This window comes from Oncorhynchus clarkii, chromosome 2, assembly GCF_045791955.1.
Source record: "Oncorhynchus clarkii lewisi isolate Uvic-CL-2024 chromosome 2, UVic_Ocla_1.0, whole genome shotgun sequence".
NCBI lineage: Eukaryota > Metazoa > Chordata > Actinopteri > Salmoniformes > Salmonidae > Oncorhynchus > Oncorhynchus clarkii.
Genome location: NC_092148.1, coordinates 26499651 through 26627982, shown reverse-complemented (window position 1 = coordinate 26627982; position 128332 = coordinate 26499651). Strand labels below are relative to the sequence as shown.

The window sequence follows — 128332 nt, the reverse complement described above, 5'->3', positions numbered from 1 at the left end:
TACTATTTGTGGACCTTCAGTGTCCTGGCATATAACGTAGTCACTTGTAACACCTAGTACACTTCCAAAATTGTTGTCATGGCCTTTTCTGTTTAGTACCACGTAAACTATTTATTTGATTCTTATTTTGGGGTAGCCAGTTAAGTCTAGCCTTAAGTGCCTGGGTCTCAGATAATGACATTTTGGCCAGTAGTCAAACAGCGCTCAGACAAATTTGTATGTGGCATAGACTTTCTTCATGTCGTTTCGAGGGACTACTTTTAAGTTAACGTACCATTCAGCTGAGCATGATGAATGCTAATGTAACAACATTTTGAGAAAACAAAGATTGTTTGGGGCATCGTTAGTAAAGAGTACTTCAAATCTAAAACATGTTACACACACGGTGCACTAAAAGGAATTCATTGCTTTGTGTCAACTGTTCAGATATCACCTGTCATTGAATACTGTTATACTGTGTTGTCGTGTCCTCTTGTTTTGTGTATAACTTGTCCATTGTAATCTTTGTTTAGATGTGAACTTGGGTTTATTTTGGCCCTTTTAGATTCACACTGGTGGTGCTTTATAACTAGTTGGATAACATTCCTTACTCTGGCTTAGCGTCTCAAGTGAATTAACATGCTTCAGACAGTCCTGGTTTTGCAGAACCCAACACCAGTCTTATTTCACTTTTTTTAGTTGATTAAGAGTCAATTTACTAAGGGCCATATCCTAACTTGATTTATATTTTTGCAGTTCTCCCATTGGCATCATGCATTACGAGTAAGTCTGAGTTTAACATGCAGATCTCAAGTTAGGATTCGGCACTTTGTGTATAGGGTCAAAATGCCTCCGCCAATGCTGTGTCGGTCAGTACTAGGGGATTAGCCATAGTGTAGAGTGGATGAGATTCAGAGATATGAGAGAGATTTAGAGTGTTGAATTAAAAGTTAACCAAATGTGATTATTAATAGGGAGAGTTTGTTGTAGTTAACTTGTGTTAAGTCAGCTAATATGGCTACCCTTCTAGTGCCAAAACATATCAGTAATAAAATGGCTTTTAAAGCAGCTAGGGTTTTACATCTGCATTGAGTAAAGATATGGGACTATACAGGGTCACTGGTTGATATATGAGCATTGCCATTAATATACCTCAGAGATGCAGAATTGAGAGACTCAGGTAAACAAATATTTGCCTCAGAGCTAAACACAAACTGACAAAGAGATGAATCCTACTTTGTAGGGACTGCCATCCGATACAGTGGTTGGTGCATCTCTTACAAGATCTATCCCACTGGGCAAAAACTGGTTGAATCAACAAAGATTCCACATCATTTAAACAAAAAGGCTAAATGTGATGTAGTAATGGAATTTCATTAGGGACGTTAGGGAATGTTGTATTTTTTCACCCAAATCTGAACCTAAATCCAATGACATAGATTAAATTCACTTTAGTTGACAACTCAATCGATTGTAAATCAAAATTAGACGTTGAAATGACGTCTGTGCCTAGTGGGATGGCTATGATTGGATAGCAACTCATCAAGCACCTCCCCGTTCCTTCTCTCTCTGTCTTCCTTTTCTCTCCTTAGCCAATCACGCAGCTTCGTGGAGGACAATCTGGAACCTAATTGGCTGAGGCAACATGGGCAGCCCGCATGGCCTGGCCATATATCAAGAGCGCTCTCTCGTGATGCGATTGGCTGACAAAGGGAGAAGTTGGGCCATTGGTCCAATTCTCCTGACCTTAAGGATAGTCCAGAGCCACAGCTGACCATGTAAGGATCTGCTGTGTTATTTACCCTACTTTACTTGGGCCCTCTCTCTCTGATTGGATGGCTGGACAATCTGTATTTGACGCTTGTGATTAGATATTTTCTTTTCAAGACGTGCCAATCTCGGGAAACGGTTTTGTTGGCTCATCAAGCATGTGAAGAACAGCTATGCAGATTGACATGATATAAACCTTTTGGGATTGAGTAGTAAGTGAAATGAAAGAGGGAGAGCTGCTGTGTGTAAGATGCATTTCAAAGGTGCTGTAATTTTTCTTTCCTAACATTTTTCTAAGATCTCACAATTAGTTTCTTTCATTTTTCCTTCCTAACATTTTCTACAGTCCACCCACTATCTACCCATTCCTCTTTCTATCTATTCTTAACCACCCACCTCAGTTTATGTTCACTTTTAGACTTTTTCTGCTCCTGTTCATATCTGCCATGGTTTTGGTTTTGTTCTTTCTTCTTTATCTCTATTAGTTTTGCATTTAAAGGAAACTAATTATGCACAGCCTATTACAAGGGAAACTGCTACAAAACAAAATATTGCTTCAATTAAAACTTTGAAAAATGTAGACAATGCTATGATTTATATTTCTATAATAATGCTTATTCTTACCGTAGTACTACATCAACTTTTCATTGGAAATCTTCCTCTCGCAAATGTTTATTTCTTGATAATGACAAGACTCTAGTATCTAATGACAGTCCAGAAATGATCCATTTTATATCAACTGATTTTTCTTAAGACAATCTTATGGAACATGACCCTTTTGTGGAGAAAGATTGCCCTGGGATTGTGACGGATAAAAACACAAACTGTTGTTTTACCTGCTCCCCTCACAATGATCTGCACGTTGCCGTGACCTGTACCCCTCCACTTCTCTCTTGTAAATCCCTGGAAGAGAGATGCGAGGATGGATGTTGTTTCTCTACTTGACAATCGCTGGGGAGCTCTCCATTTTACAGACGATCTAAAAACTCCTTAGAAGAGGACATCCTTGCCATCACGTTTTTGTTTTCCTATTTCTGTCTCTGATGTAAGCTTAGTGGAGCAGACGTGAGTTTATCATGTTTTTCCAGTGTGGTGAGACCGAATTCTGGAGCCAAGTTTCTGTATAACTTCCATTTGATTTCTTTGTATGGACTCCACTGACACAGAAGCTAAATAAAACCCTGTGCCCTCCTTCACCTCTGACCACTGAAAAGTGACACATCCAAAGAGCGAGAGATTAGAGGTTAATACCTTTTACGTGATTGAATGTGTGTGTATATACAGTGTGTGTACAGTTGTTGTGTATATACTGGATATGTGTGTGTATATATGGTATGTCTATGTGTATATACAGTTTGTTTGTATATGCAGGGTGTACAGTTTTTTCCTCAATCCTCTAATCTCTCTCTCTCTCTTAAATGACGTATTTGACTCCTCAAAGAATAAATGTTGGGGAGTGGAGAGGTTCACACTGGCAATTTAAAGGACAGCTGTCTGGGAAGCACTTTCTGTGCAGACACTGACAAATCCGACACCTCTGAACACCTACACACCTAATTATGCCTCTCAAAACAATCTCTGGCTTGCACTCATTTTCTCATCAACTGAGGCATTTTTTAAAATTATATTTGGGTGACCAAGCAATGTTTGTAAATATACAATATATAGAATAACTAAGATAATATTTCCAGTGACCTACATCTCCTTTTCTTTGAATTCCTGTAACTATTATGATTCTTCGTTGTTATTTGATTTAAGTTTTGCGTTTCTCTACATTAAATGTTTGCAATGGTTGTCATTCAGATATATATATTTATCCAGACAACCCTTATCTAATCTTTCCAATTTAGTTCCCCGAACTCTGCCTCTCATAGACCCCTCTGTCAGGCTGAACGTTTGGTTCAGATCACACTGTTACTTGTGAAGCAACTCTTCCATGCAAGTAACACCATGTTATTAGCCATTTCTTCAAGTTCTATTAAGTGTGCCTCCAACTCGCCAACCCTCCCTCACCCTTGAACTTTCAACCCCACAGGTCACACATAGTCATACCCCTTGACAAGCCATAGTCCCCCAACCCCTCTATTTTTGTTTTAAAAAGGACAGACATTCGGGGATTTGTGTATATTAATGGAAGAGTGATATTGAAGAGTGTATTGCCATTGTAAATGGATTTGTTATGAATGTGGATATTCTGATTATTTAATTATTATTGTAATAATGATTATGATTATTGCCACTTTGATTTTGTTGATTCATTCCTTTGATGCGGTCAATAACAATTCCTTCATTTAATTTTTGAATAAACCGGAATTTATATTTTTCGGGTGGGTGAATCTTGGAGATAGAAATACTTAAATAAATGAATAATAAACAAATAATTAACTTCTTAAATTAAGATGTGATATGTCTTTTTTTGTATAATTCCTACAGAACAGTCACCACAGTGAAAAATATTTTGAAACTCTTACAAAGGCCTATTGGCCATTTCATGGTTGATGTGGCCTATTCTGGGGTCCATATCATGAGATACACTGTAGGTTACAGAAACATCATTGGATTATCACTGGACAACCAAAGACACAGTATGCCAGACAGATCATAGTAGTCGACATTGACATTACCATAACCGATCATGTTTGCAAATATTATTTGCTGAGGCTGTTGGTGCATTTCATGTGAGATCAAAATTAAGACTAGTCTTTTTCGTAAGTATTCACACCCCTTGACCTTTTCCACATTTTGTTGTGCTGCAGCCTGAATATAACATGGATTCATTTGAGATGTTGTGTCACTGGCCTACACACAATACCCCAGAATGTCAAAGTGGAATTACGTTTTTTGAAATATATTCAACCCCTTTGTTGTGGCAAGCCTAAATGATTTCAGGATTAAAAATGTGCTTAACAAGTCACATAATAAGTTGCAATAATAGTGTTGACTACCTCATCTCTGTACCCCTCACATACAAATGATTGCAAGGTCCCTCAGTCTCTGCAGTGAATTTCAAACAGAGATTCAACCAGAAGGACCAGGGAGATCCGCCATGAGGCCAATAGTGTCTTTTAAAACAGTTAAAGAGTTCAATAGCTGTGATAGGAGAAAACTGATGATGGATCAACACCATTGTAGTTACTCCGCAACATAAATGACAGAGTGAAAAGAAGGAAGCCTGTACAGAATACAAATATTTGCAATAAGGCACTAAACTAAAACTGTAAAAAATACAAATAAACAAAAAAATGTGGCAAAGAAATTAACTTCATGTCCTGAATACGAAGCGTTATCTTTGGGGAAAGTACATCACATCACTGAGTACCACTCTTCATATTTTCAAGCATGGAGTTGGCTGCATCATGTTATGGGTATGCTTGTCATCGGCAAGGACTAGAGAGTTTTTTTTAGGATAAAAATAAATGGAATAGAGCTAAGCATATGCAAAATCCTAGAGGAAAACCTGGTTCAGTCTGCTTTCCAACAGACACTGGGTGACAAATTAACCTTTCAGCAGGACAAAACACAAGGCCAAATATACACTGGAATTGCTTACCAAGATGACATTGAATGTTCCCGAGTGGCTTAGTTACAGTTTTGACTTAAATTGGCTTGAAAATATGACAAGATTTGAAAATGGCTGTTTAGCAATGATCAACCACCAACTTGATAGCACTTGCAGAATTTTAAAAATAATCATGTGCAAATATTCTGCAATCCAGGTGTGCAAAGCTCTTAGAGACTTACCCAGAAAGACTCACAGCTGTAATCGCTGCCAAAGGTGATTCTAACATGTATTGAGTCAGGGGTGTGAATACACATGTAAATCTGATATCTCTGTATTTCATTTTCAATAAATGTGCAACAATATTTATAAACATGTTTTCACTTTGTCATTATGAGTTATTGTGTGTAGATGGGTGAGAGAAAACATAATTGAATCCATTTTGGATTTAGATTGTAACACGACAAAATATGGAATAAGTCATGGGGTATGAATTATTTCAGAAGGCACTGTATGTAGCCTGATACATCATCCAGTTTGAATGTCATCCAGCATCATCCAGCATCATCCAGCTTGCTAGCTAGTCACCATCTGACATAATGCAATAAAATTGTTTGGAAAGGTCCTTTTTTTTTAAATATATATTTTACCTATATTTAACTAGGCAAGTCAGTTAAGAACAAATTCTTATTTTCAGTGACAGCCTAGGAACAGTGCAACTGCCTGAAACTGCCTGTTCAGAGGCAGAATGACAGCTCGGGGGTTTGAACTTGCAACCTTCCGGTTACTAGTCCAACGCTCTAACCACTAGGCTACCCTGCCGCCCCAAGACCTCTGCAAGCCAGAATGTTGAATACAATTACATTTACTGGTTGTTTTGGTGGTTGGTCATTATGCTGGAAATTTGAGACAAAATATCCTGTATTTTAGCATATGCTCTTATCATAAGCCATGACAAAATGTGTAGAATTGCAGGACTCCCGAAAACCAGAAAAATAGCAAACATTTTCAAGAAACAGAAATAGAAACAAAATAGAACATACAAAAGTAATCCATACTGTTCCGGGAACATAACTGTTATTTTAAAAGCACAAGGACCCAGTTAACAACCTTATTTTAAGTTGCAGGCATTTTTACTAGTCCCACAAGAAAACGCAATAAAGCGCCTATGCAAAGTGCTCACTCTGTCACTCAGAAACTTATTCCAGTGTCTGCCTGCAAGCTGAAAATCTTTGTAAGTGTGTGTATTTGTATACTACCTACCCATTCCCCTTCCAAAGCGTAGGCTACTGTACTGTTGTTAGAATCGTGATTCAGAAGATAGAATAGAATCTATTAACTTTTTCAATGCTAATTAAGGATTCAAAAGGCCTAATTATAATGTTTCACAAAGGATTTATTAACTACAAAAAGGCAAGATGTGTTTTTAATTCTGGTGCCGCTCTGCACACACAAGCGTGTGAGCTAGCTAGCTCAAAGGACATTCAAAGTTCTTTCATGGAAGCCGGCCCTCTTAGGTATAATTCAGTGGACCTAATTCAGATAATGCATGTCATAACAAGATGCCCAGCACTTCAAGCCTCCTCCACTACCCTCTCTCGCTCAATCACCTCCCCACCAACAAAATGTCAGTCACATCTTGCGCCATAGTCTACACATGTCTGTCCATCACACATGTAAACAACTACCTTGCCTGCTCTATCCACATTGATTGGTCAAGTAATTTAATGAGCTAAATGTAAAAAACTGTTGATATCACAGGTTAAAAAAGAAACAGCAAGGAACAATATAAACCGGTTGTTTTGGGGGGTTTGAACTAGTTCAGAACTTTATTTTGCTGGTTGGAACAGTGGAACGGAACAAAAGAAATGTGGTTCTGTTCGCAATTAAACAATTGGAAAATAATTCTTGTTCCAACCCCTGGAGGTAGGTGCCCCAGATGTGGGGATGCGGCCCCGCTAGTATATGCATGCATTCTGTGTATGCATTTATATTGTTTGCTCAAACAAACCATGAGAGCCACACACAGATCAGATCCGCGTTTGGAAGTCGATTTAAGGCCTACTTTCCTGTGGATATTGGCTGTGTCCGAAATCTGTATTGCCTACTACTTACTAAAACTGCATACCGTGTACTAATCATAGTTTAGAACGTACTGTTTAGTAAAATCAAATGCAGTAAAGCAACAAACATCAACTTACTAAGCTCATCCATATTGAGAATGCTCATCTAGTGCGGAAATGAACAATTGCATTTCGCCATTTGTTAAGTTTGGTACACCTCATCATCAAAGGCCTATTATCAGCTGTTATCTAACACACTTGGGTCTAGAAAGACGATTCTCTTCCTCAATAGTGTGCAGAGAATTCAACTAGAGGAAATGCCTAAATGAATATGAAAGCGTTTCCCAAACTCTGTCCTCGGGACCCCAAGGGGTGAATGTTTTGGTTTTTGCCCTGATTCAAATTATCAAAGCTTGATGATTAGTTGAATCAGCTGTGTGGTGCCAGAGCAACAACAACAAAAAATGGGGTCCCGAGGACCGAGTTTAGGAAAACCTGGAGTATGACATCTTGGCATTTAAAGCATACTAAATGTATTTTTATTTCAGACACGGCCAGTGTCTCAGATTTTCAATGGCATAAGGACAACCAATGTCTAAGATTTTAAATTCACTGCCCTTTAAATACGTCACTTATTGTTCAATCCTGTAACGGTTTTCTTCCTGGGAAGGAGAGGCGGACCAAAATGCAGCATGGTTATTTATAAACATCTTTAATGAAAGATGAAACCGTGAACACTACAAAAAATAAGAAACCGTGGCAAAACCAAATCAGTCCTAACTGGTGCAAAACACAGAGACAGGAACAATCACCCACAAAATACCTAAAGAATATGGCTGCCTAAATATGGTTCCCAATCAGAGACAACGATAAACACCTGCCTCTGATTGAGAACCACTCAAGGCAACCATAGACTTACCTAGAACACTCAACTGAACACAACCCCATAGACTACAAAACCCCTAGACAAAACAAGACACATAAATCAAATTGGATGGAGTTAGGCTGCTTTACTTACCGTCTAACGAAGAGGGCTCAACAGGGAACTTCAGGCGGAGCTAGCCTGTAGAGGTGACCTTCAGGATTTAAATCAATACATTCGTGTTTCCATCTCCATCGACCATCTCATCGCCAAAGAACTCTGCCACCCAGGAACCCGAAATCTTCTCTTTCCATGATTCCGTCATCCCGTCCGAGTCTTCCAGAGCCCATGCAGTTGGGACATGCACCTTTCCCGTGAATCGAACCTCAAATGCAGATCCAAGAAGGGCTCTGCCTATAAAAGATAATCTATTCAGGCGTGTCCTTATTTGTAAATATCTCCCATAAACAATTCTCCATCCTAGTATAGATAACCGTGAAGGGGGATACTAAGTACGTAGAGGGCTTGATAGATTCGGGAGCAGCAGGTAATTTTATCGCTCACCAGCTAGTACAAGAGCTTAACATTGATCTAACACCTGTCACGCCTCCCTGGACGGGCAGCCATTGGGCACAGGCTCCATTACGCACCTGACACAGAGCGTCACCCTCCAGATTGGAGTCTTCCACACCGAAACCATTCAACTCATGAACTTTCATCCCCCAAACAGCCACTCATCCTCGGACACCCCTGGCTTTGTCGTCACGACCCTGCCATCTTGTGGTCTACTACCTGCTTCATCAGTTGTCTCAGCCTACCCTGCAGAGCCACCACCATTAAGGACTCTGCCTCTGCAGTGCCGCCCACCATACCATCTGAATACGCCCAGTACAGCAATGTCTTCAGCAAAATCAAGCTGCCACCACATTGCCCAGGGGACTGTGCTATTGATTTACTCCCTGGAGTGTCCCCACCGAAGGGCCGTGTTTAGCTCCTATCTATCCCGGAAAATGAAATGAGGCAATGGAGAACTACATTGACGAAACACTCAAACGGTTTCATTCGTTCTTCTTCCCCGGCTGCATCCAGCTTCTTCTTTGTTGGAAAAAAGGACGATGGTCTCCGCCCATGTATTGATTACCGTTCCCTGAACGACGTCACGGTCAAGAACCATTTCCTTCCTCTGATGCCAGCGACCCTTGAACAAGTGGGCCGCACCAACATCTATACAAAACTCGACCTGCGACGTGCATATAACCTTGTTCGTATACGTGAAGGCGACGAATGGAAGAAGGCCCTTATCACCGCATGAGGGTACTACGAATACCTGGTCATGCCCTACGGCCTTACTAACGCCCCTGCCGTCTTCCAATTCTTTATGAACAAGGTTTTACAGGATATGATCGATCGCTTTCTCATTGTCTACATTGATGACATCCTGATTTAGTCCAGCTCCCTGAAGGAACACATACAGCGTGTGCAAAAGGTTCTTCAATGGCTCCTTGACCATAACCTTTATGTGAAGACTGAAAAGAGCACCTTCCATGTAACCTTGGCAAACTGCCTCGGTTTCGTACTGGCACCTGGAGGTGTCAGCATAGATGAGAACAAAGTCCCCTCCATCAGTAACTGGCCCAAATCCACCACCATTAAGGAACTCCAACATTTCATTGGGTTCTCCAACTACTATCGCCGGTTCATTCGGAACTTCAGTTCTACTGCCGCTCCCCTCGGTGCCCTTACCAGCCAAAAGACCCGGATTCGTCAATGGACTGAAACCGCCCTGACTGCTTTCAACAACTTGAAATGCCTATTCCCCTCAGCTCCTGTTCTTCGCCAACCTGATCCGACTCTTCCTTTCACCCTGGAGGTGGATGCCTCTGAAGTAGGAGCCATATTCTCTCAGCAGTTGGGAACACCTCCAAAATCACATCCCTGTGCCTTCTTTTCAGGAAGTTATCCTCCGCTGAGAGGAATTACGATGTGGGGAAAAGAGAACTCCTCACCATCAAGCTGGCCCTCAGAATGGCACCACTGGTTGGAGGGTGCACAACATCCCTTTCTCGTCCTAACAGATCATCGGAATCTGGAATATATCAGAGGAGCCAAGAGGTTAAACTCCAGAAAAGCCCGCTGGGCTCTCTTCTACACACGCTTCCATTTTCATGTTACTTACATCCCCGGAAAAGAAAAACTTAAAAGCTCTCCCGCCAGTTTGACCTTCTGACGAGTAACTCAGACCCTACACCATTCTTCCTTCCTCTTGCATTATGGGGCCGGTACTGTGGGAGGTTCACTCAGCCATACAAGAATCCCTAACCTCAGACCCGGCTCCTCCTGAGACACCAGCTGGAAGGAGTTACGTACCAGCAGCTGTTAGACCCCCAACTGATGCAATGGTGTCACACGTCCTTAGGGTCTGGCCATCCGGGCATTACACGAGCCATCAAACTTCTAGCTCATAAGTTCTGGTGGTCCTCACTGGCATCTGACGTAAGGGATTACATACTCTCCTGTCCAGTCTGCACCCAAACCAAAAGCCCTCATCTCCCTTCCGGGAAGCTTCAACCTTTGCCAATCCCTCACAGATCCTGGTCCCACATGGCTGTTGACTTCATCACAGACATTGCTGAATCCTCTGGTAACACCACCATCCTTGTCATAGTAGACCGTTTAAAAAAATGTGTCTGGTTCCTCTTCCTCATTTACCTAACGCCATGGAATTGTGTAGGTGTATGTTCCAGCACGTGTTCCGTCTGTATGGTATTCCGGAGAACCCCGGAGCCCCAGTTTGTCTCCCGGGTGTGAATAGTCTTCTGTGACCGACTGGGGGTCGCCCTCAGACTCTCCTCCGGGTACCATCCCCAGACCAACGGGCAGACCGAACACCTGAACCAAGAAATAGGGAAGTACCTCCGCCAACAATGTTCTACCTCTCCACACGACTGGAGTCGGTATATATGGCCTGGGCCGAATACGCTCAAATCACTCATGCATTCATCCCTCCGCCTTACTCCGTTTCAGTGTGTTACCAACCCCCCATGTTTCCCTGGGAGGCGGAGCCTGGTACTGTCCCAGCTGTTGACGACTGGTTTCGGCATAGTGAACAGGTATGGGAGACAGGTATGGGCTCACCGCCATCTGCAGAAAGCCTCTAATACCCAGAAACGCTTTGCCGACCTACGCCACTCTTTCACCCCGGATAGCGTGTGTGGCTCTCTACCAGAGACATCTGGCTCCGCCTCCCCTGAAAAGTTCTGTCCTCGCTTCATTGGTCCCTTCAAGATAACCCATCGCATCAACCCTGTCATGTATTGCCTCCAGTTACCCCATCAGTATAAAATCTCCTCGTTCTTCCATGCGTCTTTAAAACCTGTCCTCTTCATCCTACAGTGTCAACCTGCAGTGCGCCCCCACTGTTGGACGTCGGAGGGGAACCTGCCTATGCCATTCAAGCCATCCTTGATTCCAAACGCCTGAGAGGTTGCATCTACTATCTAGTGGACTGGAAAGGTTATGGACCTGAAGACCGGTCCTGGGTCCCCGACCAGGACATCCTCGACACAGGGATGATTCAGGCATTCCACCGTAACCGTCCGGATCGTCCCGCTCCCCGACCTCGGGGTCGACCCCCGAACAGGCCCACTGGACATCAGCCTTGACGCAGAATGTCGGGTCAGTTCACGACTTTGTCGAACCAGCCTTCCGGACCTCGCCCCACGAGGTAGGCTGCTGCCTCTGCTCCCCCGTCCGCTCCACCCTCCAGTGCTATTGGGTCGTCAGGAGCCTTCCTTGGGGGTGGGGGGGGGGGGGGGGGTACTGTAAGGTTCTGTGTTAATTTTCTTAGTCAACCTTGTGTTCTGTTTGTCTTCTTGAACGTAGCCCTATCTTTCATTTTTGTTCATTGATTTCAGCTGTGTTAGTTACTCACCTGGTCTCATCAGCTCCTTATTTACTTCAGTTCATTCTGTTTGTGCCTTTGTGAGGTATTGTTTGTTTTGACTCTGCTAAGCCTTTTCCTAGCTCATTTGTGAGAACCAGTTATAGCATTCAGTCCTAGTTTTGATTTACCTACCTGTGTATGACTATTGCCTGCCTGTGACCACGATTCCTGCCTTCTGCAAAGGTGAAATAAACACCTGCCGCGCAGGTATCTACACCTTTTTCTCCCTGAGTATTCATTACACAAGTATTCACACCCCTTAGTCAAAACATGTTAGAATCACCTTTGGCAGCAATTACAGCTGTGAGTCTTTCTGGGTAAGTCTCTGGGAGCTTTGCACACCTTGATTGTTGAATATTCTTTTTAAAATTCTGCAAGCGCTATCAAGTTGGTGGTTGATCATTGCTAAACAGCCATTTTCAAATCTTGACAGATTTTCAAGACGATTTAAGTCAAAACTGTAACCAGGCCACTCAAGAACATTCAATGTCATCTTGATAAGCAGCTCCAGTGTATATTTGGCCTTGTGTTTTAGGTTATTGTAATGCTGAAAGGTGAATTTGTCAACCAGTGTCTGTTGGAAAGCAGACTGAACCAGGTTTTCCTCTAGGATTTTGCCTCTAGGATTTTGCCTGTGCTTAGCTCTAATCCGTTACTTTTTATCCTAAAAAAACTCCCTTGTCCTTGCCGATGACAAGCATACCCATAACATGATGCAGCCACCTCCATGCTTGAATGTGTTGGATTTGCCCCAAACATAACACTTTGTATTCAGTATTACTTTAGTGCCTTGTTGCAAACCGAATGCATGTTTTGGAATATTTTTATTCTGTACAAACTGCCTTTTCACTCTGTCAATTAGGTTAGTATTGTAGATTAACTACAATGTTCCGTCCTCAGTTCTCTTATCACAGCCATTAACTCTAACTGTTTTAAAGTCTTTGTCGTGACTGGGTGTATTGATACACCATCCGAGATGGAATTAATAACTTCATGCTCAAAAGTATATTTAATGTATGCTTTTTTATTTTACCCATCTACCACTAGGTGCCCTTCTTTGCAAGGTATTGGAATGCAGTGTTGTGTTTTCGCCAGGCATCATGGGACCCATGTCATCCAAAAAGTTTACTTACGTTTGCCAAAAACGCCTGGAAGCACCTTGATGATCATCAAAACTCTTGGAAGAATGTTCTATGGACAGATGATTCAAAAGTATAACTGGGTCCCATTAAGCCTGGCGAAAACCAAACACTCACTGCATTCCACATTAAGAACATCATACCAATGGTCAAGCATTGTGGTGGTAGTGTGGTTTATGGATACTTTGCTGTTCCTGGATGGCTTGACCATGAATTCTGCTCCGTATCACTATATTCTACAGGAGAATGTCTGGCCATCCGTCTGTGAGCTGAATTTGAAGCGCAGCTGGGTCATACAGCAAGACAAAGATCCAAAACACACAATCTAGTCTACATGGAAATGGCTAAAAAGCAACACATTTGATGTTTTGGAATGTTCTAATCAAAGTCTAAACCTAATCCCAATTGAAATGTTGAAATGAGCAGTTCATACTTGAAAACCCACAAATGTCGCTGAGTTAAAGCAGTTCTGCATGCAAGAGTGGGCCAAAAATCCTCCACAGCCATGTGAGAGACTGGTCAACAACTACAGGAAGTATTTGGTTACAGTCTTTGCAGCTAAAGGTGGCACAACCAGTTGAGTGTAAGGGGGCAATTACTTTTCACACAGGGACATGGGGTGTTGCATAACTTTGGTTATGAAATAAGTATGAGTCATGACTAGAATACAGTATGTAAACATTAAAGTGACCCATGTTCATTGATTCTATATACATAAGGCTCTTAAGGTGCAGGGTAGAGTACCTGGTGGTAGCTGGCTAGTGACAGTGTCTACGAAGACAGTCATTTAGTTCAGTAACCTTCGCTTCCTTGGGTACAGGAACAATGGTGGACATCTTGAAGCAAGCGGGGATAACAGAATGGGATAGGGAGCGATTAAATATGTCCGTAAAAACTCCAGCCAGCTGGTCTGCACATGCTCAGAGGACGCGGCTTGGGATGCCATCTGCGCTGGCAGCCTTGCCAGGGTTGACACCCTTGAATGTCTTACTCGTGTCAGCCACAGAGATTGGGAGCACACAGTCCTCATGAGCGGCTGGGGCCCACATCGATGGCTCCGTGTTGTTTTTCTTTGTCCGGGATTGAGGCATCGATGTCTGCGACGTACCCCAAAGTCTGTTCAAGAACGTTGAACATTTTGGGGAAACATGTCGTTCAGTACAAACCATCACGCAACGAAGCGAATGTAACTTAACACACCCTTGTAGAGTAGCCTAAAGTCAAATGAAGTTTATGCAACTATCTTACGTAAAGGGACTGTTACGTCTTCTGGAATCTACAATAAGTGTGGCGATGTCCACACTCAGAAGCGTATAGGCTAAAGTGTATGCTACACTTTTTTATTTTATTTTTGTATGCTACATTTATGAACAAGGTATGCATCTAGTGTATGAGGCCTGTGGTAGCAGAATCAGAATCCTTTAGGTAACATTGATAAATAAGATGTTTTATTAATTTTCGTAAGTATGCTTATGTGGAAAAGGTTACTTGGGCCCAGAGAGGGGAGAGGTCAGGTTAGTCTTATCTGTGAATGTGTTTGTAACTATTCCTAAACCATGTGAAGGGATGGTGTGATTAATGGGGAACCAGTTAGTTGGCTCCACAATGTCTTTGGTGCCAGTCACTTCTCTCTGTAAGCTTGTCCAGGAGGGGTTGTATTTTTTATGGGAGTATCTAGAAATTGACAATTGATATATACCATTGGATGAGGTAATGTCTTGGTACTATGTTGTACCAAGAACGAGATAAGAGCTTCGGTTTAGGAGACCAAACTGAACGATAATTTATAGCTAATGCTATAAATTATGGGATACTCTTTTTTCTGGTAAAAGGTTCTTTGTCTAATGTTCCTAAGATCTGTTATTCGTTATGTGAGTTTTGATGGGTGTGTCTTGGCTATAAATGATACTAAGGACTGTTTTGTAAGCACTCTCAGAGAATTCATTTATAGACACTGAATTGATCTGAGAGTCACATGGCTATGGTGAAGCTCATATAATTAAAGATGGACTTTACGATAACTCTGACTTGTGTGTGGTTTGCTCTCTCATGATTTGGTAATACAGAAAATTTCAATGACAGGCCACTTTAAAACGAATGCAATCACTGCTTACCTGGTGTGTCGGATCATGAAAAACACACCCTAGCACACTACATTATCAAATTACAGAGCCATAGCCAACCAGCAAAGTGGCCTAATTTAATTCCTAGCACTTAAACCTAAGCGAAAAAAGAGATAGCTCATTTAGCTACAAAACAAGAAGCTCCAGCCGATTCAAACTCTCAAAGAACAGCATTAAGGAACATCACTTACCTTTCTCTGTTGAAATAGATGTGATGATGGCATGCAAACTGGATCATGTGGTCCTTCGGTGATTGCCTTGTCTATCAATCAAAAACCAACGAGAAATGTTTATTTGTAGCCTAATTATTTTTTCTCCAAAACATAAACCCAGAATATTCAGTATTCATCTAAATCACTCCTAATCCGTTCTTTTTTTAATATTTTTATTTTATTTTATTTTTTTAGCCCTTTTTCTCCCCAATTTCGTAGTATCCAATTGTTGTAGTAGCTACTATCTTGTCTCACCGCTACAACTCCCATACGGGCTCGGGCTCGGGAGAGACGAAGGTTGAATGTCATGCGTCCTCCGATACACAACCCAACCAGCCGCACTGCTTCTTAACACAGCCCGCATCCAACCCGGAAGCCAGCCGCACCAATGTGTCGGAGGCTACACCGTGCACCCGGCAACCTTGGTTAGCGCGCACTGCGCCCGGCCCGCCACAGGAGTCGCTGGTGCGCGATGAGACAAGGACAACCCCCCCCCCAAAAAATGCAGCAATATCAAATATTTTACTGAGTTACAGTTCAGATCAGGAAATCAGTCAGTTGAAATAAATTCATTAAGCCCTAATCTATGGATTTCACATGACTGGGAATACAGATATGTATCTGTTGGTCACAAACACCTTAAAAATAAGGTAGGGGCGTGGATCAGAAAACCAGTCAGTATCTGGTATGACCACCATTTGCCTCATGCAGTGCGACACATCTCCTTCGCATAGTGTTGATCAAGCTGTTAATTGTGGCCTGTGGTCCCACTCCTCTTCAATGGCTGTGCGAAGTTGCCAGATATTGGTGGGAACACATTGATCTAGAGCATCCAGAACATGCTCAATGGGGGACATGTCTGGTGAGTATGCAGGTAACAGGAAGTGTGTACAGATCCTTGCGACATCGGGCTGTACTTTATCATGCTGAAACATGAGGTGATGGCGGCGATTAAACGGCACGATATTTGGCCTCAGGATCTTGTCACGGTATCTCTGTGCATTCAAATTGCCATAGATAAAATGCAATTGTGTTCGTTGTCTGTAGCTTATGTTAGCCCATACCATAACCCCACCTCCACCATGGGGCACTCTGTTCACAACGTTGACATCAGACAACTGCTAGCCCACACGACGTCATACACATGCTCTGCGGTTGTGAGGCCGGTTGGATGTACTGACAAATTCTCTAAAACAATGTTGGAGGCAGCTTATGGTAGAGAAATTAACAATAAATTATCTGACAACAGCTTTGGTGGACATTCCTGCTGTCAACATGCCAATTGCTTCTCCCTCAAAACTTGAGACATCTGTGACATTGTGTTGTGTGACAAAACTGCACATTTTAGAGTGGCCTTTTATTGTCCTCGGCACAAGGTGCACCTGTGTAGTGATTATGCAGTTTAACCAGCTTCTTGCTATGCCACTCCTGTCAGGTGGATGGATTATTTTAACAAAGGAGAAATGCTCACTAACAGGGATGTAAACAAATTTGTGCACAACTTTTGAGAGAAATAAGCTTTTTGTGCGCATATTTTATATCAGCTCATGAAACATGGGACCAACACTTTGCATGTTGCATTTATATTTTAGTTCCTTTTGTGAACTAACACTTAACTATTTTCCCTCTTACTAACTCAGACTTTTCTGATAGCTACTTTATTGAGGAAAAATGTACTTATTATGACTGTGATATATGGTTGTCCAACCTAGCTATCTTAATACAGCAGTGGGCTAAATCTGGGTCACACAGTGTTTCTTGTTAGTTTTAAACAAATCTACTTTAAACAAAACAAAAGTGTACACCTCACACACATGTTCATGGGCTTAAAAAAAAGGCATCTGTATCCTGTCAGATAAATAGTGGACATGTATTCAATTTTGAGTTTGCATCCCAATATTACACTTTATATACATCAAAGAAGACTGAAATATAACAAAACTGTTTGGCAGAGAAACACCAGATTTTTTTTATTTTTTATTATTAATTATGAAAACAATATGAATAACATTCTACACTTGAGGCCACTAGGTCATTTGACTGCAGGGAAGGGGTACGATGAATGTACTAACTTTAAGTCGCTCTGGATAAGAGTGTCTGCTAAATGACTAATGTAAATTGCCTAGGCAAAAAAAAAAGACTTGTTTGCTACAACACCTTGCTTGTTTTAGCAAGGTGCAACAAAAGTTTCATCAAGTTTTAGAGTCCAGAAACGAACTCAACTGCACAAATGCCCAGCAGTTCCGTCTTCAGTCAGGTGTTTTTTTTTGGGTGGTTATCACTCTTATTTCATTTTCATGACAGTCTTCATCAATAATCATTGGTTACCCGGTTATTGTGCCATGCAGCCCTAATCACCCAAAAAAACGTTTTACATTGCCAGGGATCACAAACAAACAAATTAATCATAATGACTCTGGCTGTCTGGCAATGTAGCTAGGTTTCCACTAGGTTCTACAGCCACAAATTTTTAAAAAATAAAATAATTTGCTATTGGTCTTAATTCAAGGTTAGACATAAGGCTAGCAGTGTGGTAAAGGTTAGGGTTAAGGTAAAGTCTTATTTTAATTAAGGGAAATTGTAGAATTAGCGGAGTTCATTGTGGCAACTAGTGCCGGTCCCGCGCGGAAGCAGGTCTAACATTTCACGCGAAGTCTCGCGCTGTTCTGGCGGTCGCTGTTTAATGGCTGTCCTCTTACTCGTAGCGATGTTTCGAACGGGGGAAAACACAAGGAAACCATCGGGGTGTGATAACTGACCGGGAATTAACACAAACACTGGGGCATTCCCTCTCCTAAACGGTTTCCGAACGGATGGACAGTTTGGCAAGCGACATAAGATACGAAAGCGACGTAGTGGTTAGCGGGAGAGGATAGAGCTGCTAACGTTAGCTAGTCAACACAGTTGTCACTGCCGGTGAGGCAAGCCCGGAGCAACCCTGACAAGAGTGGGGTTGAAGAGGGTGGGAACGCAGACTGTTGGACTGGAGCGTGTGACTCTTGGCACCAGATGCTAACATGAGTGGACCTGGGCAGGATAGCGAGCCAGAGGCAAAAGTCCTCCTCATCAAGCGGCTATACAGGTGAGGTAAAGGCCTTTTGCTGGGAAAAATTACATTAGCTAGCTAACAGTAGTAAAATAAATGGATAGCTAACCTTAGCTAGTTTGCTAACTAGCTAGTCATCTATTCAACTAGCTAGTTAGCTAACTACCCAGTCACCTGTCTGTCTGTGACTTGCATAAGCTAACGCTAGCTAGTTAACTGTACTTGTCACGAAGCATTCGTCGAAGGGCAATGACATTTTTACGAAGTAGTCGGACATTTTCGATAGTATGGGTTTTAAATAACCAGATGTAGCACAGTGGGAACTTGGCAGCGGATAGCTAATTAGCTAACTAACGTTAGCTTCTAGACAACTGAGCACTAACAGCACAGTAACAAGCTACTGTGCTATTAGCTAGCTAACTTATTCCTGTGTCAACTTGCTTTCTAAATAATATTAGTTGTTTAACTACGTTGTGATAGCTTCAGCTGTCAGTATTGTCACAGTACTAGTTAGCTGATAGCCCTACCTTGCTTGCTAGCTACCTAGCTAGTTAGTTATTTAGCAGCTAACTAGAAGCGTCTAGCAGAACATCACCACATGAATAATGTCGACTGGCTACTTTTAACATGCCTATTTAGGGCGAAACACAATTTTTCATAAGCCCCTTTAACTTTACATACCTAGTTAGTAAGCTATAATGTCAACCATTATCTCAATGTGAAACATGTATGACAGTTTATATATTCCAGTTATAGCTAGCTAGCTAACGTTAGCTCAATGAGTTTCCTCATTCCACCAATGACAATTACCAAGTAATTTACCTGCCATAATAACTGTCTCTTGCGTGCTCAGGGCAGTGGTTGAGTCGGTACACAAGCTGGATGTCATCATTGGCAGCAAGTCATCGTACAGGGAGGTCTTCAAGCCTGAAAACATCAGCCTTCGCAACAAGTAAGCATTTTACTCTACTCCAACCTTTGCCCTAAACACTAAGGCAAAAGGCAACGCACCTAACCCCAACCTCATCTGTCTTCTGTGCCCAGGTTGAGGGAGCTGTGTGTGAAGCTGATGTTTCTCCACCCTGTGGACTATGGTCGCAAGGCTGAGGAGCTTCTGTGGAGGAAGGTCTACTACGAGGTCATCCAGGTCATCAAGACCCACAAGAAGGTACAGCGTTTAAGGGTGTTTTCCCATATAGTCCTCTTTAAAATAACTGATCTCCGTCCTCTTTAAAGTGAACTTTGTGGTAAAAATGAAGCTAAAGAACTCTGTTCTCTTTGTATTCACACTTTCCTCGCTTTTGAATGGGGACTCTACTCTTTTGAGGTCCAAGTCCTCTTTGCCTTCATATTGCTATATTTAGAAATGACCCAAGATCTTTTTCTAACATTCACTCAATGCGCTCTGGGACAAGCCACTTCCATTCGGCCATCAGATTTTCCACCAATGCTCCTTATAGGACAAATCACTGCACTCTATACTCCTCTGTAAACTAGTCATCTCTGTATACCTGTCGCAAGACCCACTGGTTGATGCTTATTTATAAATCCTTCAATCACCCATATCTGAGATACCTACTGCATCCCTCATCTTCCACATACAACACACGTTCTGCCAGTCACATTCTGTTGAAGGTCCCCAAAGCGCACGCATCCCTGGGTCGCTCCTCTTTTCAGTTCGCTGTAGTTAGCGACTGGAACGAGCTGCAAATAACACTCAAACTTGACAGTTTTATCTCCATCTCTTCATTCAAAGACTCAATCATGGACACTTACTGACAGTTGTGGCTGCTTCGTGTGATGTATTGTTGTCTGTACCTTCTTTCCTTTGTGCTGTTGTCTTGTGCCATGTTTTGTGCTTCTACCATGTTGTCACGTTGTGTTGCTACCATACTGTGTTGTCATGTCATGTGCCATGCTATGTTGTTGTCTTAGGTATTTCTTTATGTAGTGTTGTGGTGTCTCTCTTGTCGTGATGTGTGTGTTGTCCTATATTTTTTAATGCCAGCCCCCGTCACTGCAGGAGGCCTTTTGGTAGGCCGTCATTGTAAATAAGAATGAGTTCTTAACTGACTTGCCTAGTTGTTTAAAAAAAATATATATATATATATATATCTATATCACAAATAATACATTTAATCAAAATATGTTATTGGACAGATATACCTTCTTACATTTCGTAATCTAATATATTGCATTTAGTTAAAAGATGAGACAAAGGAAGATACTATTAACTTGTAATTATTATTGGTAACAGAATAAATAGTGGAAGAATAACTGCAGATTAAATAATGCTGTAATTGAAAATTGTACACCCAATGTAGGCTGCCGCCCCTTAAAGAGCTAGAATAGATTTGGACGTTATGTTGCTTCTCACCAAATAGGTTTTCTCACACTTCCAACCCCACAATCAAATAAACAGTGTATGAAACTATCTTATAGATCACATGTTGCAAACAAATAATCTGAACTAAAAACACTACACATTTTGGAATGTCTGTGCGTCCTTGACAATCGCTAATCAATATCCAAAAACGTCACGCTGTTTTTTTCCCTCGAACCTGCACATAATCTTCTCTCTTGTGGCACCAATGTGAGGGGTTATGGCAGGGAAAACAGTGTTGCAGTAGTGTGTGTAATCGCAAGCGAACCTGGGGAGCATTGCCCTAAATAATGGAACCGAACTCAGACCAACTCTGGAGATGTCCTCAGTTTGCTTCGGGGGCTGTTTTGGAGTGTAAACACTGCATTATGCAAACCGCAAAATGCAAAACACCCTAAGTTATTGGGGAAATGTTGACTGTGTGGCCAGTACAGTGACTCCTGAGCTTTCAGACATGCACACGTTATCTTTCCTCATGCCCTAGACACAACCCTTTTATTTCTAATCTCTTCTTATTACCTGGCCCCCTTTTATCTCTCTGTCTTTTGCAGCACATCCACAGTCGCAGTGCCCTGGAGTGTGCCTACAGGACTCACCTGATAGCCGGCGTGGGCTTCTATCAGCACCTGCTGCTCTACATCCAGTCCCACTACCAGCTGGAAATGCAGGACTGCATCGACTGGACCCATGTCACCGACCCCCTCATCGGTGAGAGACACACTCAGGTCAGAGGTATCTGTAATTGACACCGTGTATAAATTATTGTATTTTGTTTTTGTAGGTCGGAAGAAGCCGGTATCAGCCACCCCTAAGGAGATGGAGTGGGCCCAAATGGCCTGCCATCGCTGCCTGGTGTACCTGGGAGATCTCGGTAATACAAACTTTATCTTTCTCACCAAAGAGATTTGAGACAACCTTATTTGTATGACCATGGAATATCATTCCCCAAATCCAAGGTCACGTTTATTTGAATGTATAGGCGAGGTTTACAGGAGGTTGTTTGAATGTTTTCCACAGCCCGTTACCAGAACGAGTTGGCTGGGGTGGAGGCTGAGCAGCTGTCAGAGCGGTTCTACCACCAGGCCCTGTCAGTCACTCCGCACGTAGGTGAGTTGACAACAAGGTGTTACCGGCCCTCTCTTTCACAGCACATTACCGCCATTTTTCACACTAACCGGTTTACTCACACCACACCACCATCTACAAATGAATCACTCTTGTTATATTGCCCACATAGTGATGAACTCACACAGCACTTATTGATTGAGCTTTATTATATGACTGGTCAAAGCTTTACACAACTCATAGTGATCTAGCTGAACAGTTAGCGGGCCATTTGAGCCAGGAACAGGAAATTCAGTAACTGTTAGCTGGCCAGGAGAGTGCATTCAGTCTCAATAAATCACTGATCCACATTTGAAACGTTCTGTCATTTTGAGAGGGCTTCAGAGGGTTTCATCAGTCGAACTGAAAGTCAATATTAAATGGCTGCTGCTAAAGGAAAGCAATGTCTTTATTGTGCCATGATGTTGACAAGTGTTTGATGTTTTGTTTTCAGGAATGCCTTTCAATCAGTTAGGTACACTGGCGGGGAGTAAATTCTACAACGTGGAGGCCACCTATTACTACCTACGCTGGTGAGAGGAGACTTCAACACGTCTAGATTTACTGCAGCACATCCACAATCTATGACTGGCCTGTAGACTATGCTGTGCTATTGTTCTCTACCTTAGTGGGGCAATGTAGTCACACTGCAGGGGGGAAATATCTTCATGGCAGCAATTCATATTTGGATCACATCAGTAGGCACTAAATAGCATGTTTGAAATGATAGAGGTTCTGAAACCAGCCTGTTAGGAGAAGAAGCCCAATTTCTGATCCAGAACATTTAAAAAAAACACTTGCCACCGAGTGGTACCGGGACGATACCAGTATTGCAATAACCGTTAGTAGTGGTGGGTTTACAAAACACAAAGCAAATTGAGCTTTCGGAAAACAGCCCTGATTTTGGAAAGAAACATTGTTGTCATCCAGCCACAATTATTTGTTTTCCAAGCTATAGCACACACTATTTTACATACAGCTGGTTTTTAAAGGACCAAAGAGTTGGGTCTGCTTCGTGTTTTCATTGCCATGGACGAAAAATTGCAATACTGGTATCGTCACACCCCTACCACCAAGTATTGATCATGGTTGTCTCCTCTGTGGTCCCGTGTTTGAACAGTATACAGTCGGAGACTCCCTTCGAGGGGGCCTACGGGAATTTGAAGCGTCTGTTTGATAAAGCTGCTAAGATGTACCACCAGGTGAAGAAACAGGAGATGAAGAAGCTGTCTCCCTCACGGCAAAGGTCAGTCTGGTTTCCTCACACCACAGCCCTGAAATGACAAATCCCTAGGTGAGCATTGAAACAGGTATTGAGATGGTCCTCTTTGGGATTGTTACTCTTTCTACAACTGTTTACTTTCCAGATCCAAGGACATCAAGCAACTTCTGGTGAGCTTCATGTACCTACAGAGTCTACTGCAGCCCAAGAACAGGTTAGGACTCAATTTTAACCATTTAGGCCCAAGTCATTTATCGCAATAGGAACCTTGACATTTTGTCCATATATGACAAAGCTATCTGATGATAATAACAATTTATTGAATTTTTTAACCCTGTTTGGTTAGTCTCAACCTGCTTTCTATTGTCTGTTGGGTCCGTGTTTGTAATGTCTTACCATTTCTCTCCTCCCTGTGAGTAGTCTGCTGGAGACAGAGCTGACCTCTCTGTGTCAGTCGGTGCTGGAGGATTTTAACCTGGTGCTGTTCTACCTGCCCTCGCCGCCACATGGCCACGAGGCCACTTCCCCCAGCGAGGAGGAGCTTGAGGAGCACGACTCGCCCTGCGCCCTGCTCCCCGACACCCTCATCTTCAAGATGGTGGTCACCTGCCTCATGGTGGTGCACAGCCTGAAGCGGGGAGGTCAGTAAGAATATAGATGTCACATATTTGTTTTTACAAATCGCTTTTCAAACGTTATGTGTATAGGGTGTTTTAAGTAGAGCTGAGTCTCTACTTGCATGTAGTAGAGACATGTGAGGATAGTGACATACTGCAAGGGAGAAATAAGGGGATATGTTGATTCGTTGTATTGCAAAGTTGATATGTCGACTTGTTTGTGTAGGGTCCAAGCAGTACAGTGCGTCAATAGCCTTCACGCTGGCCCTCTTCTCCCACCTGGTGAACCATGTCAACATCCGTCTGCAGGCTGAGCTGGAGGAGGGGGAGAGCCAGGTGCCCCCACTGCAGACTGACAACACAGGTGAGAACACCACTCCCAGCTAACCTCATGCTGCCTATACACTATTCATGTTCTGTTAATCCTCTGAAAAACAAATGGAACAATGATGATATTTGTTTGCTCCTAGACGACTCTGAGTTGAGAGACCCGTCTGACTCGTTGACATCGGAGGAGAGGCCCCTGCAGAACGGCTCCCTGGACCATGAGGAGGACGAGGGGGGCCACCGGAGCACTTTGGCCCAGAAAGCAGGCGTCGGTGAGCGGAAGGCGGAGGAGGAGAAACAGAAGCAAAAGAAGTACGCCCGCCTCTCCATGCTGCGCCGCCGCCGCGCCACCTGCAAAGAAGACGAGAGCGACCTGAGCGAGGGCTTTGAGAGTGATGAAGAGGAAGAAGAGCAGAGGGGCTGCGACGACTCTGGGGGTGCCTCGTCGGGACCCCCACTCACCCCCGCCATGCTGGGGAAGGAGAGCAAGAGAGGGAGGGAGCACCCGACAGAGGGGACCTGGGAGAGCGGCTCGGAGGAAGACGAGGAGGGCGGCACGGCCTTCGATGTGGAGACTGACTCGGACATGAACAGCCAGGAGTCACGCTCCGACCTGGAGGATATAGAGGACTCAGAAACCCCGGAGAACTTGGACACCACTACTCAGGGGGAGCTGCAGCCCGGAGAAGACGATGAGGAGCAAGCCAATCCCAGGGAGGACGGCGACGGGGACACCCCTCCAACCACCAATGGGCCCCTCCTGCCCAGCGACCCCAGTATCAGCAGTAACCTCCAGGCCATGTCATCCCAGCTGTTCCAGGCCAAGCGCTGCTTCCGCCTAGCGCCCACCTTCAGCAACGTGCTGCTGAGGCCCCACAGCTCCTCCACCAACCCCACCCCCACCGACCCAGATGCCTCCTCCACCACCCCCTCCCAGGAGACGCCGCCTCCCCCGGGGGACTCACCCTGCGACGCCGGCCCGGGCACTGCCAACGGAACCAACGACAATGGTTAGTAACCTTCCCACACACAATGACGGCTGTGTTGATTATTATGTGATTTTTGTATAGTGCAGGATATTAGTTTTTTTTTTAAAGATTAACTTCAATATAATGATGTACTTCTAGTCTGTTTTTAGTCTTTCCCAAAGACTACATTGGGTAACAGCACATTGCTAAAATATGCCATTTTATAACAGTATATCTGAGGTTACCCCTAAGAAAACTAGGGTGTAGAATAAACGCATGTTCATTTCTTTATTTGTCCATTCCCTGTAGAGGTGGATTCCGATTCAGAGTGTAGCGGGCACAGCAACCAATCAGTACACAGCGAGAAGACCCTGTCAGAGAGACTGGAGATTTTGACCAATCAGGGGCTCATCCAGGTGGTCAAGGTGTTTGTGGATTGGCTGAGAACCAACACTGACATTATCGTCATGTGTGCACAGGTAAAGAGGGCGGATTTTTCAGTAACCTAGAAGATCTTACAAACAGTATGCATTGAAAAATCAAATTTGCATTAAATTGGTAAAATACAAGTTAATCTTTGTATCAGCTGACTCTGGTGAAGGGTTTGTAGTCTTCATCATTGTTGGTGTTTGTTTCACTGTCTGTCTTCCGCTCAATGTAACGCCGTTACTCTGTCTGTAGAGTTCTCAGAGCCTATGGAACAGACTGTCTGTGCTACTCAACCTGCTGCCTGACGGGAACAAGATGCTGGAAGCAGGTGAGTTACTAAATGCACCCGTTCTTTTTATGGGTTGTTAATCTGCGTTTTTTTTTTATTTATTTTTTTTATTTTTTTTTTAGCCTTTATTTAGCTAGGCAAGTCAGTTAAGAACAAATTCCTATTTACAATGACTGCCTAAACCGGATGATGCTGGGCCAATTGTGCGCCGCCCTATGGGACTCCCAATCCACGGCCTGTTGTGATACAGCCTGGAGTCAAACTATGATCTGTAGTGACGCCTCTAGAACTGAGATGCAGTGCCTTAGAACGCTGTGCCACTCGGGAGCCCGAGGTGGAGGCTTGAGCTGGCCAAATTCTTCTCTCCCCCTCTCTCACATTATATTTCTCATTCCATCTGTTCTCTTTTCCTCTCCTTTGGTTATTTTAACCCATCTTTTCAGGGATGAAATTCAAAATGTGTCTCATTCTGTGGAGCACATGTGACAAGAAGTCACTTCTTAATCTCTCTCTCTCTCTGTGTATTTTAGAGCTGGGTTTGAACACTGAGGTGACGGAGCTGCTGAGTGTGTGTGAGCAGCCTGGCCTGGTCCAGTCCCTGCTGCTGCCTGAGGACCTGGCCCTGCGACACCTACCCGCCCTCAACCTGGCCCACCGCCGCCTCGACTACACCCGCCCCAGACCTTCCCTCAGCCCCGTACAGGAGGTACACACACCTAGCTTCCCTTAGACACCCTCACTGTTTTGCTGCCCTCTCTCTACTTTACTATCTCACTTGATCTCTCCCTTTCTCTCCCCATCTCAGTGTGTGGTGCGCGTGTGCTGCATCCGCAGCTTTGGCCACTTCCTCACTAATCTCCAATGCAATGTGCTGCACTTCAACCCGGAGGCGGGCATCTTCACCAGCATCACCCAATCGGAGCAGGAAAACCTGGTGCAGCAGGCCAAGGCCCAGATCCGCATGGTGAGCGGCAGTTGAATGAACCAATGAGACCAAAACAGCAGCAGTCACTCTAGTTTCAGTATTTGTTTCACTTGTGAAGCTCAAATGACTGCAAACTATTATCTATTTCAACACTGTGTGTGCGTTTGTGTGTCTAGGCAGAGGAGGAGGCTCGACGAAATCGCTTGATGAGAGACATGGCTCAGCTCCGACTACAGGTCTTTCTTCTGGAACATTCCATTCTATCATAAACCAAACACTATCAATATAGCTATCTGACACTATACTGAGTGTACAAAACATTAGTAACTTTCCATTACATACTGTAGACTGACCAGTTGAATCCAGGTGAAAGCTATGATCCCTTATTGATGTCACTTGTTAGTCCACTTCAATCACTGTAGATGAAGGGGAGGAGACAGGTTAGAAAATAAGGATTTTTAACTCTTATGACAATTGAGACATGGATTGTGTATGTGTGCCATTCAGAGGGTGAATGGGCAAGACAAAAGATTTAAGTGCCTTTGAAAGGGGTATGGTATGTGGCAGGTGCACCGGTTTGTGTCAAAAACTGCACCGCTGCTGGGTTTTTCAAGCTCAACAGTTTCCTGTGTATATCAACAATGGACCACCACCCAACTTGACACAACTGTGAGAAGCATTGGTGTCAACATGGGCCAGCATCCCTATGGAACGCAATTGACACCTTGTAGAGTCCACACCCTGACAAATTGAGGCTGTTCTGAGGGCAAAGGGGGGGTGCAACTCCAATATTAGGAAGGTTTTCTTAATGTTTGGTATAATAAGTGTATATGTCTTAATTTACTTTTGCACCCAAAACCTTGATGTGAATTTCATTAGATTTCAGCTGATGCTGGTTAGGATGATTCCATTGAAGTATATTACTTAATGTTGAATGTACAAATACGCTGCCCTCCGTAATTCTTGGGATGGTGAAGCATTTTTTTTCTTTTGGCTCTATGCAAGAGTTTGGATTTGAAATCAAACAATGACTATGTGGTTAAAGTGCAGACTGTCAGCTTTAATTTGAGGGTATTTTCATCCATATCGGGGAACCGTTTAGAAATTACAGCACTTTTTGCAAGTAGTCCCCTCCCCCCATTTTAGGAGAGCAAAAGTTTGGGACATATTCACTTGTGTGGTAAAAAGTTTATAGATTTGATTTAAAATCCAAATCTGTAGGGTATAGAGCCAAAAGAAGATGAAATGCTTCACTGTCCCAATAATTATCCACTCAACATCTCATCAAGATAAGCAATTTGTCACGTGTCTTACCCTACAGTTGGAGGTGTCTCAGCTAGAGGGCAGTCTGCAACAGCCCAAGACCCAGTCATCCATGTCTCCGTACCTGGTACCCGACTCTGCCGCCCTGTGCCAGCACCTCAACCTCCTCAGACATCTGGCTGGCAGTGGCTGCTTCATCATCATCATTCCCCGCACAGGTGAGCACAGAGACATGCCCTGTCTGGGTGAATAAACCTAGTGTTAGACTGGATGAGTCTGTTTGAATGCAGTCATAATTTAAAGGTTTCTCACCAGAATTGCATGGAGATAAAATTGTGATAAATATGATTTCTATATTGCAGGGTTATTGAAATATACGGGGTCCAGATTTGAATCAGGTTATTTACAGGGGGGCCAGACATCTTATACATTTATTAAATGTACATTTTAAGTGCTTTAAGATAAGCCTAATTCAGTGCATGAAATTGTTTAAATAATGGATCACATTTGTACTTGTAACACAGTTGACCTGCATCACATTAATTTCTACCTTCCTGTCAGTTTTAGACATGGCTTCATCTTTTGTTTTTGTTTACACATAGTGAACCTTTTAGGTATGGCATATCTCAGTTGACTAACTTGTGCAGAGAAGTCTCTCTCCCCTCGCATCACTAGAGAACGACTCCCTGTAACAAACTGCACCACCTCTGTGGGGACTTAAACTGAAAGCTGACTTTCCAGATTTGAGGAGTTTATCTTAACTCTGACATCACGGGAGTGATCTGTACTGATGATAACTGAATATAGTTGCGCAGTGTAGGGAAATCAAATCAGAGGAGAAAAGAACATGTTTTTTTATTTTTTTTTATTGCCACGGTTTTCAATCATATCAACTGTTTTTATTCCTTCCCTGTACTCCCAAATTAAATCCTTTCTATTGATTGAAGATGTCACTGAAAAATGAACATCTGATATGGACTGTTCATCAAGCATTTTCACTAGATATGTGTTGGCTTTTTTGTGACGTCAATCATGTCCTTCCTAAGCTAACACAGGCTGCTCTCTTGACATCATTATTACCCGTGCTTAGCCACTGAGCATCATTATGTAAAAGTAGATCATGATGCTCAGCAGACCACAAAACAAGTGATGTTGCAGGCTAGATGTTGATTGGATAAAGTTTATGATAACCATGGCTGAGTCTGTGGTGTTTAACTCACAGCTGAGTTTTCCCCAAGAGCATGATTTGCAGTGGTCTCATCTGCTGTGAAAAAGCCGATAGGTGGGCAGACAGACCCTGTTAGCAGCTCTGATTGGCTGTAACTGGTATGTTGGGTGATATTGATTGACAGCATTTAATGGGCGGGACTACAGGGAAACAGATTTCCCCCATTGGAATGTTGAACAAGGGCTCATTTTGGCTCTAAACACACCCCCCATCCCATTGTTGCAGGATTTTTAAATTTTTATATACTTTTCAGAATTGATCAGAAGCCCATTCTAAATTGATAAACGGGCCTGATTTGTCCTGCTGGCAGCCAGTTGAATAGCCCTGCTATATTGTTTTGACATTGGCTATTTGCTGGCTGTGTTTTGTAAGTTCCCGAGGGGACGACTGAAGCTGTGTTGTCTTTCTAGTTAGAGCATGAAATGAATAGATACCAAAGTTTAAACATGATGGTTGACTGTTATGTGCTTCAGTGATTGATGGCCTTGACCACCTGAAGAAGGAGAATGCCGGAGCGAGAGACGGTATCCGCTTCCTGGAGTCTCAGTTCCGTAAAGGCAACAGGTCTGTCTCAACCCTCAAGTGTGATGTATAGTAATATAGTGGGCCACATTTTAAGATCTGACAACCACAACCAGCCAACCCAGCACAAGCGAAGCCAGTTCTTGTGTCAGAAGCATAGCCTGTTATCATTAAATGGGATATGTTGAGTCGACAGTTCCTTGAATGTAAAGATAAAGCAATTTTCAATGTGCTTAGCCTTTATCCTGTGTGAAACCCTAGAGCCAATGATACACAGGTCATTGTTCCTTTTATATCAATGTATCTCACGTAACCGATTGCAAATGAGCTAGCTGTTGGGGCCCATATTGCCCTCAATTCTTCAGATTCTTCAAAACAATGTTTCTAACCATAACCCACTCTGAATCCGTGATCCAGTAAACTAAAAATAGGCTGCAACCCATATGGGTGAAGACACTTGATGTTGTAAACCCCTCTTCCGCCCCCCTCTACCTCAGGTACATACGTTGCCAGAAGGAGTCAGGGCGGAGTTTTGAGAGGGACAAACTGAAACGCCAGGACATGGAAGCCTGGTAAGCCTCCATTTGTCTTTCTGCAGTCTCTTCACATGGCCACCTCTCAATACATAGCATTCTTATACAAATGCTTCAAAAGTGGTAAAAGATTTTATGAAAGCTGTAAAACTCTTTCCCAGTGTTAACTGTTTTCCTTATGTGTCCTGATTTCAAGGCATCTATACAAGACGGTGGACAGCTGTCGTCAGCTGACCGTCTCCCAGAGCAACGGAGACGAAGACACAGCTGGCATGGTCACTATTCTCACCGGTCACTCAGTGGAGGATCTGTGTACCCGCTCTGTACCCATGAAGGTCAGTGAGCAACAATACACATCATAACTACAATCACTCACTCAGTTCCTTAGGCTCTCCAGCAACCACTGTTGGTATGGGCGGCTGGTCTGACTACTGTGTATTTCTGGTTTATCCCTTGCGTTGTACAGTATTGCTATTAATATTTCCCTGTTATAAACCATTTTGCCATGGTGTAGATCTTTGTAGAGAGCCAGAGTTCTTTCTGAGAGAAGTTTGGCATGTTCGACCTCCCCCATTCATCCTTCCGTGATATTTACCTTACATTGTATGTTCATTGGTGTTAGAAGAGTTTAAGTCTTACCCTCCATTGTCTGTGTCTCCTTGGTAACAGTCGGCCGTCCAGGCAGTGGCAACAGCAGGCATGGAGCTGAAGAACATTGTGGAGTTTTACCGTCAGTGGAAGGAGATTGGCTGAGAGCTTCGGGGGCGAGGTCGGCACGGCGGACAGCTGATCACACACTCACTCCCTCTCTCTCTCCCACTCTGTTGCTCTGTCTGTATCTGCGTCTCCAAGGAAAATCAACTCTCAGAAAGAAAGAAGGGGGATGTAAAACAGTTGAAGGAAAGAAAAGGCGAGACACATGGGCAAAGGGGGCAATAAGAAACAGCAGAAGACCCCCAAACATAAAGAAGTGATCCCAAAGGTCGGGGTGAGAATTAAGTGGGGACGCTACGCACTTAAAGTGACCCTGGTTCACATCATAACCAGGCATATACTGTATACGATAGAAACGAGTACATTACGTGTCGAGAGAGAACCACTCATACACATTCACGCTCAGTTAAATCCATTGGTTTAGATGTGTAGAGCAGTGTTTCCAGTTTCCTCCTTTCCCTCTATTTGTGTTGTGAAGGTGGGACTATGTCAGCCCTATGGCTGGCTGGGTCTGGTCTGCTAAGCCAGGGGGGTGTGGAGTAAATCCCAAAGAGAGAACACATCTCTAGCGTGCCAAGCGATGAGCCTCTCGACACATCGGAGTCTTGGAGCTCGAGGGTTACAAACAGGGGTTCAGGTCAATGGACGTACACTTCTCCAGGATTTGTTTCTTTCCTATCAGTTTTTTTGCGGTGTACTTTTTGTGTCCAGTGACTAATGTATTGTTATCTGTGTATGAGGAGGAATAATAATGACGGTTTATGCCCTGCTATTGTTTTAATTAGGATTTTATTTTTGTACCCAAATATACTTTATTTTGTGTTTTTGTAAGATGTGCTGAATACACACAAGAATGAAATGCAGGGGGAGGGATGGGGTTGTCTTATATTGTTTCCCTAAACCTGTCTGGTAATCCTTTCGTTCTCAAGGAAATAGTCCTGACTTCTGTGTCATGGTGCCATTTTAGGAAGAGGTAGACTCGGGTGGGTCAGCTTTGTGCTGTTGCTAGATGTTAAGGAGAGCGGGGCCTGTGGTTGTCCCAATATGGCGGTGCGAGGTGTTTGTTTTGACCCCTGTGAACTCCTGATATATCCCATCTACCATCATCACTAAATGTTCCATCATGCACAGTGCAAAGGAACTCGGTAATTGTCTGGCCACGCATTGAACAATAAAATGAACTCATTTTAAAGTATCTTCTTCTTTTCACTCTCTTGCAGAAACCATTTACAGTGGCAACTTTTCAAAGCTTTACACAATTCATGACACGGTACAGGACATTCTGAATTGGGAAAGCAACCTATTTGAACTGAACATACTCATTGCTGCACCCTTATGACAATAATAGCCATTGTTTCAATAAGTTGAACTTATCCAGAGACTATGACCGGCCAACATTTTTAAAATAAAATATTCTGTTTCAAATCAAATAGTCTGGGTAGCCATTTGATTAGCTGTTCAGAAGACTTATAAACTCAGCAAAAAATAATGTCCCTTTTTCAGGACCCTGTTTTTCAAAGATAATTTGTAAAAATCCAAATAACTTCAGAGATCAGTGTAAAATGGTTTAAATGAGGTGGAGAGGAGGAATATGAGAAGGGGGAGAGGAGGGATAGTAACAGTCAGCATCCAGTGTGGCCACCAGCTGCATCAAGCACTGCAGTGCATTACTGTTCCCCATGCTTGTTCAATGAACCATAAACAATTAATGAACATGCACCTGTGCAATGTTTGTTAAGACTTAACAGCTTACAGATGGTAGGCAATTAAGGTCACAGTTACGAAAACGTAGGACACAAAAGAGGCCTTTCTACTGACTGAAAAACACCAAAAGAAAGATGCTTATGGTCCCTGCTTATCTGCGTGAACGTGCCTTAGGCATGCTGCAAAGAGGCATGAGGACTGCAGATGTGGCCAGGGCAATAAATTGCAATGTCCGTACTGTGAGATACCTAAGACAGCGCTACAGGACGGACAGCTGATCATCCTCGCAGTGGCAGACCACGTGTAACAACACGTGCACTGGATCGGTACATCCAAACATCACACCTGCGGGACAGGTACAGGATGGCAAAGACAACTGCCTGAGTTACACCAGAAACGCACAATCACTCCATCAGTGCTCAGACTGTCCGCAATAGGCTGAGAGAGACTGGACTGAGGGCTTGTAGGCCTGTTGTAAAGGCAGGTCCTCACCAGACATCACCGGCAACAACGTCGCCTATGGGCACAAACCCACCGTCGCTGGACCAGACAGCACTGGCAAAAAGTGCTCTTCACTGACAAATTGTGGTTTTGTCTCACCATGAGTGACGGTCGGATTCGCGTTATCGTCGAATTAATGAGCATTGCACCGAGACCTGTACTCTGGAGCAGGATCGATTTGGAGGTGGAGGGTCTGTCATGGTCTGGGGCGGTGTGTCACAGCATCATCGGGCAGAGCTTGTTGTCATTGCAGGCAATCTCAACGCTGTGCGTTACAGGGAAGACATCCTCCTACCTCATGTGGTACCCTTCCTGCAGGCTCATCCTGACATGACTCTCCAGCATGACAATGCCACCAGCCATACTGCTCGTTCTGTGTGGGATTTCCTGCAAGACAGGAATGTCAGTGTTCTGCCATGGCCAGTGAAGAGCCCAGATCTCAATCCCACTGAGCATGTCTGGGACCTGTTGTATCGGAGGGTGAGGGCTAGGGCCATTCCCCCCAGAAATGTCTGGGAACTTGCATGTGCCTTGGTGGAAGTGGGGTGACATCTTGGTGGGGTGACATCTCACAGCAAGAACTGGCAAATCTGGTGCAGTCCACGAGGAGGGGATGCACTGCAGTGCTTGATGCAGCTGGTGGCCACACCAGATGCTGACTGTTACTTTTGATTTTGACCACCCCTTTGTTCAGGGACACATTCCATTTCTGTTAGTCACATGTCTGTGGAACTTGTTCAGTTTATGTCTCAGGTGTTACATCTTATGTTCATACAAATATTTACACGTTAAATCTTCTGAAAATAAATGCAGTTGACAGTGAGATGACGTTTCTTTATTTGTTGAATTTATTTTTGGGGTAGAAGCTGTTAAGAAGACTTTTGGACCTAGACTTAGCACTCTGGTACCGCTTGCTGTTGGAACACATTTAATGTTTTTTATTTTATAGGCGTGTTCGAAAGTTTAAAAACACCTTTACCTATTGAAATATGGTAGTTCTGTTCCACTTTCCACTCTAACTTCTCATTCTGAACCCGTTCAGTGTAGTCTGGCTCATCAATCAATCTCGGTCCTGTGAGTAGGTCTCTGTGTGCCATCTATCCTGGTCTCTTCTGTTGTGAGGTCTCGTGCCCCTCACTACCCTGGATGCCTGGGCCCCATGCCCACCATTCTGCATGGCAGTGAGTAACCAATCCCCTGGCAGCGGGGTCAGCGCCACCCCAACAGAAGATGGTTGGCACAGCACAGGGCTGGCCCACTTTCTGGTGGTGGGGAGGTGAACAGTCCAGGGCCCTGTTTCCCAAAAGCATCTTTAGGCGAAGTTCATCGTTAGAACCTTCGTAGGAGCATATGATAGCAGATAGCAAAAATGTGTAGAATTTTAGGAAATTAGCTTTAAAACTGCAAAATGTTCTCTCAGCCTCATGGCAGCACTTTTTTTTCTCTGCCCCTGGCAGAATTACAGGAAATCCGCTTAAAAAAAACAATAATGACAATGTGTAGAATAGCATTAGAAAACAGCATTTTTGTCTCTCTGCACCATGGCAACATGTGTTAATGCACATTTTGGCAGAGGTTAATGCCCCGTGGCCCCCTTGACCCCAAATGCGGTAGTCTGGCCCTAGGGGTGCTGAGGGAGGATAAAAAGTCCTAACAAAGCATTTTGTCAATGTGCCTCTTAGTCCATGAAAAAAAGGCCCTGTTTTAATGTAGATTTGGTTCAGTTGGAATATTATAAAGTGACCTGCCTGCCTTGAATTTCTGAAAAAATTAAACTTCGCCTATATGATTAAGGTATTGAATAGGCTACAGAAGAAAATCAGCATCATTGAAATCATCCAATAGTCTTTGGATCTGTTTAAACAATGTAATGTGAAAAACTTTTCAATGTGGCATTTTTATTAAGAAAATTATATAACTGTTTGTGCATGTAAATTATAATAATTATGCGATGATATGGGATTCCTTAAAAGATTGCTCTCTGCCTTGTCTCCTGATTTTCCATAACAAGGTTTCTTTCTTGTCCCCGTCCAATCAAAAAGTCGCTGTCTGAGGAGGGTGGGATTTCGACGTTGGGGCAACGGGTTTGCAGTGTTTTTATTCGCCTGTGAAGGAATGCAGGACATCGACAGTTTATACAGATTTACACCAGGCTCCAATGGTCAGGATAATCGGATTTACAATGGAACTATAGTTTATTACAAGCAACAATTGTTCATTTTGGTCAGTGACTACATTGCACCAGTGAAGATTCGCGCAGATGAGCTCACCGCCAATATAAAGCTGAAAGGTTTGACTTCGTTTCTTTCTCTTCACGTTCCATAGTTTGCTTGTTACAATGTAACAACCTATAGTGTGTGTGTAGGCTACTGGATATGTTTACCGGTAAGTGGCGTTTTTCTTTCCAAGCACTGTCTGTATTACTCTATAGGCCTACTTCTGAAAACCATCACTTGTTTTTTTTGCTGTTGGTCTACCTCTCACATCGCTATATGACCCCTCCCACACATAGATAGATAGGCCTATAATATATCAACCAATGCTATTCGAGGTCTTTTAAAGTTACATTTTTAGTGTGCGATGTTTCTTTCGAATAGCCTATATTTGATCGATTTTGATATCTTAGTTTTTCTTTTGATGCTGTGTGGGTGTATGCGAGGGTGTACCTGCGCGCGTGCGTTTATGTGTGTGCGCCACTTGCGTGTAGGTAACTATGGAAATCCTGAAAATGTTATCTAAGGAAAATGTCTCCACGGAAACAGACTTTTCAGGTATTATGCAAATTATATTATGTAACCTATATATATTGTCATTTAAAATATAATTACACTGTTTTGTCGGCATATTTGCCTTTTTGTGTTCACATTCAATTTGTATTGATGAAATTGGCAGTGTAGCCTGTCATGAGTGTGTAGGCGTTTTATTGTCTGAAGTGTGACAAATTTGACTTTGCGCCCGAACATATAGGCAATTGGCCTATAACAAATTTCTTACAATATGGTAGGCTATCCGACATGAAAATTAAGACCAAATAGTCCCTGAAAATAGATTGGCGATCCAGTACTCCTCTTTCTTGGAAAGAAAACATGCATTAAAAACGCGCACGGGGGAACATTCTTGGTCTTGTCATTTCTGGCCGGCAGCACAGATAATGGCTTTTGTCTTGTTATTGTTGCTGCAACAGTCCACGTGATCGCGCTGAGGAACATTTCTTCAGTCTCTCCAGGGTTCTTCTGGGCAGGGGCTGTGTAGAGAGCTACTAGGAGAGCTACTAGGATAGGCTGATAGATCGCCTACAGTTCACTAAGACTGTGAGGCAGTTCTTCCCTGGTTTCACATCTCGGCTCTCTTTAGGGCTCTCCCGCCACATGCCTGACTCCCGCGGTAAATGCTATTCTCTTGGGGAAAATAGATCCCAATCTCTCACCAGAAAGTTTCTCTCTGAGATTGCCTTTTTAGCCTGTGCCATAACAGTTTGTCTGTGATTGTTGTGTGTCTGCCTTTACCATTTCTCCAGTATTAATGGCATATGAATGTGACTTCAGGCATTGTACATTACTATAAAAAAGTCTTATTCATTTGAATTTGAACAGGATATGCTCTTTATGAGAAACTTTGTCCAATTGTTGGATCTCGTTTCTCTCATGAAACTATGCACTCAGCATTTATTATTTATTTTGCAATGTTCATGTTGTTGACAACTTCAGAGCAATTAATTGAGTTTCACCCTGCCTCTGGTACAGGACTTTAGTGCGTTACTCTACAAAGGTAGGGCGAGAGACAGGTAGGACAGCTACCTTGCCCTACCTAGGCTATATGAGTTAAACATTTCATAGACCAAATGTAGATCTCTTCCCTACATATCTGGTTGGTCTGGTCTACTGTTGTTGCCACTCTATTGCTATCGCAATGACAAGTTGCAACTTGTTCCATGTGACACTATGTTCTTATAGTTAATCACAGATGATCATAAGTGATATTACTGGTTGACACCACACCTGCAGCAAGGAACTGTGTGACCCTGTTTAAATCATGTCAAATTAATTGTGAGAGAGTCATTCAGCAGTTTGTAGATTGGTGAAAGCAAAGGGTCTGTTACGCTTTCAACCATTTATTCACGTTTGATCAGTGATTACAGGAAAGAAGCGACGAGAGGAAGGATTCATTTAAGAAGAAAGAAAATCTCGCTCTTACTGGATTTAACAGATGAGATTCTAATCCATTTATCACTAGCCTACAATAATGTCATATGGCATAGTGGCATCGTGTGAATTGAAAGTCTTCAACAGACAGTGTTATTGAGTACTCCATCTAGGTCAATGGGAGGGTCTGATAGTTGGTTCAGCTATACATGGAGTTATTTGATGGATTTACACCTTCTGCACTACAGTACGGACAGAAACCGGTGAATCCCGTTGTTCAGGGTACACTTGACCGTCAGTCATATTGTTTGTGTGTGTTGAGGGGATGTCTTCCATGTTCCAATCCCAGTACGAACTGTACAGAATCATGACAATGCAAGTTCTATGGGGCGAACGATGTGCCTTGTTCTTGTTTACATAAAACTGACATGTGCCCATGTCAACATGCTCCCCACGTAGACTTCTTATCTTCAGCTCCTGAGTCATAAAGTCTTCTATTGAGGAAGGTCACGTGACGAGATCACGAGCGAGGGAAAGAATTTCAGAATTCAGGAGTTGGGCGAGAGAGTGGAACAAGAAAGAGGTAAAAGTGGGAGAGAAACTGCACATTCAAAAGAGGTGGGGAGGAGTAAAGAGGAGGTGAAGAGGAGAGAGGGAGGAAGGAGGGAAAAATGTGAACATTTGTAGATTGTGAAACATGTTGGTAGGGGAACTGTGGATGGTCACCGCCACTGGCAGTCACTGTTTAGAGTGTTTGTTTTCCCCTTGTTTGCTGTATTACCATGCTCTTGCACACAAACACAGACAGACACTCACTGACACTTAAACAAACACCTCTGACGGAGGGTTTAACCTACTTCTCACTTTCTTGTTACTACTTTGCACAATTGTATAGTATTGTAGATAGAAAGTCACGAATGATCAAGTCCTTGCCAATAAATTATTCTGAAGAGAAATGTTTTGCTACTGTGCAGAACAGCCTTGTGAGTGGGTGGTGTAGTTGAGAGTGGGTGGTGTAGTTGAGAGTGGGTGGTAGTGAGCACATTGTTATCACAGAGGCCCATGAGCAACACCTCCAAGACCTCCCGTTATTCAACTTTACCAGAAATAGACAAACAGAATTCCCATTCTACTACTGATGGAGACAGTGGAGGCTGCTGAGGGGATAACGGCTTATAATAATGTCTGGAATGGAGTAAATGGAATGGCATCAAATGCATAGAAACAAGAGGTCGACCGATTATGATTTTTCAACGCCGATACCGATTATTGGAGGACCAAAAAAGCAGATACCGATTCATCGGCCGATTTAATAAAAACATTTTTTTTATTTGTAATAATGACAATTACAACAATACTGAATTAACACTTATTTTAACTTAATATAAAACATCAATAAAATCAATTTAGCCTCAAATTGGTTTAAATAATGCAAAAACAAAGTGTTGGAGAAGAAAGTAATATGTGCCATGTAAAAATGTGTGCCATGTAAAATATGTGCCATGTAAAAAAGCTAAAGTTTAAGTTCCTTGCTCAGAACATGAGAACATATGAAAGTTGGTGGTTCCTTTTAACATGAGACTTCAATATTCCAAGTTAAGAGGTTTTAGGTTGTAGTTAATATAGTATTTATAGGACTATTTCTCTCAAAACCATTTGTATTTCATATACCTTTGACTATTGGATGTTCTTATAGGCACTATAGTATTGCCAGTGTAACAGTATAGCTTCCGTCCCCCTCCTCGCCCCTACCTGGGCTCGAACATATACAACAGCCACACTCGAAGCATCGTTACCCATCGCTCCACAAAAGCCGCGGCCCTTGCAGCGCAAGGGGAATAACTACTCCAAATCTAAAAGTGAGTGACATTTGAAACAGTATTAGCGCACACCCAGCTAACTAGCTAGCCATTTCACATTGGTTACACCAGCCATTAGGCTGATAGGCTTGAAGTCATAAACAGCGCTGTGCTTGCGAAGAGCTGCTGGCAAAACGCACGAAAGTGCTGTTTGAATGAATGATTACGGGCCTGCTGCTGCCTACCATCGCTCAGTCAGACTGCTCTATCAAATCAGACTTAATTATAACATAATAACACACAGAAATACGAGCCTTTGATCATTACTATGATCAAATCCGGAAACTATCATTTCGAAAACAAAACGTTTATTATTTCAGTGAAATATGGAACCGTTTGGTATTTTATCTAACAGGTGGCATCCCTAAGTCTAAATATTCTTGTTACATTGCACAACCTTCAATCTATGTCATAATTACGTACAATTCCGGCAAATTAGTTCGCAATGAGCCAGGCAGCCCAAACTGTTGCATATACCCTGACTGCGTGCAATGAACGCAAGAGAAATGACACAATTTCACCTGGTTAATATTGCCTGCTAAACTGGATTAGTAGTTATAACTAGTGATTATGATGGATTGTTTTTTCTAAGATAAGTTTAATGCTAGCTAGCAATTTACCTTGGCTTCTACTGCATTCGCGTAACAGGCAGGCTACTCGTGGAGTGCAATGGTTAGAGCGTTGGACTAGTTAACTGTGCGGTTGCAAGATTGAAACCCCTGAGCTGACAAGGTGAAAATCTGTCGTTCTGCCCCTGAACAAGGCAGTTAACCCACAGTTCCTAGGCAGTCATTGAAAATAAGAATGTGTTCTTAACTGACTTGCCTAGTTAAATAAAATGTATTAAAAAAATATAATTTAAAAAATGTAAATAAAAAAAGAATCGGAAATCGGCGTCCAAAAATACAGATTTCCGATTGTTATGAAAACTTTAAATCGGCCCTAATTAATCGGCCATTCCGATTAATCGGTCGCCCTCTAATAGAAATCATGTGTTTGATACCATTCCACTGATTCCGCTCCAGCCATTACCACGAGCCCGTCCTCCCCAACCAACTGTGGATGGAGTACGAAATCGGAAAGGACCGCACACTGTTAGACACACCCTGGAATCCAAACTGATATGCTCACTTTCACCATTGTGTTAGATTCCAGGCTATAAATCTGTGTTATTCATAAGTAGTTTTACTGGTTGTGAAAGAACATGCAGTTCTTTTAAAAGTAAGCTGAGAACTATCATCTATGTGCTCATTGCAATGCGCTCATTGTCATGAGATCTAATCAGATAAATTGGTTTGGACCATTACCCAATCATCACCTGGTCACTTAGCAGATCTTTCCCATAAACACGGACATGGATGCCAATAGTTTGTGCTAGACAATTCCCATTCCTACGAAGTTAACAAAATTGGGGCGTACCCTTAGCCAAAATATGTGGACATGTTTATTTTCCACTCTGCAGTGAGAGTATTTCTTACTCACATGACCACCTGACATCATTTTTACAGCTGATTAGCAATGAGGCGGCTGGGAAGAGTCAGTTTGGGAGAGTACTGAGGGAGAGGACAGTTGGAGTCAAGATGAGTCCACTTAGAATTAAAGATGACTTCATAGTGGGGTGGGTTAGGATAAATAATAATTCATTTTGTTTTCTTTATCACAGTTTCTCTGCTGCAGAAAGGAAGCCAGGGACCGTATTTACAGTCGGATCTAGGATCAGGTCCTCCCTGTTCATTCAATGTTATTCATTATGATCTAAAAGGCAGCACTTATGCAAGATCAGCAATCCTACTCTGAAACACTTTCTGAATATGGCCACAGATGTTTTAGTCATCTATGTATAGGTGGGGATTTGTGGTAACCAAAGTGAGTATTCCGCACACTCTCAAAGTCCAATAACATTATACAGGCAACATTTTGACCCTATAACTAGGTTTTAATCAGGACCACATTTACAACATGAACTTGCTTCTTGGGATTACTCAATTAGCAGAATAAGTATGTGTGCATACAGGTGGGCATACAGGTAGTGCCATCCCAAGGAGCACATGAATCCTATGAAAAGGAGAGCCTAGGAGGCCAAAATGGAGGCCACGGTGTATTCAATGGACCACTGAGTGTACAAAACGCCAGGAGCACATTCCTCATATTAAGTTGCACCCCTTTTGTACTCAGAACAGCCTCAGTTCATCGGGCATGGACTCTACAAGGTGTCGAAAGCATTCCATAGGGATGCTGGCCCATGTTGACTCCAATGCTTCCCACAGTTGTTTCCAGTTGGCTGGATGTCCTTTGGGTGGTGGACCATTCTTGATGCACACGGGAAACTGTTGAGCATGAAAAACCCAGCAGCATTGCAGTTCTTGACACACTCAAACCGGTGCTCCTGGCAGTTACTACCATACCCCTTTCAAAGGCACGTCTTTTGTTAAGCCCATTCACCCTTTGAATGGCACACATACACAATCCATGTCTCAGTTGTCGTAAGGCTTAAAAATAATGATTTAACCTGTCTCCTCCCCTTCATCTACACTGGTTAAAGTGGATTTAACAAGTGACATCAATATGTCTGTCTAAGTCATGGAAGAACAGGTGTTCCTAGTGTTTTGTACATATCAATATGTGCAACCCACTATCAAAGCTTATTGTCAAATAGACACTAATTACTTGGCCCATATTGACTACAATGCTTCCCACATGTCCCAATGTCATACAGAATTCAATATAATATTGTGTGTGTGTGTGTGCGTGTGTGCGTGCGTGCGTGCATTTGTTGAGCAGAATGGCTTCTCATTTTCATAGAGCCCAGGCCAGTGTGTAACAGTCGGCCCTTGGTCATGCTCTCTCCAGACAGGGCCTCAGTCACAAAGCACACTTTGTCCCAGTAAATAGGATAAGGCCTGCAGCTGGGCCACCATGCAGTGTCCTGTCCCCCCTCTCTGTCTCTGTCTCCCCTCACACACTGTCACATCACAGAGCCTGAGGTATGCACAATAATGACAGGGCAACCTCCAGGTAATATTTCACCCAGCCAACACTGTGATAAGTGCTCTGACTATGACATATCATCAGACCAGAGCAACTTCCGTTCTGAGCCTTAGGATAGGACTTATATGAGGCTGTTGTAGCAACTGTACTCTCACAAAGGAAACCGTATGGATGGTGGTCACAGGAGGTTTGTGGCACCTTAATTGGGGAGGACGGGCTCGTGATAATGGCTGGAGTGGAATTTAGTATGATTGTGCTCTTTAGCATACACGCTGAGATAAAAAGGTACTATCAAGAATCTAAAAGGGTTCTTCAGCTGTCCCTATAGGAGAACCCTTTGAAAAACCCATTTTGGTTCTAGGTAGACATCATTATCCTTCCTCTCCTGGCATGTTTATCCATCCTGTTTGCTTGTTCAGCACATACATGCTTTGCTGTTTGTGTGTGCCTCAGTGGCTATCACACAGTATTTCCTGTAGTGATGGGAAGTTTGACTCTTTTTACTGACTCAGATCGTTTCGACTCGTTCAGTCAGAAGTATGAATCTTTCGACTCATTTCGTTCATTTGATTCAGTACCTAGAGCGCACAGGACCCCCTGCCGGCGAACAATTAACTAAAAACTTGAAAGGCTCATGATTCTACAAGCCTCCCGTTCACCACAAGGGGCTTATCGGAGCTGTCATTTGTGACTGAGACTTACTAAAGTGTGCTTCAAACAACGTACACGGGTGATAGATAGGTATACAACCAGACTAGATTGTGAACGACTCTTTGCGGAATTGCTTGACTGCAGAGAGGAAGATATCGTTCGCGAACTGCTGCAGGCCCCCAAACGTTTCGTTCTCGATTTTGTTGAGCAGATGCAGGCTGTTTAGGCTTCTACAAAGCTGTATAGCTTTCAATAGTCAACTAATTACATCAATTCTTACGCCATGAGATCAAATACCAGTTCTAAACATGTATTCTTCTTCTCTATCAGCATGATCTATTTTCCTGCACGCACATATGATATAGACAGCTGGTGGTCGGAGCACGTCTCTGGAACCACTAGGCCGGAGAAACGCGTCTGAATCCTGCTGTAGGATTCATCGTGGCCAGCAGAGCAGGTCAAACGAACGACTAAAAGGAGCGAGTCACTCTGAAAAATGTATCTTGCCTCTCGAGTCAGTTAAAAAGGTTGTTCAAAAATTATCATTTGTGAACTGCACATCATGAATTTCTTGTTCCTCACAGAAGTCACTTCAAAGTCTAGCGTGCTCCCAATTACTGCCTCTTCAATTTGAATTATAGTATATTGAATTCGGTATGACTTTGCAACCCAATTCATTTGTGTCTTTTTCACAATAAGCTTTGATAGTGGTTTGCACACATTTCTATGATATACACTGTATACAAAACATTAGGAACACCTGCTCTTTCCATGACATAGACTGACCAGGTGAATCCAGGTGAAAGCTATGATCCCGTATTGATGTCACTTGTTAAATCCACTTCAATCAGTGTAGATGAAGGGGAGGAGACAGGTTAAAGAAGGATTTTTTAAGCATTGAGACATGGATTGTGTATCTGCCATTCAGAGGGTGAATGGGCAAGACAAAATATTGAAGTGCTTTTGAACAGTGTGTGGTTGTAGGTACCAGGCACTTCGATTTGCTGCTGGGTTTTTCATGCTCAACAGTTTCCCGTGTGTATCAAGAATGGTCTACGACCGAAAGGACATCCAGCCAACTTGACACAACTGTGGAAAGCATTGTAGTCAATATGGGCAAGCATCCCTGTGGAAGGTTTTCAAAACCTTCTAGAGTCCATGCCCCAACGAATTGAGGCTGTTCTGAGGGCAACAGCCTCAATATTTTGTACACTCAGTGTATTTCCATAAAGGGTATCTGAAATACCTTTCACTTATAAAGAGACAGGGAGAGATGATGAGTGATTTAAATATCAGTAAGTAGGGCAAAATGAAACTTCCTCAACAGAAACTCTCAATAGACGATGACAGATTTGCATGAAACCAACAAGAGGTTTTTGTTGTTTTGCCAGCTGATAAATAGCAAGCAAAGCATGCCTGCATTATTGAACATGGTGTGGGTTGCTGGCTTCATAAACAAAAGGCTCTTATTAACAATCTCCCTTGCTATCTGAACAGAAGGAGTCCTCTGTTCAATACTACATAGCAGGAACATGTTATTGTCATGCTAGCTTTGTTAGCTAACAGCCCACCATAATGTGACAATGCTAACCACTGTCTACATCTGAGTTCATGTCTGGGGACGTCTAGAGAAGGTTGACACAATGGAAGACTGTGTTGAGTCCAGTCAAAAAGGACATTATGACAAAAGAAGGAATACTCATTTTGATGGAACCATGAGAAAATTCTATGGAATGTTTTTGTATTGGTTTGTAATTTGAAATCAAGTGGAAACAGAGTGGACTATTCCCCAACCAATTCACATACAGGTGGATGTGTCATGTGTGATTTGTAAACACATTTCTAGTTCTGATGGGTATGTAACAGTCCTCACACAATATATCTGAGTGTATGTCAGTGTAATTTCTAGAGCGTTATATCTAACAGCCATTTTCTTCCTGTTCTCTCTCTGCAGTGTTTCCTTTGTGGTGGGGGGGTGGGGTGGCCAGCGGTGGTGGGGGCTGGGCCCAGGGCTGGGGCCAAGCCTGGGGTTGGGACCGCTGTATGCAATGGGAACCAGGGCCTGGAGAGGGGGCCCAGGCCCCAGCGTTTGACTGCCCAGTCTGGTGTGTCCTCTGCCGGGGATGCAGGGCCAGGCTCAGGGAGGCCTGCCAGAGAGGGAGGGGGGCCATCAGACTGCCCACAGACATGCTTAGCATCAAACTCCCCCAGCTCTTCGACATCCACCAAGTCCCCAAGGTAAGAGTGACCATACTGAAAGAGGAACCTTTCGCAACCATTTCACAAACCTTCAGACGTTTCACAGGCTGAATGTTCAAGCCATTTTTGTAAATAAAAAAATAAAATAAAGATGGCCTTTTGTGAACTAAAACTCGCACTTGACTTTTTCCCCCTACTTGCACTGACTTTGCTTACAGCTACTAAAAAAAGTACCTACTATGATTGATATATGTGGTTGTCCCACCTAGCTATCTTACGGTGAATGCAACTGTAAGTCACACTGGATAAGAGTGTCTGCCAAATTACTAAAATGCCAATGTATGTGTTGATCAGCACTCCTGCTCGAAGACACTTTTTGAAATACAGGCCCAGATGTACCAGACTAGGAGGACAGGTCTTGATGTCCTCCAGTTGTTTGTTAGATAATCTCTATAGTAGCCTATGTACTGTGTATCACAGTGTTTTGCCTTCAGGTGTTCCGAGAGGATGGCATCATCTCGGGATACCGTCACCCCCAAAGCTCCGCCCTGGACTGCATCCTTAGCAGCTTCCAGATGACCAATGAGACAGTCAACATCTGGACCCACTTCCTGCCCACATGGTATGTACACCAATGCAAACACTCTGAATGTAGACAAGGAGCGCAGATCCATAGATAGCCGGAGGTATTCTGTAACAATTAGGGTTGGTTTAGACTGGAAAGCATACATATCAGATTGGTGTCTTCCTGCCTTCATATCAAATCTTCCGATCACTCCCCCATTTCATATGAATTGAAACTGATGGTGTTGCGACGCCTCTCATTTCCCAGGTACTTCCTGTGGCGCTTCAGCGTCCTGTGCTCCACACTGAACTTCCTGTCGGAGAGCTACACCTGGCCGCTGCTGGTGTACATGCTGCTGATCTGTGTGTACCCATTCACCTCCAGCTGTGCCCACACCTTCAGCACCATGTCCCCCGAGGCACGCCACATCTGCTACTTCTTTGACTACGGCGCCCTCAGCCTCTACAGCCTGGGTAAGGCCCGCTGCATGAAGTCTGACTGTCTGCACTTCACAGTTAGACTATTAGTACTTCCTTTACCTTTAGTTATTTTTTCTGGTTACATTTCTTCCAGTACCAAGACTGCCTACTCTCACAGTAGGCTACTGCTTCCCCTAATCCGAACTGGTGCAATCCCACAGGGTACAGGCCACGTGCCATCTTTCAAGTTCCAAAAAGTCTCGGCGAACTTGGGCAATCAGTTGCACGATTAGAACTTTGTATACTACTTGCCATATTTGTAACCATTGTTTGTGTGGTTACGTCATTGTTCATGTATGTTTGATTTGGCACTGTGTGAATCGTGTTGCTGTGCTGTCTGGGCTTGTCAGATTCACTGTAATTAAGTTTTTTTCGCCCACAAAACCTCATAATAATACATGTCTTGTTCAAGTATCTAACAATAATCTAACAATACGCACAAATCTAATAGTCAAAGAATGGAATTAAGAAATATTTAAAAAATTAGGACGAGCAATGTTGGAGCGGCATTGACTAAAATACAGTAGAATAGAATACAGTATATACAGTGGGGCAAAAAAGTATTTAGTCAGCCACCAATTGTGCAAGTTCTCCCACTTAAAAAGATGAGAGAGGCCTGTAATTTTCATCATAGGTACACTTCAACTATGACAGATGAGAAAAAAAAATCCAGAAAATCACGTTGTAGGATTTTTTATGAATTTATTTGCAAATTATGGTGGAAAATAAGTATTTGGTCACCTATAAACAAGCAAGATTTCTGGCTCTCACAGACCTGTAACTTCTTCTTTAAGAGGCTCCTCTGTCCTCCACTCGTTACCTGTATTAATGGCACCTGTTTGAACTTGTTATCAGTATAAAAGACACCTGTCCACAACCTCAAACAGTCACACTCCAAGCTCCACTATGGCCAAGACCAAAGAGCTGTCAATAGGTAAGCAGCTTGGTTTGAAGAAATCAACTGTGGGAGCAATTATTAGGAAATGGAAGATATACAAGACCACTGATAAGCTCCCTCGATCTGGGGCTCCACGCAAGATCTCACCCGTGGGGTCAAAATGATCACAAGAACGGTGAGCAAAAATCCCAGAACCACACCTAGTGAATGACCTGCAGAGAGCTGGGACCAAAGTAACAAAGCCTACCATCAGTAACACACTACGCCGCCAGGGACTCAAATCCTGCAGTGCCAGACGTGTCCCCCTGCTTAAGCCAGTACATGTCCAGGCCCGTCTGAAGTTTGCTAGAGAGCATTTGGATGATCCAGAAGACGATTGGGAGAATGTCATATGGTCAGATGAAACCAAAATATAACTTTTTGGTAAAAACTCAACTCGTCGTGTTTGGAGGACAAAGAATGCTGAGTTGCATCCAAAGAACACCATACCTACTGTGAAGCATGGGGGTGGAAAAATCATGCTTTGGGGCTGTTTTTCTGCAAAGGGACCAAGACGACTGATCCGTGTAAAGGAAAGAATGAATGGGGCCATGTATCGTGAGATTTTGAGTGAAAACCTCCTTCCATCAGCAAGGGCATTGAAGATGAAACGTGGCTGGGTCATTCAGCATGACAATGATCCCAAACACACCGCCCGAGCAACAAAGGAGTGGCTTCGTAAGAAGAATTTCAAGGTCCTGGAGTGGCCTAGCCAGTCTCCAGATCTCAACCCCATAGAAAATAGAGATCTGCATGGAGGAATGGTCCAAAATACCAGCAACAGTGTGTGAAAACCTTGTGAAGACTTACAGAAAACATTTGACCTCTGTCATTGCCAACAAAGGGTATATAACAAATTATTGAGATAAACTTTTGTTATTGACCAAATACTTATTTTCCATCATAATTTCATTAAAATAAATACATTTATTAAAAATCCTACAATATGATTTTCTGGATTTTTTTTGCTCATTTTGTCTGTCATAGTTGAAGTGTACCTATGATGAAAATTACAGGCCTCCCTCATCTTTTTAAGTGGGAGAACTTGCACAATTGGTGGCTGACTAAGTACTTTTTTTGCCCCACTGTACATATGAGCTGAGTAAAGCAGTATGTAAACAAGTTCGACAGCTCAATACCAACAGTGAAATCAGAGTTTGTTTTCTTTTACAATTCTTTCATCTTGGAATAATGTTTGTCTTTCATTTAAGACATCCAGCCTGAGGGTTGCTCATCCAATAGAGGAGCCATACAGGGCTACTTACAAACAGAAAGCATGTCGCACCAGATTGCACTCAGATTTAGGTCAACAGACAGCGTAGATTAAAACATCAGCATATGTTTTCCTCTCGGATACAGCATCTGGGAAAAGTTTTTATGGATGTGTGCATACCACTGTTCTACACCTTCACATATACATTTTCCATGTATTCATGTCTGTGTCCACGTGCTTGCTCAACCAATTCACATACTTGGGTATTTGCATTCTGCTTGTGAATACGTGTGCTTTTCTTGGGTGTGTGTTTGCTTGTATGGGTGTGTGTGATAGGCTTGTCCCTCTCTTTCAAACAAACTTTGTCTCTTACTTTGAAAACGTGCCTTTTCAAATCCATATTAGTGGATTTGAGGCCCCTACAATATGATCCTTAATCTACCACAATTCTCCTTACTGCCAAAACATACCCAGCCCTAAAACATACCCAGCCCTAAAACATACCCAGCCCTAAAACATACCCAGCCCTAAAACATACCCAGCCCTAAATGGCCAGATGTTTCTGGGATAAGGATTGCAAATGTTTACTGTAGACGGTGTTTTGCAGGCAAGCTTATTTAAAACAGCTTCTAAATTTATTGGAAGTACATCATTGGGATTAAAACTGGTATTGAAGCATATGTACAGCAAGTGCAAGGCCAATGTTTCATTAGTATGTTATTAAAGCCTAATTGATATGTTATGAGCATTGCAATTTATAATTATTTTAAGTGCTTGGTGAGTGTATGGTAGGTAAATGCATGGTAGATTTAGTTTCAGATATCGTATGTTGTTTTTTTAACCTTTCAGTGTGTTTGTGTCCAGGTTGTGCCATAACGTATGGCTCCTATGTGATGCCTGACTGCTGGGTCAACAGCTGGCTGCACCAACACTTTGTGCCCATCGCCATCTGCAACACACTATTCTGCACCAGCCTGTCCTGCTATTCTAGGTAGGTAGCCAATACGGTATCCTACCCATGATGCATCACTCTCCTGGTCGTGGAAACCATTGTAACTTTCCTCCCTCTGTTTGAATTTGTTTATAGATTCCTGGAGATGCAGTTTCCTCACCGCAGTAAAGTTCTCCGGACAGGGGCATTTGTCTTTCCATTCATCTTTGACAACATCCCTCTATTTTACAGAGTGAGTGTATTTTGAGAAGGTATAGACAGAGTTCACAGAAAGTCTGTTTTTACAGTCATTGGGTTGCATTCTGTTTGTTATGTCACAGTTTAGATCCGATTAATGCCTCTCTTTAATACATTGACCAGGACTTTTGGCTCATTAACTTAGAAACTGATTTTGTGTAGAATAAATAAAGATTTGACCACATGCTGTTAAAGCTTTTAATCCCTTGGCCGCTGTTTGTGCCAATGATCTTATGTGTGTTTGTATATGTGTGTGTGTCTGTGTGTGTGTGTAGCTGCTGCTGTGCTGCGGGGGCAGCTGCTGTCACAGTGAGGCCCTGCCCAGTCACTGTTACCATCTCCTCTTCGCCTTCCTCACCTGCTTCCTGTTTGCCTCACACCTCCCAGAGAGGCTGGCCCCGGGGCGCTTCGACTACTTCGGTACGTCCACGCCAACGCCCGGATACCATGGCAACTGGAATTGGGAGGTTACATCAGTTATTGAGCAAGCTTTAGCTAGTCTGGCCTGTGGCCAGTTATTGTTGGCGCATACAAGTGTCCGTTCTACTGTGTTCGTGATGGCACTGTAGGCAAATATTTGAACGGTGACAATTCTTTGAGCAACCCTGGTAAATCCTTATTCACTGCAGTATGATCAAATTCAAGCATTTCTAATAACTCTCTCTCTCATTGATCTCTCTCTCCTTCTCTCTCTCCTTTCTCAGGCCACAGTCACCAGCTTTTCCACATCTGTGCCGTGGTGGGTACCCACTTCCAGATGGAGGCGGTGCTAGCAGATATGACCTCACGCAGGGCGTGGCTCATTGCGCAGGCGGCCGTACCCTCCTTCCTGAGTACCCTGGGGGCACTGGCCCTCAGCATCATCCTCAACCTAGGCATCATTGGCATCTTCAGTGCCCCTCTGCTGTGGAACCCCCACCACAGTGCCAACCACCCACTGACACCACCCGCGAAACGCAAGCAACAGTGATACTCCCCACAACCAGTGACCACCCAGTATGTTCAAATGTAAAGGGTTGGCTAAACCATTATCCCAGTCGTGAACTTTGGAAATAATAACGATAAGAAGTTGTATTCTACCTTTTAACACCAGTTAGTATTTGTATAAACCCATTGGATTATTATCACAGGATGGTTTTTTCTACATGTTATTCTATCGTCATTATAAGGTTTGTTTAGGAGTTTATTAATGTGTTCACTGTTTGAAGCCGAATACCCAGCTATTTTTATGAAGCCTTTCAGTTATTCAGTATCATTGTTTACTGTTTAAAGTTGTGGAAGTATTTCGAGTTAAAGTATCATATGCCGACTTCTTTTCACGTATACTTGAAAGGATCTGGGTTGTATGAAGCATATGTGATGTCTAACAACACATAAAAGTGCCTTCTTTTATATATAGTTACCCAAATGTTACCTAAGTAGTCGTAACATTATTTCTGGTTTGTGTACATCTCAAACTGGAAAAATCTTTAACTCTAAATTTGCAGGGAATTTTCATATTAATATATAAGTATTTAGCTACTGTTTTTCAATTGTCCTATATATTTGTAAGCCATTATTAGAACATCTCAAAGCCCATATTTAATATGAAGTATGACTATCCATTACATGATTCTCATCACTAACTGGCCTACTTACTATGATTCCACCATTTTGTTTTAATATTCAATACCATCTCATTTAAATCTCCACTATGACTTGAATAAATGTACAGACCAGTGTAGTGCTCTCTCAGATTAACCTTCTCTAAACGTCTACACTCTCAGAAAAAAAGGTGCTATCTAGAACCTAAAAGGGTTCTTTGGCTGTCCCCCGTAGGAGAACCCTTAAAATAACCCTTTTTTGGTTCCAGGTAGAACCCTTTTGAGTTCCTTGTAGAACCCTTTCCACAGAAGGTTCGACATGGAACCCAAAATATTTCTATCTGTAACCAAAAAGGTTCTACCTGGAACCAAAAAGGTTTTCCCTATGGGGACAGCCAAAGAACCCTTTTGAAACCCTTTTTTCTAAGCGTGTACCTGAAAGCTACAGCACTGTACCATGTCTATGATTAAAAGACAGGTGCCATTTTACAGAGGTACGTTTCCATGGAAACTCCATGGTTCTTTTCAGTTTGTGTTCCTGTGAATGCTCAGTCACTTTAATTGTTCTTTGGAGTACTCTTAGTTGTTACATCTACAACATACATTAATGGTCATTGGATACATTTTTTGAAACACTACGTGTTGTTTAAATGTCAGGGAATTACTAAAATTCTCCCTAAAACATACCCATCATTGTAACATCGATAGGACATACCAAATGATCTTGTTTATAACAGCTATCTGATGGAAGAAATATTAGATGATGCACAACAGAACTGAATGAGTGATGTCTCCTCATCTCCCAGGCATGTGGATGTGGTCAGTGGAGGTCAAAGGGTCTTGGCACTGTCGTATTTATGTGGTATCGTGGTGGTCATTGCAGGTTTATGGCAAACCAATACACCACTCACCCCATGCTGATATAACGTTGTCAGTGGCTATTGTTTACATGTATCCTTGAAAAAGAGTGTGGTATCTCTTGAGTATTTCATCCTTGTAGTATATATAACAGCACGTACTGTTTCTGTTCAGTTGTAAAGTGTAGTGAATATGTACAGGTAACTGCCAAAATAAAGGAAACACCAACATAAAGTATCTTAATAGGGTGTTGGGCCATCACGAACCAGAACAGCTTCTATGCCTTGGCATAGGTTCACCAAGTGTCTGGAACTCTGTTGGAGGGATGCGACACCATTCTTCCACGAGAAATTCCTTCATTTGGTGTTTAGTTGAAGGGGTGGAAAAGGCTGTCTCAGGTGCCGCTCCAGATTCTCCCATGAGTGTTCAATTGGGTTTAAATGTGGTGACTGAGAGATATACACACCCTTTAAGCCCCCTATGCTCCTTTAATACCCCTCTTTCAAAGTCTCTGAGATCTCTTCTAGCCATGGTAGCCAACATAATGGGCAATAGGGCATTTTTATACATGACCCTAAGCATGATGGGATATTAATTGCTTAATTAACTCAGGAACCACACCTGTGTGGAAGCACATGCTTTCAATATACTTTGTATCCCTCGTTTACTGACGTGTTTCCTTTATTTTGGGCATTACCTGTATATTTGCATGATTATTTTTGTAAATGTTATAGATGAGGAAAAATGATTAATTACATCCCCAACATCATGTGATCATTTCTTGACATAATAGCACTTACCATGCACCACACTAGACCTAACACACACGTCATTATTTGATCATGTAGCTCTGTATTCAGTGTGTAGGGGAGACCAGGGTTGATTGTCGCAGTGCTTATAACTCCCAAACTAGAGGGTGCTGTGTAATACTTTTAAGATTAAAATGTGTGAATTCTTCAAAATAACTAATCCACCTGGTCGATTCATGTCATCGTAACAAAACATTTAGGTGAGGGTATTTTTTTTATTTTAATTTTAATTTATAGGCAAAACTTTTTTTTTTAAATTTAAGATGCCAGTATTTCTTTTTCATCCAGTATTTTTTTTTCAATTTTTCATCCAAAAATAAATGTTTGCATTATGTGGGTATACATGTAAAAATATATATATATTATAGGGAGAGCTACATTCCATACTTATTTCTGAGTTCCTAGGTCAAGCCATGTGGTAGCATGTAGCATCTTAATTAGCATTGGGATCTTTTGCTGTAAACCTTCCTTCCCGGAAGATCAAAATGTGTTGGGAATAATATATGTAAGGTGGAGAGCGTTAGCACATTGGGAAGATGTCGCCGAGACATCAGAATAGAGTCTTGATGCCTGGCCGACATATATACTATGTAGAACTGTAGAATTTAGAATGGAGATATTCTAAAACCATCTGTGAGACGTCTTGCCAATTAGCAAACGATGTCTAAAACGGCATCTTCCCGATTCATCATTCATCCATTGTCCAGAGGTTTCTCTGCTATCTGGGTTTGTTGCCTTTCTCTCCCAAACATATTTTCTCTGTCACACACCGACAAATGTACACATGTGTGTGCAAAACACGCGCACACAAATTGACTCAAACTGTCATATGTTACCCTGCATTTTGTTAGGAATATCATTTGATAAAAGAAAGGCTATTTCTAAGACGCTGTGAACCATATTGCTTAATTTCCTTTTACTAAAGGAATAAACTAATAGCTAACATTGTGACAACCAAACCCATCAGTGGAGGCTGCCTAGAGGAGAACGGCGCATACTAATGGATGAAACAGAGCGAATGGAATGGCATCAACCACATGGAAACCATTTGTTTGATATATTTGAAATTATTCCACTGATTCCACTTCAGCCATTACCACGAGCCCGTCCTCACCAATTAAGGTGCCACCAACCTCCTGTGAACCTTATACTGTGTGACAACCAACCCTGCGATGGGGCTTGTTGTCACAAGTGGGCAGAGTGTGTTTGATGGCTTATTACTCCATGTAATAAAACATACTAGTAGGATCCCTATTTCAACCCAAGACCTTGGTCTTTCTGTTAATGTTGAAAAGAGTCTTGTTATATATACTGGTGCTGAGAAATACACACCAGAGTAAAACGTGTGACAACCAACCCAAGTCTCCCCTAAAGCCTTTGGGTGGTTATGAGGGAATAGAAAGTGATATTGTGTCAGTGAGGGAAATGGACTGTGTTGCAGGTTGAGCAGAGTGTACAGGCAGTATAGGCAAACACACATACACACATAGACACACTTCATTTTACTCCAACGAGAGCCCTATTGTATGAAAAAAAAAAATGTTTTGAGGGTTAGTGTATTGAACACAGAGAGAGAGACCTATGTAGTTGCCCTTTTCATCATCATTATACCACTCAGTTTTACACTATTGATTTTGGTATGGTGCTTTCATCGTCTTACAACTTGTGTCTTGGAAGTGGGTTGTGACTAGCGTGTGGCCGACCATATCGACCACAACTGTATCTGAATTGACATATTGTAGTGCTGATATACCTGCAGTTGGCGCATATAACCTATTGTCCTTTAAGTTGTTGAATATTTGAATGTTCAACTACATTTCTAAACATTCTGTTATGCTTTTGTCATTGAAATCTACTTTCGTTCAAACTAGATTATCGCTGGAAAAAAAACAGTGATGAAAAATTAGTTCAAATGCATCTGTTTGTTTACTTCGATCACTTTCATGAAGCTATGAGGATTCCCAAAGTGTGTTCATATTGAATGGCATGTTACAGTAAGTAAAATAGGAAGCTATGCAAAGATTTGGTTGGATGACACAACAAACTACACACCAAGGAACTTCCAGTGACTCCTGAAGAGTGCTAGGTTTTAGGAAAGAGGGAAGAAGCGGTTTGAATGAATGTCTGTGCCTATTTTCCTTTCATACTACCTTTAATTCAACTTTTATTTTTATTTAGCATATATGCTGTGTTTTGTGTGGAGAACATAATATAGTTCCCGGGGAAAAAACTGAAGAGAAAAAAAATGTCATTGTTTGCTATCTTGTTACTAAAATTGTGTCAATGCTGCCTTATTAGAGTGTATTCATCACTGGAATAATTTCTCTAATAAAAATTACTTACCACATATTTGACAGCATTAATGTGTTTGTCTGTCGACTGTGTATAACAACTGTATCAGCTGAAATGTTGGATGGTATAGGGTAGTACTGCAGTTATTTTCCAATACACTAGATGACAACCTTTCACTGAGCAATGATCCACTGTAAAACAACCACTGTTCTACTGCAAGAGGGAACAAAGTATTGGTGTATGTATGAATGTGAGCAGCAGGGGGCATGATTGAACAAGGATCTTTTTTTTGCCTCTGTAGCCAACAGTATGTAGCCCACCCCATCCACAAGAGTAGAAAATATAGTTATTTTTGACAGATTCTACCAAATTGCGATAACGTACAACAAAATACACTGCTTATCTTGTTTTGAGGCAATTTGAGGTTATTGTTTTCTCTCAGTCAATGGTGAAGATGCTGACATATTGGTCTCTAAACTTCAGATGGGGAATAGAGGCGCTCTTTTCCTTGGAAAGAGTGTGTATTTGGGTATCTTAAAAAGGAGGAGTGATGATGAGGGAGACTCGCTTGGCCCTAGTCCTGGAAGGAGATGGGCAGTGGAAAGTATATCTCTATAGGGGGTGGAAGGTATAGTCCCGTCTCTGCCTGTAAGACGTCATAGGAAACAGTGGTCCAGCATGAGCCTAACAAGTGTTTTCATTTCCAATACACTAAAGAGAGGGAGAGAGCCAGCGATATAACATTACTCACAACCCATTAGCACTCCTAAGGGAGTGGATATGGAGAAAAGGGAGGGAGAAAAAAAAGTGTGAAGTGAAGTGAAGAGAGGATGCTGTAATATATCCAAAGTGTGCTTTTTTGGGGGGGGGGGGGGGGGGGTAACCTAAGGTCATATAAAACTTTATTCTTCCAGTAACTGATGTGTCTGGTGAGACTTCCAGTGAGAAAGTACTGCTGTGTGTAATTCAGGTAATTGATCACAGACCTCCACACAATGAAAGGTGCTTTTGCAGGCTAAAACGTGTAGGCACAATTAGTCTGTATTTGTTCATCCTCCGAAATATTATAAGAACATGTACTGTAAGATGGTAGACAATTGGAAACTGAGCTCCTTGAACCAAATGGTTGTTTTATTCATGGGCAGACGATATACAAAGTGTTGGGGTAACAATATCTGAACATTACCATTTTTTTTACATCAATAAAGTATATGTACATATTTACATTCAAAGGTGTCCAAATTGTTTTACTAGTCTTGTAAAACGTCTGCTTTTATTTTCAAGGTGAAAGGTTAAAAGGGAGAGTGGACCTTGTTGTGTGTCTATAGGTTGTATCACGGTCTCTATTTCAATTCCATCTGTCACTCTCCTCCTGAAGTTTCGATCATTGTTATCCATCTGTTACATGTGAAACCATTTCGCTGTATCTCTCTCAACCATCTTGTCCCTTACTGGATTTCAGCAGCTTGCTTTGATGTTAAAGGCTGATGTTAAATGCTTTGGGGTCACTATAAGGCATGTTAACATGGCTATTTCCTATGAAAGCTATGTAACTGTACCTGAACCTACAGTGGGGCAAAAAAGTATTTAGTCAGCCACCAATTGTGGAAGTTCTCCCACTTAAAAAGATGAGAGTGGCCTGTAATTTTCATCATAGGTACCCTTCAACTATGACAGACAAAATGAGAAAAAAAATGCAGAAAATCATTGTAGGATTTTTTATGAATTTATTTGCAAATTATGGTGGAAAATAAGTATTTGGTCAATAACAAAAGTTTATCTCAATACTTTGTTATATACCCTTTGTTGGCAATGACAGCGGTCAAACATTTTCTGTAAGTCTTCACAAGGTTTTCACACACTGTTGCTGGTATTTTGGCCCATTCCTCCATGCAGATCTCCTCTAGAGCAGTGATGTTTTGGGGCTGTTGCTGGGCAACACAGACTTTCAACTCCCTCCAAAGATTCTCTATGGGGTTGAGATCTGGAGACTGGTTAGGCCACTCCAGGACCTTGAAATGCTTCTTACGAAGCCACTCCTTCGTTGCCCGGGCGGTGTGTTTGGGATCATTGTCATGCTGAAAGACCCAGCCACGTTTCATCTTCAATGCCCTTGCTGATGGAAGGAGGTTTTCACTCAAAATCTCACGATACATGGCCCCATTCATTCTTTCCTTTACACAGATCAGTCGTCCTGGTCCCTTTGCAGAAAAACAGCCCCAAAGCATGTTTCCATCCCCATGCTTCACAGTAGGTATGGTGTTCTTTGGATGCAACTCAGCATTCTTTGTCCTCCAAACACGACGAGTTGAGTTTTTACCAAAAAGTTATATTTTGGTTTCATCTGACCATATGACATTCTCCCAATCTTCTTCTGGATCATCCAAATGCTCTCTAGCAAACTTCAGACGGGCCTGGACATGTACTGACTTAAGCAGGGGGACACGTCTGGCACTGCAGGATTTGAGTCCCTTGCGACGTAGTGTGTTACTGATGGTAGGCTTTGTTACTTTGGTCCCAGCTCTCTGCAGGTCATTCACTAGGTCCCCCCGTGTGGTTCTGGGATTTTTGCTCACCGTTCTTGTGATCATTTTGACACCACGGGGTGAAATCTTGCGTGGAGCCCCAGATCGAGGGAGGTTATCAGTGGTCTTGTATGTCTTCCATTTCCTAATAATTGCTCCCACAGTTGATTTCTTCAAACCAAGCTGCTTATCTATTGCAGATTCAGTCTTCCCAGCCTGGTGCAGGTCTGCAATTTTGTTTCTGGTGTCCTTTGACAGCTCTTTGGTCTTGGCCATAGTGGAGTTTGGAGTGTGACTGTTTGAGGTTGTGGACAGGTGTCTTTTAAACTGATAACAAGTTCAAACAGGTGCCATTAATACAGGTAACGAGTGGAGGACAGAGGAGCCTCTTAAAGAAGAAGTTACAGGTCTGTGAGAGCCAGAAATCTTGCTTGTTTATAGGTGACCAAATACTTATTTTCCACCATAATTTGCAAATAAATTCATTAAAAATCCTACAATGTGATTTTGTCTGTCATAGTTGAAGTGTACCTATGATGAAAATTACAGGCCTCTCTCATCTTTTTAAGTGGGAGAACTTGCACAATTGGTGGCTGATTAAATACTTTTTTGCCCCACTGTATGAACTATAATCTTGCACTGCATACACATGTTTTTATTTGGAGTATACTCACTGGCCTTGGACAGAGAAATCATTCTACAGTGTTTAAATGCAAAAAACATGTAAGACTAGTATGTTAGGAAAAACACCTTCCTGGCCTTTAATAGAAGGTCCCACGCTGTTTTTTCAAAAATATTCCTATTTTACAATTAGTCGTCATTGTTTTTTTCCTCTGACAGCAAATTATTTCATATACAGTAAAACATTTTAAGCAGAGTAATACATCAGATAAATAATGAATAGGTCAAAAGAATAACTGTACAGCTCTACTATAATGTTTGTAATAATGTTTGTAATAATGTTTGTAATATTGTACATTCGGATTAGAATGAGTTTGGCGGAGAAATGCGAAACATTATTCCAATAGCTATAAACAACTGTAGCGAGCAATATCAACAGTAGACGACGTCCAGTCAAACTTACCATTGAGCACACACACACACACACACACACACACACACACACACACACACACACACACACACACACACACACACACACACACACACACACACACACACACACACACACATTACTGTATTCAGACATTTTCAATCCAGATGATGGTTGGGTTTTGGGTTATAAACAAATTGGGTTATCAAATAAGATTATATTGATAAGGAGCATCTCTCTTAATGACCATTTACTGTTTGTTCATATTCCAAAATGCTACTTGATAATTGATATCCCAATACAATGCAAGTGATAGCCATAAAGAACACAAACTTTGTTTGCAGTTTCTTTACTATGGTCTGGGCTATGTATATGAAAAATGAAGGATCTGACATAACTGCCTAACAATAGAAAGCTTTCTGATTAGTGCAATTGACTTGGCACAAGAGGTTTCTCTATATTTTCACTCCTGCTGATTATATCACACTGCTTGAAAATGGAAAGATGGCGTCTTACTGTTCCAATACATCTTGAACATAATGGTAAAGCTGTTATTATCAAAATTGTAGATGTTTGAAATTTCACCTATGAAAAGTATTCTCGGGCTTGAAAATCACTGAGCCCCTTAAACTTCACTAAAGTAATTCAACTTTTCCATATTCTCAGGCAACAGTAAATCCCAGAAAGCTTTCAAACCCCTTGACTTTTTCCACATTTTGTTACATTACCGCCTTATTCTAAAATGGATTAAAAAAATAAAAATCCTCAGCAGTCTACACACAATACCCCACAATGACAAAGCATTAATTTTTTTTAAAAATTAAGACAGTTTTTTACATTTTAGCAAATGTTTTAAAATATAAAAACAGAAATGCCTGTTTTTACATAAGTATTCAGGTCCTTTGCTATGAGACTCAAAATTGAGCTCAGGTGCATCTGGTTTCCATTGAACATTCTTGAGATGTTTCTACAACTTGATTGGAGTCCACCTGTGGTAAATTCAATTGATTGGACATGATTTGGAAAGGCACAAACCTGTCTACATAAGGTCCCACAGTTGACAATGAATGTCAGAGAAAAAAACAAGCCATGAAGTTGAAGGAATTGTCCGTAGAACTCAGAGACAGGATTTTGTTGAGGCACAGATCTGGGGAAGGGTACCAAAACATTTATACAGCATTGAAGGTCCCTAAGAACACAGTGGCCTCCATCATTCTTAAATGGAAGAAGTTTGGAACCACCAAGGCTCTTCCTAGAGCTGGCCGCCAGGCCAAACTGAGCAATCGAGGGAGAAGGGCCTTGGTCAGGGAGGTGAACCCAATGGTCACTCTGACATAGCTCAAGAGTTCCTCTGTGGAGATGGAAGAACCTTCCAGAAGTACAACCATCTCTGCACCACTTCACCAATCAGGCCTTTATGGTAGAGTGGCCAGATAGAAGCCACTCTTCAGTAAAAGGCACATGACAGCCCCCTTGGAGTTTGCCAAAAGGCACCTAAAGGACTCTCAGAACATGACAAACAATATTATCTGGTCAGATGAAACCAAGATTGAACTCTTTGGCCTGAATGCCAAGCGTCACATATGGAGGAAACCTGGCACCATCCCAATGGTGAAGCATGGTGGTGGTGGCAGCATCCTGCTGTGGGGATGTTTTTCAGCGGCAGGGACTGGGAGACTAGTCAGGATCGAGGCAAAGATGAACGGAGCAAAGTACAATTGGATCCTTGATGAAAACCTGCTCCAGAGTGCTCAGGACCTCAGACTGGAGCAAAGGTTCACCTTCCAACAGGACAATGACCCTAAGCACACAGCCAAGACTTCGGAACAAGTCTCTGAATATCCTTGTGAGCCCAGACTTGAACCTAATCGAACATCTCTGGAGAGACCTGAAAATAGCCGTGCAGCAATGCTCCCCATCCAACCTGACAAAGCTTGAGAGGATCTGCAAAGAAGAATGAGAGAAACTCCCCAAATACAGGTGTGCCATGCTTGTAGCATCACACTAAAGAAGACTCAATGCTGTAATCGCTGCCAAAGGTGCTTCAACAAAGTACTGAGTAAAGAGTCTGAATACTTATGCAAATGTTTATTTCGGTTTTTTATTTGTAATAAATTTGCAACAAAAAATTTAAAACTATTTTTGCTTTGTCATTATGGGTTATTGTGTGTAGATTGATGAGGGGGAAAACGATTTAATCAATTTTAGAATAAAACTGTAATGTAACAAAATGTGGAAGAAGTCAAGGGGTGTGAATACATTCCCAAAGGCACTGTATAGTCTGCATTCCTCCAATCATGCAAAACCCTTCATCAGGACAACACCCGTTCAGTCACACAATAAAACACTCACAGTAAACACTTGACAGGTCTTCGCTGGCTCGTTCTTTTCCTCCCGCTCCCAGTCAGCGGCACACAGAGTTGGGGCTGGGTCGTCATGAGACGAGGCGAATTGGGGTAGTAGGCAAAGCTGAAGCAGCATGGATGTTGCCAGTGTCCGTACAGTATGTCCAGCTTTAGGGTTAAAAAACAGTGACCGGGAAGTAGGAAGTAACCCCCATCTTCATAGTCTTCCCGTCGCTTCAGGGTAAAGTTTCTCAGAGGCACAGATCTGGGATCAGCTTCCCCTCCCCCACTCCGATCTGTAACCATTAGTGGCCCAAAAATACCCAATGTCAGCATCTAGGAGCAACTTCACCCTACTCCCTTCCCAACCCAATGGTACCGATCAGACTAGATCCTTGCTAAGTCTGGCCTGAGCAAATATCCAATCAGAGGGGGTGTCGGTGTGTTTAAGACCAATAGAGGTAAATGACGGCAATGCTTAGGTTCAGGATTGCCATCGCACAGTCCTTTACCTAACTCCCACCCCTTCCCAATACCCGTCATCCCTGACCGTAAGTTCCCCTACTTCCCCTTGCCTGGACACTGCCCCAGCGCCAGACCTCCCAACCTCTACCCCAGGATGTCCAGGTAGATAGGGGGGCTCTTGACAAGGGCAAGGAGGCGGCTGTGGATGTCCTTGATGACCAGCCTCTGCTGGGGCTCCCTTTGCCAGCAGCCCTGCATCAGGCCGTGCACCTCTTTGGGGCAAGTGCGTGGTCTCTCCAGCTCCCGGCCCTGTGTAATGCACTCGATAGCCTGTGGGGGTGCACATAGAGGTAGAGGGAGGGGGTTAGAATTAAAAGGTGTGCTAGCTTCAGTAACTCCAAGTTTTTGCAATGCCTCTTTATTTGGGGCTATTACCTCAGGGTTTGAATGTTTTCATGATTGTCACTTTTCATTAATTTGACCAGACAAGCTCAAGCTACGCTAGAGAGCTTAAGGTGAAGACACTTGGATAAGAACAATAAGTGGAGTTGTCAAGATGAGTCGACAACTTCTGCACAATTCTGGAGAACGTTCTGTGAGAACGAAAGATGTTGCCTCTAATAAGCTGGTGATCTTTTAAAAGAATGCAATGGTATTCATCAGAAAAATTGTCAAATTGACACATTCTTACACTTGGCATGGCTCGATGCATTTATCACTGTCAAGAACTGAATTGCACTATGCCTATTCCCATTCAAGGACTGCCCTTGGCCCCACATCACACAAAGAGCCAGCAACTTAACCCTTTTAAAGAGTTCAATATCCCTAACCTAATCCAATGAACTGAAGAGACCTGTCAGCACTGAACCTCATGATACTATAATGCCCAGCTAGCACATTTGGGTCCTTGGAAGTTGTGGGAATGTACGTTTTTGGTTTCCCATTGGTTCTGGGAACGAAGCCATACATTTCCTGACCAGTAAAGCAGAAAGTTTTTTAAACGTTCTGAGATTTGAAGTGATAATTTTGCCTGATATTTTTAGGTTCTGAAAACGTTTTACTATAGTTCCCTGAATGTTTTCCTCTTTTATTAACATTCTCAGAATGGAAATTATAGGTTATTTGATGGTAATTAAATAGCATTCTGATAACACTGCTAGCTTAGAATCATTGTTTTGAAACTCCAAGCACAGATAGGACTCATGGAAATGAATTTGCTTCGGCATTAATCATGTAAACACGTGTATTTTTTATTGTGGCACAGCGTCAGTGAGATTCAAACCTATGATCTTCTGTTCATCAGCCATGGAATTTGTCCACTGCACTACCAGGATGGAGCTGCATGCCATGTTTTTTTTACTTATACAAAGCTGTACATTTTTGTCATTTTAGTTTAGAACTTTTAGGAAACGTTCTGTCAAAGTAATGAAACACCAAGAAAATCATGTTTTTTTGTAAAGTTTCTTAAAAGTGCTGAGAATGCTTCAAAGCAACTATCCTGCACCATTCCCAGAAAGTTGTGGGAAGGTTGTATGCATAATAACCATAGGACAACCACGCTCTTACCGAGCTCTAAGAAACATAAGGTTCTCAGAACATTGTGTGCATCTTATCTCAGACCTAGATGGAGTGTTTGGGATGATTTATCCCTGCCTTCCCTAATTAGACGACATGATAATTACACATGTCCATCATTGGCGGGGAAGGATTAGGTTAACAAGGTTAAACGTCATTGGCCCTGGGCAAAGATGAGAGCCAATGAGATTAGAATTGAGTAGACGGGAAAATTGATCTACCCTCCACTTGAAAGGAAAGAGGGTTCTAGGCCATAATGGTGTGTTGCGGTCAGGACAGAGTCCACTTCTTGGGGTGCAACCTAAAAGGGTTGGACTGGGTCCGTCATGATTACTATGAAGTCATTGATTGGCTGTATAGCAGACGGGAAATCCTAGTGCTCTAGTCTCCTTCTATGATCAAACACTTCACCCTCTATCCACTGGCTGAATGATGATGTGGTACAGTATTTACACGTTGCCTGGACACTGTTCCATTACTCAACTAGATATCAGAGTTATAGCTACTTCATTATTACTATGAATCTAGAAGGTTTTGATCACCAATACAAAGATGCCCCTTTTACAAAAAGAGGTAGGTGCTTATATTTGTCCTATTTCACATGTGAATTGGAAATGTGTTTTTGCATATCCCACTCTCCCTGAGACACCATCAGAGAGTAGGGTCACACCCAGAGTCTGCCATTATGAACAGCACCTGGAGAAATGAGCGTTGCTCAACGGCACGTCAACAGATTCTTCCCCTTGTCAGCTCAGGGACTCGAACCGCCATTCTTTCAGTTACTGGCCCAACTATCTAACCACCAGACAACCTGCCACCCCATGTTGCTTCCTACCTAGTGCCCAGTTCCTTACCTCACTGTTGGAGAGCTGGTACCAGGGCTGTTTCCCATAGGTGAAGATCTCCCAGAGGACCACTCCAAAGCTCCAGATATCACTCTCCGTGGTGAACTTCCTGTACATGATGCTCTCCGGAGGCATCCAGCGAATAGGAAGCATCGTACGCCCACCCACCTGACAGGAGTGAGGTCAATGGTCATTCAATTGTACATTCATAGAATTATAATTAATATGACAATTGAGATGTACAATGCTACTTCATATGTGATAAGCCTATACATTGAAAATATCAAGATGTATTTTGTTGTACATAGAGTTGGATATACTATGTTGTGATATGTTACATGACAATGGCGTGTTAGATGACAAATCCCCACCCTAAAAAAGTATTTCACTACTTCCACCTTTACCCTGTAGTAGTCTGTGCTGTAGATGTCCCGGGACATGCCAAAGTCTCCTATCTTGACCATCAGACCCTCTCCCATATCTCCCACCAGGCAGTTTCGTGTGGCCAGGTCCCGGTGCACGAAGTGAAGGGAGGCCAGGTAGACCATGCCCGAAGCGATCTGGGCGGCGATGTGCAGCATCTGGGGAAGAGTGAGCTGGCCCAACGGGGGCATCTTCACCTCCTCCAGGATATGGGCATCTGGACCGTGCGCCCTGGTGGACACGGGGAGGAGAGGTCACGACCTTTCGAGTTTTACAGGCTTTTTGGTGAACGGCATGTGATATACTTTGGCTGACATCCATCAGGACCTGTATTCACAGAGTCTCAGAGTAGTGTTTATATAGGATCACATAGCCTTTTAGATCAAAATGAATATATGGACCGGAAGACCTGATCCTGAATCAGCGCTCCTACTCTGAGATGCTTTGTGATATGGGCCCAGCTCTCCCAGATTAATTTAGGCTTCTGATTGGTCCTTTGATGCATGAACTTTTGCACCAACCTAGTGATGCAATATCAACATACAGTGACCAGATGGATGATTACTGCATGCAATCTGCAGATGGAACATGTTGGATGTATACGAGATCTTTTAAGTGTAATAGAGGCGGTCAGCTAGAGACCAAGCCATAACAAAACAACTTAACAAATGGTTAATAGGAAACATAAGGCTTGTTATACGCCTCGCATTCATTTGGAATAATTTGATTCCGAGATGCATGATAGCCTTACTCTTCAAACGTTCCACAGTTTCTCTCAATATGGCATCCACCCCACCCACTCTGACTTGTAGCTCACTCCCAATAAGCTCCTCGATGTGTCCATCAATCCTAATAGAAATGTGTCACTTGCAGGAAGTTATCTATTCTATCACTATTAGTTTAACAGGCAGGTGGTAGGGTAGACGAGCAGCTGCCTCATAGGCCAAGAGACACACATCCATTCTGTCTGCTTGGAAATGTGATTTCCATCTATCCATGAATCTGGATAGTGTGGGCTGTGTCTGTGTGCACATTGAGTCTCCATTCCCAGTCTGGCCCCACTGGACACCTGGCAGTGGCAGACATACACTGTCTATGTCTGTTTCAATGGTGTCTCGGAGTACGTCCCAGGTGCAGCATGAGTGGTCATCTGCAGTATCAACGTAGTGCTCTGTCTGAGTGCTCAGTGAACATATCTCCTGCATCCATGTTGGACCAGACTTGTCTTTAGAACTTCAGAGTGTAGACAGGCTACGAGAAGTTCTGCGGTTGACGTGGACATCTTCAATGATATGATATCCGAAACACATCTAAAATCACATATTCAGTCATCCCAGATCACGGAAATGATTTGGTACTCTCCCAACTAAGTGTCCTTAACCACTCCAACACATTGTTGGTCCATGTAGTCCACCCCAAGTGGGTTATTGCCTTGGGAACACAACAAGGTAGAGCAGCGAGGACGATGGTGTCTACAAGTGTGGCTTGGCATAGAAACAGTTGCATTTGTGTGGTTCATCAAGGTCAATTAAGTGGCTTTGCTGAAGAGCAGTGGACACAACGATGCAGAGATGTTAGAACAAAACCCTCGGCTTCTAAATAGTTGCCATGCTGAAGCTAATAAGTAGAAGTTAACAGGGGAAGGCTAGCATGGGCGGCCATGAGGTTATCCCTGTGGGGATTTAAGTAGGAGGTTGTGTTTCTTTTCCATACCTGAGGAAGCGGTTGAGGTCTCCATGTCTCATGTATTCAAACACCATCGCCAGTGGCTCTCCGTCTGTACACACTCCATAGAAGCGAACGATGTTCTGGTGCTGGAGCACTGTGAGCAGCTCAGCCTCTCTCTGGAAGTCCTGCCGGGTCGACTCGTTGGCATCCTTCAGAGTCTGACCACAGAGAAAAACAGTCACGGGAGGATATGACATCATCATGTTTAGGAGGTCTAAACTTCATGTAATGCACCTCTGAAAGTGTGGCCATGGATGGAAGTCTCATGCATACCTTGATGGCCACCAGCATTTTGTCACTGTCCGGACTGAGGTTGGCACACTCTGCCAGGTAGACTTTGCCAAACGCCCCCTCACCCAATTCCCACTTCAGAACTACATCCTGTCTTTTGATGTGTTGCACACCTGTACATACAAAGAGAAAGGCTTTTAACATTGGACCTTATAAAACATTGAAAGATCACTGCATTACCAACTTTATCTAGGAAAAACATGGTAGATATGAAATGCAATCATAATGAAGTTAGCACGTATCCAGTCCCTAGTTGTATGCCGATTCCACTCACACATGTCTTTGTCTTTGAAGATGCCACAGAAGTACTGGGGGTTCTCCACAAAGCTGGACATGCCAGAGTCGTCAGAGGAAGGAGGGCTGGTCCCAAAGTTCATGAAACGCAGTGACACAGCAAGATCATCCTCTGTTCCCAAGACAGATGAACCTGGAGAGAGAGAGAGAGACCTGAATGTGATACATCCATTTATTTTCCAGCAATTTATGGATGCTTTGTTCAAATGTTGGAAGTGGACGTCGGAGCAGTAAGCAACTGCTGTATTTTCTGCAGACAGTATTAACAATCGTAAAACCCACTCAACGAGAAAACCACAGAACCCCCAGAGCCCCTGATAGAAAATGGTGGATGGCAGCAAGCGAGGGGAAACGAGTTGGCCAGGAAGGGGGCCCACTTAGGCAATCAGACCCACTTAGGCACTTTCTGGGGGGGGGTCCGAGAGGACCTATCACGCCTACAGGAGCTGGTCTCCATCAGTCTTCTTTAATGGCCAAAGCTGCTGCTAGGGGCTCCTGACGCCGTTCACTGCTGTAATTAAGGCACTCTAACCCAGCTGTTGGGCTGACAGTGTGCAAAGTTACAGCCTGGAGGAAACCCTATATTGCCTGGCCTCATGTGAATTACTTATAGAAAGGAATACAATGTTTTCTGCGGAACTATTGGCAATTCCAATGTGATAACGAAATGAATGAGTTGGCATTGATGCTGGCTTTTGGTTGTTTCAGTTTGGAATTGATATGCGTTTTCAGAGTCTTTACCATTGGCAAAATGTCATATTCTCCTGGGGTTGTCTCGTATTGAATTATCCAGACAGGGAAATGTCAGAATTCAGTCTCAATCCTTCACTTTCTAACAACTGAGGTGTTTTGAGAACAGCTAACCCATCTCAGGTTGTTTCGTACCTGTCTTCTATGAAATCCCAAGTAACGTGTTGCTTACCCTCTGAGTAAAGGAGACTATACCTTGTTCAAAATGACAACCGACAGACACTACTGTGGTATTTCAAACACATTGCATAGTAGAGTGTGTCACTTACGGTGAATACCAAACTTGGACTGCTGGCCGCACTTGTTGATGACCAGTACCATAATAAGGAGGAAGGCGCAAGCAAACACAGCCAAACCCACTGCCACTGACACCTGCACAGAAACATAATTAGCATCAACATAGCTTAGCATAGCATAACAGAAATTTGCTAAAACATTAGCATTCCATACTGTATGTTATATTATTACTATGGTTCAGACCCATTGAATGGTGTCTCACCCCAAACACTCTGCTCTCCGTGTTCTCAGTGACATCCTCATTAGATTTGTTGGTGGGAACTGGAGGGAGCAGAAAAGGAATCATTGATGATGGATCGTTACTCACAAATCACCTTGATAACCACATATAAAGTATGCAAGACACTGACACAGTGTATAAAAAAAATGTTGGGGGGGATACTTGGAGTGTCTGAAAGCAAAATCCTGGGTAATTTACACTCTACCACCTGTGATAACTATTTTTTGTTCTCGTTAGGTACAGTTTAGAAGGTTATCTGTTTCTACAAGGTAATAATCACTGTCAAAATAACACTCAAAGGCTTACGTGGATCACTTTCTTCAAGGACTGGCATGAAGAAAAGGAGAGGATGACAAATTTAGACTAAGTATACAGTACATAATGAACATGCAAGCACATGAGACTGTATCTAACATAACACAAGTTGGTGAATAGTGAGGGTCAATATCAATGAGATCATATTCAATTACTATTATTATTATTATTATTATTATTATTCTATGACCTTTCATTTCAGACAATCACCTGGGATGATGCCCTCAGGATCAAAGGGGTCAAAGGGGTTGTCCATGAACATCCCTGTGGCCGTGGCTTGGTCCACGCCCAGTCTGTTCCCCACGATGATGGTGTAGAGGCCGTTGTTCAGGTGGGTGGGCTTGTTGAGAAATAGACAACCGTGCTTCACAGAGCCGTCGTCCGAGTCGGGAATGAACTGTGTGTAGGTGTAAAGGCCCTCAGTCAGGTTGGAGCTGTTGAAAAGCCAGCGGATGGTTGGCTCAGGGTTCCCATCCACCTTAAAGGGGAAACACCAGTGGTGCTGTTGCTCAGCGTTGTGCAGGAATATGATTTTGGATGGAACTGGATGGAAGACATGAGATGTGGTCCATTAGGATGTGTGAATGAGTAAGGCGATAAGGTGAAACAAAGGCTATTTCTGAATTCAGAACATTGGTCAACCCGCTGTACAGTGAGCAATACCCTCAAAATCGTTGATAATAAATGTGTGTAAATCATTGAACATGATATTAGAATGAGATCACGTTTAGCTGAAATAATTATCCACAAAGCTATGACCATAGTTATCTACACATAAATGATCTCTTTGTACTGAATTTTCAGTTTACCACATCCAACCTGTTTCAGACAAAGTTATTGGTTGGTCAATAGAAGGTACAGCCTCATCCAAGTGCCCTATAGGTTCCTCCTATGAGTTTCCATGAATCAATGTTCTCCATCTGCACTGTCAACCTGTTGACCTGGTATGAATAATGAATCCAGGTTTTGTTAGGGCCCCTAACCACAAGAGCTACCTGGAAGCACGGAGCCGACAAGAAGCCTCAGGAAATGGCTTCTTTAGATCGAAGACTATGCTGATGCAGAGAGACCCCTCACTCTGACAATTTCCACCGACCATTCCACTGCTCTTAACCTATGACCCTACTGCAGAAAATGCTGTGCTAAAGGGATACCAAGGCATTTGTCTCTTTCCTCTTGAGATTATCTCTGAAAAGAGATGCTAAAGACAGTCATGGACGGCAAAGAAATAGCACAATTAGCACAATCCATCAGGTTTGACTTAATGTCCCCAATTGAGTTAATAGTGAGTTAGAAAAGAGCACAATATGAGTTTTGTTGAACTCTGTATGAAAGGAAATAATAAATTATAGTTCACCGTTAAATGTTTTCTTCGTAGATTAGATTTGTTTGATTGAGTCTTCTAATCGGTTTCTAGGGTGTAGTCTATATTTTCATTTTGAAAAACCTTTTCCCAAACAAGTTTATTTTATATATATTACTGAACGGATGCTGCCCTTGCAGCACCAATCGCCTGAATCACAGGAAGTGGTCAGACCAGCCACTCAACAGAGCAGAGCCCTGGCTGTAAACACCGCACTGATCGGGGAGCTAATTAAGGGTAATTAAAGGCTAGCGGTTAATGAGTGTCCATCCACCAGGGGGACTGATGTTGATAGATTAGCCGCGCTAACGCACTTACAGGCTGCCAATCACTCCGGATGAATACTGTGTTCCGGAGTAGGAGGGAGAAGTCCATTAGCTGGGGCTCTTATCGAATCTTACCACGCTTATCAGCCCATTTTCCTCCCTACGTTCATTAACTGTCCCTCGATGCTCATGCATTTGGCTGCAACTCTTTTTGGGATTTATTTTCCAATGAGTGTCACTGAGTTGGTGAAATGATATTGTTTGGCCAATATTTACTGTAATGTATTGCCAATGCATCAACACACTCTCTTCTGTGGCATCACAGTTTGCAGCAATTCAGATATTTTTCAGTAGCGAAGCTGGGCTAAGGCAAAACCACAGTCTCTGACAGTATAATGTCTCTTCTATAATCAGATGTCTGTTTTGTTCTGTCATCTGTTTGAGGTCTTTGTCCGTGTAGGGTTGATAAATGAGTAAAATGCAACTATAAAAATAATGCATCACCAATGTAACGTTACAGTGATGTATTACTAATGCTGTGGCAACTCGTCATTCAGGGCAGGTGAGGCAGAGTCACCTGTTTTGAGCCCCACCTGTTTAGCTAAAAATATATACATATACAGTGCCAGTCAAAAGTTTGGACACACCTACTCATTCAAGGGTTTTTCTTTATTCTTTACTATTTTCTACATTGTAGAATAATAGTGAAGATATCAAAACTATGAAATAACACACATGGAATCATGCAGTAAACAAAAAAGTGTTAAACAAATATACAAAATATATTTTAGATTTTAGATTCTTCAAAGTAGCCACCCTTTGCCTTGATAACAGCTTTGCACACTCTTGGCATTCTCTCAACCAGCTTCACCTGGAATGCTTTCAGGCTTTCAGTCTTGAAGGAATTCCCATATATGCTGAGCACTTGTTGGCTGCTTTTCCTTCACTCCGCAGTCCAACTCATCCCAAACCATCTCAATTGGGTTGAGGTCGGGTGATTGTGGAGGCCAGGTCATCTGATGCAGAACTCCATCCCTATCCTTGGCCAATAGCCCTTACACAGCCTGGAGGTGAGTTGGGTCATTGTCCTGTTGAAAAACAAATCATATTCCCAAATGATGGGAAAGCGTATCGCTGCAGAATGCTGTGGTAGCCATGCTGGTTAAGTGTGCCTTGAATTCTAAGTAAATCACAGACAGTGTCACCAGCAAAGCACCCCACACCATCACACCTCCTCATCCATGATTAACGGTGGGAACCACACATGCGGAGATCATCCATTCACCTACTCTGCGTCTCACAAAGATACGGCGGTTGGAACCAAAAATCTCAAATTTCCACCGGTCTATTGTCCATTGCTCGTGTTTCTTGGCCCATGCAAGTCTCTTCTTCTTATTGGTGTCCTTTAGTAGTGGATCCTTTGACCATGATGGCCTGATTCACGCAGTCCCCTCTGAACAGTTGATGTTGAGATGTGTCTGTTACTTGAACTCTGTGAAGCATTTATTTGGCTGCAATTTCTGAGATTTGTAACTCTAATGAACTCATCGTCTGCAGCAGAAGTAACTCTGGGTCTTCCTTTCCTGTGGCGGTCCTCATGAGAGCCAGTTTCATCATAGAGCTTGATGGGTTTTGCGACTTCACTTGAAGAAACTTTCAAAGTTCTTGAAATGTTCCGTATTGACTGACCTTCATGTCTAAAAGTAAAGATGAACTGTTGTTTCTCTTTGCTTATTTGACTTGTTCTTGCCATAATATGGACTTGGTCTTTTACCAAATAGGGCTATCTTCTGTATACCACCCCTACCTTGTTACAACACAACTGATTGGTACAAACGTATTTAGAAGGAAAAAAATTCCACATATTAACTTTTAACAAGGCACACCTGTTAATTGAAATCCGTTCCTCATGAAGCTGGTTGAGAAAATGCCAAGAGTGTGCAAAGCTGTTATCAAGGCAAAGGGTGGCTACTTTGAAGAATCTAAAATCTAAAACATTTTGTATATTTGTTTAACACTTTTTTGGTTACTACATGATTCCATGTGTTATTTCATAGTTCTGATGTCTTCACGATTATTCTACAATGTAGAAAATAGTAAAAAAAAAAAAAAAACCTTGAATGAGTAGGTGTGTCCAAACTTTTGATCGATACTGTATATATATATATATTTGAACTCGGAAGTTTGCATACACCTTAGACAAATACATTTAAACTCAGTTTTTCACAATTCCTGACGTTTAATCCTAGTAAAGATGATCTGTCTTAGGTCAGTTAGGATCACAAATATATTCTAAGAATGTGAAATGTCAGAATAATAGTAGAGAGAATGATTGATTTCAGCTTATGTTTCTTTCATCACATTCCCAGAGGTTCAGAAGTTTACATATACTCAATTAGTATTTGGTAGCATTGCCTTTAACTTGTTTAACTTGGGTCAAACGTTTCGGGTAGCCTTCCACAAGCTTCCCACAATGAATTGGGTGAATTATGGCCCATTCCTCCTGACAGAGCCTACAGGTTTGTAGGCCTTCTTGCTTGCACACGCTTTTTCAGTTCTGCCCACAAATCTTCTATAGGATTGAGGTCAGGGCTTTGTGATGGCCACTCCAATACCTTGACTTTGTTGTCCTTAAGCCATGTTGCCACAACTTTGGAAGTATGCTTGGGGTCATTGTCCATTTGGAAGACCCATTTGCAACCAAGATTTAACTTCCTGACAGATGTCTTGAGATGTTGCTTCAATATATCCACATAATTTTCCTCCCTCATGATGCCATCTATTTTGTGAAGTGCACCAGTCCCACCTGCAGCAAAGCACCCCCACAACATGATGCTGCCACCCGAGTGCTTCCCGATTGGGATTGTGTTCTTCGGCTTGCAAGACTCCCCCTTTTTCCTCCAAACATAACGATGGTCATTATGGCCAAACAGTTCTATTTTTGTTTCATCAGACCAGAGGATATTTCTCCAAAAAGTACGATCTTTGTCCCCATAGTCTGGCTTTTTTATGCTGGTTTTGGAGCAGTGGCTTCTTCCTTGCTGAGAGGCCTTTCAGGTTATGTCTATATAGGACTCGTTTTACTGTGCATATAGATACTTTGTACCTGTTTCCTCCAGCATCTTCACAGAGTCCTTTGCTGTTGTTTTGGGATTGATTGCACTTTTTGCATCAAAGTACGTTCATCTCTAGGAGACAGAATGGGTCTACTTCCTGAGCGGTATGACGGCTGCGTGGTCCCATGGTGTTTATACTTGCGTACTATTGTTTGTACAGATGAACGTGGTACCTTCAGGTGTTTGTAAATTGCTCCCAAGGATGAGCCAGACTTGTGGAGGTCTACAATTTTTTTTCTGAGGTGTTGGATGATTTCTTTTGATTTTCCAATGATGTCAAGCAAAGAGGCACTGAGTTTGAAGGTAGGCCTTGAAATACATCCACAGGTACACCTCCAACTGACTCAAATGATGTCAATTAGCCTATCAGAAGCTTCTAAAGCTTTGACATAATTTCCTGTAATTTTCCAAGCTGTATAAATACTGTATGCAGTGCATTCAGAAAGTATTCAGACCCCTTGACAAAGTACAGAGAGATCCTTGATGAAAACCTGTTCCAGAGCGGTCAGGACTTCAGATTGGGGCGAAGGTTCACCTTCCAACAGGACAACGACCCTAAGCACACAGCCAAGACAACGCATGAGTGGCTTCGGGACAAGTCTCGGAATGTCCTTGAGTGACCCAGCCAGAGTCCAGACTTGAACCCGATCGAAAATCTCTGGAGAGACCTGAAAATAGCTGTGCAGCAATGCTCCCCATCTAACCTGACAGAGCTTCAGAAGATCTGCAGAGAAGAATGGGAGAAACTCCCCAAATACAGGTGTGTCATGCTTGTAACGTCATACGCAAGAAGACCTGAGGCTGTAATCGCTGCCAAATGTGCTACAACAATGTACTGAGTAAAGGGTCTGAATACTTATGTAACTGTGATATTTCAGTTATTTTATTTTTATAAATGTGTAAACATGTCAAAAAAACTGTTTTTACTTATGGGGTATTGTGTGTAGATTGATGAGTAAAATCAATTTTAGAATCATGTAATTTTTTTATTTAACTTTTATTTAACTAGACAAGTCAGTTAGGAACAAATTCTTATTTACAATGACGGCCTAGGAACTGTGGGTTAACTGCCTTGTTGAGGGACAGAATGACAGATTTTTACCTTGTCAGCTCAGGGATTCTATCCAGCATCCTTTCAGTTACTGGCCAAAAGCTCTAACCACTAGGCTACCTGCCACCCCAGTAAGGCTGTAACGAAACAAAATGTGGAAAAAGTCAAGGTGTCTGAATACTTTCTGAATGCACTGTAGATATATATATGCCCCGTTTATTTATCCTACTGTTCTGAATTGGTGTACAGAGAGAATACTCCAAGAACTATCCATGTTCTGAATTGGTGTACAGAGAGAATACTCTAAGAACTACCTATGTTCTGAATTCTGTCGCGGTACATTTCAAAAGTGTTGAACAAATAGTTACATTGACAACGTCCATCTTAGCTGGCTCATTAATGTCTTTATCAAAATTATGGATGGGCTCTTATCCGCTTATGAGGCTGAATGAACTGTTTGGCTGCCAGACAAGCCTCTGCTGATAGCCAGGTGTAGCGGTGGTAAGGATTCACTCCATGGTGCTGAAAAGAAAACTCTGCTGTTGGAACAGAAGACTCTTAACAGTTTGTGAGCACCGTTTGTCACCGTTATAGTGAAATGAATGTATTGTTTAGTGTTGTGTTATGTAGTGGCTTTGCTGGTATGCATTAAGCATAAATGTTTGCTCCACCAAGATTTACATGCTAAAATCTCTACTGTAGTAATGTATTATTGAGTGACAACTGATAACAATAATAATCGAAATGAAAGACCTGTGGCATATTAAAGCAAAGTGACAAGGTGGGCTTATTTTTTGCCACAATTATTAATACAAAGTATTTAATTCTGGGGAATGAATGTCTGGCTATAAACATTGCTGCGATAGGAAAATTGACACAATTTTTCTCTCCCTCTACCTCCCCTGCTTTCATTGCAGTATGACAGCTCTCACTGAGTCTTTCAGCTTTCAACACCCTGACAGCTTTAATAGTTCATTGGCACTTACATTCAATGTCCAACGTCACTTTCTCTTCCCCAGGCCCGGCCCGGTTCTCTGCCTCACAGGTCAAGTTGTGCAGGTTGTCTTCTGAGGACATATTCCACAGCTGCAACTCCAGCTCCAAAGTGGAGCCCCAGAACCTCTCCTGCAGATGGAACAAGACGCAGAGGACAACATGGGTTTAGCTACACATTACAGTTTACAACAATCATGGAGACATCTGAGATGCAAGGAGAGTCTGAATGATTATGACAATGTACACAATAAGGAAACCTAAACACACCATAATTCTATTTTACTTTTAGTTCTGAATATTCCTTCATATATGACCCCGATCCTGTTACTAGTTTGTATTTGAACATATGTTGAACATATGTTAGGCATATTGAGGGGAACAAAAAGTGCATTGTGCGATATCTCAGAAAAAACACTGATCTAGCTGGTTTTCCCCAATCAGTATGTCCACGTGACATCATCACTCAGTACCTGTACAGTATAGCGAGACAGCAGTTTATTCGTGCGCCACCTCACTACAGGCATGGGCACTCCTGTCACCTGACACACAAATGTCAGGTTGCCTCCCTCCTGGACCTTGGTGTTGGCATGGACAATGGCGACATCCGGTACAGCTGCAAAACAATGGACCGAGAATGGGTTGGAAACTCTATGGTTTGGCCTGGGGTACTAAATATTGATAATGACGTTTAATAGCAATCCAATCAGCAATGCCACTAATGCAATTAAGTCTAATAAAGCCTTGTCAGACTATTTCTACAATGTTTGAACTATACGTGTATATGCTATTCATGCATACATTACTTAGTAATAATAAAGTAAAATGACATTTTTATCTCTAAACTGAGTAAAAATCAATCAATTCAACTCACTGCAATTCTCCATCTCTAAGGAGTCTAACTGTAGGGCATGGCCATTTGAGAAGCATTGTAGCGGTTGGTTGTCGAGGTCACTGTGGTCGTTAAGCTGCCATTGCTGCAGCCAATGGATATCACAGGAGCATTCAAGGGGGTTGTCCCTCAAAACCCTGAAAGAGAACACAGAGAAAATCGGTCTCTTTTGTCCGAAAGTTTTCTCTCAATTGTGTAACCTTCTTGTTCTTTCTAAAGGTCTATACAAAGTATTCGAGGTCATTATTATCAAAGACGCACACAGCAAATAGAACATTCTAGAATTAATAGAGTGAATAGAGAGAAAAAACTCAATATAGAAAATAATTCATCAGTGAAATAAGTGTTGAAAATTCTCTGCAATCAGTTCCAAAACAGAGTGGAATGGGTCTATTTTGCTCATACAAAGTGACCATCTTTGAGTTGATAGTTCAGTCACAGGTTGACTAGTTGAAGAGAGTACAGAAGTGATGTTCTGAGTGGTGTTTTACTCACAGGTTGAGCAGGGGAAGAAAATGGAACACCTTCCAACTGATATGCTCCAGGGAGTTAGATGCCAGGTTTCTGTGTGACACAATAAGGAGACAACATCCATCCAACAGGACATTCAGCATATAAATGGCAAAAAAAATCTAAATACAGTATTATACAATTTGTTGTTGAGCCTATGATTCCCCACCCTCGTTTCACCCATGTTGAGTTTTGCATGAGAATGGTCTGTGCACGGCAAACAGCTCAATATTTAAAGCAAAAGAGGCCATTTTGTTTTTGCACTGTCTCCACATGCTCGTCTTTGTACGTCCAACGTGTCAAGAGTCCTCACATTCACGCACAAACAATCAGCAGTCACTACAGCCTGGCTGCTTGTTATGTTTACACACGTCTTTGTTTTATCTATTCAAATGAGTGTTTCTGTTCTACTGCGCGTCTGACACCTGTTGCTGTCTCAAAACGCTGCCATAATGAGGACAAAAAGTCTGTGATAGACTTTTTTTTGTCTTATCTATAACATTTTTTGGGGGGGGGATGAAGTAAATAAACATTCATCTGGAGAGATGGTTTTGTAAAATGTGTGTGTTTATGTTGTTGAAATAAATCATACTGAACTAATCCCATGATATGTTCACTCACTGCAGAACAATGCGGACCTACTTAGAATTACTCTCTGGGTGGACACATTAGTGCCTCCAAATGTACTCTGCTCAATTACCCAGGCAAGTCTTTTTACATCAAGTGCTACATTCACAAACGTCATTGGCGCACCTTGTCTCACCGTTCTGTACATTAGGTGATTAGCCCAAACACTTCCCTGAGACGGTGGGCGCTGTACTTGGCCATCGATCACTACTAGAGTGCTCGAGTTATATTGGCCTGATGATGCTGCTTGTACTTGTAAGAGGAGAAAGGAGAACAGGTTTCTACTATATCAAATACTGTGTATTGGGAGTATGAGGTTAATTAATTTGATAAAAAATATGAAATATTGCGGGCGATTTGCAGCGGATTCCTGAGGCACATCACTGCTAAGATATGCTATCCCCTATGTATCCCTATTGCATCTCTTTAAACGTGCTGCAGATCACCATGACTGCTCTGAAATGCGTCTGTGCTGACAGAGGGTGTAAACAAAACCTCTCAGAAGATGACAGCGGACCACACTGGGGAGCCCGCTCATGCAACCGATACATATTCACTCTGGCAGGGCCAATGGGGGCCAGCAGGGGTTCAATTATTTGTTTTCCTTGCTCCCAAAAGTTCATGTCAGATGGGTTAGCCATTGGGGCTTATCTATTACCAGCTCGATTCCTCCCAGGCCACAAGGGGAGGGAAGATGGCCGGGAATGGCAGCTGCTCCTAGCATCTTAATTTATAAACTGGGTGGTTCGAGCTCTGAATGCTGATCGGCTGACAGCCATGGTATATCAGACCGTATACCATGGGTATGACAAAACATAGTAGTAGTTAGTTACGTTGGTAAGCAGTTTATAATAGCAGTAAGGCACCTCGGGGGTTTGTGATATTTGGCCAATATACCATGCGTTGCGTTGCGTCGTGCGTACAAACGACCCTTAGCTGTAGAATATTGGCCATACACCACACCTCCTTGGGCCTTATTGCTTAAATATCTTAAGGATCAAGGAAGGGGGTACAGTATCAGAGGCCCCCCCGCCCCCTGTTCTCACCCGTTTTGGGTGACACACATCTGTTACACCCCACAGCCCCCTCTTTGAAATATTGATTAAGCGATAATGGACCCTTAGTGGAGTGTATTTATTATGCAGCAGTTGTCGATAATCCACCAAAATGAGCGAGTAAATGGTGACTGGTGGAAGTCTTCTCCGATTTCGCCAGAACCCCCCGCCCCACCAACCCACCACCAACCCTGAACCCCTTTCAGAGCCCTTCCCACTACACCCCCTCCTCCTCCCAAACCGCCTGTCTTTCAGATGAACAACATCGGACATGTCACACACGTTTAGTAAGATGATGAGGACAAGATGGTGGAGATAAGGGTCAGCTACTGATGCAGGGATGATTGCCATGGATACAGGCAGTATTGGGGAAGCTACTCTGAAAATATTGTTTACCAAGCTACCAATTACTTCACACTGTAAGAAGTTAAGCTACCGTTAAGAGAAACATAGTTTGCTTAACTAAAGTTACTTTGAAAAAGTAGTTCACTACCTCCAAACTACTTTGTGTGGAAATTAATATATCTAAGTCGGAAATGTCATAGACTACAAATTTCAAGAACAGTTCACTCTGGGGTCAGATGTTAACAGAATTAAGAGGTTATATTACCAACCACAGTTTTAGTTGTTATCCTGTTAAAAACTAAAACGATGTTTTAAGTGAGAATTAGGCAGGTCTGATGACGAAAAAGTAAGGAAATTCTTGCCTACTTCACCCATATTTTGTTTTATTTTCACCAAAAAAGTTGTATGTAGTTCCAGTAGTTAGCTACCCCGCTTCATGATTCAAATGGCATTGACTACTGAAAACACGACCAAGATTTGAATTTAGTTAAACTACAACCCAGTTACTGCTAAATGTAGTTAAATTACTAGTTGAACAACGTGTAGTTCACTATTCCCCAACACTACATATGGGCAACACTAATGTTAGTTTGTAGTTGTTGTTTTTCAGTGTGCTGTACGGTGTCTTTAGAAGGTAGTTGAAGGATTCCATTTGTGGGAAAGTTTGGATCACAGAGTTAGAAACACAAACATCAGAAGAATAATCTACAATTCACCCATCAGTGTTTGTTTTTCTAATATAGTTGATTCAAACGTTCTAACAAGAGGAATCCAAGTCATTTCAATATGCTAAAAGTGGTCCCATATCTGGTGCATTGATAGTGACTACATTTGTAAAAACAGGTTGGTCTACATTGTGTCAACCCAATCCTTTTAACTTTAAATGGAAATGGCATGTTTCTTGTAAAACAAATGTAACACACTGTTAAAGAGGTAAGAATCTGAGGTAAGAATCTGAGGTAAGAATCTGAGGTAAGAATCTGAGGTAAGAATCTGAGGTAAGAATCTGAGGTAAGAATCTGAGGTAAGACCCACTACTGTTGAGCCTTTGATACTACACCAATGCATTCTGTGCCTTAATAACTTACACAGTGTCATTGTTGAATAAAATGGTATCAAATGAATTATGATTACATTTCAGGCATTTCAATCTGTATTTCAGCAGAAATCTATTGTTATGCAATTGTTATATTTTTGCAGTGACTCTGCTGAATAATAAGCTCAAGATCTCAAGGCTCGGGAGGCTTCCCCTTAATTGACAGCAACAAAGAGCCTGACCCAAGCATGGGTCGAGACATGACAAGGAAAGACAATCCCTCTGTAAAGCCAAGGACACTTACACATTTTGGAGCTTGAGGTTGTGTTGGAAAGCATTCGCCGAGATGTACGCCAGCCTGCAGAACGTGACCGTGCTGGGGGGTAGAAACACGACAGACAAACAAAAGACAGAACAGGAAGTGTGAATCACTGATTATGCTACTAATTAGCCACAGTAAACCCATAGTGTGTATATTAGCCAGTCTGTATTATCTGTATTAGTTAGCGCCAGACCATTTCCTTTCTTTGAGCACGGTAGTGGTAAGGTACTCAGAAGAAGGATTGAAATGAAATGACTGTACAGGACTGCAGGTCTCTGCTCAGAATAATGGCTAATGTGCAACACAGGAGGTTTACCCCCTTGATCGAAAGAGCCATAAAGGGAATGAAATGTTGAGTTGTAAAGTTTAGTACTGCAGATTGCTATAACAAGGTAGAGGGCACATTGGAGAGGATGAATAGGGAGGGATTATGTACTACAAGGTGGAGTGTAGAGAAGACCAGTCACTCAATGACAGGACCAACCAAACATTTAAAGCCAAGTCAATCAAATCAACTGCTAGATGTATTGTAGAACAACATTTAGCATATGTATACAGCACATGTCATGCAGTCATACAAACAGACATCTACAAACACATTATCATACAGCTTTAGAAAAATACTGTACATATTTCAAATTATGCAAGGTTACTCACAGATTCTTCAACTCTCTATAATTGGCAAGGTCTACTTCTGTGATGTTCTCCAGGTCGGCTTGATTTTCGATGTAACTGGGTAAAGAAACAAAAAAAGAAATACAATGTCAAATTAAAAGGAGACATTTAATTATGGCATTCAGAGTTGATTTGAGTACATTTTTTTTTTTAAAGCAAAAGAAAAACAACTGAAAAGTAAAATACAATAACACTGTCTAGGAACAATGAGTTGTGTAGGCCTATTATAAGCAACAAAACAAAATGCTTGAACGGAAAATGATCTCTTTATTGTTATCAATTATTTTTACCCACAGCAATCCAGACAAAGCAGGACAGCTAATATAATGACCAATACAAAAGGATTTACGTGTTAAACGTGATGAAAGCCCTAAAAAGATACCCGAATTGACATCATTACAGCACAGAGTATTATATTTTATAGTGAAATTCATGAGTGCATTGTCCAAACCATGGGCCTTTGTGGGCAAGATCCTGACAACGGATAGCATAACCACACCAAGGCAGATGCAAAGAAAACAAACCACAAAGCTAATATCAAAACTAAATGTACTGTAGAGAAGACTTGGAAAAAACATTTGTCTTCTTGTGAGACACTCAGTTAACATTGCTGATGGCAAATTCTTTTCAATTAGCCATTTTCCACTTTTCCAGACGAACCTATTATTTCACGAGAGGACAGTATGTCAACTCAACACTCATTTAACACAAGGTCACTTTTCCCTACTCTTGAACTACAGTATCTTGAACCTCTTTGTATGTTCAATCTTAGAACAAAAAGGTGCTATCTAGAACCTAAAAGGGTTCTTCGGCTGTCCCCATAGTAGAACCCTTTGAAGAACCGTTTTGGTTCCAGGTAAAACCCTTTTTTGGGTTCCATGTACCCCTACACAGAGGGTTCTACACGAAAAGGGTTCTCCTATGTGACAGCTGAAGAATCCCTTTCAAATCCTTTTTTGTAAAAGCGTACAGATGTAGGACTTAATTTGAGCCAGTTTGCTACACCAGGAAAATAATCTTGCAGCAACAGAAAATGTGAATTATTATGCAGATTATAATTATTGGAAATTTTGTAGGTGTTGATACATTTTCCATAAGGGAAAATCAAGTCTGAAATGTCTAAATGTAATTACAAACTTCAGAAGCCTTTTTAAACCTCAAATACACCACAAGTTGAACATTTCCTGCATTGCATAAAAGTTATCCTGCAACAGGGTGATCAAATTAAGATCCTACATATGTACACGACGTGGCCAGAAAAGTACATTTTTATGTGGACTGTTATATACCATCTATGATATTTCACCATTACTGTATAAATAACCAGAAGTAAAGCAGCATAAAAGGACCAAGGGGAAAATATTTTCCTCCACTTGAACAATTTTATCAAGAAAAATTCCAAACTTTAATCACATACAGTATAGCCAAATATGACAGCTTAAAAAAGCAGCACTCAACCCTTTTTCATGACAATACCTGGGAAATTGGTCATGTATTTTCATTGGTATCTGGTTGACATGACGACCGATAACCAGATTACAACCAGGTGAAGACTTCTCTTTCTCATCACTAAAATTGTCCTTTTTACAGTCAGTATACAACCTGACCATGACGTAACAAAAGACATCAGCCAGACATCATTGCAGACAGTTTTTCCATCACCAAATATTTCCTTCTTTAACAGTGGGGCACTATTGTTTCAGTCTGTCACTGAGCAACACAGATATTTATTGGACCCACGGAGCAGTAATGTAATTGCAGGACAGGTGGAATGAGAATCAGCAATTGCCCCAATGCTTATTGGATTGAGCCAAGTGGGTCATATTTCATCTAGTGTTCTCAGGCGGGCATTCGCTGCAAATTCGCAACATTTTATTTATAACTTAACAAATTATGAATTTGGGCCCATGTTCCACAGTTAATGGTTTCTTGTTTGTTCCGCTGAAACAAATGCCCGAACGAGCAGCTCTTGCTTATTGATTGAATTGATTCAGAATGAATTTAGCAGCTCTGCTGGAGTTCTAAGTAACACGTTTTGCCACAGGTACTGAGAGAGAGAGAGAGACAGAGAGAGAGAGAGAGAGAGAGACGGAGAGACGGAGAGACAGAGAGAGAGAAAGAGAGAGAGACGGAGAGACGGAGAGACAGAGAGAGAGAGAGGGAGAGACGGAGAGACGGAGAGACAGAGAGAGAGAGAGACAGAGAGACAGAGAGAGAGAGAGAGAGAGAGAGAGAGAGAGAGAGAGAGAGAGAGAGAGAGAGAGAGAGAGAGAGAGAGAGAGAGAGAGAGAGAGAGAGAGAGAGAGAGAGAAAGAGAGAGAGAGAGACGGAGAGACAGAGAGAGAGAGAGAGAGACAGAGAGAGAGAGAGAGAGAGAGACGGAGAGAGAGACGGAGAGAGAGAGAGAGAGAGAGAGAGAGAGAGAGAGAGAGAGAGAGAGAGAGAGACGGAGAGACGGAGAGACAGAGAGAGAGAGAGAGAGAGAGAGGGAGAGATGGAGAGAGAGAGAGGGAGAGAGAGAGAGAGAGAGAGAGAGAGAGAGAGAGAGAGAGAGAGGTATAGAGGGAGAAAGTCAAGTACTAGCTGCACATGCTGTAGATGCAGTCTCCCCCTTAACAAGCCAGATCGAGTGTTAATTGTTGAGAGCAATAGAGAGGAACAAAGACAGAACAGCATGGGATTACAGCAAACAGCATTTAGTTCTGTGTTCCATTTTCAGTACTGTATTGCCTAAGTATAACAGCCATTTTCCAATTATCTGAAAATAGTTGACAAAAGTGTGTACTGTGAAGTAAAAGATGACTCCTAAAAGATGCATCCTCCAACTTTTGTATAGTTTCAGCCAGTTTTGAAAGTGGTGAGCTGAAAGTGGTCCCCATTTTTCATCTAATTGTGTACTATGTCATCCATTTCGTGTGACATGTTACACATTTTTCAATTGGTATGATATCATATGAATGTTGCAATTCGTGTGATATGTAACAAATCCAACTCTGGATCCCGAAATTCATATTTAGGTGGAGTGTACTGTGTACCCTTTAACATATTATATATGTGTCTCTTCTATGGCAGTTTTATTTAAGTATATATACTCTGTTGGCTAATAGTCCTTCAGGGAACCACAAGCCTCCTATAAAACAACATGTTCTCAATAGGTTTGTGAGAATGACCCTCACTAGGCAAGGATGTATGTATCTGAACACCTTGCTGTGAGAGTATCCGTGAAGAGTATCAGTGAAGAGTATCAGTGAAGAGTATCAGTGAAGAGTATCAGTGAAGAGTATCAGTGAGGGATATCAGTGAAGAGTATCAGTGAGGGATATCAGTGAAGAGTATCAGTGAGGGATATCAGTGAGGGATATCAGTGAAGAGTATCAGTGAAGAGTATCTGTGAAGAGTATCAGTGAAGAGTATCAGTGAGGGATATCAGTGAAGAGTATCAGTGAAGAGTATCAGTGAAGAGTATCAGTGAGGGATATCAGTGAAGAGTATCAGTGAAGAGTATCAGTGAAGAGTATCAGTGAGGGATATCAGTGAAGAGTATCAGTGAAGGGTATCAGTGAGGGATATCAGTGAAGGGTATCCGTGAGGGATATCAGTGAAGTGCATCAGTGAAGAGTATCAGTGAAGGGTATCCGTGAAGGATATCAGTGAGGGATATCAGTGAAGAGTATCAGTGAGGGATATCAGTGAGGGATATCAGTGAGGGATATCAGTGAAGAGTATCAGTGAAGAGTATCAGTGAAGAGTGTCAGTGAGGGATATTAGTGAAAAGTATCAGTGAAGAGTATCAGTGAGGGATATCAGTGAGGGATATCAGTGAGGTATATCAGTGAAGAGTATCAGTGAAGAGTATCAGTGAAGCAGTATCAATATCAACACAGTCCCACAGACCTGATCACTCCACTACCACCAACTCTGCTCTTATCGATAGTGTTCCCTTACAGTGTATTCGTCCCCAGTTCAGCCCCGTGCGAAACCACCAGACACAAGTTCAAACAATCTCTTTAACCCCAACTCAAAGCGGGGGAGTTCAGTTCGATGAGTTCTTTGAGTGGAATTTGTTCACTGGAAACAGAAATTGAGAAACTCCAGTTGTACAAATCATGGAAAGAGGGCAAAGAGTAGAAGTCTCTGATAAGATTTAAGACGGATCATCCGGATACATACTTTGATACATACTCTTTGAATCTCATGGACTTTTCATCTTTAATAAGTGTAATAACAGTTCTGTGAAACTTCACAAAAAGTGCCTGCACAGAGTGTCTTTTGCCAATCTAATTTGCAGAAGCAATCATCAAAGCAAGAACACCAATCAAATGAACTCCGTTATCTAACCAGCTCATCACCATACTAACACACTGAAGGCCGGTGGTCATACAAAAGGTACTCAATTCACAGGGTTACATAACTCCCCTCTCCAATCGCCTTGATTAAACCCCCTTACTGGACTATATGGACTATATTCACCATCTCCAACGTCAGCTCATCAAAGCAACAGATCAACCATAATGCCAAACCAACTCATTATCAACACTGACAGACACCCCATCCAAGACTGAGCCAACAGATAGATAAGCAGAACATGAGCACTTGACAAACACACACAACAAACCCAGCAGACCCAATCAACCAACCAACCAACCATCCAAGCAACCAACTGCACTCACATTTCCGTGACGTTCTCGCTCTCCTGTAGTGCCAACGCGGGTATAGTGGCAATGCCATTGGGCTCCAGGCACTGCAGCATGGCGAAGGAGCACCGGCAGGCAGATGGGCACCCTCCCAGGGCTGGTACTGCCAGGGTGATTGCCAGTAGTACCTGAGCCATTGGGGCTACCCATGGAGCAGAACCCACAACCACTGCCATGATGATGGAGATTGCGGAGGGGCAGCTCAGAAAGTTGTCAGTGCAGACTGAGACAGAGTAGAACTAAACAGGAGAACAGACTGGAAGGCTCCACACAAAGCAGATCTTCTCTGGGCTGACTCGCAGGGTTGTGATCCCAGCCAGGAGTCTCTGGTATTGAGCCACAGCAGCAGCGAGCAGCAGGAGCGAGGCAGGCAAGGGGCCCTGGGGATGCTGGTGGGCTGCAGCCTCCCCACCCTCACTCCCTCCTCCCTTCTCCCTCTCTCTCTCTCTCTCTCTCTCTCTCTCTCTCTCTCTCTCTCTCTCTCTCTCTCTCACTCACTCTCTCTCTGAGGGAGGGGCAAGGCAGGCCATTAGTTGACTGTGTGGGAGAGCCACAGTCACCAGACACCTCAGAGAGAGAGAGGGAATGGGGGGAGAAAGAGATGGAATGGGATGAGGGAGATATTCTCTCCTGCCTCTGAGTGAGATGTCTCCTGTCCCACCAGTGGTTGCAGGTGTGAGACAACTAAGGAGTCAGGGTCCTTGGGTACCAACCAGTCTCATGCAGTGAAGATGGTTGCAAATGGTGAATCCGTCTATCTGCATGGGTTTATGAATGAGGTGACTTCCCTTGTAGGTTTGTGATATCAGAGCTAATAAGGGATTTAGTGGTGGTTGTGGACAAATCGGGGAAGATACAATACTAGGAAACCCTAGCCAACACAACAGGCTATGAGGCGGTCAATCACTTTTTGACAGGGTTACTACGCATGTAATTATTTCATTTATTTACAAAGGGGTAATTGTTACACTATTTTGTGTAACAATGTGTAACAATCAAGCATTCCTACTGGACGATTAACGTATAATGTGATTTTGAATTATGTATTAAACCCCCCCCCCCCGCTTTTGTGTTCCAGGCAGACACCCACAGAAAGTGATGCAGTGCAGAAGCATGGTGGATCCATGTTGCAACAGAGCTTCAGGCTGAAATGTTTCATTAGAGCACATGGCAAATGGACTTTGTGCTGTATGACTAAGTGATCAAATATGCTGGCCTGTGTCTCTACTTGTGTCCCTTTTTGTTTGTTTTGTATTTTGTACGATGGTTTTAACTAACATGGATTTTAAGCTAAACGTAATAGAACAGGATGTTTATGTAAATGAAATATGGAGACGATGAAATCAAATTCAATTGAGAAACTTTGTTCTGAAACCTTGGTAAACACCATGCCTTAAAGTAAATTTGTTGAACTGTCTTTTTGTTGTTTGCCTCTGTTTTCACAATGCCTGCTCAACCCAAACCCAGATCCTGTCACTTTTCTGCCTTGTGACATAGTCATAAGACAGGGTTAGCATGATTATTTGAAAACCTCATGTCGGAATATAATTTGGCTCCAATTTTTCTCGGCAGAATGTTATTCGAAGAAGGCTAAAATTGCTCACTGCAAAATCGCAAAGACAATCATATAGAATTAGCATTGCTTGTGGCCCTCCATCTCTTGAAGTCTATGAGACGGAGCCAATTTTTACCCCAGGGACAAATAGTATACCCCACCCCCATCCCTCTTAGTCATCATACACATGAATAAGGTCATAGTGTCCTGACCACAATTACCAGCTATCAGCTGAATTGCCATTTCTGCTGCAGTAGTCAGGAGATAGTGATGGCTCAGGACTTCCTCCCTACTCTCCGTACTTTAACTGAGCTCAGCAAGGCAAGGCGGGAAGGCAATAACCATTTTCACAAGTGTTCTACTCAAATCAAATCAAAACTGCAGATAGTTTGGGTAGCCATTTGATTAGATGTTCAGGAGCTGTTTAGAAGCCTCTTGGACCTAGACTTGGCACTCCGGTACCACTTGCCGTGCAGTAGCAGAGAGAACATGACTAGGGTGGCTGGAGTCTTTGACAATTTGTAGGGCCTTCCTCTGACACCACCTGGTATAGAGGTCCTGGATGGTCCTGGATGAAGCTTGGCCCCAGTGATGTACTGGGCCGTTCCCACTACCCTCTGTAGTGCCTTGCTGTCGAAGTCCGAGCAGTTGCCATACCAAGTGGTGATGCAACCAGTCAGGATGCTCTTGATGGTGCAGCTGTAGAACCTTTTGAGGATCTGAGGACCCATGCCAAATCTTTTCAGTCTCCTGCGGGGGAATAGGTTTTGTTGTACCCACTTCACGACTGTCTTGGTGTGCTTGGACCATGTTAGTTTGTTGGTGATGTGGACACTAAGGAACTTGAAGCTCTCAACCTGCTCTCTGCAGCCCCGTCAATGAGAATGGGGGCGTGCTCGGTCCTCTTTTTCCTGGAGTAGATAAAGGTATAGAACAGTGTTTGAAATGTGACATTGAGCATTCAGAATGCTTTATACCACCCATTATTAATGCAATTGATTGATATCAAAGAAAATAAAACTGAAAATGAAATTGAATTAAATTAGATAATGTTTTTAAACAGTTGTTTCATTTCTTTTATTTTCTGTGTGGCAGTGTACATGTCTGTTTGCATTGAAATGAGGAATGCTTATGCAAAGTCTTTATGGAATATACTTTATACATTCTCATCATATTCCATACTCTCTGAACATAAGAAAATATAGAGAATACGTAGAATTTTGTATTTCTTTTTGCGCTAATGTTCAGTATCTATGGTGGAGTTAGGGATAGGAAGTTTCCAATAATCGAGGGCAGAGCAGGATATACTGAATAAAGCAGCCAATCAGAACAATGGGTAATCACATTAAGGACAAATAGCCAATATTCACCACCCACACACCTCATCAAGAACCTCAAAGCATCACAGGGGACATCCTAAGGATGTTAGGTAACATTCCCGTTGGGTCCCTTCTAGGTTTCAGTGAGATGTTATCTCACTGAAAGTTCTGAAAAAGTTCTAGGAACATTAAAGCTCCAATGTAGCTGTTTTTACCTCAATATCAAATCATTTCTGTGTAACAATTAAGTATCTTTTGTGATTGTTTTCAAATAAAATGGTCAAAAAAAAGCAACAATTTCTCATTCAAGAATTTTGCTAGGACAGTCTGGGAGTGGGGAGGGAAAACTGAAAACTAGTTGTTATTGGCAGAGAGGTTTGGAAGTCTCTTTCTTATTGGTCTATTAACCAAATAACCACATGGTGATGTCACCATAGAAGGCCAAAACTGCATCCCACCAAAACAGGCTGAAATGTCAGGGCAGTCCTTTCAAACAGCTCTTACACTTAAAGGGCATTATCATCATTTTCACAATTTCACAGTATTATTGCAACCTCATAGTGTAGAATTGAGGTTGCAATACACCTATCTAGTTCTGGGTCAGACCACCCTTGGCCTTCAGAACAGCCTGAATTCTTTGGGGCATGGAAACATTGCTCAATTGGTATCAAGGGACCTAACGTGTGCCAGGAAAACATTCCCCACACCACTACACCACCGCCATCAGCCTGTACCATTGGCACCGGGCAGGATAGGGCTGTGAATCCTGACTCTGCCATCAGCATGACTCAACAGGAACCGTAATTTGTCAGACCAGGCAATGTTTTTTTCCACTCCTTAATTGTACAGTACTGGTGATCACGTGCCCACTGAAGCCACTTCTTCTTGTTTTTAGCTGATATAAGTGGGACCCGGTGTGGTTGTCAGCTGCATTTGAGTACCACAGTATGAGTCCTTTCATTATGCATTTTTTCGTTGGGGATTTTAGAATGACTTCATATAAGGTCTGTGCTTCGTGTAGGTTTACCCTGGTGTGACACTTTGATTACCGTGCAAATCTCTCTCGGACAAGGTGACTTTGATCAATATATTCTCCTGTAATTACACCTACAAATTGAAATGCTAATTAGCCGCTAATGTGGCTCGCATACAGACCTACACATCTTGATGCAAACTTTGACATCATCTCTCAAGGCACATTTCTCAATGCAAACTCTTCGACTAGTAGCAAGTAAACTAGTAAGTAAATAATAATTTAACTGGCTTGCCTAGTTAAATAAAGGTTAAATAAAACATTTAAATAAAAAATAAAGTCGATATTATAGCCTTTTTACTTTCTCGTGTAAGTAATTGATTGTGTTTCTAATGTGTATTCTTGTTTAGCATTGTTCAAATTTTCTCGCTAGCTACCTTCGAATTTTTTTATTACTTAAATTTTTTTAATTACCCTCTGGCCTTTGTAGCGAACAAGCTAACCTTAGGTCTCTTCGTCGATCAGAAGCAAGGATGGTTCTGTGCTATGTACTGGATTGTAACCACTACTCCGATTTCAGCATTTTCCAACCTCTGTAAGCGAGAGGCGTTGCTGGAGAAGTGTGATAAGGTAAGCCCTGTTTGCTAGCAGTTAACAAGCAATTTTGGTTAGGTCGAAGATCTGTGGTTAGCTAGGTGCTCATGAAAATGAGCTAGATACCCACTGACTGTAGTTACATGTTCAACGCACATTACCTTCCTTACAAGTAAAAAGAAAACCAGCATAGGCTTGCATAATGACTGTTTAAAAATCAGACCCCATGACCCAAAGACCTGACTCCTGCACATACATCCCTGTAGCCATTTTGAATGCCTCAATGCCCTCCTCTTCGTCATCTGTGCCCCATTTAACAGACAACACCCCATCCAATGACTGTGAACACCTTGAAATGCATTCGTTGTAATAAATATGCTCTATAAATAAAGTTTGATTTGATTGATGGCATTATTTGTGCAGTTTTTCCATTAACTTGTAATTGATAACTTGGGATTTTATCACTTGACATATCAATCATATAGTGGGATCCAATAAATCAAGACTGTATAAATAAATACTATGCCTTTGAAGCTGTGTCTCTGGTCATGAAACTATAATACAGGCTGTACTTCTAAACAAAGTCCATTTTGAATGTCAATAGATTTTTTTTCATCAATGACAACATTCTAGAACTGAGTTATCACTCTTCGAAATCTGGTATCCGGGGTAATCTGGTTAATGATTTTATCATTGATTAAGTGGCTCTTTCCTTGTTGAATGTTGACAGCCGTACAGAACACATTGTATTGCTAAGATGCTCAAACTTAACTTAATAGCTACACTCACCGACACAGGATCAACTTTGTCCCTCATGCTGGCCCTGACCAAACCTTGTAAATTGCCTCTCACTATAGTTGCACTTCTCCAGAAGGCAAGACTTATAGTGGTTTTATCCCCTTTTAATGCTCTTTATGCTCGTCCTTGAAAAAAATGCCACAAGGTCTGAAATAGACACAGAAGTCGACATAATGTACAAACATTTATCTAGGCTAAGTAAAAAAAAAAATGTTTTTGTCTACTGCTCTGCTAACTAGCTATCTAAAGTGTAGTCAGTGGCTAGCTAAGACAGAGAAAAGAGGACTTCAGATCATGGATTGGGCACATAAGGTCTCTGATTGCGCTGTTGAACGGTAGCTGACAGTGTCGGCTAGAGATGACGTGCAGGAGCTTCCTGCAGGAATTTGTAGTCTTGCTGAGGTCTTCTCTGTTTCTAATTAGCATTTTGAATTTTTGAGAGTAAATTGAGGGCAATATATTGGGAAAACTCACCTTGTCCGAGAGAGAATTACATGGCTATCAAAATGTCACACCAGGGTAAGCTGACCTTATATGAAGTAGGTCTAAAATTCCAGATGCAAAAATGAATAGGGGAAAAACGATTGGAATCATTACCGCGTTTTACCTCTAGGTTTTATGGGTATTATGATGAGTCCACTGTGCCGAACTATAGCCCATCAGTGACTATCGCAACCGAAGGTTAACATTGTTCCCATTTGGTCACTTCATAATGACATCGTCATAACCGTGCTCTCTGATTCGTCCCTCGTGTCCTTGAGACACGCCAGGAACGAGGGAAATAAGGTGGACCATGACACAACATCCTGACGGCTTTTGGCGACTATTTCAGGACGTTCTGGGGACCTAACAACACATTTTTGTTGCAGTGTCTGTCATTGAATGACCTGTTTGGTTGAACTATTTTTATTAATCTCAGTAGTGTATATTCATTTCCATTTATAAAGAGGTTTCTTCCCCAATTTCTTATCATTTAGAAAAATGTGGTCATTTTCAGGTAAGAAAAGGTTATTAATAACCTACATAATTTTTTTATAATAACCTACATATTTTTTATTATGCACTATTAGAATAAATTACTATGTTCAGGCACCATGAAGATAGATGGTCAAAGATGAATTAATGGCTGCCTTCACTCCCATGCATCCATCTTCCTCCTGTCATGTCAAACATAACCACAGTGGTTTGGACATCACTCATTCAAAATGGACTTGGTCACTGTGGTGCATATTGTAGGTTTGGCCCCAGGTCTAGACCAACCATCACCTTGTCCACAAAACCATGTGTACAGTAGTTATACCATCCCTGAACAGCCCCACGCTGTCTCTCTCTCACACACTCTTTCTCCCTGTAGCTTTTTACCATTATTCTACGAATTACTGTTCCATTAGATTCAATTACTTTATGAAATGCTTGCTTCTTGAAAGCCTCACAGGCTCACACCTGCTAATTAAGTGCTCTCTTGTAAATTAGAGTTTTACAATGGCTTTTACATATTCTTCGGGAAGCATTAGCTAATTGAGTGGAATGACATGTTCATTGTCTTTGTTCATTGTCTTGAAACTCAAATGAATAGCCACGATCTAAGACATAACCATAAGCAACAATAATTAAAATCAATGAAAGGTATGGCAAGATACAGTATATGAACTATTAATGTGCAGATGTAATCCATTATTATATCTTGATCTCTACTGGGTTATTAAAGTAATCCCATACACTCTCTGAAACTTTACCAAAGCGCAGATTAATTAACGGCTGAGGAAACGGAGGGCAGAGAGATAGGAGGGAGAGAAAGGGAGAGAGAGAGATAGAAAGAGAGAAACAGAGAAAGAGAAACAGAGAAAGACAGGGAGAAGGATAGAGAGGGGAGAGAGGGAAAGAAAGAGCGAAAGAAAGAGAGAAAGCGACATATTAATGTCCTAAAGCCAGAGTGTTTGAGTGAGGGAGCTAGAGAGTGAGCGCAGAGTAAAGAGAGAGTGAGTAAAAGCTATTTTGGACCAGGTACAAGGAAAGGCTTTTACACGGAGAGTGGTTAATGCACACAGTGCCCTTGTCCAGCCTGCGTTGCTACACTACGGTTGCTGTACATTGACCCACTCACATACAGTCCACCAACAAAATGGCCGATAATAGCGTGACATGGCACAGATGTCAGTCAAAGAAACCTGAGAGGCGTAGCTTAGGAAAAAGGCTTCCAGCCAAGACATTGACAGTAAATTGTCCACACGTTCCCTTTTTCCTCCTCGATTAGGAGGAAAAGTACTCAATAATTTATTTGTCTGTCGCACCAGTAATATTTACAGTTGTTACTGGTAACTTTCGAAATATACCAGTAAACTACGGAATTTTAGGTAATTACATGTAAACAACATGTAAATAACATGTCAAATATATAAAATAATAAAATAAGATATTTTAAATATGAACATTTGAATGGCAATGCAGTAAAATAGTATCCTAAAATCCAACCCATCAACTTAGTGAATACCATTTGTGTTCAATATGAGGGTTTCAGAGTGGGATATCCTTTATATTTTAACACACTTTGATTTATTTATGTCTATATGTCTTCGTTGTAAATGTTTTGGGGCCAAACTGTTGTCATTGTTGATTAAATGCTTTTTTAAATGAATTACACTATTTTCTCTTGAACCATGTGGTCTTTCCACTAGAAACTCACAGACAATATGGACACAAAGATTAAGAAAAAAAATATTTTTTACATTATTTTTAAAAGGTTATTAAAGTTTAAATTACCAACATTTCCATAGACTGCCAAAAAGTATGTTCTTTACTAAAATTCTGGTAACTTTGGTAAATTACTTTGGTAAATTTTGCAACCCTATCCTTGATATGAGGAGCTTGAAATGCAGGATTCTGAAAAGGAAAATGGAGCATATGGATTTTTGATTGGCTCTAATGAGTAATTACACTGAAGCAGCATATAGAGTAGGATTTGAAATTGCTTAATGCTACTGATTGAGTGGAACAGAGAAAACTCAGAGAAAGGCTCAGGTGGTTGTGAAAGTGCCCTAGACAGTACTTCATTACCTTCAGTACTAGACCACCCACTCTCAATTCCCCTTGTATTCTCCTCTCTCCTCTGACTAGGTTTTATAGAATGCCCACAATCTGTCTCCCCTGTGAAGCTTGAGAAATGCGTCCTTGGTTTGATCAACAGGGGGAGGGATTGTTCTATTCTAGACTTCCTTCAGGGACATTTTACCCAGATACTGTATGTCCTGTCCTTGATACTCCAAGAATCCAATTTCAATTTTCATTTCATTCCTCTTGCTAAATCTTAAGAAATTATTGTTACTGATTGTTTTTCCCCAGCTCAACCGGTTGTTATGTGAAGCCTCATTGCCAGTATCTTACTGTTAGATCAGAATACACGGCCTGCGACATGGACTCTGAAAACATGGTTTTATCTCCAGATCTGAGGGTAGCGGGAACAACACCATCGACATCACTGCTCTGGTCGTACAAAGTCTCTCCTCCGATCGATGGCTGTAGCCGTCTCAAATTCATCACTCTTCTCTTTTTTCCCCCTCTCGCTATCCTAGCCATATTATCTTATTTTCCATTTGTTTCTCTCCATGGTAGTGGCCCAGCATCAACACCCACCCAGCCAGACAGTAGTGCCCTGCCCTCGCCAGTGTGTGTATGAGTGAAACTCACATGGGTAAACCCAGGATCGATACCCAGGCTGGAGCAGGGCAGGGTAAGGGTGAGTGTAACCCAAATCCCCCACTCCTCTCTCTCATTAGGCCCAGGGACACCAGAGGCCCTGGTTGCCTCATGCAGATGAGCTGAAACTCAAGGAGCTATATGAGAGAGGAGCAGTTAGCTCCAGGACTTATGAACACACGTCTCGCTATTCTCTCTTTTTTCCCTCTATTGGTCGCTCCCTCCTCTCTTTCCCTTTCTCTTTCTCTCTATCTCTCTCCCTCTCTCACTCTTTCTCTCTCTCCCTCTCTCACTCTTTCTCTCTCTCCCTCTCTCACTCTTTCTCTCTCTCTCTTGTTCCAGTTTTCTCTCTCATTCTCTCTTTCTTCCCTCTATTTGTCGCTCCCCCTCTCTTTCTCTTTCTCTTTCTCTTTCTCTTTCTCTTTCTCTTTCTCTTTCTCTTCCTCTCTCTCTCTCTCTCTCTCTCTCTCTCTCTCTCTCTCTCTCTCTCTCTCTCTATCCCTCTCTCTTTTCTCTCTGCTTCACACAGGTGTTCCTCTGTATCACTCATTCTTTGTCTCTGGCACCTCCTGGACATACACCACAGGCCCAGGTTTAATGTTGGGACTAAGGTACAATAGATGGAATATACAACTTATCAAAAAAAATCCCTTTCTGTTTTTTTCTCTCACTTTCACTCTCTCCAGCCCTCCTCCACCTCCTCTTTCTCTCTCCCTCTTCCCGATGATGTTATTCACAGCTAGTATTCAAATGTTTACAAGGATAGACAAAAGGTTGTAACTCCATTAGTAGATTGAAAAATGAGAATAAACGGCCATTGTCCGTACAAGTTGTTGCTTTGACCCATCTTATTAATTTCATACACATCAGTGCAAGGATCAAGCGAAATAAGGGATTATACAAGGAAATGCTATTCAGTTATACTTGAATAGGCAAAAGCAACCAATACATAAGCCAATGTGAATAGAAAATAACCTCTACCAATAGGAAAGTGAATTTGCAGTGAAGAAATTGATTGTGTGTTGACGCAAAGTTTGTGCTGTAGCTGACATCAAATGAAATAAATGGAAGATAACAGATTTGGATGGGCTTTGAGTGTAGGTAGATGATTAGGTAATAATCCTAGTTATATGTACATATCTACCTCAATTACCTCGTACCCCTTCACATCGACTCGGTACTGGTACCCCGTGTATATAGCCAAGTTATCGTTACTCATTGTGTATTTATTATTACTTTCGTTATTAAGTGTTTTACTTTTCTATTATTTCTCTGTTTTTTCCCTCTCTGCATTGTTGGTGAAGGACCCGTAAGTATTTCACTGTTAGTCTACACCTGTTGTTTCCGAAGCATGTGACAAATACAATTTTATTTTATTTAAACCCCCATTTTGAGGTCCAAGGCCAATTGCCTCCCATCGACAGACAATATGTTCTCTCACTGATGGACCTCAGTGCTGATTTCAAATCAACAGAGATTTTTTTTCAACCCATTCTAATCTATTCTGAAAATGCATTTAGCTAAAAAAAAATTAAAAAATTATTCATACAGATCCGTTTCACATTGAAAATCTATTTTACAAGAGAGACCTGTTATGTCCCAAGAACGAAGTAATCGAACACTTCTAATCTTACAATCTAAAGCATTTGTATCTCAATCCAGTATTGTGTTTTTGTCCTGCTATATATACGTTTAACCTATTCCCTAATATTTTTGGACCTATCAAAATCCCAACCCACCAGACCCCTCTGATAGTTACTGTATATATTAAATTAGACATAAGTGCTCTCCTTACAGTTTGTTATGCATTTTCCCCTAATTCTATTGATTCCTCGGCCCAGATCTCCAGCTCTATCTTTGGGAGCATCATTACTAATGTTTTTTAGCTGGAGAGTCGTGCCCTGGGGTACACACTCTATAACTGAATTAGACACAAGGAGAGACCTACAGCACTCATGAATGCACATGAACACATGAACACACACACACACACACACACACACACACACACACACACACACACACACACACACACACACACACACACACACACACACACACACACACACACACAAACATAGTGCAAGTGTTTTAAGCAGGGCAGTACAGCAAAGTACACAACACTCATAAATAGTTCTAGGAAAGGTCCATATTTCAGAGAAACATATTGAGGGAAAATTACAAGCATGTACCCTAACAATTATTCAGTGGCAGAGTAGTTTAATTTATCAATGGGATAAGTAATTACTAACCCGTGGATAACATTGATTGAATCATATATTGATTCATTTCATGATTTATTTTTGAGATAAAGATTTTCATAGCCTGAATATGAACCATGTAACTGGTACAACAGATTTCGTACTGAAATCGGTCTTTCACTGCAAGTTTTTGATATTCTGTGTGTTGGATACTCTGCAAGTTGTTGATATTCTGTGTGTTGGATACTCTGCAAGTTTCCAACAATGTCTTTAGCAAGATGTTTGTCAAGACCAGGAGAAAGCAATGTGAAGCCTCAGTGGGCGTCCATCCCAGGTGACTTAAGTCTGTTACTGCCAGTTCCACAAGGATGCTTGGTGCGTGACTTGGAATGAGCTGCGTCACTGATCTGACATGCCTGGATTGGATGAAAGCAATGCAATGGGAGCCTTGCTCTCACCTACCCAATCACGTTAGATCAATCATTGAGTCAGAGAATATCAAGAGGAAGTCTTGCTAACACATCCCATGCCCTCGTGTAGTTCCATTAACCCTTTCACGATACAATGAGGCTTCTGATCAACATAAGAATGGAGAATATTGATGAATCATTTCAGCATGATGTATATTGTAAAGCATCAAAACTCGCATCTGTTCAAACTCGCTTTTGCATTATCAGTAATTCATTATGAATGGTTCTATCTATGGGATCACACTCCAATAGAAAAAGAAGCAGACAGCAGATAACCCACGGTAGAGTGAGTGGCAGGCTGTGAATGCTGTAAATTGGCTCTGGCAGTGAGGCGTTGAATAGAGTGCCAAACCCTGGGGCTCAATGCCTCAATCACATGTCAAATGCGTTTCATTGTTAGAGTCCTACTTCCACACAGGCCCAAGCCCAGCCCACCGGCTGACAGAGAGCATCCTATATGGGGCTATAAAGCTGCCAATTGGCCAGGATGGATGGGACGGGTCCATATGGGTGTGAGGGTTGGCCCACCAGAAGCCTGACAGTAATTACCATTGATTGATGCTCTGATTCAGGAGCTAAGTCAACTCCAAACATCAGATGGAGATCTGCCACAGTGAAAAATAAAGCCAATCATAGAAGAAAAAAAGTGGTCCAGAAAAAAGGCACTTGGACTCGGTAATGGGAACAGCGAGTGTATGACTGTTGAGTGTGCTACCAACTGATCCTGAGACAGGAGATGTCAGAGATAAAGGCCCAATACCAAAGCAATCTCCAGCCCCATACCCTTAGGGCCCCATGTTGATTCCCTGTCATGGATCTGACAGGAGGGAATAGGGGCTAGGGTGTGGTTTGGAATTGAGCCAAAAAAGGGAAGCGCTACCCCTCCTCTATGAGTACTTAGAACACTGCTACTGTCTGAAGCTGAGGACTGACTGATCCACATAAATGAAATCAAATAAACTCGTTTTTTTGCCCAATTTCTTATAAAATGTGATGTATTATCACACAGTCTTGATGTTTTCTCAAAGCTCTTCAGTTTGTAGGTGAATGTAAAATAAAATTATACTTCACCATCCACTGAAGAAATAATGAAGAAACATATTGAATGAACATTGACATAACCCTTCCCTATTGTGTGTTTGTTGTTCTGCCGTGGTTATTAACCTCTCCCAGGATCTGCCCAAACAGTGGTCGCGACCCAAGTGACCCACTTGGCCTGTGTGGGTCAGAACTAGAAAAGCTCTATCCCTCCATGAAGACAGATCAATAGAGGCTGAGCCCAGCATTGATCAGGGACAGAGATAGTATCATCGCTCAGCAATGATCAGCTTCAACCTGTTTGTCTAACTATTAGAGATAGGACAACAACAGGATAGTGCATGGTGAGGGACAGAGCACAACCCCAACCCCTTCTTTCTACATGCACGTGCACTACACAACACTACATTTCTTACGGTTGTCTTTGGTCTAATGTCTTATTCTCAGGCTTGTAAGTAACTGTGAAAGAGTGGAGAGGATAAAGAGAGAGTGAAGAAGAGGAGGAGAATAAGATAGTAGAAGGGGCATGGGCAGGGGGTGGGGTGAAGATTAATACCAAAAAATAACTGAATAGAAGAAGAAAAAAGAAAAGGGATGAAAGAAGAGAGAAACGTCAAGTGAGAAAGCAAGAGACAGAGGGTAGAGCGAGAGAGCGAGAGAGAGAGAGAGAGAGAGAGAGAGAGATGATTTGTGGACCTCTCTAGTGTGCTAGCGTTACAGGAATGGCCCTCCTGGGCAGCATGAAAAGGCTCTTGACTGTTAGTAGTGGTAACACGAGCCTCCAGCTCCTTGCCCTGATAGATTTATTTACATTTCAGCGCCTGGGCCCAACTCTAAATGAAGAAAGAAGAAGCTGGGCGGGCATCAATGTTTGTTGTAGTGATTATGAGGATGTTTTTTTAACCCACCCCTACTCTTTGTTTGGGATGACTTAATGATCATCTTGGCGTTAGGATACCGTTTTATATCACAATGTGTATTGTTGCACTGATCAGTCATTGGCTGTCCTCAGAGGAGTAATGTAGGCCTACCTCTATTTGTCAATGTCGTCAGATTAGATAAAATATCTGGACATCTGAAAATGCGCTTCTGATTATTTCCTGCTGTCTCCTTGTATTTGTCGCCAGCTCCCAAGTGGCGCAGCACTTGGCATCTCAGGGCATCTCAGTGCATCTCAGTGGTAGAGGCATCACAACAGACCCTGGTTCGATTCCAGGCTGTATCACAACCGCCCGTGATTGGGAGAACCTTAGGGCGGCACACAATTAGCCCAGGGTAGGCCGTCATTGTACAAAGAATTTGTTCTTAAATGACTTGCCTAGAGAGATGTTTTTCTGTCCACAGACTGTCTGCACATTGAATTATTTGTGTATCGTTTCTATGATGTTATGAGCTACAATTGTCTGAGGTTGGTCACATTTATTCAACTGTTCTCTCAGTAGTATAGAATCAGTCCTACTCATTTGAACTGTTACAGTGGTCATTTTTGCCATCATCTCCGCCTCTTAGGCTGATCTGATCTAATCAGATGGCTGTATTTAACACAACCTAAGTAAGGGATCACGCTACAGAAAAAAAGGTGCTATCTTGAACCTAAAAGGGTTCTTCGGCTGTCCCCACAGGAGAATGCTATGAAAACCCTTTTTTTTCCCAGGTAGAACCATTTTGGTTCCAGATAGAACCCTCTTGAGTTCCATGTAGTACCCATACACAGAGGGTTCACCATGGAACCCAAAAGAGTTCTACCTGGAACTGAAAAGGGTTCTATTTGGAACCAAAAAGGGTTCTCCTATGGGGACATTTGAAGAACCCTTTTGGAATCCTTTTTTCTAAGAGTGTACTACTCTGTTCGACAAGAGAACAAGGATGAAAGAGAGAGTGCCACGAGGAGCATCCGAGCAGACAGCTATCAGTCCTAAGTGGAGGGGAGTGGCAGAGCAGCTCCAATTTAGGATAGTGGGCCAGCTATTCAGCCTGACAGCCATTAAATATGAATTAAAAACCACACAGGCCTCTTTGCCTCCAAAATGTCATTACATATATTTATGGTTAGTGATTGTTGAATAAGCAGTTTGCAGGACATCCCAGGGGTGGGATGGAGGGATGGGGGGGGGCAGTAGAATGTATATCCAATAGACAGGTCTGGTAGATAGGGAGGATGCCTAATCGCTACTGAAATGGAATCTGCATTAGGAGCTCTAACTGAGTAGAACACTTCAGTGGTCGGCCCCAGGAGGAGCAAATAACAGTGTTGTTTTGGAGTGGGTGCTTCAGTTTTTCCACAACAGATTGCACAGAGATGGGAGAGAGATTCATTTTAATTTGAGAGGAGGAGCATTTTCAGAGAAATACGACATCGTGGTTCTTTGAATCTTTGAGTTGAGTTTATGGTTTGGTCTTAGAAGAGCAGTGGGTTCCTTCATTTTAGTGTGTTTACCTTGTTAATGCCTACAGACGTCTACAATTGATCATGTTAGGTGTCAAACATGCAGTGCATTTAATGTAGTCTGGTTGTGGATTGAAAAACAATGAGAATTTTCGGGCCATCGAAGTCCAAACACTGTTTTTAGAAGAAAAACATCTGGATGAAAAAACCCTTTCAGTGTCTAAAACCAGAAAAGATAATGAACCTACAGTGGCAAGAAAAATAATTACCTGGATTTCTGCATAAATTGGTCATACATTTTGATCTGATCTTCATCAAAGTCAAAACAATAGACAAGCACAGTGTGCTTAAATACAGTGCCTTGCGAAAGTATTCGGCCCCCTTGAACTTTGCGACCTTTTGCCACATTTCAGGCTTCAAACATAAAGATATAAAACTGTATTTTTTTGTGAAGAATCAACAACAAGTGGGACACAATCATGAAGTGGAACGACATTTATTGGATATTTCAAACTTTTTTAACAAATCAAAAACTGAAAAATTGGGCGTGCAAAATTATTCAGCCCCTTTACTTTCAGTGCAGCAAACTCTCTCCAGAAGTTCAGTGAGGTTCTCTGAATGATCCAATGTTGACCTAAATGACTAATGATGATACAATCCACCTGTGTGTAATCAAGTCTCCGTATAAATGCACCTGCACTGTGATAGACTCAGAGGTCCGTCAAAAGCGCAGAGAGCATCATGAAGAACAAGGAACACACCAGACAGGTCCGAGATACTGTTGTGAAGAAGTTTAAAGCCGGATTTGGATACAAAAAGATTTCCCAAGCTTTAAACATCCCAAGGAGCACTGTGCAAGCGATAATATTGAAATGGAAGGAGTATCAGACCACTGCAAATCTACCAAGACCTGGCCGTCCATCTAAACTTTCAGTTCATACAAGGAGAAAACTGATCAGAGATGCAGCCAAGAGGCCCATGATCACTCTGGATGAACTGCAGAGATCTACAGCTGAGGTGGGAGACTCTGTCCATAGGACAACAATCAGTCGTATATTGCACAAATCTGGCCTTTATGGAAGAGTGGCAAGAAGAAAGCCATTTCTTAAAGATATCCATAAAAAGTGTCGTTTAAAATTTGCCACAAACAACCTGGGAGACACACCAAACATGTGGAAGAAGGTGCTCTGGTCCGATGAAACCAAAATGGAACTTTTTGGCAACAATGCAAAACGTTATGTTTGGCGTAAAAGCAACACAGCTCATCACCCTGAACACACCATCCCCACTGTCAAACATGGTGGTGGCAGCATCATGGTTTTGGCCTGCTTTTCTTCAGCAGGGACAGGGAAGATGGTTAAAATTGATGGGAAGATGGATGGAGCCAAATACAGGACCATTCTGGAAGAAAACCTGATGGAGTCTGCAAAAGACCTGAGACTGGGACGGAGATTTGTCTTCCAATAAGACAATGATCCAAAACATAAAGCAAAATCTACAATGGAATGGTTCAAAAATAAACATATCCAGGTGTTAGAATGGCCAAGTCAAAGTCCAGACCTGAATCCAATCGAGAATCTGTGGAAAGAACTGAAAACTGCTGTTCACAAATGCTCTCCATCCAACCTCACTGAGCTCGAGCTGTTTTGCAAGGAGGAATGGGAAAAAATTTCAGTCTCTCGATGTGCAAAACTGATATAGACATACCCCAAGCGACTTACAGCTGTAATCGCAGCAAAAGGTGGCGCTACAAAGTATTAACTTAAGGGGGCTGAATAATTTTGCACGCCCAATTTTTCAGTTTTTGATTTGTTAAAAAAGTTTGAAATATCCAATAAATGTCGTTCCACTTCATGATTGTGTCCCACTTGTTGTTGATTCTTCACAAAAAAATACAGTTTTATATATTTATATTTGAAGCCTGAAATGTGGCAAAAGGTCGCAAAGTTCAAGGGTGCCGAATACTTTCGCAAGGCACTGTATATTGAATACATATTTTAAATATTTATATAATTTAAACATTCACCGTGTAGGTTGGAACAAGTAAGTGAATCCCAAGGCTAATGACTTCTCCAAAAGTTAATTGGAGTCATCAGTCAGTTAACCTGGAGTCCAATCAATGAGACGAGAGTAGAGATGTTGGTTAGAGCTGCCTTTCCCTATAAAAAACACTCACAAAATTTGAGTTTGCTATTCACAAGAGGCATTGCCTGATGTGAACCGTGCCTCGAACAGAAGAGAGCTCAGAAGACAAAATATATGTATATTTCTTTACTTGCATAAAGCTGGAAAGGGTTACAAAAGTATCTCTAAAAGCCTTGATGTTCATCAGTCCACGATAAAGACAAAATGTCTTTAAATTGAGAAAATTACACACTTGTCACGTTCTGACTTAGTTATTTTATTATGTCTTTGTTTTAGTATGGTCAGGGCATGAGTTGGGTGGGTTGTCTATGTTAGTTTTTCTATGATTTGCTATTTCTGTGTTTGGCCTGGTATGGTTCTCAATCAGAGGCAGCTGTCAATCGTTGTCCCTGATTGAGAACCATATTTAGGTAGCCTGTTTTCTATTGTGTTTCGTGCGTGATTATTTTCTGTTTTCTGTTGTGTGTCTGCACCAGCCAGTACTGTTTTCAGTCGTTTCTCTTTGTTATTTTTGTTATTTCCGCGTTCATTTTAATAAATATGAACACATATCACGCTGCACCTTGGTCCCCCTCTTCTCCTTCATACGACGACCGTTACAGCCCTGTTTCTACTCTCCCTAGGAGTGGCCGTCCTGCAAAGATGACTGCAACAGGACAGCGCAGAATACTCAATGAGGTTAAGAAGAATCCTAGGGCGTCATCTAAGGATTTACATAAATCTCTAAAACATGCTAACATCTCTGTTGATGAGTCTACGATACGTAAAACACTAAACAAGAATGTTGTTCATGGGAGGACACCACTGACAAAGCCACAGCTGTCCAAAAAAACATTGCTGCACATCTGAAGTTTGCGAAAGAGCAACTGGATGTTCCACAGCGCTACTGGCAAAATATTCTGTGGAGAGATTAAACTACAGTTGAGTTGTTTGGAAGGAACTCACAACACTATGTGTGGAGAAAAAAAGGCACAGCACAGCACACCAACATCAACCCCATCCCAACTGTAAAGTATGGTGGAGGGAGCATCATGGTTTGGAGCTGCTTTGCTGACTAAGGGCCTGGACAGCTTGCATCAATTCCCAAGTGTATCAAGACATTTTGCAGGAGAATGTCAGGCTGTCTGTCCACCAATTGAAGCTCAACAAAAGTTGGGTGATGCAACAGGACAACGACTCAAAATACAGAAGTAAATCAACAACAGAATGACTTCAACAGAAGAAAATACACCTTCTGGAGTGGCCCAGTCAATGTCCTTACCTCAACCCGATTGAGATGCTGTGGCAAGACCTCAGGAGAGGGGTTCACACCAGACATCCCAAGAATATTGCTGAACTGAAACAGTTTTGTATAGAGGAATGGTCCAGAATTCCTCCTGACCGTTGTGCAACTACAGAAAACGTTTGGTTGAGGTTATTGCTGCCAAAAGAGGGTCAATCAGTTATTAAATCCAAGGATTGACGTACTTTTTCCACCCTACACTGTGAATGTTTACAGGGTGTGTTCAATAAAGACATGAAAATGTTAAATTGTTTGTGTGTTATTAGTTTAAGCAAACTGTTGGTCTATTGTTGCGACTTTGATGAAGATCAGATCAGATTGTATGACCAATTTATGCAGATATCTAGGTAATTCCAAAAGGTTCACATACTTTTTCTTGCCACTGTATATATTTTTGCATACTATAGTCTTTAAGAGCTAACTCATCGAAATGAAAGCTAGACATTCAGGGAGAATAGAACTTTCCCAAAACTATGAATTCAGGAGTATAGATTTTGTTATTATGTTTGGGAAAAAGCCATGGCAAAATGCATAGAAATGCAGGAAATTTGATGTAAAACAACAAAATACTTTCAGCTCAAAGGCAGAATATGTTAAATCGCAGGAAATTAGCTTTAAAACTGTGACCACACCCATGCCACGCCTCCTGCCAAGCTCACCACCTAATCTCCTTTTTGATCTAAGAAAAAACCCTGTAGGCTTTGTTGTGTGATAATAATTGATGTTTGATTGCAATTGAGGCAAATCAATATATTCATGACAATGGACATATAATGTGGTTATTCTGCAGTTGCATACACCTTCCTTAAATGAGAGAACTCTTCATATTTTCATAAGGGGACAACAAACTAGCTCCTAAAAATACATGCTAGGAATATTCTTTTCCCGCTGTCAACCACTTGCAAAGTGCACCTGTTTCATCTAGCCACACAAAAAGAACAATATTGTACAGCAGAAGCACTATTGTCAAGCCCAAGTGGACTGCTGCTGTTTTTAAGATCGCTCTCTAATTTGCTTCCATTTTGTAGCCAAACCAAACATCCACATTAATAAAACCTGCTGCACTCTAGCCTCAGCCCCTTCACATGTACACGTCGTCAATGCCTGTCTAAAATAGACAAGGATCATTAAATGTTTTGTATGTGGATCAATTGGTTCATTCAGTCCTCATCCTAAACAGAATATCCTGATCATGTAAAGATCTGATGTGATAACCAACTCCAACTCCAGTGATAACCAACTCCAACTCCAGTGATAACCAACTCCAACTCCAGTGATAACCAACTCCATATTTGTATTTTCTTTAATCAACTGACGTTTACACTGGTAGCCCCTATTTGTAACGTGATTGTTGTTATTGCAGTAACCACATCTAGACTAAGAAATGTTAGTCAATCAAGAGACATCTAACATGAATCACAGACAGACAGAACACAAGAGCCAGCCAGACCTGTAATGATTATTAGATTGATTAGTATGTTTGATTGATTGATAAGTCTAGCCAACATGGAACCAAAGCCATAAGGGTTTGTGTGGAACTAGAATTCAAGTCCAACTTATGTTGCAGGGGTACCTACTCTTGTCTGTCTCCCCCATGTGCTACAGCACAGCAATATGTTGTTCTATGTCTACTCTAAGGTGCACAGCATCACTGTTTTCCTCATCAATACATTTTTTGTGTGATTTCATTCCTTTTAGTCCACTTAAGGGCCTTTGGTTTCCAAGGAGGCCATTGTATTTCCTCCATTGCCTAGCAACCATCACCAAGGCCAGCACTCCATTGTCGCTGAGGCAATGCACATGCATTGCCAACCGTAGAAATAGAATGAACAGAACGGACGTCCCTATTCAAGTCAATTATGGCATAACGGGTGGACTGACATCCATTTTGAGTGTACCCATGCTTAGTTTGAAGATAAAAGGTTAGGGGACAAGTTATGATTTCATTTTACAGTTTTAGCCATAGTAGTTTGGCACCCTTGGACCAAACTAGGGCACATTAACAGATTTTTCTCAATGTCGGCTTGGGAAATCCAAACCAGCAACCTAACGGTTACTGGCCCAACGCTCTAACCCCTAGGCTACCAGAGCTGTTGTTCACTAGCATACAGTAGCTAATCCCATTGTTGCAAAGGGATATTGTAACCATCTTGTCTTAACCTTTGTCATCTTCAACCTAGACCCATGCCATGAAGTAAAAGCAGGAAGTGTACCCTTCAGTCTGTGCGATGATTTGTTGAGTCAACTCAACTGACATTACAACAAATACATTCCAATGCATGAACCACATCAGTTAGCATCATTTAAATTAACATTCTAGATTACTATGGCAATCCAGCATCAGTTGGTAGATAGAACATTCCAAATTACCATGGGAATTATTGAATCACAATAGCAGGCAGCCATTTCGAGTGTACCCTTGAGTTTACCAGGGTTAGAGCTTCCAAGCCCATTCTATCCATTCTATTTCTATATTGCTAACTGCCTGTGTCTACTTTTCAAAATTGTACCGTAATTTCACAAAGTGGTATTTCAGCATTGGAGAGACAGAAGAAAAACAGGAACATAAAAACAGGAACATCAGACAATTGGGAAAAATATATTTCATTTGTTTTTTAAGAAATTCCCAGAAAATGGCAACTTTTGTGAAAACAAATATTCCGTTTTTTTTTTGTACGGTGACTATATACGTGTGAATATATGTTGCTGCTACATGTGTACTGTATAGAATTGCACTACATTATTCTGTAAGGACACAAGAAAGAAAGAAAGAAAGAAAGAAAGAAAGTGAGAAAGAAAAAGAAAGAAAGAAAGAAAGAAAGAAAGAAAGAAAGAAAGAAAGAAAGAAAGAAAGAAAGAAAGAAAGAAAGAAAGAAAGAAAGAAAAAATGATGTACTGTAGAACATCTCAAAGTGGAAGGAAGGACTTTTATGTTGAAAGGCTTTCAGAGCAGATTTTCAAGTGACGTCATTTTTACACAATTCCCTTGAATAGGCTAGCACCTGTGTGCATGGGGGTTGTCTGTCTGTCAGCTTTGAGTAAAACACATAACCCATGCCAGCAAAAACATATCCATCAGTATTCCCCACTGCCCATTGAGACAGCCTGTGTCCTTACTCCTCAGACACCAAAGCATACAGCACTCTTCTTAAAGACAAGGCATTTGGAACTGTAGATATTGGATTGGTCCCACTTTTTACAGCCCAAAACCATCTGTAAGTGTGGCTTCCATGTAGTGCTTTCTTATTTTCCTCTCTTTTCTCCAATTTTTGTCAAATTCTTAAGTGCTTTCAGATTACCATAATAGGCCACCGTTTCTTTTCTGTCAGGGTTCGCCATTTTCCACGCGCAGTTCAAGCCCTTCTGGATGACCCTTCTAGGTGCCTAAATTGAAACATGGTGAGTACCTTCCATTTAGCTAATGGGCAGAAAGTAGTCCTGTCATTATGTGGGTGCGTATGGATGTATGGATGATTTTTGATCTTGACATGTCATGATTTTAAATGGTACATTTTATCATGTTAACCTGCTCTTTTTTATCTGCATAATCAAAGTCAACTATGGGTTGTCTCTGGATCAGTACCATATGTCTCCATACACTATATGCTCCTGGGTTATCTAGGATCCTTCAGCTCATACTCATCTGATTTGTTAGATCAAAAATAAAATCTGCGTGTCTAACTAGCTCTACTTGATTTAAGGAAGAGTGCATGGACAACATGGGCATACAATTTATATTTTTTCTTCTAACGACTGTAGACACACAGAGCATATTATCAAAGCCACACACACACACACAACACTCCTTGTGTAGTGAAATTATATCAATCTATTTATTTTGTCATACAGGATCAAACTGCAGAACATTGCCTGTAAATGTGTTTCCTGTCATATCTGCATCAATTTAGTTACTCAACAGGACCTGTACATGTGATGGAATCCCCTATAAATATAATGCACATGCAGTATAGCCTTTAATATGCAGAGGAGAATATGCATTAGATTAGAGCCTATACCAGTATAGAATAGGCAATAACTTTGAAATAGCTGAATTATTTTTTGGCATTTACTACATGTGTCTAATGTGTTAATGTCAATATATGTGTTATAGGAGTCCAAACAGTAACACAATGGCCACATGCCAGCTAGATATGTCACACCATATTTCATACCTCGCAGACAGACTTCAGATGTCAAAAACATTTATCTTGGTTAACCCAGAACTAAAATATTGCGTAATTTGGTCGGTTGCGTGATTACAAATAACCTCGACATTCTGGAAATTGACGTGGCACCACAAGGAGTCTTTTCCCAAATCACTCACCAGCCTACAGTAACAGAGAAAAACCCCTCGGGAATAATACAGTATATACATAATACATACTACCTTGATGTTCCCCATATTCAGTGGGCAACATCAACAGGTAAGGGAAAACATTTTTTGTTGTGATTCTAATGGTTATTAAGAGAGAACATAGCTAAATAAATTGATTGATCATCACATCATGCACAAACATGACCATTTGCTTTTGTTATGCTATTCATGTCTATTTTTCCAGTATAAAAAAGTTAAATGGAGCTCATAAGTACAAATCAAATCCAACTTAATGCACACGTTATTGAAACAGGTAACACACTTTTTTTTAAATGCAAAGGGAACCTCAAAGACACCGTTTATCTTTAGGGGTTCTCTCTATGCCTAACTACATGGCAGTAACTGCATGTGCCAACCTTTGTGGGACACAGTGTGCCCAGATACCCAGTTATCTCTGGGGCTTATCACTGGCTCTCCATCCAGCTGGTGTGCCTACCTACATCACTCTGGCCTTGTCCTTCCACTACCACCCCAGGGTCTGAGAGGCTGTATAACAAAGTACCACCACCAACTGCCTCTTTAACACTATGGAAATAGCATCTGTTAAGCCTCATGTCCCTCATATGCCTTCATAGCCCTCTGATATGAAGCCTGTGTTACCAAATGTATTGAGCAGTTATAAAATGTTCTGTGAGTTTATGAAAAGACATGCCATGAGACATGCAGTCATTAGTTAATGGTCTGATAAACATCTGTCCTGCTGCTGCTGCTTCGTAGCAGTGGTCACTAGATCATTTGTCACACACTGACATCTGATGTTGACTGATACGTTTGTTATGAGTACAGAAGTCTGACAGACATATAGTTGAAATATGTTATAAAACCAGCCTAGAGGCAATCCCTGGTTACCCCATTGTCGAGATTGGAATCAGGTTTAAATGGTTCATATATTTAAAAAAATATATAAAAATTGTGTGCTTACTTCAAGTAGGCAACGTTGCAGAACTGACAAGACATCTGGCCTATCAAAATGAGCAGAGGTATAAAACTTACATGTGATAAAAAATTAAATAAAACTTTCTGTTACGTGTTTCTTTGATTGCAAGTAAGGGCACTTAATAAGTTGTCTTCATTAAATATTCTATTACAATGAGAAGGTCACCTAGAACTGGCATTACCTCTTTCAAATGCCTTTAGCCTTCAGCCTGAAGGTCTGAAGGCTATTGCGATGTATAGAGATTAGTTCAGCAGGAAGGAGACTGAGGTTCCCTGAAAATATCCTTCAGTCTTTTAAACATTAGCTAAAGGAGGCCACCTTGAGTACATCTTGTAGCCTGGCAACTGAATAGGCAAGGGTAAAGTAAAGTGGAGCCCGATGAGATCGTGCTATCAAATCATTGAGCATAGTGTATTCAAGAGGGCTATAAGCCTACTTATTGTTTACACTTAGATGCACCGCCATCATGCTAATAATGAGAGTAGAGGAAGTACACACATTCTTTTTTTCCCAAATCAGACTCAACATTGACTTGATGAATGATTATTTGATTCCTTGGGTTGCTACAGCACACACAGTGTGCCTCTATGTGAGTTTAATTTTCTAAAACCAATAAAGCATGCAGCCTTTCATCTTAAGGGTCCATAGCTGTGTGGAAGACTAGTGATTTTGTTGTTATGTGTCAAAATTGACAACAAGTCATGGTCTACCTCATTGCTTTGAGACAAAAAGCCCTAATATGCAGGTTCTATATCAACATGCGTATACTTATTTTTAAAGGATGTACAACATTCTCCATATTGCAACCATCTCTCCATTATGATGTAGTGTCGTTTATTTATTTTTTTGCTATTTAAAATGGAGATATCTGTAGGTATGCAGGCCTATATTCAAGTTACAATATCTGCTAAGCTGTAGTCGAGGCTGAGCAAACACCACTGCCTCATTCCTTAACTCTTTGTCTCATTCAGTTTCAGAGATGTTCACCCTTTTCCATTGACTTTTCAAAGCAATGAGAGTATGGAAGGGACTGCAGAGATTTTGGAGTGGGATGTTTTCCATCTTCCCTTGTTGCCAACTGAGAGGACAAAATACAAAAGACAGGTAGGCCTACACCAAATTTAAATGAGGTACATTTTGGTCTGTCAAAACATCAACAAACTTTCCATCTAAAACTGAAAATAATTTATATTTAGGTTATTATATCAATGATGATGACGTTGAAGCCATAAACTTACATTGCGGATGCACGGACAACACTCTAGTCTAGTGTCTAGTCTGCCTGAAGTGGGATGGATCAGCATCCCAAATGTCCATTCGGGCACGCTGATTGGTTGAAAGGAACAGCCTTTTTTTGATGACTACGATGATGAAGAAGAAGATGGTGGTGGTGGTGATATAGAGAGCAATAGTGATTACGTTTTTTTTGTAGGCACTAACTCTGCCATGTTTCATTGAACAAAGCCTATGTGAAAATGAATGGAGTTTTTGTAGGGTTTTCGGATAAACACGAAAATAAGGTCTGTGGTAAACACAGGCTTAGGAGATCTTATACATTTTTGTTCTATGAGATAATCTTCATCAGCTAACATCACTTTTTGTTCATTTTTAAGCATTTATGTAACTTTAAAAAACTTAACGCACTTAAAGACTTTGTAATTCATAAAGTTCATGTTAACTGACTGACACCTCATAGAACAAAACCTATAAGATCTCATAAAACTGTTTTAACCTCAGACCTTATTTTGGGGGTTTATTCCAAAACTCTATTCTTTCCCCATTCATTTTGCCCCTAGTAATGGCTGAACGAACCAGAGGTAAATTATTTCCGTTTTTTAGGACTACAAACGGTCGTACTGTGTATGATTAGGGTTTAAGAATGTAATGGTGATGTCGTGATGATGATAAAGCCTATGAATTGCACTATCAAAATATACTGTATATATTATTATTTTGACCCCCTTCAGTTACGTGGTGGGCTATTCCTCTGAAGTCACTCATGTCAGGCTTCTCGGATGCACAACTGTGCCGCGCGACTTTCAGCGTTGCGGTCTCATTCGACACTGGAGACTTTGGCGCCATCCCTGCGGTCACCACGTCTGCCGTGAGTGCATGGATCGGATCACAGATGATGGTTTCCCGCGACATCGAGGGGTTTAGCTCAAATCCCTGTCCACAGTGTAAATCAGTTATAGCCTACTAAATCTGTAACCGTGACTGTATATTAGTGCCTTTTCCTGAGTTTTTGTAACCTTTTCTTTTTCTATGCACTTTGTAGTCCCAGCATGTCCCTATTATCCAGTCAATTCAACAGAGATACGGTATCATCAAGACAAAGGACAAGCAAAACTATTTCACCATTTATCTCGTCAATCAGATCAGATTTTCATTGTCATCTTTGAGATTTTATGCATTAATGAGTGTGTGTAGTTGGCCTAGGCCACAGTCAATGACATTAATATAACAATCTAAATGTAGCTGACGCTAAACTCCATCCAATACAAATTACATTTAAAGAATATTAACAACTCGGGCTCATAGACAGGGTTGGGGAGAAACTGATTGCATGTAATCATGTTATCTGATTACAAAAAAAGTACTTCCAGCTAAAATTATATAATCATATTACAGATACATTTGAAAAACTAGATGATTACTCCTTGGATTACTTGCTTGCGAAAAAAAATGTGTGACCCTTTTGCTGTTCTCAATGACATTCAATTCAGCCTTGAAAAAAGGCGCAAATTTAGCTTGTTCCACCTGAGCGAGTCAGACCATGAATCAGAGACCACAATGACGACACACCAAATGCGTTTGATGGATCGTTTTTGTCTTCCAATGCCTCTTAAGGGGAAAGTAATACGATTACATTACTGAGTATGGGTAATCCAAAATTACTGATATTTTTATTTTTTTTACAGGTAACTAGTAACTGTAACGGATTATGTAACAGATTATATTTAGTAAGTAACCTACCCAACTCTGTTTATAGGCTATATGATAGAGTGGCCCAAAGGTCAGTATATCAAAAACAAATATTGACTTGCATTTCAATAAGCACTTCCCATCAAATTCCACCCAGAAATGTATCTAATTTCAACCCCATAATTTGACTTTGAACCTTCAATAAATTACACAGCAGTACACAGTGCATTCATTTAATCTGCAATGTGCCCATGTGAACCATAGAGAAAACAATCACAGACAAAATGGTCATCTTTCAAGCCCTTTATTGGTGATGTCAAGAGAAGGAGACGCAGGTGAAACAGACAGAGGGGAGATGGTTTTTCCTTTCTATGGTCTGGGCTGAACCAAAAGTGAACCCAAGCTATGGGGATGTTACGTTAGCTTTACTGGGGTGGGAGGAGAGCCTTGGTTTGGTCAACCACGGTCTGGAAGAGCTGCTCCATCTGGGCCTGCAAGTCATCAGCCAGAGGCTTGAACTGGGCCTGCATCTTGTCGACCAGAGGCATGAACTGGGCCTGCAGTTTATCAGCCATGGGACGCACTTGGTTCTCGATGTCACTGACAAAGGATTTCATCTGTTCCTGGATCTTCTCAGCATGCTCCTGGATCTTGTCGGTCAGAGGCGTGATTTGAGTCTTGCCCTCCTCCAGGTAACCCCTATGGGTAAAGAGACACACTTAGAGAGACGTTTTCCAACAGCTGTAAGCTCAGGGAGCAAGCTAGCTTTAAAGCCGACTCTATGGTACTGATGTGAAAACAGACATGTTTTAAAGGTAATATCCCTGTCAAGTACAATGTTACGAATAAATCAAATGAATAGTAACAATTTGAATGAGTGATCTATTTAGAATGACTTGATATCTTAAACGTGAAGAGATTCAACTCCATACAGAGTTGATGGTACTTATTTTGTTGATCTGCAATAAAATCCCCCCTCAAGAGAAGTATTCTATTATATTAAATTCTATTGGAAGAGTGTTGTGGTCAGTGACGTACTGAGCCTGGCTGATCAGCTCATGAGACTTCACTTTCTCAATGGCGTCCTGGAAGTACTTGGTGAGAGTCTCGATCTCAGCAGGGATGTCACGCTTCACCAGGGAACTGGACTCACAGCCTGTCATACACACACACAGAAAACCCACTTAGTTACACACACTCACTACACACACAGTATTGTGTTCAGTCAGAAAACAAGGATGGATGTAGTTATGATTGAAGAGGTTATAGATGAGCAGAGGAGTAAAAGGCTTGATTTTCAAATGCATATTTATCCTCTGAATTACCTTGTTTAGCAGTTATGCGTTACTCAATTACTATTCATGAGTAGTATTAGGTATAAATGCAGATACGATAGAAAGTCAAAGATTTTTCTTTGTTGCGGACCAATTTATGTAATGAATTCTTACCAATGGCCAGCACAACAACAAGGGCAGCGACGATAGAGAATTTCATGATTGCTAATGGGCAAGGTGGATCTACAGGAGAGGAGACAAGAGGATTAGGACAACAACAGGGAGTTTCAGATGCAACATTGTACACTACATGGCAATTGACACTCTAAGATATTCTATTCACTTTCAGAAGTTGCACTTATCCTGGTATCCTGGTGAAACCAGGTAAATGTGATGAAACTGACCACATTTAGATCTCAGTAGAAATTGGTATCATATTTAACCATGTAGTCATAATGAAAACTTTACAGTACTTAGATGTATCTCTCTTGAGGCTACTACTAACAAAAATACACACTCAACACTCTGTATACACACAATAAATATGAGGCTACACTTTTAAGCGTTAAACCAATATACTGAGACATTGGGATCAGACAGAGAAAACCATGGAAGACTTACCTTTATTTCTGGGGGTTCTTGGACCTAACGGTACCTTGTGTCTGGGGCCAAGGGGTTTTATAGCTCCTGGTGGAGAAAAGGGGCCTGGCCCAAATCTTATTGGCTACTACATGTAAGGAAGTGAACTGAGGTGGAATGTGCAAATGTGTAGTGTTGGCTGATGAACCTTGATGTGTTGCCTGTCACAATAATGACACAAAGTCCAAATGTGTGTATTGATTGGGTTCGAGATAAAGTGCTTGCACCACAGTTAAAACACATAATACTGATTGAATAAAAAAGTGACATTCAATCCAACCTATCCTGTCATCCCTTCATTGTGTATGCTTAACGCAATCATTAATAGATTAGTTCTTTCTTGATTCATTTTTGTAAAAAAATTTAAAGATGCCCATTTTTTAAAAATGATTTGGGCATGCATTTTAGGTTACCCTCGTCTTTTAATTTGGGTTCAACTATACGGCAGTTGGAAGTTACATCATTTTGTTGTCCCCCCTCATTCATTTGTTTCCAATGTTTTGAGGTTTTATCAACTCGTTTTCTAAATGATTGGCAGAGCTAACATTTTTATAGAAAAATAACATTGGTTTTGGGGCAGTAACTCCCAGCATCACAAATGAGAGAAGCTTGGTATTGTGCGTGTTAACCAGGGTTGAGGTCCATTCGAATTGAAGGCAGTAAATTCTAGTCTGGCTGATACAGTAAACTTAAATTACAATTCAATAATTGGAAAAGGGCATCTGATGTCAATGAGTTCTCAATCATCTGAAAAGGGGATGCTATTTATGTCAAAAGTTTTGGAAATGTTCAATTCAAATAACTTCCTGAATAGCTAGTCTTTAATACACAGCCATGAAACACACATTTCTTAGAAAAACACTGATAGTAACATGACTGATAACGCCTTTTCTACTTTCCAGGTCAGACATCCCTTAGAACAGTAATATCTGTCTATCAGCGATTGCCTCACTGCACATTACCACTGTTACAGTTCCAGGCAGAAACAGAGGGCCTCAGATAAACCCATCACATCAGGGGAATGGTAGATGCATTGTTTGTATATGAACTTGCTATTCCTGAGGACATCTATTTCGGTTATAATGTGAAACTAATGGGAATTGCATTGTTTTATGGTTTGGTTTAGGTCAGTTGGAGTCAGAAAAAGAGCAAACATTTCCTGTTCAGTTGATAGATTGAGAACAGAGATATTGGTATGTGCTCCAATAGTCGCATGCTATAGTTTAACGTGGAAAACGTCCCGATTTTTCTGTACTGTTGGATTATCTTTCTCTACTGGGTAATCTAAGGTAATGATGACACATATTATCATTCGTACATACAGCAAGAATGATCCTCTTTGATATAAAGACGATCTTAAATGTAACACATTGGAAATACATAAGATATACTGTATATAAATTGCACATTGCTTGAATGAATATGAATAGAAAGAAACGTCATTAAAAAATGTAATATGACTTCATTCATTATTTTGCATCTCTCCAAGCAATGCAATTATCTCAGGAAATTAGATTGGCTGGACCAGAGATCCCAATGTGAAATAGTTCACATGTGCCAAAGATGTTGACTGAACAATTTGTCATAAATATCACCCTCCTCCAACTCGTGGATAAAGTTGTTTTTGTATTTCCAAGTTCTTTCATTATTTTTCAATCTCTGCATCTTTCTTTGTATGAAGTTTATGATTCACTTAAGGGAATGCAATGTTTAGCTAATTCTGCCCAGTGCAGGCAAAGAAAAGACAGCAGTCACTGCGTAGGCTGATGTGAAAAGATTGTGCTGAGATTGGTAGTTTCAGCAACTTTCTTACAGAAAGGCACAGCCTGAGGAAGATCTCTCTCTCTAGGTTATTTTGATTTTTTTTTTTGCTGACCTTTTCCCAAGGTGTTGTGATGTGTGTTGTGCTGTCCCTGCTCCGGCCTACATGTCAAAGCATTTGCATTTAAGTCATTCAGCAGATGCTCTTATCCAGAGCGATTTACAGGAGCAATTAGGGTTAAATGCCTTGCTCAAGGGCATATCGACATATTTTTCAGCTTGTCAGCTCGATTACTGCTGGCCCATTGATCTTAACTGCTAGGCTACCTGACATTTGCATCTATGAAATTTAACTACTAAATATAAACTAACTGACAAATATAAACTAATATAAACCAACTGACAAATAATTCAGTGGGACCAATACATACCCATACCCATATATTAATGTATTAATTCAGTTTTCATTATTTCACATTTCTAAATATATATTGGATCCTATTTATATCCTTTCTATACCGTTTCTGATAACCGAGGTGTATTCAATGGTCGTATTCCGCTGCAAAACGTTTAGCAACAGACGAAACGTTTTGAAATCGGAATCCAACTAATGAATACACACCAGGCAGCGATACTTCCCGGATATCGTCAACGTTCACGCGCAAAAACAGGAGCTAACAACATGGCTGACGTACTAGATCTTCATGAAGCGGGAGGCGAGGACTTTGCTATGGATGAGGATGGTGATGGTAAAATTTATGAAACAGTAGTTCTGTGTTGTTGTTTTTTGCTTACTATGGACTCGCTAAAAATGCGTATTTTGGGAATTTTCGGCTAACTGAGTGAATAGTATCCGCAAATCGTGGATGCGTGTTGCCTGTTGGGCCTTGCAGCCATTCAAACATGCTAGTTGGCTAATGCATTGTTGGTAATAACTTTTTGAGTTGTGCCTATTTCGGTTAGAAAATAGGTGTTAGCCAGCGAATATGTATATTTGCCACTCTTCGAGGAACTGAAAGAAGGTTTCGTTTGGCATTGTTAAAATATGGCGATTAGGTTGTGAACTAACGCGTTAGCAAGCTATCTGGCTAACGTAACGAACACCAAGGTAGCTATGTAGACAATACATTTGTTTGGAAACTACGAGGTCAATGTTAATAACTCGCAAATTACATAATCAGCCTTTCTTGTGTCGACTATTGTAAATTGATGGCGATTAGTGTGCGCGCTAACGAACGTTAGAAAGTTAACGCTAGATGTACTACTAACTACACCAATCCAAAGAGTAACGTATCATAACTACTGTTAATAACGTTAGCTAACACCCTTTCAATTTGTGACCAATCTACTTTAGCAAACGTTACTACACCAAGCTAGCTAATTAATTTGTTTGTAAACCGTGGGGTCACGGTTTACAAACGTTAGCTATTATTACTACTATTAAACGTTAGCTATTATAATTTTTTTCTGTATAAAGTTACTGTAGCTAGCTGTCTTTTACTAACGCGTTAGGCTATTTATTAGTTATACTCTAGGTAAGTCAGTAGTTATCATTTTTTTGTTCACTAATGTGTTTCTGTAATGTCTTCATTCCCCAGACAGCATCCACAAGTTAAAAGAGAAGGCAAAGAGGAGAAAGGGTCGAGGTTTTGGTTCAGGTGAGTCAGCACTGCAGTTCTAACTCCTAACCTGGCTGTATTCTGCTTCTCCAATTTTTCAATAGTATATGGACAGTGTACAATTATGTTTTAGGTGGGATGCATGATGCAATTTCTTCCCTTTGTTCTCTGCTGTGCTAGAGGAGGGAGCAAGGTCCAGAGTGAGAGAGGACTATGATACCGTGGAGCAGGATGGTGATGAGCCAGGTCCTCAGAGATGTAAGTGTCATGATGAAGCTAGGGTGGACAGTCACTTCTGAATGGGGTGTTGATTTGAAACTGTGGTTTGTACATTGTCCAAGTTTCAAATGCTCATTCCAATATGAGTTTAATTTAAATATTGTATTTATAAGCAGGTGGTAGCCCTAGTTAACCATAGAGGAAGTTATTTAACACGGACATGTTTGTCTTTTGATTCTCTCAGCTGTGGAGGGTTGGATCCTTTTTGTGACTGGGGTACATGAAGAGGCCACTGAGGAGGACATCCACGACAAGTTTGCGGAGTTTGGAGAGATCAAGAACCTACATCTAAACCTGGACCGAAGAACAGGTTACCTCAAGGTTAGGCCCAATTCCCATATCTACACAGCACATTTTAAATTAGGATTTGTTGCTTGGTCAGTTTTGACAGGATTAATTTGCCTGGCTAGTATTGTAAATTTCATAATTGTGTAATCTGTTGTGCAATGCTCTTTTAAGCCACAAGATGGCAACAATACACTGGACATGGAAAAATGACAATGGGCCTTTTGTGACTTTACAGCTGAGCAGACATTAAAATTATGCTGTGGTGTAAAATATTTTTGGGGGGTTGTCTCTTTATATTTTTGACAACTTTTATTCCACTACATTCTTAAAGAAAATATGTACTTTTTACTCCCATTTTTCCTGACACCAAAAAGTATTTGTTACATTTTGGATGCTCAAGCGGGACAGAATTATGGTCCAATTCACACAGCTATCAATAGTAACGCGTTGTCATCCCTACTGGCTCTGATCTGGCGAACTCACTAAACACAAATACTGCATTTGTAAATGAAGTCTGAGTGTTGGAGTGTGCCCCTGACTGAAAAAAACTAAATAATTGTGCAGCTTGTTTGCTTGGTAAGGAATTTGATGTATAGCAATTAATTTTACCCCATGTATGACAATTGAGTACCTTTTTTCCCCCACCACTGTACATTTAAAACAAGATACTTTTTTTACTTGTCATTTTCTATTAAGGTATTTTTACTTTTACCCAAGTATGACAATTGAGTGCTTTTCCACCACTGAAATTAGCATTCCAACAATATCTGTACCATCATTAACTGGTTACTAAGTAGTGTGGTTGGACTATAGCAGGGCAACACTTCCTGTAGCTGCTCATCTCAACAAAGCATCACACATTCAGGGAATCCAATGGGCTGCTTTAGCATTAGCTACCTAGCACGACGACGCAAAAGCCTGTTTAATTAAGAACTAGCTGCATTTCGATCACACCAATCTGCCATTTTACGTTATGGGATCATTAGGAATACAGTGACACCTACCATGTCTGTATTGCGGTATGTTTTCCTGTGCTTTTTAGTCTGGGTTCAGAGGTACTCGTATTGACCTGCGACAGTTACGACAAGAAGGGGAAGCCCTATCGTCGTAATATGGCTATTTTTTTTACTTTCATCACTGACTCATGTATTTGCTCATCAACCCTTTTCACAGGGTTATGCGCTGGTGGAGTATGAGACATACAAAGAAGCCCAGGCAGCCATGGAAGGGTTGAATGGCCAGGACATGATGGGCCAGCCTATCAGTGTGGACTGGGGCTTCGTCAGAGGACCACCCAAGAGCAAGAGGAGGTGAGTGTCATAGAGTGAGCAGTATTCTGCTGTGTGGAGGGTAATTGTAGGGGTTTGGAGCTGTGAGAACACTTTAAACAAGTGGGCAAACCCAGAGCTAAGGGCTTCACTTGGTTATCTCCATTTCACATTTTAAGTATAAGATGTGACTCATTTGGGTCTATAAAGAGGGGAACAGAATGGTTGCAGTGGCTTAACTTGAATTAAAAAAAACAGATAAATTATTGATTCAAGTGTAGGTTTACGTGTGTAAATTTGTAGTCCTGTGTGTTCTAAATGGTTTTGTTGATTTAAAACCTTTCCTCTGTTCCCCACAGGGGTGGTGGACGTAGACGCAGCAGGAGTCCAGACAGGAGACGACGTTGATTCCCTCACATAGCGTAGTCCCAGTTCCAAGCAAGGGCTGTTGCTCTTGAAAGGTTTTTTTTTTTCTTTTTTCATTTGTGCTTTGTAATAGCTCTAACTTCACTGATGGCTCTATGGTAAATCGGTTTAAATTGCAAATGGTCCTGACAAGTGTGCTTTAGAGACAATTATTAGTTGTTCCAGCAAAATGGCAGGGCTGCCATTTTATTTTATTTTTTCTGAAGCAACGAACACCAAATGCACTATGATCAGTGAAACTTTATTGCATAAAAAACTGTTTTTAAGTAGTGGTATGTGTTTTCTTATGGATCTTTCTATTCTGTTTCAAGGTTTAATTTGGTTATGTTTTGGGCCCTGTTTCCCAAAAGTTCATTGTTATAACCATAGGATCCTTAGTTTTAATGATGAACATACTCTTTAATGTTTTTGGGAAACTGGGCATTTGTGCAGCTTTTTTTAATGTATTACTTGAGAATAAAACATTTTTAAGTGGATCGTGTGTGCCATGGTCATTTATGTTAGCATGGTAAATGTTTTTTGGGAGTGTGTGTGTGTGTTTACACTGAACAAAAATATAAATGCAACATGTAAAAGTGTTGGTCCCATGTTTCATGATCTGAATTAAAAGATCCCAGAAAGTGTCCATTTGCACAAAAAGCTTATCTCTCAAATGTTGTGCACAAATGTTTACATCCCTGTTAGTGGGTGTTACTCCTTTGCCAAGATAATCCATCCACCTGACAGGTGTGATAGATCAAGAAGCTGATTAATCAGCATGATCATTACAGATGCACCTTGTGCTGGGGACAAAGGGCCACTCTGAAATATTCCCTTTTGTCACACAATGTCAAAGGTGTTTCAAGTTGAGGGAGTGTGCAATTGGCATGCTGACTGCAGGAATATCCACCAGAGCTGTTGCCAGATAATTGAATGATAATTTCTCTGCCATAAGCTCTATCAAATGTCACTTTAGAGAACTTGGCAGTATGTCCAACTTACCTCAACTGTAGACCACATGTATGGTGTGTTGAGCAGGTTGCCCAATGGTGGCGGTAGGGTTATGGTATGGGCAGACATAAGCTACGGACAACAAACAATTAAATTTTATCGAAGGCAATTTGAATGCACAGAAATACGGTAACAAGATCCTGCGGCCTATTGTGAGGCCTATTTTCTTTAAAGGTATCTGACCAACAGATGCATATCTTTATTTCCAGTCATGTGAAATTCATAGACTTGGGCATAATGAATGTTTCAATTGACTGATTTCCTTAAACTAAGTCATTGATTGTTGAATTTATATTTATGAATGCTGTTTTGAGCCCTGAATGCTGATTGGCTGACAGCTGTGGTATTTCAGACCATATACCACGGGTATGACAACATGTATTTTTACTGCTCTAATTACATTGGTAACCAGTTTATAATAGCAATAAGGCACCTCAGGGGTTTGTGGTATATGGCCAATATACCACGGCAAAGGGCTATCCAGGCACTCTGCTTTGTGTCGTGCATAAGAACAGCCCTTGTCTGTGGAATATTGACCATAACACCCCCCCTGCCTTATTGCTTAAATATACAGGAGGTTGGTGGCACTTGTGGTAATGACTGGAGTGTGTTCGTGGGAATTACTGGAATGGCATCAAACATGGTTTCCAGGTGTTTCATGTCATTCAATTTACTCCATTCTGGCCTTTATTATGAGCCGGTCTCCCCCCAGCAGCCCCCTGTGATGTATCTACAGTATGTGTATATGAATCAGTCAACCTTTATGCAAGATAATGAAAGGTACAGTGTCTTATGAAAGTACTCATACCCCTTGATTTATTCCACAATTTGTTACAGCCTGAATTCAAAACAGATTAAATAATGTTTTTTCTCACCCATCTACACACAAGACAACATAATGACAAAGTGGAGACATGTTTTGTGGTGGCATTTTTCTGCTTTACCAAATGAGGAGAGTTACAAACTACACACCAGTCAGAGTTACATTTAAACTACATCTTTTTATTAAGAGCTTTGCAATAGCCCTTTTTGACTTTCAATGGTGCACGATCTCTAATAAACCATTGAAACGTACCAACAGAAAAGTACAAAGATCTTTTATAGCCAAGATACACCCCTCTCAACTTACATGACGAATCACAGATCTTAGGAACTGTTCACAAAAAAATACTTACTTGAGAGAGAGGAGTATCCCATAGCCAGATAGCATTCGTTATAAATTATCATTCAGTTTGTTCCCTAAGACGAGGTTCTAATCTTGTTCCCTGTCCTTCATAGCACATAACTATTACCTCATCCAAGGCATAACTCAATTGTCAACTTTAGATACTCCCATCTCAAGTAAACCCCCTCTTGACCCCACTCCTGGACAAGCTCACTGAGGGGAGTGAGCCTCTAGGTCATACACTATCCCAGGATAAGCACACAGACATTGTGGAGACAATTAATTGGTTCCCCATTAATCACGCCATCCCTTCAAATTGTTTTAGAATAGGTAATGACACATTCACATATGAAGGCAATGTTCCATTCTGTCCTCTTCCTTTTCTGATATTCCGCATAGCACCAGGGACATGTGAAAGACAAGCCTGACCTCTCCCCTCTCTGGGCCCCAGGTGACTGAGCCCCAGCTGAGGGAAAAGTGCAACTGCCAACACTATAGTCCAAAGGGATACATTCTAATGACAAGTATCTCACATAAGCATATTATGCAAATAAAACATCTTAATTATCTATGTTATCAGTTTTTAGAAATGTTTTCTAATTTAAATATTCACACCCCTGAGTCAATAGTTTGTAATAGAAGCACATTTGGTGGCGACAGCTTTGAGTCATCTTGGGTATGTCTATCAGATTTGTACTTCTCCCATTCTTCCTTGCAGATTTTCTCCAGCTCTGTTAAGTTAGATGGGGAGTGGCGGTGAACAGCAATCTTCAAGTCTTTCCACAGATTTTCAATGGGAACCAAGTTTAGGCTTTGGCTGGGCCACTCAAGGACTTTCACATTCCTGTTCTTTAGCCATTCCAGCGTTGCTTTGGCTGTATGCTTACTGTCATTGTCCTGTTGGAATGCACATTTTTGCCCCAGCCTAAGGTTGTTTGCACTCTGAAGCAGGTTCTCATCAAGGATTTGCCTGTATTTGTAAATTCACAGCAGGGATGCTGTAATATGTTTTACAGTAAAGAAAATAGTACTGTAAACTATATTACAGCATCACTGCTGTAAAGCAACATTACAGTATTAAACTGGCAACTGTGATGCCAGTATAATGCTGTAAATATACAGGGAAGAGTTTCAGTGCACCCTTCCTTACCAGTCCCCTAGTCCCTGCCACTGAAAAACATCCCAACAGCATGATGCTGCTGCCACCACAATGCTTCATGGTATGGATGGTGTTAAACAGATGATGGGCTGTGCATAGCACTTTGAATTCAGGTCAGAGTTACATTTGTCTTATGAGCTCAGTGCTTTTTTGCAATCTCCAGGGGCCTCAAAACAGTTGAGTAAATTTCTGCTTGCGCCAGTCAGTGCAGGTACAAATATTGACATTCATAAACTTGGCGCACGCCTTTATAAATCAGACCTGTTGTAAAATTGTGCTTGTGTGAACGAGCATTAAAACTCTGCCTAAAAACGCCTCCTTTCATATTTTATAACGGCAATAACGCCCTTTATTTGCTGTATAATTTGTAACTATTGGCATTAGGCTACCGTAGCCAAAACACAAATTGTTGTTTAATATTACGTTTATCAATAGATTATTGGGTTTATATGCCCTGCCTTTCTATAGGGTCTGACATTAAATAGGCAATGATGTCGCACCCCTATAGCACATGCTGCGGCACAGCAAAACTGCAGCCCATACTGTCAAATATGTTACTTATACTACCGGTCTATTTACTGTGTTGGCAGAATGTTTTAATCTTCATCAGTAATTTATGCTGTATCTGGATAATGAATGTGTTTCTTAAAGTAAATGCGTTTCTTGAAGTGAAAACAATGGCAAATTGTCGTGGACCTGTCAGAAGATCGTTTGAATTCAACAATGTTTTGCATCGACTTTCCCCCCCAACCTAAATAAAATAGGATGAACTGCCCGCGAATTCTGAAACATTGGGCAAGCTGCAAAATAATGCAATTACAGTACTTATTGTAGTCACAGTTCTATTTCTCGTGTGTTTTTGTTCTAGTTTGATTATTTATTTTATAGCAGGCCTACTATTGTTATTGATTACTGCATTTTTGGGAAAGAGCATTGCAAGAAAGGTATTTCACTGTACTTGTGCACGTAACAATACAAACTTGAAACGTGATACATAGGCCTACTTCAATGTAAAAGACCAGCTGTTAAATTCGAGTGTATATCGGCATTAGAAACCGCACTGCCTATGATATTGCAAAACTTGAAATACAGGTCAAATTAAATGAGAGATGCGCATGGTCATTTGTTACATGGCTTCTTCGGGAATATGAACCCATCATGGCCAGAAAAAGTGAGGAATATATTTTGCAATGGTTATGAATTAAAATAAATTGGGAAAATATTGCTGTCTAATCATTTTAGATTCTAAAAATAAAATCTAAAACAAGAATGGTTGCATTCTTTTTTTTTTTTTTTTTTTTTTTGAATTTTACCCCTTTTTCTCCCCAATTTCGTAGTATCCAATTGTTGTAGTATCTTGTCTATCTTGTCTCATCGCTACAACTCCCGTACGGGCTCGGGAGAGACGAAGGTTGAAAGTCATGCGTCCTCCGATACACAACCAACCAAGCCGCTGCTTCTTTAACACAGCGCACATCCAACCCGGAAGCCAGCCGCACCAATGCGCCGGAGGAAACACCGTGCACCTGGCCACCTTGGCTAGCGTACACTGCGCCCAGCCCGCCACAGGAGTCGCTGGTGCGCGATGAGACAAGGACACCCCTACCGACCAAGCCCTCCCTAACCCGGGCGACGCTAGGCCAATTGTGCGTCGCCCCACGGACCTCCCGGTCGCGGCCGGTTAGGACAGAGCCTGGGCGCGAACCCAGGACTCTGATGGCACAGCACTGCGCCACCCGGGAGGCCCGAATGGTTGCATTCTTGTTGTCTGTTTTCCTGTAAATTTTTTTTTTATGAATCAGCTTTTGCACAAAATACTTACTTGCCAGCGTGTGCATGGTCTAAAGTTTGCATGGAGGGACATTTGTATACATGTGAACGTTTGCGCGAAAACTATATTTTGCACATATGTACGGTTTATAAATGAGGCCCCTGGCGTGCTGTCATGTACCTTTTTCTCAGGAGTGCTTTTCATCTGGCCACTCACATAAATCCCAGATTGATGAAGTTCTTTGGAGACAGTTGTCCTTCTGGCAGGTTCTCCCATCTCAGCCAAGGAACTCTGTAGTTCTGTCAGAGTGGTCATTGGGTTCTTGGTCACCTCTCTGACAAAGGTCCTTCTTGCCTGGTTGCTCAGTTGGGTCCGATGGCTCGCTCTCTGGGTAGTTCCATTTCCCAATGATGGTGACCACTGTGTTCTTAGAAACATTCAACACTGTAGAAATTGTGTTATTCCCTTCCCCAGTTATATGCATCATCCAGTGACGATTATAGCATGTAAATATTGGTGGGGCATTTTTGGGATGCATGCCAGCAAAGCCTCTATAACACTAAAATACATTAATTGCACTATAACGGTGACAAACGGTGCCCACAAACTGTTAGGGCCTACATAAAGATGTCCCAACACCTTACCACTGCTACACCTGGCTATCAGCAGAGCCTTGTCTGGTAGCAAAGCAGTTAATTCAGCCTCATTTACTAACTTTTCAAAAAAACATAGCTAAGATAGCTGACTTGCTTAAACAAATGTGTTTTTTACTGACAATTGCGATGTACACACTATGGCATAAGGGGACTACGAGCGGATAAGAGGCAATACGTAATTTCGATTAAGACATTAATGAGCGAGCCAGTACAAACATAGTCAATATAACTATATATCAGCACTTTTGAAATGTACAGCGACAGAATTCAGAACATGGGTCGTTCTTACAGTATTCTCCCTGTACACCAAGTCAGAACCGTAGGATAAATAAAAGGGGGTATTTAAGCAGACAATGAAAGCTCTTATAATATTCAATGATGACATTTCTCTAAAACAGGCTATAGGTGCACCAACAACTCAGAACAGTAGGCTAAATTATGAAGGGAAAAGGGACCAAATTATTAGGGTGAGGCACATGGGCTACTAACAGCTTACTACACAAAATACACTTTGTATTACATTCTTATCTACAGTATACATATCTCCCTGGCATATTACATCATTTATGCAGCATCACACAATACATGTTTGGACTCACCTTGTTCTGTTGTGCTCACTTGAACAGGAAGGTGGGGTGGCAGTCTTTCATGGGCAAATTTTGTCATCAAATGTTGTCATCAAATTCTGAAATTCTCTGGATTTATGGTGCTTTCAAGACAACAAGGTTGAATCATGATGACGTCAGTGGTCTTCAGGTCAGAGCTCTAGAAAGAGGCCAGATTTCCGTCATGCAATTCAGAGAAAACTTATTTTCCCAGTCTGAGCTCATATTCTTCCAAGTTCCCAGTTGTCTTGAACTCACTGAAGTCTGAGATTTCCCAGTTCAGAGTTTCTAGTTGTTTTGAGCAAAGCAGAAGTCATGCTGGATTGACAGTTTGGCCAATGTTGAATGCTTATCATTTTATGCTTGGAAAAGAGACCCTTAAACCTATACTTGGACCACAAACCCACCCCCCTGAGTAACAGGCTAGTGATTGCTTTGCAATGCTTGCAGTTAGCCATTGATTCCTTCCAAACCACTCATTGTTGAATTTGTGATTTCCAACTTGTTGTGTAATGTTAATCCAATGACCAATGAGCACTGATAAGTTGTATCTATAATTTCTCTTCATTATCTCTCTTCATATGACAAGGATTGAAAATTATTTGCCAGTAGATTGTCGACTTGATTCATGATGACGACTTCTAGCTTGCTAGCTAAGATTTGGAAAATATGACGTTGACATGAATAGTCCAATCAAAGCTACGGTAGATATAACATGATTTGACATAATTTTATCTGTGGCCAATGACCTTGAGCCTTCTTGGATGGGCACTTCTAATGTAACTCTGGCAGCACCCAAGAGGCTTGACTTTCAAGCTCTACCCGTAGATTTTGCGTTGACATGGTGTCAGTGACAGGACACTGATCCAATCACTGCACAACTAGAGAACATTACCAACGATGCTCCATTTTATCTGCTGGCAGCACCAACACCTCAGAAAGAACTGCATTTTTGAGCTGCCTTACTCAAGAAAGCAAAAAAGAGACCATGTTTGTATGTGGCTTTATTAACTCACCTGCCCTGAATGACAGAATTGTTATGAGACCAGTGGCGACCTATGTTGGACATCTACGGACAGTTCCTTGAACTTCATGGTATAGTTACTGCTCAGAGGTGCACTTCTTCTTCTCCTTCATTGGGATTGGGTTGGCAGGTCGCATCCAACTTTTAGGTGCATACACCACCACCTACTGTACTGGAGTGTGAGGCCAGTCACAGCCAACCTACATTAACTTCCGGCAATTCAAAATTGGGAGAAAAGGTAAATAACCCTGCCAACTATTAGCCCTCACTAAAAACAACACCACCCTATTCCAGTACTTAACCCTATCTGATCCTACTAGAGGCCAACAGCCTGGGAGAACAGAACACTACCACTCAACATCCCCTGCAAATCTTCTGCAGTAAAACCTCACAATCCCAAGTTCTTCGCTGCAGCTGCCACCACACAACCTCAATTTTCTGTGACTTATGTTCCAGTTATACAGTACAGTTGACAATCAATGCTATGAATGCTAAGAAACCCACCTTACTGAAGCACATATTATTCCCAGCCCTCTCTATTGGTCTCTGCATACTCACAGGAATCATTTCAGGATCCCTCACCTTGTACCTATCTATACTACTCTGACCATGGCAACCTATCTTTCTCTCACCGGACACCTCCGATCTCTAGCCCCATGGGCACCCCGACAGCTTACACATATTACTTTCTCCACTGATACTACACATTCCTTCATCTCATTACCTCCTGCACACTTCTTACATCTAGGAATCTCCCTCCTACACACTGCTGCAACATGACCATAAGCTTGGCACCTAAAACTTTGTAGTATTTTCGGAAATAAAAGCTCTCACGAGATAACACATCCTAATTCACAGTTATTGTCCCTAGTACCGTAGTCCAGTGCGCCCGCTCCTTCTGGACGTTAGAAACATAATAAAGTCCACTTCGAGTTACTTTCACCAACTCAAGTCTCCAACCTCTTCTCCACCCAACCTGACACCACATATGGATCAGCTAGAATGCAAGGATCCATTCTCTCCACAAATCTCACTCCCACTGGGTTTGAATCATCCCTGTCATCATCAGAATGAGGCACGAACTTGGCAGTCCTCACCACTTGTCAGGGTCCATCTCTGAGCTACCGGAGCACATATCTCTCTTTTTCCACTTGATGACAACCTTCCTCACAACATCGCTTCATTCTACACTCAGTTCCTTTTCAGCGGTCACCACTGCACCGGCCACCGCATTTAATTAATCCTCACTCTCGTCACTCTCAATTTCCTTCTGTAGTTTTTTTCCTTCTCTGCCCACCATCTTCTCCTTCATCAGATCTTCCAGAAGGCTTGTGAAATCCCCCACTCCATATTTACTCATAATATGTTCCACTTTCCTCCTTTTTTCTTCCTGTCCACCATCTTACAGGCCATCTCGACTCAGCGCCCGGTGTAAACACGTGTCTTGTCTCAAAATCTTCTGACATGCACTGTCAACTGTGAGACCTTATATAGACAGGGGTGTTTCTTTCTAAAT

General features: G+C 41.7%; 5 protein-coding genes across 8 annotated transcripts; 3 read left to right on the top strand and 2 right to left on the bottom strand.

The window, feature by feature from the left end:
- Nucleotides 1–18244: 18244 nt before the first annotated feature.
- On the top strand, nucleotides 18245–32355 carry LOC139365373 (nonsense-mediated mRNA decay factor SMG5-like). The gene is made up of 22 exons (XM_071102804.1): nucleotides 18245–18672; nucleotides 19490–19588; nucleotides 19681–19804; nucleotides 21571–21727; nucleotides 21801–21890; nucleotides 22037–22126; nucleotides 22578–22656; nucleotides 23244–23369; nucleotides 23491–23559; nucleotides 23766–23986; nucleotides 24189–24326; nucleotides 24433–25299; nucleotides 25567–25736; nucleotides 25939–26014; nucleotides 26506–26681; nucleotides 26781–26939; nucleotides 27077–27136; nucleotides 28222–28381; nucleotides 29865–29955; nucleotides 30411–30485; nucleotides 30643–30781; nucleotides 31116–32355. Exons 1-22 carry the CDS (start codon nucleotides 18608–18610, stop codon nucleotides 31197–31199), a joined length of 3315 nt encoding a protein of 1104 aa, XP_070958905.1. The 5' UTR covers nucleotides 18245–18607; the 3' UTR covers nucleotides 31200–32355.
- Nucleotides 32356–35474: 3119 nt separating this feature from the next.
- On the top strand, nucleotides 35475–55186 carry LOC139365357 (membrane progestin receptor delta-like). The gene is made up of 8 exons (XM_071102803.1): nucleotides 35475–35655; nucleotides 44960–45243; nucleotides 45699–45826; nucleotides 46037–46242; nucleotides 49263–49389; nucleotides 49486–49582; nucleotides 49863–50007; nucleotides 50292–55186. Exons 1-8 carry the CDS (start codon nucleotides 35481–35483, stop codon nucleotides 50555–50557), a joined length of 1428 nt encoding a protein of 475 aa, XP_070958904.1. The 5' UTR covers nucleotides 35475–35480; the 3' UTR covers nucleotides 50558–55186.
- Nucleotides 55187–56242: 1056 nt separating this feature from the next.
- On the bottom strand, nucleotides 56243–85632 carry LOC139365321 (high affinity nerve growth factor receptor-like). 3 transcript variants are annotated; one of them, XM_071102802.1, is made up of 17 exons: nucleotides 85178–85632; nucleotides 80490–80564; nucleotides 79815–79886; nucleotides 76433–76501; nucleotides 75920–76074; nucleotides 75519–75661; nucleotides 75039–75177; nucleotides 68467–68799; nucleotides 68248–68268; nucleotides 67924–67982; nucleotides 67694–67796; nucleotides 66655–66807; nucleotides 66363–66493; nucleotides 66075–66247; nucleotides 64343–64592; nucleotides 63948–64106; nucleotides 56243–61848 (listed from the first exon to the last, which is right to left on the bottom strand). In XM_071102802.1, exons 1-17 carry the CDS (start codon nucleotides 85375–85377, stop codon nucleotides 61663–61665), a joined length of 2421 nt encoding a protein of 806 aa, XP_070958903.1. In that variant the 5' UTR covers nucleotides 85378–85632; the 3' UTR covers nucleotides 56243–61662. The 3 variants fall into 3 exon arrangements, with proteins under 3 accessions (XP_070958903.1, XP_070958901.1, XP_070958902.1); XM_071102800.1 differs by having other exon boundaries at nucleotides 61551–61848; nucleotides 64337–64592; nucleotides 85178–85594; XM_071102801.1 differs by lacking the exon at nucleotides 68248–68268 and having other exon boundaries at nucleotides 61551–61848; nucleotides 64337–64592; nucleotides 85178–85594.
- Nucleotides 85633–112295: 26663 nt separating this feature from the next.
- On the bottom strand, nucleotides 112296–113855 carry LOC139380608 (type-4 ice-structuring protein LS-12-like). Its single transcript, XM_071123456.1, has 4 exons — nucleotides 113788–113855; nucleotides 113341–113409; nucleotides 112931–113048; nucleotides 112296–112591 (listed from the first exon to the last, which is right to left on the bottom strand). Exons 2-4 carry the CDS (start codon nucleotides 113384–113386, stop codon nucleotides 112318–112320), a joined length of 438 nt encoding a protein of 145 aa, XP_070979557.1. The 5' UTR covers nucleotides 113387–113409; nucleotides 113788–113855; the 3' UTR covers nucleotides 112296–112317.
- Nucleotides 113856–116231: 2376 nt separating this feature from the next.
- On the top strand, nucleotides 116232–119922 carry LOC139380601 (RNA-binding protein 8A). 2 transcript variants are annotated; one of them, XM_071123431.1, is made up of 6 exons: nucleotides 116232–116315; nucleotides 117165–117224; nucleotides 117366–117443; nucleotides 117649–117785; nucleotides 118926–119062; nucleotides 119380–119922. In XM_071123431.1, the coding sequence occupies exons 1-6, from the start codon at nucleotides 116249–116251 to the stop codon at nucleotides 119426–119428; spliced, it is 528 nt and encodes a 175-aa protein (XP_070979532.1). In that variant the 5' UTR covers nucleotides 116232–116248; the 3' UTR covers nucleotides 119429–119922. The 2 variants fall into 2 exon arrangements, with proteins under 2 accessions (XP_070979532.1, XP_070979541.1); XM_071123440.1 differs by having other exon boundaries at nucleotides 116236–116309.
- Nucleotides 119923–128332: the final 8410 nt, after the last annotated feature.

Coding starts and splice junctions, on each gene's coding strand:
- LOC139365373 (XM_071102804.1), top strand. CDS start 18,608: ATGAGTGGACCTGGGCAGGATAGCGAGCCAGAGGCAAAAGTCCTCCTC. Junction 21,891..22,036: donor GGTGTACCTGGGAGATCTCG/GTAATACAAACT, acceptor TGTTTTCCACAG/CCCGTTACCAGAACGAGTTG. Junction 23,560..23,765: donor CTACTGCAGCCCAAGAACAG/GTTAGGACTCAA, acceptor CCCTGTGAGTAG/TCTGCTGGAGACAGAGCTGA.
- LOC139365357 (XM_071102803.1), top strand. CDS start 35,481: ATGCAGGACATCGACAGTTTATACAGATTTACACCAGGCTCCAATGGT. Junction 45,827..46,036: donor ACCCACTTCCTGCCCACATG/GTATGTACACCA, acceptor CTCATTTCCCAG/GTACTTCCTGTGGCGCTTCA. Junction 49,583..49,862: donor ACATCCCTCTATTTTACAGA/GTGAGTGTATTT, acceptor GTGTGTGTGTAG/CTGCTGCTGTGCTGCGGGGG.
- LOC139365321 (XM_071102800.1), bottom strand. CDS start 85,377: ATGGCAGTGGTTGTGGGTTCTGCTCCATGGGTAGCCCCAATGGCTCAG. Junction 68,800..75,038: donor AGTGACGTTGGACATTGAAT/GTAAGTGCCAAT, acceptor TCTTCCATCCAG/TTCCATCCAAAATCATATTC. Junction 66,248..66,362: donor AAATGCTGGTGGCCATCAAG/GTATGCATGAGA, acceptor CTCTGTGGTCAG/ACTCTGAAGGATGCCAACGA.
- LOC139380608 (XM_071123456.1), bottom strand. CDS start 113,386: ATGAAATTCTCTATCGTCGCTGCCCTTGTTGTTGTGCTGGCCATTG. Junction 113,049..113,340: donor TGTTGTTGTGCTGGCCATTG/GTAAGAATTCAT, acceptor TGTGTATGACAG/GCTGTGAGTCCAGTTCCCTG. Junction 112,592..112,930: donor GAGCTGATCAGCCAGGCTCA/GTACGTCACTGA, acceptor CTTTACCCATAG/GGGTTACCTGGAGGAGGGCA.
- LOC139380601 (XM_071123431.1), top strand. CDS start 116,249: ATGGCTGACGTACTAGATCTTCATGAAGCGGGAGGCGAGGACTTTGCT. Junction 117,444..117,648: donor TGAGCCAGGTCCTCAGAGAT/GTAAGTGTCATG, acceptor TGATTCTCTCAG/CTGTGGAGGGTTGGATCCTT. Junction 119,063..119,379: donor CCACCCAAGAGCAAGAGGAG/GTGAGTGTCATA, acceptor TGTTCCCCACAG/GGGTGGTGGACGTAGACGCA.